Source organism: Prunus avium, chromosome 1 (genome assembly GCF_965620075.1).
Source record: "Prunus avium chromosome 1, drPruAviu1.hap1.1, whole genome shotgun sequence".
Lineage (NCBI taxonomy): Eukaryota > Viridiplantae > Streptophyta > Magnoliopsida > Rosales > Rosaceae > Prunus > Prunus avium.
In genome coordinates, this window is record NC_142284.1 from 4,956,982 (window position 1) to 5,092,298 (window position 135,317).

Consider the following 135,317-nt stretch of genomic DNA (forward strand, 5'->3'; position numbering starts at 1 on the left):
AGATAAAACCTCTCGCAAAAGTGCTAAAACCGAAAACTTATGGTCATCCTTGACGCTTTCTAACTGTCAACTTACATATTTCTTGAAATGAACTAGTACATACTTATGGTCATCCTTGACGCTTTCTAATTGTCAACTTACAATATGAATACATTTAAAATAAAACGTACTAAAATGAACTAAGCTCTCTAGTACCACGTAAGTAGTTCTCGATTTAGAAATAACTTGACACTTAGGGCCAGTTTGGCATTGTTGTGCTGTGAAAATAATCGCTGTCAAATTTGCTGTGAGAGAAATCAACTGTGAGAGAAAACAGTTTGGCGTTTGGTAAATTTTTTGTTAAAAGTATTGTTGGTATTGATTTCCTCATAATCAGAAAATGATTGTGGCATAATCATTAAACTCAGCGCCTCTTCAAAACTGATTCCTGCATAATCAGAAAATGAAAGCACCTCATTAACTGCTTTCCCTTATAGCTTTCTCTCACAGCAATTTTTAACAATAAGTGATTTTCTCACAGTTTACCAAACGGGCTGGACTTCCCAAAATTTTTTAAAAATCACTTATCACCCCAAATAAGCAATGCCAAACGGGCACTTAGAAGTTTTACTTTCCCCACAACATCTCTAAGTGAAGCCTATTATTACAAGTCCAAGTCGTGCTTTGGTTGGAGCCTCCCTAGTCATACCAATTTGTCAAAACATTAACATATATGGATCAATGAATTATCAAAAGCTACAACCATTAATAACTAGCAAGTCATCTCCTACAATGAAATTGGTTGGATGAGAATCGTATATGTGCTTCTCCTTGTATCTTTCAAAAGCGTCTAAAGGTACATGCTTGTGCTATCTACAAATTTATATGAATTTGATGGACAATTATTGTGAAATGGAAAAAAATTCCTACTCAGGCGAAAACACAATTATGAGTAATTCCCAAAACTTATAAGTCCTAAGCACCATCCAGAAGGAAGAATATATATAGGCAAATATCTTCTTCATCTAAACAGAAAGAAATTATTAAGTACAAGATTTCTCAAGCAAAGTCATTGACATGAATATTCAAGAACCGTGATAGGATTAATATTGGTATCAAACCCACTTTCTTTTACATAGAGTGCATCACAGATAAATTCTAGCAATATATATACTACAGAAAATAGTGACTTCTTCTATTAAACTAAATTCCTAGTTATCATTTTTACCTCGCATTGGGATTTGAGTGCTTCACTAATTTGTTGATCCTTTAAATCATCCAATACTTAGAGATGACACGAAGGGAGAGCTATGAAGAAGAGAGAGAGCGTGAGTTATGGAGAGAAGAGAGAGCTGTGGATGGAGATAGTGAGGCAAGCGCCAGGATGAAATCTGAAAGAGAACCCTACCTTAACTTAGTGAATTTTGGATCTGAAAGAAAACCCTACCAGATTTTTCTCTTTTTCTTTTATTTATTTATTTATTTATCTTTTGTCTGAGACTAGCTTGTTTATAAAGTGTCTGCTTTTGTTTTTTCTCTTTTTATCTTTTCTTGAGGAGGTGTTTTAGAAAGTGTCAACTATATAAGGGTTTTAATTGACATTCTATATAAAATGTTAGAGAAAAGTGATATAGAGTTGACGTTCTTTACGTTTCTTGTAAAACGTCATGAAAACTTGGTATGTAGTTGACACTTTTTAAAAAGCGTCAAAGCTTTATAGAATAGGTGATGGTTTTGCAAAAAGCATCAACTATGTGGTGTCAACTAAGGCTCATTTTCTTGTAGTGCTTATATTTGGGAACACTAGGAAATGAGACTAGGAAATGTCATTTTTTCTCATTCTTGTATTTAGTTAGTGCAATATTAGGAATGAAAAGTTGTTTAGTTTTCCAACAATACTCTTGATTTTTTATTATTAATGTGAAAAGTTTTTTAAGGGTCAAAAGTGATATTTAAAAATAACATGAGTTTTTTAAACCCATTTCCAAGCTCCTAAACCTTGAACTAAACGGGCCCTAACTATTAGGGCTCAAGATCCCACATTGAAAAATAAGCATATCCTAGAGTGGTTTAAGAGCTCATGGACACCTTTTCCTTACAAACCAGTTTTTAAGGGCAAGTTCTACCCATGGGTTCTTATTTGGTATGAGAGCATGGTTTTACCACGAAATTGGGTCCAATTCCATGAAAGGGGCAACCTATAGGCTAAATTAAGATGATCGGTGTTATGTATGGGCATGATATCGAGTCATTGAATATTGATAGTTGAGTGAAGTCGCCTCAAAGGAAGAAAAGGACTACAACCGGGTCAGTGTCGATAGAGTGGGCCAACGAGGACGTTGGTTACAGAAGTGTGGTGGAATGTTAGGACTCAAGCTCCCATGTTAGAAAAATAGCATATCCTAAAGTGGTTTAAGAGCTCATAGGCATTCTTTCCTTACAAGCTGGTTTTTAAAAGCATATCCTAGAGTGGTTTAAGTTCTACCCATGAATTCTTAACACTAACTTTCTTTTCTTTCTCTTCGTCTGACCACGGTCTTCTTACCTCTTCTCTTCGTGTGGCCACTGTCTTCTTCCCTCGTCTCTTCTGCCTCTCTCTACAACAAAGAAAAACCCAGGAAAAAAAAATATGATCATTTCATAATTCATATCTCTAAAACTAAAGCCTGAGCCTGAGGAGAGCATGGTGATGACAAATGAATGACCTTTGCATATTATGTAAAACAAGGATTGAATTGATGGAGGCTTGTCAATAACCACTCTAATTGGATTTACATGACTTTAGTCATGTGTAAAATTGATGGTGACTGTCGTTTCAGTCCAATTGGACATATGTTAGTGCCCTTTTGTTGGCTCCTCCACTTTGACCACCCAAGCAATCGCTGAAGCCATGCAGAATGCACCAACACTGTAATGGCAGGGGCATTGTTTCTTATTTTAAAGCAAACTACCAACCCCAATCGGCAATTACCAAAGAGCTCACTTTTTATTTTTCTTCTATTATCCGTATATATTTTATTTAATTATCTGAAAGAGCCACAAATAGTTTTTATATTACGTACGATTCACGGGATCACTTTAAAAGTGTCTCATTACGTAGTACGTACTTTATTATAATTAACTTTGTATATATTTACGTACCATAATAATATTATATCAGTCAGATAGGGTTAGCAGACCACTTGAAAGATTGACAAGATTCAAATAAGAGGGATATTGACAATATGGAGCAGAGAGAGGCTAATAGGTCCGTATAGTTTCTATAGATCTCGAAGATTCATTTGGCTTGTCATGGCCAATTGGGGTTCCAGGATTCTATGGCCAAGGGTTCACAGTGTAAAAGTTCAGAAATTTTTTTACGAAGAAAATAATACTAAAAAAATAAAAAGATAGTATTTCCATTCATAATTCATGACAAAACCAATAATATAAGTTACAATGTCACGACGAGTTTTTATATTTTGAAAACGTTGCATTATAGTTTCGTTATTAATACAAGCAAAAACATCTATCTCAATGTAAACAATCAAGCTATCATTTAACAATTGATCTCCCATTCTGTTGCAAACTGGATTTTTAATAATATTCATAGCGGAAAATGCTCTTTCCATTAAAGCAATTGCAACGGTAAAACCAAAGTCAATGTAAGAAGCAAATACACATAAAGGAAATATTTCATGCATTCCTTTCTCCTCCATTTTTTCCGCAAGACTACTAATCCCTTCCAACTGAGAAAAATCACTACTCAAATGCATATGATGAACATAAACACCAAGTTGATCTTCAAACATCAATAAGTCTCAATCTGAAAATCTTGAGGATAAAATTGAGCAAGACGAACTAGCTTTCGTTTGTCAAAAGCTACAAATTCATTTTTCGGACTCAAGCATGCCAAACAAGTAAGTAACTCAATACTTACCTCATTGAAGCAATCATTTAATTCCGCAAGTTGTCCATCAATTACATGAATAAAGATCTCCACACAATAACAATGATAATTTGTCTTCATTGGAGCATTACGCGATGATCTCCCTAGAATTACATATTCCTCATCTATCGTAGGAACCGCAATATCGTGTTTGTCACAAAACGAAGATGCTATCCTCATTATCCCTCATCAACGGTAGGTTTTCCTTGCATGTTTTCACTATACTCATTGCACTCACAATGTTTTGATCTTTCTTTTGCAATGCTAGAGATAAAGTATTTGTTATTCCCAATATAGCTTTCATTAAAAATAAGTGAAACACAAACTCAAAAGATTGTATTTCTCTCCATAACTTATAGGCTTCACCCGAACTATCATTAGGATTATCATCAACAATCATTCGAAGCACATTCACCACGGATGGGAACATAGAAATGATAAGATACCATAATGAGAGTTCCATCGTGTATTTCCGGCACGTTTGAGATTAGTTTCTTGATTTAAGCCTCGCCCCGTTATAAGACAATCATTTTCAAAAGCTTTCACAAGCTCTTCTTGGTATTGTGCTCTAAGTGCATCGTGACGCTTACAAGATGCTCCAACAACATTAACCAAACTATTAGCCGTTGTGAAAAAAGAGTTGGCATCACTGTTTTTCTTTGCCCAGAGCTAGTTGAAGTTACTGAGTAAAGCAATGAACATAAAATGCACACAATTGTTCTCTCAAAATCTTTGTTTTAAAGCCATTGAACTCACTTATCATATTACTAGCTCCATCATAACCTTGTCCTCGTAGCTTGGAAAAGCTCAAATTTTCAGAATAAAAGAATTCATCAATGGCTTCCTTTAGTGCACTTGAAGTGGTGTCGGTTACATGTTGGACCCCCACAAACCTTTCAATTATTTGTCCTTCGTTGTTCACATAACGCAACACCATCGTCATTTGCTCCTTTATCGAAAATCATGTGCTTCATCTACCATTATTGAAAAATATCTATCTTTTACATCACTCAAGATAAGACCAATGATTTCTTTGGCACAAGAATTAACAAGATCTTTTTGAATTGAATGAGCTATTAATTTTATATTGCCCGAAACATTTTCCAACACAACGGCCTTAACTTTTTCATCATGATCAGCAAGAAATTGCAAGAGCTCTAAATAATTCCCCTTATTACTTGAAATGACACTTTCATCATGACCACAAAAAGAAAGAGCTCGTCGCAACAAATACCTAGTGTACTTAAGTGATGCATTCAAGCAAGTGTGATAAGCCGTGTAAGCTTGGTTTGTTTGCTTGATCACAATTGCTTCAATGTGTGTAGTTTGATGCATTAAATTGTAAGCAACTTCTCTAACTTGGTTGTGAACACTACCAACCTGTCCAACATGAAGGTTAAATCTTTCTATTCCCTTCTTCCAATTATTAAAGCCTAGCCTAGTGAATGTGTCACCACTCACTTGATCAAAATTAGGTTTAAAGAGATAACAATGAAGACAAAACACAACATCTTTAGCTATACTATATTCCAACCAATCAAACTCATCAAACCATTGGGCAATGAAGCGTATATTAATTCCTGATTGATTAGTTTGTGGGAATCTATGACTTCTAGGTTGACAAGGTCCTTTTTGTAGATATGCTCTTCGGATCTCATCTCGAATATTAGGACTATAATTCGTCATTCAAGTTCTTAGTCCAGGGTCTGCCTGAAGATTAGCCAATATCTCTTCTACTTCAATCGGTCTTGCATTTTAACCACCCGGATTAGACGGAGAAGGACTATCTGTAGATAATTTTATTTTAAAGAATCATTCCATAAATCTACACATTAACTAATTCAATCAATCATTAATTTTTATCCAAATTATTATATGAATATGAAAATGTCAATAACCCACTACCAATAATCAATATACCAAATTATCATATCAATCAATATTCAATATACTCAATCAATCCACATTATCAATCAATTATAAGCTCAATCAATCTACATTATCATATCCATAAATTTCATTCCATAAAAAAAAAAAAAAAAATCAATTTCAACAATATATATTATCAATATAAATTTATACATATCAATTTTGCTCACTTGTAGTTGAAAAATACGGCGGCCGGCGGCACAAGGTGAGGGACTACATATCAATTTGTGCCGAGGTTCCAAAAGTGTTAACGAATGTGAAGTTAAGGGACTACAACACCTATTTTTTTTAATTTAAACACAAAAATGCGAATCGGGCACAAATTCAAATACTATTACTACTTAACTGAGGGAGTTAAGAGCCGCGGGGGTAGGGGTTCCTATTCCCCTCTCAATTTTGTTGAGGCCTTTGTTTTCTTAACACAATTACCAATCTTTTATCAAATTTTATTGAGGCCCTTTTTATGTTTTTCTTGTCTCTCTTTTCACTATTATTACTACCCCTTCTACATCTCTTTTTATGTTATTTTGACTCTAAATTTTGTAGTAATAATAGTAGATAGTTAATAATGTTATTTTGACTCTAAATTTTGTAGTAATAATAGTAGATAGTTAATGTAATATGTAAAATAATAGAGTATAATAATCAAATTTAGGAATTTTGTATTAAGTAAAAAAATTCAAATGTCATTTCAATATTTAAGGTGCCCTCTCTTGTGTTAGGTGATGCATAATGTAGTTCGAGCAGTGTCACCATGTTTATCAGAGCAGTTTCTACATGTTATTTAATTCTTCAAAGTCAAGATTCAAGAGCAAGCATCATTGGATGTGAGTAAACTAATTTTTTTGCTTGAACAATGTCAAATCACTGGTATAAAATGCGAATTGGGCACAAATTCAGAGATTATTACTACTAGTAAGCTCCTCAAATGTTTTATCGTGTTGAGTGACACATAATGCAGTCTGAGCTGTATGACCATGTTTATCACAGCAATTTCAACACGTTATTTAATTCTTCTAAGTATCATTTGAACCATGTCAAATCACTTGCAAAATGCCATAAAGAAAGCATTTATATTCAAGCCTATAATTGAAGTGCCCACTAATGTTTTGGTAATTTAACTACTTGTGGCTCTGAATTTTCCAGGTGGTCAGTTATTTAATCAAATATTCTTTGAAGATTTACGTATTATTATGTTCTCTTGTGAGTGTTATGAAACACTTAGCTCAATGGCTAAATGTCCTTATCTTTTAATGAGTGCCCTGGCTTTTTATATCATGAATCATGATAGGTTTCTTTAACATTTTTATTCCTGTAATGCCAAAAATAGCCCTTAATGTGGATACCACATATTGGTTTTCAGGTCCCATATATCAAAAACGATGGATAGAAATGACACACTAACAATTAGCAATGGACAAGATGCTCAGTGATGGATTAAGAATATATAGAAAAGGTGTGGGATTGTATTTGATGCACTTAACACTAGTTGTTTTCTTTTTACAAAATGATAGTCTTAAGTCAGTAGGGTGGGGGATTCGAATTGGAATAATGCTACTCTTACCATATTTGTACGTCATATTCCTATATCATCTTATGTGGCAGATGAAGTGGACAATCATATAAATTAAAATTAATTTAACATTTTCTTTTCTTTTATGATTTATTGATACTTTTTAATTGATGCGACTATCCACTTCATCTGTCACATAAGGTGATATGAGAATGTGGTATACAAATGTGGTAAAAGTAGCATTACTCTTCAAATTAACGTGCAAGACGGCGAATTGTTTGTTAGATATTCATTATCGACATGTTCCAACATTAATGCGTGCCTACAACTAATTGTTTGTGAGATATTCATTGTTGACATGTTATGACATTGATGCAACTAAAACTAATTTTCAGGATTCATTAGTTGTCTAATAATGTTTGCTGCACTTGGCCCTTGATTGCACTCTTGTTCTTCGAGTATGCGACAAGAGTGAAAAATGTAAGTGAACCAAGAAATTATTAGCATAAGGGAAGGGAGAAGGATAAAGTACCATAGATGAGAAGCGTGTCTGCTTGAAAGGATGTGTGCTTTCACTCTCCCACTACTCTGTCTGGGCTTAGTGGGATGATTAATCATTTGTGTTATACAGTTATCGCATTAACATTTTTTTTTTTTTATAACTATAAGCACCTTATTTTATAAAGGAAAATTCTTGTGCCTTGATTCAGTTGAGTGATGATAGCTGTAATGGAAATGACACAACGAAAAAAGGAAGTTGAAAATTCTTGTACACTGCACAACCTACCCTGCTTTATTCTTATAAAATCATGACACATGGCATATTTTTAATGGAAGTATCATAAGCTGAGGTGGTAGTACAGTACTATTCTATAATTTCTCCCGACTATCAATCTCACAAAGTCTCTTGATCCACTGTCAACATCAGGTGCCTGCAATAATCCACCGTCCAAGGAACTCGATTCTTCCAAAGTAATTAAGAAGCAAGAGATCTTCAACAATCAGATTTCATTGGTATTTGCCAAGCAGTGTTCGAAACATCGGCCGCCTAGGCGCTTTGCCCTTTTTTTCATTTTATTTAATTAGTAATTAGCTTTTAATTATTATTTGCTTAGTGAAAAATCAGTATTTCAATATTTTAATTAGATTTCAGAAATTACTTGATAAATAATATTTAATTCTATTAAAGTCTTTTGTAGACTTTAAAAATTATTTTTAAAATTCCATTATTTAAAAATCCTATGAAATTATTTTAAGTACCCAAAAATATATTAAGATTTATTTTAATATTCCAAAAATAGATTTTAGCTTCCAAACCCTAAATCCAAGTTTCAAACCAAAAGCCCTAGCTTCTGAACTAGTTCCAAAAATAGTAATTAATTATTGTAAATTATTTATAAATATAACTTAAACTATGCTTGTTTGATAATTTAATTTTAAATATAAATTATGCTTTATGCTTAACTTATAAGTTTTTTTTTGTAGCACTATTATATGCTTTATGCTTAACTTTGTCCCCCTGTTGTATAAAAATTATGGTACTTTATAATGTATATGTCCTTTCTTTTTCTTTTTTTTATTTTTTGCATGATTTTGGTATTAATTTATAATTTATAATATAAAATAATTATATATAAAAAGATTTATCATTTTATAAATTTATTTATTTATTTTAAAATAATTTGTGAGTTCTTTTATTTTATCTTTATTTTAATTAGATTTTTATGTTTATTCCATTTGGCACAATATGTGTGTGTCCATGTGGACGTATTAATTTCCATTTAAGTGTTTTAACGGAGGGATTGACTAACGAGTGTATTAAATTGATATGGAATTAAACATTATGCATGCGACTAAGATGAAAAGAAACTTTATGTATCGAAGGCTGAAACTTGGACAATTTCATAGTAGTAAAATGATAATTACATATATGATGTTTTGGTCCTCTTGGTTACTTTGGCATGTATTCTCCCCCTCCCCCACATATGAAATCTTGGTACCGCCACCGAGAGTGATGATAGTTGAGATGATGGCAGTGGTGGTGACCATGGGCAGTTCGGGTGGTGGCGGTAACCTTGGTAAGATGGTTAGTGTACATGATTTTTTGAGGGATCCCTCAACTGAAGCTTTCTGTATATATATATGAGTTCAATACAACCAGAAGCTCTTTCACTTTTCCACATATATAAGCTTTCTTGTGCATGCTCAAAATCCTATATTTGTATTTGCTAGTTCTAATGAACCTTGAGTTCAAAGGTTTACAACAATGAATGAATAATGAAACAATTGAACAAATGAAAGTAATCGATAAACAGTCGTCAAATAACACGGGCACAGTCACCAGCCTCGCATATCATAACCGCCGTGTCTGGGTTTAACAGGCTTGCCAACTCAGGTTGGACCTTGTTATACTCTTCCCTGACAAATGTTGCAGCTTCAGCTGCATGATCAGTATCTACCAGTGCAACACAGCACCCTCTAAATCCAGCACCACTGAACCGTGCTCCAAATACGCCAGGAGCCCTTAGAAGGATCTGGCGCAATTGTATCAGTGGTTCAGAACCTTAAACAATTACAACATCAAGTTAAAATCCATTGACCATGTTACAAACTCCAATCTTAGCTTGCATTTGAGGTCACTGAAACAACTAAATATCATTTTCTCAACTATTGTTAGTATTTTGGTGGTAGCAAGAGGTTGAAATTCTATGGAATTTTATAATTGCGCAGATGTCAGAATTTCAACATGATCAAGACAAATTTATGAATTTTTGGAAAATAAGTTGAAAATAAAGTAACTGGTAGTAAAACTTCAGCCGAAATGATTTCAAAGCCAGCAAGGAGAAAGCATTGCCCAAGTCATTTCTAATGGTGATTTATATGGAAAGAATACAGGATAACCCGGTATATGTGCATGTTAGTACAGATACCATCAGAAGCAGATCAGTCTGATCCTACGCTTTTATGGGCAGAAAATACTTCAAGGCTCAAAAGAGACAACAGTCAAATGATAAGGGTCATTCAATTGACTCCCAATGCTGCCCACACAGATATTAGAAAACTAAGTTATTTTGATCAGTAGAGGACCTAGACTGAATTGAAGCATTTGAATTATCTAATCCTGGTATACCTACTTGCCCTCATGAGAAAAAGATACTTGCCATATAAAGGACGATACATAAAACTTTTATCAAAATTGGCACAAAGGACTTAGTTTATACGACACTTGAAGAAATATTAAACCCTATTTCTTAGTTTAAGAATGCATACATCGCAGTCTGTCAGAACCAGGTGACTGTCTACAGTTTGGACTACCAACAAAATAGTAAAACGAACATAGCCATAATTGGTACTACCTACAAAATTGCCCATGTAGAGACATAGGCTTATTAATATTAATAAGTGGAAATACGCTTCATTCTTTTAATCATTTCAATTAAATATTAACCTAACGACCAATTAATTTGTGTTATCATCTTTTATGCACCATGATCAGGGAAGATTCAGGAGGATGCTTTGGTAAAACATACAGTAGCTATGAACAATGGAAAGTAAATCATACCGAACAAAGGAAAGTAAATCATACCACATTCATAGTTCTGAATAGAACTTAGGCCAGATTCTGAAATGAGCGTTCCAAAATCTTCGAACCTGCCTGAAGCCCAAGCTTCGAATCCTGAAACAATCGAAAAATGTTAAGTAGTTATAAATCAATAGAGCAAAGAATAGCATAGAAATTAGAATTACATGCATATGTAATTTAAATTATTGACCATGCAAATATGGTAATACCTTTGCTAACCCGCATATTTTCTGAGAAATAATGCTCTGCTCTCTTGGCTAAATTAGGTTCTAATATGTGCTGCAAGAGAGATATTTATAAAATCATAACAGGATACATAAGCTTCATTTACATGTCTAAAGCCGTCGAATTGGAATATGGAACAAACACTTTTTTAATCCACCAAATACCTTCAATGAATTTAATGAATTTAAGTCCTCTGACATTATGTTGACAAGAAAAACTGTCTCATGATTATTGACTGAAATTGTGCACATATATATGTGTACATACAAATTTGAGACTAGTTTAAGTATTCACGAAATGCAAATAAAAAGTGAGGCCCTTTTACGAAGAATGAATGCTTTTCTATTTTTCTTGTTGTGTGTGTGTTTAAACAGGTGAAGCCAGACCCTGGAGTAAAAAAGATGAGGAAAGAAGTTTTCCCAGAAGACCTCATAAAAGTGCAAATTCTTTAAGCCTCCAAGTATGCATTCTGAGGCACACCACTGGGCATGACTTTTACACACAGTAACATAGGGTAAAAAGCATATATGTTGATCCAAAGAGAAACAAAATCTAAATATGTAAGGGAGTTTTCAACCCATGAAAGACTAGGAAAGTATTAATAGAAAGAATGAAATCCTACTTCTTAGAGTAAAAGAATTTTTTTTCTCCATGAAATTACATGTGACATGCAATACTCATTCCCACCCATGAAGAAACACTGTAGGTGCTATGCCATATGGTACCTCTAATCATGGAGTGACAAGGTCTGTAGAGATATTATAGGGTTGAACAATTGCTCTTACTAAAAACATAGAAGCTTAGTGGTCCATGATCTTAACGTGGGGTTAGTTGGAATTTTCAAGCCCATGGTTTGCTCCCATATGGTCTGAGGTTCGAAACCCCCAAAGACACCTGTCTAGCGTTTCCTGCCTCCCAAAATGTAGGAGTCGGAGCGAGGGGGCACTTTTAGGGCTGTGTCCGCGATGTGGATTGGTATAATATATTACCTAAAGCCCTCTGCCTTAGTGCATAACCAGGGTGGAAAATAATCAAAGAGATTTCTGGATAATACAATATACCAAAGAATATGAGGTTCTACAAGGAAGTTTGCAGTTGGAGAATCAAGGAAACATAAGTTAGTGATAAATGCAAGGAAGGTAATGAATCAACCTTAAGAGGCAAATCCAGCTTGTGAGAAACACAGATCGCCAGCAATATGAACAATTGCAAGATATCAAACCAAAAGGACATGCCTATGCTCCAAAGACTTTGAAATACAATATAATAATGGACTTGTGTGTGCACACACCATGAACCAGAAGAATCTCTACGGCAAAAGCTCTAGACAAATTTTCTTACCTTGTGAGTTTGATAAGCTTCTGGCTCAACTGCTTGTAGGAGGAAAAGGAAGTCAATCAATATCATCACGCAAATAATATCAACGAAAATTAAACTCAAAGGTCAGGTAAAGGTACTAGCCATTAGATAGGAGTGGCTCTGCTGCACCATCTCCAGATGCACTGGTCAAAAAGGAGAAAAAAGAATGTCAGCCAGGACGTCATAGTCTAAACAAGAGGAAGATATATTTGGAGTTGGACACAGCATTTTAACAATAATACGAAAAGAACTACGCCTATTTCTTTCTTGCCAGTTGTTCTCAATAACAAGGGAAATGGATCTTACTGCAAAAGAACTGCCGCGGCCTCTTGACACTCTGCAACTCGACGATTATATCCAGGATTTACAGTCAAATTATGCTTCAAGCCTGAAAATGCCAATAATATTTTGTATGCTTTCTGCCACTCAGTCTCGTGGTTCTCTCCCAGTTTTGGTGGGTGTATAAGCTTATGTTCTTTAGTCTACACATGCAAACTACATATATGAGACATCATGTTGCTATTAATCAAAATTAGAGCAGAATATGCTATATGCGGTCATAAAAGAAATAGATCAGGCAAATGAATAGCCCATATCAGACCAACTCCTAGTATAGCAAATGCACAACCTGGAAAAAAAAATTGGCTGACAAATAAAAGCATTAACTGATAAGGATAGCATATTATATTTTGAGGGCAGACAAACTTCTCTTTTATTGGTAATTTGGATTAACTTTGGTAAGTCTTCCTGTTTCTTTCAAGGTAGACCCCATTTTCTCTTCCCATTTTATAATTTTATATATAAACTTCAAATTTAATTTTCTAAATTCTTGAGGTTGAAGTATGTGAATTTATTCAATCAGCTTTCTTTGTTACAAGCTATCACATAGTAGGAATTTTTCCATTGTATAAATTGAAGTCTAAACTTCAAATGTTAATTGTTTCAAAGTTCTTGCAGTTGATGTTATTAAAAAAAAAATAAGTGCATATAGCTTTCTTTGGTACAACCTTTCAAATTGAAGGAAGTGGACTGATTTTCATAGTGTGTCCACCCATTTATAATCACAATTTAAACCTGTAATTCTGAAATCATATGCTTAAGCCTTTTATGTATAATACTAGAAATCATTGCTGAAATCTAGAAAATTTATGATGTAATCTGATATCAGACACAAACAAATCTGTCTACCAGGATCATTACGAAAGCAGCAGCCAAAATGTTTACTTTTATAAGAAATCACCCATACATCAGAAATTCAACATAATAGTTAAGCAATTCATGAAGATGGCTGGATCATGCAAGTCAACATAATGTAACAGTAATGCAGAATGCCTCAAATTAGAAAGCACAAAAAACTGAAATAAACATGACCAACATATCAGCAATAGAATCAGACTCTGCAGTGGAAATGAAGTCAATCCAGAGGATTTTTTTTTTTTTAAGAGCATCAAATACAGACATTTCATGCACTACCTTGCAGTTCATGCACAATAGACAACCATAGCTTGAAAGCAATATGGCTGATTGATCCAATATCCCATTTCGCAGGCCCCAAAATTCATTTTCAATCAGCCTACATACAACACAAAATTAAAACCATTAATGGTTTGATGGTGAAAGAAATGTAGAAGAGTGGTACTTGTAAAGTTCTATATTAGGGCCTGTATATAAATATAACATAAATAACTGTACCGGAATAGGATGGGCAAAAAGACACAGACTAGTGGTATCCTATGTGATAAATGAATATCAAGTTGATTAAACGGGAGTTTTTTTTTATGAGAATAGAACTTTTCATTAAAAAAAAAAGCAGTACAAAGATAGTAAACAAGGAGACCACTTCTCAATGCTGGGCTCAAAAGTAAATTTTTTTTAAAAACATCTGATAGAATATAAACTACTTGTTGGCCCACATCCTAACAGTTTAAGCTTTTGGAACTGGTAGTAAACCAGAAAATTTCATGGTATCAAAGCAGGTGATCCTGATTTTGAAAGCCTGTAATTGCAACCTTCCAATATAAGTTGAGTTTCATGCGTTGGACCCTCTAGAACTGGAGAGAGGTCTACTCTTAAGGGAAGTGTGTACCAAAGTATAAACTAATTGTTGGCCAGCATATTGGCCCCTCAAATGTTAAAGAAACCTACCGATCATACTCAATATTCTCTTCAGGGGACACAGCTAAGTTATTTGCAGTTTCCAAAGCCATTAGGTAAGCTACGCCGACCTGTCAACATGTAAGTGTAAGATTAATGGGTTGAATGTCACTGGGAGGAACTCTCCTCAATAAAGAAATTAAAAGCTCCACAAGATGTATACTACAGAAACAGTCTTTAAACAATATAATTTTACTGATAAAAATTCCGCATTTGACTAATTCTTACATAAAGAGTTTCACTTCAATTGTAAGTTCACACTGATTCCGAGCAACTAACACCAAGTCTCAACTGATGCAGCCGTGGTAGCATGCCTTCATCTACAAATTTCTGAATTATAACCTAACCCCAGTGGCCAAAAATAATGGTAGCTACTAATGGGTTGGATTTTCAACTGAATCTTTATCCTTTAAAATTTCAAAACTCATAATTTCTTACATTTTCATATAACTCTAACAGTGTAGAATTGTACAAATGGCAACTGGTTAATGTATGTGCTTTTTGTTTTTGTTTGTGTATGAACTTCTTGAAACGGAAGATAAAATCAGTCAACTAAGTTTGACCTCTTAAATATAGTCCTAATTTACTACTTCTCTCGCCTAAAAAGAAATATAAAACAAATCATTCTTTTTTCTACACTAGTAGTAAATATTTTCCAGAAAGGCAAGGTGCAAACCTAGTCCAAGAAAGGTATACAAGAAATACCCCTAGTAAGCAATAAATCAAACTCTGTAGATTTTACAAAGAGTAATAATACATGGCATTTCTTGACACAAAACTCATATATAGTGGCACCTAAGGCGTAATGAGAATATTTTGTATGCAATCATCTTTTATTGTCATCATTTAACAAGAAAGGAAACAACAAGTTAGACAAACTTACAGCAGCAGAGGAGCTCAGGCCTGAACTGTCCATACCTTCAGGACCTATTATATATCCTATGATACCCTACAAGAAGTGAAACAATTCATCTTATAATTAACTGTTTAATGAAAGATGGCATAGAACCATCAGAAAACAGATTATATGCAGACAAGTTTCCAACAAAAATGCCCATCTCTGTCACTTCTTTATCTTTCTTAGAAAAAAAAATTAGTAAAAAGTTATCATAGTCCAATTAAGAAGTGCATGGAATATTATGTTCAATAAATCAACATTTATTTTACTAATCAGAAGAAGAAGAAAAAGTAAAGAATTGAGAAGAAGGTCATTAAAGACATATCTCTAACCTGGACAAGAGAGTTCTGCCTACTCTGTAATGCATAGAGGGCTCCTCTTGCATAACTTCCCCAATCGCTTTCTTCATCTATTTCTATTTTGGAAGCATCATTTGCATTCTTCCTAGGGCATTGAACTTCATCAACTCTAAAAAACCAATACGAAATAATCAAGTTCACCAGATGGCACATGATTACACAATGAAATGCAAGTAAAATAATGACTTACTAAGAAAAGTTGATACATATAAAATAGGAATACTCAAGATTGGGTACATAGGGTCCACGCAGCAAACTGAAGGCCTATGCACTAAAACAAAGGCCTACGTAACAAACCGAAAGGCCCAAGCACCTAATATTTGGCTACCCTTGAAAAGTTATATAAAAAGTGCTATTTTTTAAAAGGTGTAATTTTTTTTCCAGTTTTGATAGAACTGTAGAAACTCAGTAAGCATGGATTTGAAATAAATAAACGAAAGAACGCATAAAATTAAGAAATACCAGGAGTAAAGACCCCACACCTGAACCTAGCTTCACCTTTAAACTGTCCTGAACGCAGTATAACCTACAGCAAGAATTCAATGACTCAGCAAGCAGATGACAATGGAAGTAACAATCAGAATTGAATATGAGGAAACTAACTTTAAAGTTCAAATTTCATAGTTTAGTTTAAAAGTTTCTCTAGTATAAGTTTTTGTTCAATAATCCCATATTTTCAATGCATTCACAGAATTTCAAGAGTTTGTTCTTCATGACAAACAATGATTCAACTTCATATCTGAGCAAACAAAATCATGCATTTGATAATGAGATACTCTATGGATCATTCATAGTCCCAAAGCATTATAAAAATATTAAGATTTTGGTTTTCTCATGACCAATAATGATCCCACTGCATCTTCAAGCAACCAAAAACACATATGTCATGGTGAGATACTCCATGGGTCATTCAACCATGGCACTCACACAATGAGAGACGAAGGGGAGGGGCAGAGACTTTAGGTACGGAAAAACTATTCAATCTTCATTGAAGGTCTCAGAGACTCAATCAAACTATAGTTGGGATCCACAATTTATGTAATACAGATATGTAGGTGCTAGGAATCAAATAATAAGGTCAAACAAAGCAAAGAACAAGTGGCGTGTGCTGAAACAAACTGAATTAAAACCAATGCAAGAGCAAAGCCGCCAAGCTGGGTGAAAAGCTTGCACCAAACACAACTTTATTGGAGTTCAAACTTCAAAAGGAGAACACACACACACACACACACACACACACACACACACACACAAAACAACAACAAGAAGAAGAAATTACTCAGCGGTTTATGGTTTAACAAAAACATGGATAACAACCTAATAATCTGCTGTCAGAATTAAAGGACAGGGATAACAGCTTAATAATCTCCTCTTTACATCAACAAGTACAAGTAGATTGCAAAGTGCCCATTTTTGAGGACCTTCAGGAATTTAATACCCAGTCAACAAACCATGGATGCATCAAGGAAACTCCTGGATTTCTTAGATGAAAAAATGGAAGAGCAGACCCGGTAAGGTAGAAGCTGCCCTGGTCAATGTACCCTAAACCATATTGATGTACATTATTGCACCTTGTAGGTACACACTCAGCAACCCCCAAATTCATATAAGGTTTGAGATTGCGCATCCTAATTAAGTTGCATTTCCAGAGATTTCACATCTTCTTAAATTCTTCTTTATTCTTGTTCATTCAATAACAATTTTAAATAAATAAAAAAACTGAAAAAGGCTCTATGCTTTCAAAGAAAATGATTTGTTGACCTCAGTCTGCTATTACTTGTTAATTAGAGTGATGTTTTCATATTAAATACTGTATAAAGTAAAACTAGTTGACCAAGATTTTTGGGCATCATCACTGGTTTTCTAGACTCATTAAAAGAATATATTTTATAGTTACCTGAGTGTCACCGGAAGGAACAAAACCTAGAAGTATTCCCTTATTAATTGTCATAGCTGATACAGTCCCTCCCTGCAACCATTTAAAATAGGTGAACATAGCTTTTTGACATATTACCCAAAAAATAATAGAATGAAAACAACAAAGTTTGGCATCTAACAGAAAGCCTAATAGAAACTAGCAAATTAACCAATAACATGCACTGGTAAAATGTTACATACGATTCTATGAACAGTGACTTAGTAATCAAAAGGTAATAAATTAACAGCTACAGAAAACCTCAAAAAGCATATGGAAACAAACTTTTTTAGATGAACAACAAATAAAATTTAAAATTTTACTGAAAACTAGATCATCAAGAGGTCAACATGTGCATATCATCGAAAGAAACCGAAAACTAACCTGGTGATCAATATGAGCTCCTAATGGACAAATTCGATAAGGAGAAACTACAACCCGAACGTCTTCGATACCTCTCCCAGCCATTTCTGAAACTGTCTGCCTAATTCCATTTAACTGCAATACACATAAATATAATTAGCACACAAAATAATATTTTTGATCCAGACCGCATTGCAAAATGATTAAACAGAGGCCAGAAACAATGCATGCTAACATACCCATCAAGTTTCTAAATAAAACCCAAGCTTTATATAATCCAAATAATTCAACCCACAGTGAAGATAATTCTAAGGCAAGGTTAATTAGCATTCAAAAGTTAGTTCCCTTGCTTTTGAGGAACCAATGACAACCCAGTTCTTGCTTCCAAAAGCTAGAACATGTCAGCTAAACAGTGCTAATGTTGGCATTGATATACTAGTGACTTCAATTCAACATACACGTACCAAGAAACTGGAATTTGGTGGATCAACAATGCACTATCCCATACACTATTTACAACACTGATAAGATTGTTACATGAGCAGAAGAGAGGAGAAAGAAAGAACCCATATAAAATCTCAGTGGATCAAAGAGTACCTGAGCTTCAGAAGGCCAAGACCACTCACCCATCTTCCCAAATGATCTAAGAATCGCCAATCTAATCGATCCCAATGCAAATGCAGAAGCTTTTTTAGCTTTAACGTAAAAGATTTGTGGATCTCAGGAGATGATATGAAATTGAAGAAAAAATCATTACCTTCTTCGACAGTCAGTGTAGGCCAGAGCGGCATATCCGGTTAAAACGTCAAATCAACTATTTTCAAGTAAATTACACGTATCATCCTTTTTGTTTACAGCAGCAGCTTTATATTTCGATTTTCGACCAAACAAAAAGACTATAACATTACCATTTTTGTTGTCAAACGGGAAGGGAACATCACTTCAGAAAATTATTGCCCACTGCCCAATAAGATAATTTGCTCGTTTTATCTTTATAGAAAGACATTGTCTAAGTCGGGCCCAACCCTGAGTGGTTTTTGGGCTTTTTCAGCCTAAAATGCATCTTTCTTTTGAAAATGGAATATGCACTTATAGTGAGGGCAGAATCATAGAGAGGTTTGGCTACTATTTTAGATCCAGATTTGAGTGCAAAAATGTGGACTTTAAGCTCCCTTTCTTTTCTAATCTAGTGCCAACTTTTGCCAAAAAAACACTTTTTGTTAATATGGATAGCACTGTTTTGTTATTTCTGGCCAATAACACAATGACACGTGAAAAAGTTAGCCAATATATCATTGCATTATTGGTCGGGATAGTAAAAAGTGATATCCCGTTGCATGAGAGTGTTTCTCTACAGTTGGGTTCAGCCTTGCATATAAGGCACATAATTTTTCTGTCTCAAGCTGCATCAAGGCACGATCGTGCATCTTCCAGACTTGATAAGCATCAATCTCAACACCTTCAATATCTAAATCTTTATCAAAATGTGCAGGACATTTCCTTGAACCATCCACAAAATCCAAGAGGCCACGACCTTCAAGAAGAAGATTCATTTGGAAATGCCAAGTCCAATAATTTGTATCATCAAGCTTGACTGTCACAGATGTATGTAGAAATAGTAGGAATGAGAGTTGCAATCGGAGATTGAACAAGTTGAAGTTGAGTATGAGTCACCATCTTGTAGTCACCATCTTGTTGAACAACAAAAAGAAAGAAAGAGTTGCAAAGAACAGTCGATGAGGCAATAGAGTGAACATGTAGTAGGCAAAGCGTAAAGAACAATTCTTGGCACTATCGTGAAGAAAGAAAAGCCAAAGAACCAGAAGCAAGAGAACAAAGATGAGTAGAGATTGGAAGGGGGAAGCAGAAAAGCTCGGAATTGATCAAGTACATTGAAAATTCCCAAAACCGAGTATCAATTGAGTATTATCCCAAAATCAACAACAAAACCCAATTGAGACGTCCTCAAATCAAATATGAGACTGAAAAGTCCCAAATAACAAGCTGAATAGAAACACTAAAGGCAGTTTGATGAAATTGATAATTCAAGAATGAAGTGGAAGAATCAGATATAGACGTCGATTTCCATGAAGTTCTAGAAAAGAATGTCAAGGCATAGAAAGCGGAAGCAGAAGAACGCAGGATCGATCCATGGCTCTTGTTACCATGTTAACGAAAGGGAAAAATAGAGAGAAAATTAAGAAGAAGATGAACCTTTCTGTATTATTTCTCATATTACTCTACAATACAGAGAGTTAAGCTTTATAAGGCTCTAACTGATTACAACAGTTTACTAACTAATCTAACATCAATCAATGACTAAGTGACACTTGTCACAATCCTAGCTCTACATACTATAACACCTATGTCTTATGTGATTAGTGAGATTTATAATGTACAATTTATGCAATGCATGAATGAACTTCAATTCTTACCCAACTCGTTAATCTATATAATAAGGCAAGCAAATATGCACGTCACATACCATGCATTTTACCATTGTGATTCTGAATGCCCCATTATATAAACTAACACCCATCTCAATTATCTCATAATTCCCCTTTTGTTAGTCATCTTGTCCACACCATTGATCTCCAAGCCCAAATCACCCAATCGACAATTATACCACTGATTTCCTAGTCTACTGTGCATACGGGCTCGCCTGAACTTGGTCCCTACAATGGTCAGACTCAACTACACAAAAGATCCTTCCTATTACCCTCTTTTCCATAATTTCTTTATCAACCTAAAAATTCCAACCACCACCGACAACATATGAACATGTCAATATTAATCAAATTATAATGATAATTGACAACATGTAAACACCCAATATCAAGGATAATAATCAAACAATGTTACCAAGCATAATATAGTGTTCACAATATTTAATTAAATCAATTTATGTAAAGCCTCCCCAAGAAAAACCCCTACCTCAAATCCAAAGCTATTGTATAACTCCCAGTTGTAAGTCCAAACACTTTGAGCTTCTCCAAAATCTCACCACACTTAGTTCTCACTCTCTTTTTTCCTTTTGTCTACGATGTTTAGGAAACTAACACAACTTGAAGAACCTATGATCCAAGAACTATTAGATAGGGCTATTTATAGTAAGCTAGAGTCAGCAAAGATATATAGATGAAGCTTAATATTATGCCACATAACTAGCCTATAGGTTGCTACACTACTTGGGTGGCTTGAAGGTAAACTGCTACCCCAAATAGCCTTATGTGTAGGCTTTCTAGAGTGCTTAGTGAGCACTCTCCAATTAAGTTTATATATATAAGAGGGTTATTCGCAGCAATGGTCCCTCAACTATACCCGTAGTTACACTTTGGTCCGTCAATTCAATTATTAGTTGCAGGGGTCACTCAACTAGGTGCTATGTTGCACCAGTAGTCCTTCCGTCAAACTCAGTTAAATTTTCTGTCAAAAATGAGGGTAAGTTTGGAAATTCATCCACAACCCTCTTTTTTTTTTTTTTTTTTGTTGAATAGGGGGGGCAGGGCCCCAGCAAAAGAAACAAAACTAACTAAAATCCAAGCAGACCCAGCGGGACTTAGAGGCTCCCATCGCATCCTCAGCTAATAAGGTGCCAATCCAATCTGGAGCAAATTCAAGGGGCCAAATGCCCATATCACTGTTGTAGCTAGCCTGGGCTAGACAGTCAGCCACACAATTTTGCTCACGGTATACATGGTTAACACCACAGTTACCAAGTTGATCTACAAACTTGCTGCAATCTGAGATCACTCTAGCAAGAGGATGGAATCTAAGTGACCCAGAATTTTGGAGGATGCCTCTGGAGGCTTTGTGGGAGGAGGAAGAGAGGCGGAGCTGGGAGTGAAGGTGTTGGAAGAGGGAGAGAGACTGGGTATGGTCCAACTTGGAGCACGATCGTCACAGACCTGAGTAAGAGGAGATGGATTTAGGGCCAGAGAGTTGGGAAGCGAGAGATGTGGAGGCCACCGCCATGTCTGACTCAGTGAGTTAGAGCTTCCGAGTTGGGGTTTGCTTGCTCTGTGTTTTTACTTGTATTTCACGAGTGAGAGAGTGAGTCACTGAGAGAAAGAGGGTGGTTGGGTTTTATGGTAACCAGAAGGTGGTTGGAATCGGGATTAATGGTGGTTATGTGGAGGTTACTGTTTCAATTTAAAAGGTTGGGACCATGAATATTCATGAGGTTATTGTTTGCTGGGGATAGGGATGTGCAGAGGGTTTCTTTTGTTCTACACCAATGGGGCTGCAAATTTTAAGTTCGCTCAGAGAGAGAAAGGGAGGGTTGTGGAGGAGAGGGAGGGGTTGTGGATGAATTTCCAAACTTACCCTCATTTTTGACAGAAAATTTAACAGAGTTTGACGGAAGGACTACTGGTGCAACATAGCACCTAGTTGAGTGACCCCTGCAACTAATAATTGAATTGAGGGACCAAAGTGTAAATACGGGTATAGTTGAGGGACCATTGCTGTGATTAACCCTATATAAGAATACCTATTTTTCTTACACCTCATGCTTTAATTGGTTTTTAAGGACTCCATAATGCAACACGTCAATCTATAAGAGAAAGCTTAGTAAGCAAGAAAAACCTTTCTAAAAAGTGTGTGTATATAATGAATATTAAATAAGGTTGAAATGAATTGATATAGTTAAAGCCATATAATAAGATTTGATAGGCTATAGCTAGATTCACGTGGATTGCCATACAACTAATATATATATATAGTATTGAAAACTAATAATTATAATTATTTAATTCTCATGAAATATTAATATACATATTTAAAAATATGGGCTTTCACATTCAAACCCTTTTTTTTCCCAACTCTTTACTCAAATTTTAAGTCTGCAACTTTATTAAATTGTTTAAAAATAGTTTAAGTCTAAATTTTTTTTTCATGGATAACTTTTCTTCATTTAATCTTTTTCAAATAACTTTATAATTTAATTTTTTTGAACAATTTGACCTTAAAAAAATTGAAATTCCATAAATATAATTTTATTTGAGAAATAGGTGGGTATTTATAGAGTTTGGAGTGAGTTTTGGGGTTGGATATGATTTAGATTAATTTAAAATATTATTTTAACCGTTGGATTTAAATTTTAGTCGTTTGATCTTTTTTTTACTGTTAAAATAGCTTGCATTTAATATGGATCGTTGATTTGGGTCATTGTTAGATATTATTTTTTTTTAAGTGTTACGACAGCATATGCGGCACCAGCAGCGTGACACATGGCGCTCTATTGATTCCTCCTTGCATATGGGTTAAAACTTAGAATATTTTGGGTTTGGCCTCATGGGTTGGAGATGGCCTTATAGTCTAAAAGAAGTTGAGGTTCCACCTCAAAGCTAGCTGGTAATAGGAGAGTAGTACAACTCCTTATAAACTCTTGATATGTTTCTCAACTTTCCAATATGGGACATTCCATACATGTATTTATTTTATTAATTGAACAACTATTGTTTATGAAATTTGAACCTATGTGCACTAGAGCAAATGGTTATTGCTAACTTATTTTTATTATAATTCAAACTACATACACAACTTGATTGAAAAATTACTTTAGTTAAGCATGTTTAAATCTAATGTATCATAAATAAATAAATAAATTAAAAAAAAAGCATGTGTTAAATCTAATGTATCATAAAAACTTCGTCAGATTGAATATGTTACAAAGAAAAGAGTTTGTATTTTTTGGGCATTCAAATACATTTTTTATTTATTTATTTTTATACAAAAAGAGTTCAATTACAAACACAAACCACGCGGGCATACGAATACAGTTGCATTTCAAGCATAGTCATGGTTGTCTTAGCTTTGTTCAAGGAGTTCAAATTGACCTACTAGCTATTGCTCTTTTCTTCCATCGAGTTATTAACTTAATAACGAATCATATCAAATCATGAGCGAAGAGAGGGTAAACCCAGGGAGGCCCCTCCTCAATCCCAAGTTCTTCCCTTTAGCCATAAATTTCATCATTTTTTAGGTTGAAATAAATTTCGTAATGTTTCAAAACAAGTCTTCCATTCCTTTCAAAACAAGAATGATTTTCATGTTGATAAGGTGATAAAGTTTTTACTCTTTTGTGGCTACGTTAAATTAATTCCACTCCCTTGGTGTTAGCGCAAATAATGAAGGCGATAAGATAACGGATTAAGATTCGGATAAGTCAAATATTCCGTTCCCTCTAATATTCCAAAAAAAGAAAATTGATTCTACATCCATGCATATTTCTAACTATTTTAAGTTTTACATACTACATATTCTTCTATGATAATGTGCCTAGTATTAAGGTTCATTGAGATAATAACCGACTTACATGCCTATAAAAGTGTTTCAGGTTCATCACTCTTTTATCCACCAATACATCCCAATATGATAAAAATATAAACAAATACAATCTGATTTCTATATGTCTCGTACCGTAATTAGTCACATAATTAGAGAGAGGTAACCATAAGATAAACAAATACAACCGCAAAAACAATTAAAAATAATAATTAATCCGTAATATCGAGATTTTTAAAAATTAGCTATTATTATAATTTTTATAAAAATAAAAATAAAAATAAAAAAACTATTAAATTAAAATAAGGAAGATCATCTAAAAGGGCAAATTAGTCAATCCACAAAAATAAAACACAATCATTCCCAATCACGGACTCCATTCCCGTACTCAAGGGTTATTCAGTTTCTTTTACACACACTCTCTCTCTCTCTCTCTTTCTCAAATCCAAACTACGCAGCGCTCTCTCTCCGTCTCCCTCTGCAACAAATGGCGACCGCCATGAAAAAGGTCGAGAAGATCCGCCAGATAGTCCGGCTAAAACAACTCGTGATGCGCTGGAAGCTAACGAGCCTCCGCCGCCGCTCCGTCCTCTCCTACGACGACTCGGGCCCCTTCCCGTCCGGTTCGAACCGGCGCATCCCCGCCGGTTTTCTAGCGGTCTACGTCGGAGCGGAGCGAATCCGGTTCGTGATCCAGGCCCGGTTCGTGAACCTCCCGGTGTTCGTCGGATTACTAAAAAAGGCCGAGGAAGAGTTCGGGTTCGGGTGCAGCGGAGGCCTCGTGTTGCCTTGCGAGGTTGGGTTTTTCAAAGAGATCTTGAGATTTCTCGAGAGGGATGAGAGCAAGTTTGGACGGCTGGGATTGGAAGAGTTCTTGAAGATGGTTTCTGAAGTGGGTTTTGATTCTTGCAAGGAATTGGCGTCCAATGCTGCTGCTAATTCCTCTTGCCATGCCTTCACTCCTCTGTTGCAGAAAGCAAGGGGCTGAGGTGAAGTGTTCTAGATCTTCTCAGCAATGTTAGGTTCTAAATCTGAACATCTCTAATGCCTTTGGTTTTTTTGGGAAAAGGTTTTTAGCTATGCTTCCAATTAATAGTGATTAGGAAATTGTATATGGTGGTGGGCACTGGGCAGCCAAAATGTGATGCCATCCTTGAAAACCCATCTTGAAATTGTAGTACTTGCTTTGAGGGGGATTTCAATGAGATGTAGTTCTTGAACTTCTCCTTTTTTTTCTTTTTTCTTTTTTGAAGCATCAGGTTGTTTCAATGATGCTGTTAGTTGATGATGATGAAATCTTAGGAACTGTGTTAGCAAGAAATTGAAATTTTCTTTGGAATTAATTTTAACCTTTATGATTAATGTTGACTATTTATATATGTGCTTGTATTAAATTTGGTCTCTTTCATCTATTGATTATTGAATTGCTTACACGCTACTGTTAGTTAATTTGCTGATGCATTTTGGTTTACATTTTGCAATCTTTTTGTTCTCTCTCTAGGCAGAAAAACTTTCTTTTAACGGGCCGGCCAATAGTGCTATTCCCGTTGCATGAAAGTCTCTCTCCTCTCCTCTATGGGAGATGATCATTTTAGAGAAGCTCTCATGTTTGGAACTTGGAGTTTCCTTCTAAATTTCCTAAATTTTTATTTTATGAAAGTGGATGCAGATCGAGTTTGCTAAGGGGGTTGGCGGGGTAGGTCTCAAAATTCCAACCACAACCATGTAGAGCATATAGGCTTCAAAGGTCACTTACTGCCATAGATTTTTGAAAGATTCTGAAAATATTATAATCTGAAGTCCAAGCAGGCATATATAAAAGGCTAAAAATATCAATAAACCCATTGGCTTTAGATGTGTCTTCTAGCTCTGTTTTGGTGCAGGTGCTGATAATGTTACAGTCATGGTTTTAGAAGTTGTTGACATACAAGTTAGGTTAGGAATTCTGTTGGCGCAATGACAATGATGGGAGTTATGTTTCTTACATTTTTAATGTTGTAAATTTTGTACAAATGAATATAAAAAAACAAAAGCACTTCTGGTTTTGAAGAAAATAGAACAGTTGGAGCATGAGAATGGAGTTGGGTTTTCAAAACTTGATTTCATATTATGATTTATGATTGCACTTTTATATAATATATTATAAATATAATTTTACTATTTGTGCATATTCAATTTTAAAAGGGTAATGTAGTCGCTTCCACTGTTCAAAAATTTAGAAGTCCTTTACCAGGCATCCATTAATTATAGTTTATTTGTGTTTGTGCTGCTTCATGCTTGATGCCATGCCTGCATGGAACATTGTCCACTTTCAGGTAGTAGGACCAAAAATAAGGAAGTTGACGTGAGATTGCATTATTTGCCCAATGTATTATTAATGGAACTTACTAGGAAGGAAGTTTGTGGGGGAAGTGGATCGTTAGTGTCTTCTCACCCTTGAATAAACATAGGGTGCTTGTGTGCAACTGCGGGATGGGATAGCATAGCGTGATTGGTCGGGATAGAAAAACAGTGTTATCTCGTTTCATATAAGTTTTTCTGATTTGGTTGATGGGAAATGAGGTTTGAACATGGGAAATCAAATGATTTTCTATATTTGGCAAGTCCGGGTATAGGAAATGGTTGTCTGTCACATGGAAAAATATGGGACAAATGAAGCCATTCACCCCCTTTGGTTTCATTTTCCCTTTCCATGGAAAACTAAGATTAGCATTAAATGCACCTTTTTCATGATTATTTTGTCTTCATTAATAATTTAGAATTACAATATACCATTAAATGCATTATTTTCTTATTTTATCTAATATGGGTATAATTGGAAAATTTAACCTTTTTTTTAACAATCCTACACAAACTTAACATGGAAAATGAAATAAAGGGATATTTCTTAGTTACAAGAAACATTATAAATATTAAATATATAAGGTAAAAGGCGGAAAATGGTGAAACATCAAAAATACTAGAAAATTCTCTTGGTTAATGCAAACATTAAGAATTGAAATTATTACAATTATTAATTAAATGAGAACAATATGGTAAATTTAAACTTTTTTCATATATACAAAATTTAAAATTAAGACAAAGTCAGATAATGGTTCCTATTTTTATGGAATATAACTACCTATTTCATCTTTCTTAATTTTAAAATAAATCAAATCAAATCAATTGGCACACACGTGAGCGTGTGCTAGTGAATATTAAACGGATCGAGATTTGCAAGGAGTTTGGAATTCAAGTTGTTAACAATATTATCCGTGCACTTGAAGTCATGTGTTTGACTCTTACCTCTCTTAAATCTCGCTTGTTTAAAACAAAACAAAAACATACCAAAATTTCATAAGAAAATTAGGAGTTTAGGTGAAATATTAAAAAAATAATTATTGAAACAAGTTAATTTTGATAATCTTGAAATTAAATAAACATGACGAATATAATGCAAGGAGCATGCGTAGTAAGTATGAACTTCTTTCCAGTTTAAAAATTAGACACAGTGATGATGATGTATGTACGACTTAATATAAAAATGCGCCTCCAAAAATAATTAAAGACTTGAAGAGGAGAGAGAAGAGAGGGGCAAAATGGTAATATTGAAAAAAAGCTCACATGCAAGATGGAGGGAGAAAAAAGCTAAAGAGGTTTTAATTTAAAATTAAGTTTTGGGGCATGGTGCCATCTGCCTGCGGGGTCCACGCTGAGTTATAGATGAAGACAGAGGACGAGGATCTGATTGAAAACTGAAAATTTCCGCATGGGGATAGTACTACTAGTAGTAGTTTAGAGGCTACGGAGACGTGCTACGGAAAAACTTTCAAAACAAAAACAGAAATTTGCAAGGCACTCCTTTCGGAATTGTACGGCTGAACTTTCCGCGACCCCAGAAGGCCCATTCCACTCACTTTATCTACACCACTACTTTCCTAATCTCTCCACTATTTTATGGCAAGTAAAGTTATAGAAAAGTTCATGTTTTTTTTTTTATCAACAAAAGATAATGTTTCTTAAATGAGTAAAAGCGTTTTTGATAGTGTTTGACCAAAAAACTTGTAAGGGTCCATTCGGTTCAAGGTTTAGATGTCTAGAAATAGAAATAGGTGTGAAATTGTTTTTCATGTTTGGTAAGTGCATCATTTGGAAGGAAATACATAACTCACTTATGGGTATGAATTTCCCATATAAGGGAGAATTTAAGAAAAAAAAATTCATCTTACTTGGAAAAGCATTTAATGTTGTTTTTTTGATGAACTTACCCATGTCATAATGTTCAAATACCACTTCTATTTATCTATTTTTTTGTTCTTCAAAAGTTACAAAAAGAATATAAAAAAAATACAAATTAGAAACAAAAAATTAGGATAGAAATAGTTGAAAACTTCGTTGAATGTATAAAGCCATATCTATCAAGAGGCAAACATGGTAGCTGTTGCACTCTCTAAAAAGGGAATACGGTTTTGTCTAGCTATTTTTTTTCAAAATGATAGAAATTTATCACAATAGGAAGAACCTCATTGTCGAGACCAAAAAAATAAAATAAAAAATTAACCGAGTGCCCGCCGCAATGAACTCGCTTAATGTCATAGATAAGGTAGTCAATCTTTCACATGTATTTAATTATCTTCTTCAATTTTGTGGTTAAAGAGAATCCTACAGTCAATCTTTGCACATGTACATAAACGTCAAGCATTGGTTTTGGTGACTCACTCAATCGGGTCATATAATAAGGAGTGATTTTTCGGTCACACCACATATCGTCCGCCTATATTAAAACACAAACACATGATACCTACCTCATCCTCAATCAACTGATTAAACATTTAAGCATTTAACTGTTATCTCACATAAAGAGTTTGACCATATATGGGGGGATGTGTAGTAGGTCCTGGACTTTTGTGCATGTAGTGGCTGTGAAATTCAAAATCTCAAATAATAGTTAATATAATATGGTGGTAATCACTAACGATCACTCAAACAAGCCACCAACAAATGTGCACATGGGAATGGGGAATTTTGGATATATGGAGCTGGCAATCTCTAAACCCGTGATTTTCTGGAATTTTTGGTACGAATAAATTTAATAATATTGTTTTTCATAATGGAAAATGCTTGGCAATTTGAGTTTTTTGTATGAAATTAATTTAATATTTGTTCTACGAAGAAAAGATGCCGTTTCAAACTTCACTGTAGCAGTAGTGACTTGACAATGTGGGGCAGTTTTTATCGTTAGATGTACAACTGATTCCGACGCATTTAACTCAAACTACTGCTGCAACTAGGGTTCCACCATGCAGAGAGGATTTATTATTGTTTTTCTATGACTACTTGCTAGAAAAAGTTGGACTATTCAGTATATTTTATTGAGTGATAGAAATGCAACAAACCAAACCGAGTCATCTCACTTGTTAACTAACCTTTCTGGCTATTCTCAACCTATTCAAAATTTAAAAGAAAGAAAAAGGACTGTTCCATTGCAGGAGCCCAGCCCATGTACAAGGCCTCCTCCAACAGTGGTTCCAGCGTTCAATTCTTGCCCTGGCAAGAGATGGGGTCTACCAACTCAAGCAAGGTCAACCATGGAAAATGTTTTGTTATGTGAGTGTTGGGTCTAAGTTGGTCATTGCCTGATCACGGGCAATGAGATGAAGTTCTCTCATATATATAGGAAAATTCATGGAGAATTTTGTGAAAGATCGGATTCACCTCGTACGGAAATGACCTTGGCTAGTATGTGAATTTTTTTGAATAAATAGTCTTGCTTCCTGAATGGATGATCAGAGATAGTCTCGCTTCTCAAGCACGCCGAGCGCTTATTGATAGGAAAAATAAGTAGATATTGCATCACGGGATATGGAGAAAATTGGAGAAAATTGGATGCATTCTGCAACGAAAATTTCATTAGTAACATATTTATACACAAATTGGAGGAACAGTTTGATCCGGTGAATCTCAAATTAACTAAGGAAATTTGTGAGGTTCTCGAGATGCTTTGAAAAAGTAACTTCGTGAGATTCGCAAAGCAAGATCAGCTTTGATGAAAATAGTCCTTGAAAACCCCTAAAGTGCCGACAGACATTAATGGAGGTCGCGTGAAGTTTTGAAATTTGAAAAAGAAAGAATATGGGGATCCGAGAAAATATTGGGATCCTGGAAACATTGCCTCATTTCCGTCTATAGATATTGCCTTTGTAAGGCCTGATTGGAGTAACTGCGTTTCAACTCAACTTCTTTCCATTTCCTGAAAACTCAGCTTTTCTAAGACTTCCTTCGAAACCTTTTTTCAAATGGCTTCCTCTTCTTCTTGCCCAAAACATTTCGATTTAAATGTTGCCCCCAAAACAACCCGTGACGTCAAAGTTTGGCGTCCATCCTTTGTATCCCAAAATTCTCATCTCACAGTTATTGATTCCGTGATGATGAATGATACGACTGCTATCATAGTAGCTAGGAATTTCCTTACTCCTATGGATGAAATACTGTTAATAGGAAGGTCTGATGAAGAGGCTTTTAATAGAAATTTCCCCAATTCATCATTTGATGTTTATCCTGATATTATCCATTTCACGGTGTATTTTTAACAACCAAAATTTACAAAATATATTTCTTCCTTGAGGTGTCGATTGTAACATATTCGAACTTTATTAAATTCATCATTTTCTTATGCCAAAGAAATATGTGGTGTACCACAATTTGCAATAATATCTCAAGGGTTGTCCATTTAACTGTTGGAATTTCAGGTTCTCAATATTGTCAAATTTTGAACTTCAGGCCAAAATCACATATTTTCATGGTATGGACATTCAATACTCTTAGATTTTGAACTTCGGGCCAAAATCACATATTCTCATGGTGTGGACATTTTTATAATTTCTTGTGCATACTTTGGGACTTCAGGCCCTTACAGAATTGTCCATCTTTTGAGGAACTTCTGGTATCTCATTTAATTGCTCATCCATGAGTTTAAGGAACTGCAAGTTTCCTTTTTGTATATAGTGACAATTTACTCAAAATGGTTACTATTTATGCATACTTCACTATTCATGTATATGGTACTATTCATCAAGTCATGAATACATGTCTATTCATGCGTACAGTACATTTGTCAATACAATTACTATTCATGTGTACGACACTATTCACGTATATGGTTACTATTCATACATTTGCTAGTGCATTTACTATTCATGTGTACTATACTATTAATTGATACGGTACTATTACATCATCTTCAGGTCCTCATTTACATGTCAAGGATTAAGGATCTTCAAGTCCGATCTCTTGTTTACAAATATAGTACAGGAGAGATTGCCAGCTCTCATATCATTATCATCATCAAGGATCTTCAGGTCCTGATGTAAATGTATGATGAGGATCAAGGAACTTCTGGTCCTGATCTTTTTATGTTGTAAAACTCATCATACCACACAATTAATTCATAAAATAAATTGCTGGTATGGACAATAAACCCGCACCATACTTTAAATAAAGGTAAATGTGTGGTAAAATAAATTCATAAATTAAATTGCCTACTGTATGGATGTTAATTTCGCACCATATTTTAAATAATAAAGTAAATGTGCTTGTATGGACACTAATTCTACTCTATACTTTTAAATTAAAAGTAAAGGCAATTGTGTGGATGATAAACCCGTGCCACATTTTTAAATAAATACTGTTGTATGGGTAATAAAATTACACCATATTGTAAATTAAGTAAATGTGGGTATAAAACTGCCACTTAACAATAAAGTAAGAAAAGTGTTAGTATTACTAACGGCCTCCCACTGATAATATGTTAGTATTATTAAGGGTCTATTTTATTAGTGGTTAGTAATAGGAAAGTAAATAAATATAATATATTATATTCTCATCAAATCATCATTCCATATTCATATTATATATATATAGTGGTCATATCAAAGTGCAAATCAACATGGACCATCATTACCAAGTTAAATTGGTCTTTGTGCATATGCGTATGCTTCCAATCTTGTTGCTTTCTCACCTGCCACTAGCTACAAACTCTCTTTGTATGGTCAAGTATGAGGAAGTGGTATTGAATAGTATAGAATATCAATAAAATAAATGAATAAGGTAAAGAGACATGAAGCTTATCATTTTTGCAGCTTCCTCTCTCTAGCAGACCATAGCTCCTCCACTACTGTTCTTCCTTCCATCAACACAATGTTAGTAGTATAAATAATAGTACAGCACAGAAAATTATACATGAGAGCTTCTCGTGCGGATAATGTGTTGTAAAATGAACGGTATATGCGGGAATACTGAGCTACAAGTAAAATAAATAAGACTTAAAGAGGCTCGGCCATACCTACATCCTCGAAGAGCAGTAGAAGTAACTTTTTTCTATGTAAAATAATAGGGCTACATTTTTAGTGTTTACAATCTCACTGGTTCACTGATTTTTCTCTTTGCTCTGTCCTCTCACTCTTCCTCTTTCTTCCTTCTCTGTTGGGGCTTTTTTTATTTCTCACTTGGTGTACTCTCATCCTTTTTCTGGAGAGATCTATTTTCTACTGATGGAGATGTCTATTTATAGGCCAAAATATTGGCCGTTCACTCACAAACATTTGGCTTCACTCGAATGTTTGGCAAACAAGCATCATCATTATTCTTCAATCAATTAAGTAGTGAGCTCTACCATTTTGTGCTCCATTATTGACTTTACAAGACAAACAGTTTTTTATTTTATATTTTGATATTGGTGGAGGGAATTCGAAAACAGACTTCGGGTGCAAGCACACTTTGAGTACAAACCTCTTTGACGAAAAAAAACTGTTATTTTATAACCGATCCAATCTAGACTATGTCCACCTTAATCCAAGCCCTTAACTTTCGTGGTGCTGATCTACTCACAGATATTGTTCGCGATCGAAAAATAGCCGATAAAGCACATCAAATGTGCTTCCAAATGCTCAAATTAACTCTCACTACCATCCAAACCAAACAAAGAGGATCAAGACTTTCTCTCACTCTCACTCTTCACTCTTCATTCTCGCTCTCACTCTCACTCTCACTCATGAACCAATGGAGCAGCAGCAGCATCAGCTAACGAATTGCAGCACATGGTCCACTGCTCCCAAGCTCCATCATCTTCTTCTCCAAAACCCCCAACGCATTGCTTTTTCCAATGCAAGGCGCCAAAAGCCGAATCAGAAGAAGAAGAGTCTGAATTGGCGGATGCGAGGGTTTGGCAATGAGGCTCCGGTGTTGGTGGTGAAGGCAAGTAATGGAGGGGCAGGGACTGATGTGGTGGAGACTGCGGTCGTCGACAGGCCAAAACTGCGTCGTTTTCAGGTGTCCCAGGGTCATCCGAGCCCGTTCGGTGCCACAACGCGCGATGGTGGGGTTAACTTCGCTGTTTATTCCGCCAATGCGGTTTCGGTTACTCTCTGTTTGATCACTCTCTCCGATTTAGAGGAGGTAATCATGAATTCAATTGAAAATTTGTTGCCAATTTCTCATACTGTTGTAATCATTTGTAATGAAAACTTATTTGTGGTAGCTAAAATCCCAAAAGATTGCTTTTTAGTGGCTGTGTATTTGTGTTTTGAGTTTTACACTTAACTGAACTGAAATTGAAACTTCTGGGTTGTTGGGTTTCTTAATTTGTGTTATGTACCTCATTAATTAATCATTGATATTTATTGATGTAGGATAAAGTTACTGAGCAGTTATCTCTTGATCCTTTGACCAACAAGACTGGAAATGTGTGGCATGTGTTTCTGAAGGGAGATTTCAAAGATACACTTTATGGATATAAATTCGAAGGGAAGTTTTCTCCTGAAGAGGGACTTTACTATGACTCTTCTAAGATTGTGTTGGATCCTTATGCAAAGGTGATTGACCTCAATGACTGGCAGTGCATCTTTTATTTATAAATTCATTTGAGTTGTGCGGTTTGTTTTCCCCGTTGTAAAATAATAAACTTTTTTGCTTCCTATGGATAACTCGTTTTTGATTTTAACCTATGAAGGCTCAGACTTCATTTTACGTTTTAAATTTGTCTAGGCAGTTATACGCAGAGGGGAATATGGGAAGCTAAGTCCTGATGGTAATTACTGGCCTCAAATGGCCGGCACGGTACCTTCTTTTGATGATGAGGTACAGTGCTCATATGTTCTGTCTTAATTCTAATTTGGTAACAACTCACACCTGGTTTCACATTTATCTCTTGCTTCAGATTTTCCATTATTCTCTCTTTCTTTTTGTTTTTTTTTTTTTTCTCTAAACTTTTTCTTATACAATGTATAAATAACAATGTCAATTTAAACCTATGACTTGTATTTTCACTCCCATGAAAATCTTTGAGGAAAGTCAGTTCAAAAGAGTTATTCTTACACAACACAAAAGTTTGCCAATGAATCGTATTGCATTTCTTTTCTATGATGAGGAATATTTTCCAACACTGTTTCTTCCATTTGATTTCAGTTTGACTGGGAAGGAGATTTACCGCTGAAGTATCCACAAAAAGATCTTATCATATATGAAATCCATGTGCGAGGGTTCACAAGGCATGAGTCAAGCATGGCTGAATTGCCTGGTACATACCATGGTTTGGTGGAGAAGCTTGATCACTTAAAGGTCAGTTCAGAGAGCTTCTAGAAAAGAAAAGAAAAATGCAAAAGGCTTCCTAGGGAGATTTATTTCATCATATAACAGGTGGTATATATGTGTTCCCAACTAAAGAAGAATCATCATGTCATATATATGAGGATAAAGAGGAATGATCTTATTTACTACATTCATGTTATTTAAGTGTTTAACCACCAAGTTATGTATTATCAACTCCAGCAGTTTCATTGTGATGATCATAAAATAATATGATACATGTTGATTTCTGGATGTTCTTATTAGGTTCTGTTCATTTTTCAGGAGCTTGGGATCAACTGTATAGAGTTAATGCCATGTCATGAGTTCAATGAGCTGGAGTACTTCGGCTACAATTCTGTCTTGGGTGACTACAAGTACAATACTTATGAATCTAATGAAAGCAAAATTTATAGAAGCTGACTTTATAGGGTATAATCAACTAATGGGTGCTTTTTCAAAACAAGAGTGCATGCACTGTGTTAAAAAGCAATTCAAAATGGGGCCTAACATTTTCAACTTTGGACTTCTTAGAATCTGGAGCAAATGATCTTGGTACATTGCAGTCTATTTATTGTATAAATCAATTTTCATTTCTTGCCAGGGTAAATTTTTGGGGATACTCAACTGTCAATTACTTTTCACCAATGATAAGATATTCATCTGCTGGCATACGTAATTGTGGCCGTGATGCAATAAATGAAGTCAAGTTTCTTATTAAAGAAGCACATAAACGAGGAATTGAGGTGATAGCTAATAGTAATATTATTCAGATTTCTTTCATTGAGATTTCATTTTGAAGATTTGTAAAATAGTTCTATTAATGCAGGTGATCATGGATGTTGTCTTCAATCACACAGCTGAAGGGAATGAAAATGGTCCAATTTTGTCTTTTAGAGGCGCTGATAATAGTATCTATTACATGCTTGCACCTAAGGTATAACTCTGAAATCAGTACACTTGTCTTGTGCGCTTTGACTTGATACTACTTTGATACTACTTTTTACTCTTTCAGAAAGTTATAGTTTGAAAGTATTTGTTAAGGGAATGATGTGCACCTTATGGCTTTGGGTAAAGTGGTTTAAACTGCAAGTGTTTTACCAGTCTCACCAATTATAACATCTGGTAGAAATCCGAAATAAGATTCCATTTTTACCATGGCATGCCCTTTTAAGCTATTTGCTCATGTGGTGGGCCGATTTGGCACCTCTCTGTCCATGGTGGCTCATTCAATGTTATCAGTATCCTACTTATCCCCTTATGATCGATTTTGCACTCCATGTTTCTTTTCATGAATTTTGTAGCTATTGAGTGGTCATTCTGAAATGAAGTAGCAGAACATTACAGCGCTGTTGCATTTTGTTTGTAATCATATTCCAAAATATCTACTAAAACAGACACAACAAGAGTCTGCATTGTAAACTGAAAAATTCTATCACATTTTTCTCATGCCATATTTTCTGATTCGATGTCTCTTTATACAGATTCTGGGAACTAAATCTATTTCCCTTTTTTCTTTTTAACAGGGAGAGTTCTATAACTATTCAGGATGCGGTAACACATTCAATTGCAACCATCCTGTTGTGCGACAGTTTATAGTAGACTGCTTGAGGTAGAACTTTCAAACTGTCCAATCTTGATTTTATCACATAGAATTTCCCAGCTATTGAAACATGCGATAGTGGATTTGATATCTGTGAAGATTTCTATTTATAGTTGCGGAGATAATCTGCATTGTCGAAAGCCAAGCACTACTTTCTGTTGTTCATGAAATAAATATTTAGTGTTCAAAGATGAAACAATTAAATGAAGTGAATGGAGGGTTTTTGGACCACATGAAGGGCCGTTGTTGGTCAGCAGTTTAGAGTTATTAAACTTAGCATATGCAGCATAAGGCTGAAAAGTACCATGGAGCACCTTTGAAAATAAAATGAAAGGGTACTGTTCCAGATCAATGAAAACTTCTTGAGTTAAGAAAGACCGTAAATTACGTTTGTAAGTGTTTTTTTGATAAGATATTGGGCACCAGACCAATGTGATGCTTTGCCACTGCTATATCTGAATCAATCTTGTTCATTTTCTTCTTGTTGTGCCTGTTATCTATCTTCTCTTCTATCTATCATGTTTCTCCGAAACTGCGTCTCTAACATTTTCCTTTGATCAGTTTAATATAGTTTTGGTTTCATATATATAATTTTGGACTTCAGCTATTTTTAACTATTCATGTATTTATTTTCGTTTGTTGCAACCATCATCTTCAATATTCCAAAAGGTTGAAAGGTCATTGTTTTTCTTTTCTGTGCAACAGATATTGGGTAACAGAGATGCATGTGGATGGGTTCCGCTTTGATCTTGCTTCTATTATGACGAGGGGTAGCAGGTTATCTGCTAGATGCTGTGTGTTCCAAATCAGTTTATACAGGAAATTGGTGTTCATTTCATTCCTTTTATTTTTGCTTCTTTGTCCACAGTCTCTGGGATGCAACTAATGTATACGGAGTTCCAATAGAAGGTGACTTGTTGACAACTGGAACCCCTCTTGCTAACCCACCATTGGTTGACATGATAAGTAATGACCCAATACTTCATGGAGTGAAGGTTCTGACTTTAGACCTTTCTTTAATATAACTTACATATTCTTTATCAGTATTTCTAAAATTTCTAAGGGCCATGTGAAACTGAAGTAGCCTCTTTGATACATTAAATTTACGTGCTCCAAAAAAAATTACATTTCAAGCTTCCTCAATGTCCCAATGTCTACATTGTAGAACATAGAGTATTGGGTACAGTCGGCTATTCCTGTGAATGTCTAATTCAGGCTGTTAGAGCCAATGCATTAGGTGAATATGGAACTTATCTCACCTTGGTCTGTTTTTCAAAAACCCATTTAATCCATTCCGTTCTTAATCAATTTAGATTTATTATTTTAGCAAGTTTGTGACTACATGCAATGAGTAGCATCTTAACAGTAAATCTAACGTGACGTACTCATTTTTTTTCTTATTAATCGTTAATATGCCATAAAATAGTTTGTGGCCACCTTGGCCATCTCTGTATTTTATTGTCTATTACAATAAAATTTGTTTCCTGAGAGATGCTTATAGACTAGAAACAGTGCCTGTTGGTGCTACTCTCAAATCGTGTACATATATTTTAAATTTTCTTCGTGCTTCCAGGAGTGTCACATATCCTTTGTTTTACTAAAATTGTTTTGAATTTTTTCATAAAAATTTCCCTTGTCATTTTTGTAATCTTGTTTCTAGAATTTGGCTTAGTTATAGCGATCCTGCACATGAACTTAGCTTACTGGTTTCTATGATTTGATCCTGCGTATGAATTTACCTTTTATTGGTATCTGCTAGTATTAAAAGGTTTACTGGTTGAGCTTTCTTTGTCTGTTTTTCAAACAGCTTATAGCTGAAGCATGGGATACAGGAGGCCTATACCAAGTTGGCATGTTTCCTCACTGGGGTATTTGGTCAGAATGGAATGGGAAGGTATGTTTAGATGTTACACTGTTATACATCATTTTGATTTATCCACAGTGACTGAGATAAAGAACACGATGACAGAATAAAACACAAAATACACAAAATGTGTAGGGATCCTAATTGACCCACTCTTCTTTTCCCCGCTGTTATAGAACCTGCTGAACAATTAGCTGGAAAGGATGTGCCATTAAACATTAAAACCTAAGTTGTAGCGTACATCCATAATGGGTTTTGGCTGTCCAATCCAACCTTCTGATTCTGACAAGTGACAACTTTGCTTGCTTATCGATTTCACAACGATGTTTCACATAACTTTGCTTCAGATTTAGCAATTAAATTAGAAATAAGAGATTTCTTCCTATATCTGCTTGAAATTTCTGGAGAGCTTCATGCGTCAGAATCTCTTACAGTTCTTTCTCATGTTGTTGGCACCTCTTCATGTATAGTACTGAGGAGTTGACTTTTCTGTATCCTATACCTAAGAATTCATCGATCTGGAATTGATTTATCGGATTGACTCTTAAACAATCTTCCAATGCAGAGATTTTGATCGTCATAACCATCTCTAATTATTCTTATTTTTGGCATTAGCATCTCACACTTTCTGCCGGTTGATCTATATCATCAAAATTGATAACCAGCAAGGAAATGCATTGATATTCAAAAGGGAAACTTTGGCTTTACTTTAAAACCTCCTTTGTTGTCAGAAGTCTTTATTCTCTAGAATCGTTGAGGCCTGAAACCTGCTAACAGGTGTTCATGGAGTACTTTATAGATGAGTCATAAAGCCATTTATGCATGCATATTGTTTTACTGTGATTTTTAGTTTAATTTAATTTGTAAATTCCTGTAATTTTCAGTATCGTGACACAGTGCGGCAGTTTATCAAGGGCACAGATGGATTTTCTGGCGCTTTGGCTGAATGTCTTTGTGGAAGCCCTAATTTATACCAGGTAATTTAAGTTTTGCCTGTCTCTTTCAGTTGACGATGACTATTAGACCTTTTTATGTGATGTACTATTCATGTGGTCTGTTATGTCAATTCATCTATCCTCATTTCTTCTCTTGAGAAACATTTCATTTTTATCTTCCTTCATATTGTTTAAATCCTGACTCCACAAGCCAGCTTTTGAGCAGTGTTGATAGACGACATGTTGGGTAAGATTCCTACAACTGCTTTTGTGGTGGGTTGGGGCTCGGTAAACAATTTGGGTTTTGGGGTTGTGATGGTAGAGAAATAGATGTAAGCCTTTCATATTAAATTATGGCGTGAAAGGAAAGTTCCCGAACTACTGAATGTGAAAAGATTTGAAAAGTAAGCGAGGCCCTTGTTCCTCGTTTGTCTGAATCTCAGAGTTATGCCTCCTGAATTTAATATTTGAGAATTCTATCCCTGGAATTTAGAACATTATGTTTATGCTTCTTCTTCTTCGTTATCTCAGTAACACTCCTCATTATATCTTTGGACCAGGAAGGGGGAAGGAGGCCATGGAATAGTATCAATTTTGTCTGCGCACATGATGGTTTTACTTTAGCTGATTTAGTTACCTATAACAATAAACATAACCTGGCAAATGGAGAAGACAACAATGATGGAGAGAGTCATAATAATAGCTGGAACTGTGGACAGGTAAATATCGATAAACATGTATTTTCTGATAGTTGGATTCAGCTTTTGTTTGATGCCCGTGTTAATCTTTGTGATAATGTCACCACAACTGTAAAAGCCTTATGATCATGCATCCTGAAATCTTAAGGCCTAGAGTATATCATCTGGCTTTATTCTGACATATATTTTGCCCTTTTTGTCTTTCACTTTTCTTTTCACCTATATTCCATCCCTTTTTTCCCATACTTTTCGGTTGTTTCATAATCTGTTTGATGGGAAATCTATTTCATATTTTCTTCTTCCTGCTTTTAATAGTTTGATTACCCATGAAGAAGGAAAAGATGCTTATCATGAGCTTATGGGAGACACAAATCCCACATCTGTGGTGCTTTTGTCTTTATGTCTGAACCCATTGGCAAATGAAAAGGATTATCTTAGAAACCAGATCCTAGCACAATCTTACAGGAAAGCTACTTGAGAAGAAATTAATTTGTTCAATCTGTTGATAGAATGCACTATGGGCTTTATAGTCAAGAGCTAGACTTTGTGCTTGTATCTTAGATGTGTACTCCATGGATGTGGTACTACTCTATGACACTAATTATCATCCAGTTTAACTCAATTAGGAGGGAGAGTTCGTGAGCATTTCAGTGAAGAAATTGAGGAAACGACAAATGCGGAATTTTATTGTGTGCCTCATGGTTTCCCAAGTAAGATGCTATTGTTATAGTGCGTTTTATATTGGGACTCTTCATTTGGACTACAATGACCTCTATTTACTCATTATAACATGTCTATGTTGGCTTTGATTTCTTGTAATGTAAATCTGAGTTTTTTTGTTCTTTAGGATGTCTGTACCCACATTCTCAATTAACTGGGAAGGGGCATGGGCATCTACAAAGTTCATGGACACCAAAATAGTATAGCATTAGAGTTGGTTTGCTTTCATTCAGTGCAAGGAAATAAGGGCAATTTGTAATACCCCGACAGTGTCGAATGGATCCTTTTGAATTCTCATTCTAAAGATAACAAAAGAGCCTAAATTGTTCATTAAACTTGATTTTGCATCATGTAGTTTCTGGAGCACAATTCTATATTGCCCTGCATATATTGTTTAAACGCGGCACTTTCTAGATCGATTATGCTGAGGATTGCATTTACTTTTTGTCTGCTTACTGACTAACGTATTTCATTTTATCTGTTATTTACAAGGGTGTTCCAATGATATTTATGGGTGATGAATATGGTCATACAAAAGGAGGAAACAACAACACATATTGCCATGATAATTATGTATTTTTCTACACCTTTGTCCATACTCTTTCTGTCAAACCCTTTTCTTTATTTATTATGGTTGTTGCTGTGCTGCAGATTAATTACTTTCGGTGGGATAAGAAGGAAGAGTCCTCATTGGACTTTTTCAGATTTTGCTGCCTTATGACCAAATTCCGCCAGTAAGTACTATATCATGATTGCAATCATTTATACTTTGCTTTCTGACAGACGTTTTGTATCTCCTTATTTAATGTGAGTTATGCAGGGAATGCGAGTCACTGGGCTTAAATGACTTCCCAACAGCAGAGAGGCTGCAGTGGCACGGTCATGCTCCAGGGGTACCAGACTGGTCTGAAAGAAGCCGCTTTGTTGCCTTTACTCTGGTATTAACCAATCTCACTAATGCAATTTAGAATCAAATCTTAATTAATGTATCTCGTTTATTGGTGAAATGGATAAAAAATGGAAGATTTCGCATTTCCACAGCCCCCTTATGCCTTCATAAATAGGCCCTCAACTTAAGTCTTCATTAGATCACCATTCTATATAGGTACAGTCGTAAATATATGTATACTATGAATCTTGACCATTGATAAGTTGAATTCTTGTTTAAATGTATGGTTGAGACAGTCTACGAATTAGGCTGGATAATGAAAAGTATTTATCCTCACATGCAAACCTTGTCTAAGAAATTGCCACATTTAGCAGCATGGGCATCATAGGAGTAACAGGTTTTTGTTATTATTGAGGTTAATAGTTCCCTTTTGGATCTCATTGGTTTGTTTTGAGTTTTGGGGGTGTAATTTTGAAGTTCACTATTTTACTGGTTTTTGACGACTCTACGTGTTGATCCAGATGGACTCAGTGAAGAGAGAGCTGTATATTGCTTTCAATGCCAGCCATTTACCCGCAACCATTACACTGCCAGAGAGGCCTGGATACAGATGGGATCCCTTGGTAGACACCAGCAAGCCTGCACCATTTGACTTCCTTTCTAGTGACCTCCCAGGAAGAGATATTGCAGTTAAACAGTACGCTCACTTTCTTGATGCCAATTTATATCCCATGCTAAGTTATTCTTCAATCATCCTATTTCTCTCTCCCGTCGACGATCCTTAGCTTAAAAGCACAGGTGCAGAACCCATATGCCTTGAAGATATCACCACAAAATAAATTAGTGCATATTTATGGCCTTGTAATATGAACCGAGTCAAACAAATGACAAAAAGGCAGTAAATAGTTGTGAGTAGAAGAGATTTTATGGAAAATAGTTCACAAAATACTGTTGGAAGAGGAAAGTTATGTGAAGTTGTAGGGGGGTGTATTCAATTTAGATTTTAAAAGATTTTAAAGAAGTTTAAAAGTTTAGGTGTATTCAATCACGATTTTATAGAAGTCTATTCAATTCTGGGTGTATTCAATTCAGACTTTTTAAACTCCATTCAAATTTGGATGTATTCAATCACGACTTTAAAAGACTTCATAAAAGTTTGGGTGTATTCAAAAACTCATTGTTTTAAAGGAAATACAAAAAATGGTGGATTTCGTTTGATAATAGACTAATTTTAGGCTATGACAAATCTTTGCTTCTCCCTAGAGATTTTGATAGATATTATTTTTATTCTCAAGATATGATTTCACCACTTCTACTACCACCATCTATCATGACTATCACAATAGCCACCCCGCCTCCACCACCACCACCACAGTCATCATCATCGCCGCCACCACCATCACCACCACCACAGTCATTGTCGTTGCTACCGCCACTATCACCACCACAGTCATCGTCATCGCCGCCACCACTACCACCACCACAATCATCGTCGGCGCCGCCCCCCATCACCACCACTACCCACCATCGCCCCCACTACTAGCCCCCACCTCCACCACCACCACCACCCTTACCTCCACCTCCACCTCCACCTCCACCTCCACCACCGCCACTGACAGCATCATCACCATCATTGCCACTGCCACCGCCACCTCCACCACCTCACTCCCACCACCATCATCACTATCACCCCCTACCTCCTCCACCACCTCACTCCCACCGCCACCACCACTACCACCCCCACCTCCTCCACCACTACCTCCCCCACAAACCACCATCGCCACTGCCATTGCCATCACCACCATCACCATCACCACCACCGCCATTGCTATAAACTCCATTAAAATCAATAATAAAATTCTAACAAACTCATTTAAAATCTATACACGAATTCAGTCAAAATCTATGTGGAGTTTGTAGAATTCAGTCAAACTCAATTAAATTCAATTAAACTCCATCAACTTTATAACTCTTTTAAAATCATTTAAAATCTAAATTGAATATACCCTCTGTAATTTGGAGGGAAATAATGCTAAGATTTCTGACACATCAGAAAAAATAAAGATAAACAATTATTGTTCACATCTTGTAAATTTCAGTATGATGTGGCAACTCAAATATTAAGAAATTGTGTATAATTTTCACATTACAATCTTATTTTCTTCGATTTGTTTGTTTGTTTCAATGAATTTCTCCTTGTGAGTAAAGTTATTATTTGGTGTTCACTATGAGTGAATGATTTGGCCAATGTGAATTTATACTAGGTGGGCACGGTCTGCTTCTCACCCCAAATCGGAATCAGAACTGTTCATCTAGTCTGGTTTGTCCATAATTAGACCAAATATATATAAATTTGTTTGAATCAAATTATTTTTTTTCACAAAACCCAACAAGCCTTTTTTTTTGGCTTAAAAATTCACAAATAGCCAAATTTCAAGCAAAAGGAGGTGATTGGACCTAGAAAAGAGAGGTGATTTTGAGTTGGGCTTTTGAAAAGATTAGTTATAAGCTTAGAAATTTAGCATTCGGTTTAAATATTTTTATTAAAAACTTTAAAAAAAATACACAGCCGCTCTAATTTGGCTCCATTCAGTTTTTTCACTACAAGAACCAGAACTGGAATCAAACCAAATTGGTCTGGTCTAATTTGTGGTCAACTCAGTCTGATTTTTTATCAGCCCGGTTTTTGTCTCCTTTGAATACCATGTTACGCTCAGCTGCTGTAAGGAAGCTATCTAAGTCCTAAGTGTAGCTGGATCATTGGCATAATGGCATTTCTTCATTTGTTATTTGCAAAGTAATAAATAGAATATTTTCTATTTTATTTGATTTGGTAAAGAGAAATCAATCCCACTCATCAAAAGCATGAAAAGTAAATTGGTCAGTGTGGAGATGTCAAATTGCCACATTGACATGAAATGACAAAAATTAAAGATTAAAGTTACTCCAACCGAGTCGTTCAATCCTACATGAATTTGGAAGTGGAAAGAGATATGTCAAAAGCAAATTTTTTCGTTTGCCACATAAGCCATCAAATTCTACTTAACATTTTGCATTTGACATCTCCATTGAATATGCTGTAACGAAGAAGCTACAACAGTCATGAATGTCTAGTGATGACGCATGAACGAAACGACCGACTAGATTGATGAACAAATTGTTGATCAATTTCGTAACCAAGAATTAAGGTGAGCTAAAACATAAAATCCAATTAAACACAAGCATGCATGATCCCTTTCTGTTTTAATTTTCTAGGACCAATGATCGAATTTGATACTTATAACATGTCGTTGTACCGTGGTATATGAAATTCAATATATTATATGTAGTTTAACATATACTAGCTGTTATAGTTCAACTAAGGCAAAATCCTCAGATATTAGATGAGGACATTTTCTCAATAATAATCAATTATAATATCAAGACATCTAATTTACTTTGTAGCCTTATAGAAGTTAAGAAATTGTATTGATAAGAATTAAAAATAACTTAAAGCATGTTAACAAATGTGTCGGCAATATCAATCTCAAGTATGGCAAACATGTTGGAAGAAAAACAAGGGGAAATAGTGTTTGGTATCTGGTGAAGGAAGTTGAGGTTCCATCCCAAAACTAATTGGTTATGGGGGAGTAACCCAACTCCTTATAAGCCCTTACTAGATTTGTCTAACTTTCCAATGTGGGACATTTTTCAATTCACGTTCTCACACCCCGTGGCTATTGGACATTGTGTGATTTGAGCCACAATGTTTTTGTAATTTTCAATGCAGTCAATTAATTTGATGTAAAGTAATTATCTTATATTTGCAAAAGAAAGGCGAACTAAGTTGAGCACTCAAAACCAAGTATATATATATATATATATATATATTTTTTTTTTTTTCAGAAGATCCATTGTTATGTTTTTTTTTCTTTTTCTCATTGAAGCAGAATATAAATTCGTGATTGAGGAATAGATTTCCATGAGGGAATACATTCTCCATTTGTCTTTCTAAAAGTGTCAAACGGACCAAGTGGCCTAGACCATAGAGCACATTAAGGTAGGCTCATCCTATGAAATCGACCGCTCCACTCCAAGCTTTCCTAAAACCGACCAGTTCATTCCAAGCTCTCCTAAAATCGACCACCCTATAACAGCCCAAGAGTCACAAGTAGTGGGAGAGTTACGGGTGCTGCCAATGGATCAATGTGAAAGAGACGAAAGGGTTAGGGAAGAGTGAGAAAGACATAGGAAATTTTGAAGCTACTGAGTTTGTGTCCTAGTTTATCTAACCTTGTTTGACCTTTTTATAATGAGAAGAGCAAACGAAGTTGAGTTTGAAACTTTATTTTTTTTTATCGCATAAAAAAACTTTATTTTTTATTATTGCATGTGCATGTACAAGTTACTCACGACGTGATAATTCTAATTAAATCTTTTAAAATTGTGTATTTCTAACATAACAAATTTCGTGAGGTTTTCTCGCACATTGGTTCCATTTGTTGTCATCTTTAGAACTTAAACACATTTGTTACTGAGTAGAAGTGAGGTTTTTTTAACATGTCGGGCCTTTTGAATGAGGTTATATATAATTAGCCTTAAAATGTGAAACTTTTGAAAAATAAAAAATTTACTTTTTTTTGGTCATTCGCTAGGGAGGGGAAAGGGGAGGGGGAGTATTATATTAGGTTGTCTCAAGATTGTTTCTTATGTGAAAAGAAAAATCTCAACCCATCTCCCACTCTAACTTTGAAACACCAGCAACAACGAAATTCGATTGTTGGGGAAGATTGAGAAGACAGTGGACATCTTGACATTGAGTGAAAGCTCGTGCCTCAAGTCCTTCCCCTGGCTTTTATCTCTGGATTTTACTGAGAAAGTTTGTGCCTTTTGTCAACTATGAAAGAGAAAAAAGAGAATTTGTGCATTGCGAAAAAGAATTCTAATTGGACTGAAGCCAAACTCTCTCTTTTGTGTTTAAAGAAAGACTTCTGCTAAACGGATACTAAAATTAATTGAGTACACCCTATGATCTAAATACACCCAAATATTTTAATTAAAATGTAAAATTAACTAAGTACTCCCTCTTTAACTATCTAAAATACTCCTGATACACTCTAATACACTCTACTTTGTGATGAGAGTCTTTTTGAACCTTAGCAATTGGAAAGTATTTGCAGGGAGGCACATAAATGGGACATAACAGTTAGAAACCAAAAATATATAGAGTTGAGAAGTATAATGAGTTCCAAGTTAAAGCAAAGAGGGCCTACTAGTTTAGTTTGCCTATGAAATATTTTCAAAAAGGATGTATCCAATGCCCAGAAAAGAAAAATCAAGAAAAATTGCATAAGACACGAATGAAGAAAGTAACCTTAATTATATCCATGGCTTCTTTTGCTATATGAGACTGTTGTTAATCAAGATTATACATTCCGCCCATTAATCTACTTAATCAATGATGTTGATTGATTGGTGATTACCTAACAAGAGAATATTGTCTCCTTCAGACTACAACCTCTCAATACTGAAGTTAAAAGTAGGAGAAATGGCGAGATCATAGGTAAAATGATGAGCATACACGTGGCCGAACAGTGCTAACAAAACCTTTTTTTCTTTTTTTTCTTTTCACAATTCAATATATTAAAATGAGTAGGGTTGAATATGGTGAGTTTTGATGAGTTTTGATGAGTTCAGGGTGTTAAACCGTTTGAAAATCTTATTTAAAATCCTAGTAAGTAGAAGATACTTATGGCCCATGGGCCATACCCACAGGCCGCATGGATCATTTGGCTTCTGGAGAAATCTAGAGACCCACAGAAACCTCTCTCTCTCTTTCCAAGCACTTGCCTCCTTCCTGCTTTTTACAGAGACATACTCCTAACCCTCCCAAAGCTCCAGACTTTCAGGTTGTCTCTCTCCACTCTCCACCAATCCAATCAAATTAAATCCCAGAACAGTAAAAAATCAGCAGCATCCCAAATTTCATAATTCTTTAGGATCACAAACGCAGTGCAAAAATCATCCATGGAAGACCACTTTGTCTCAGAAGGAATGCAGATGAAGACGATGAAGAAGAAGAGGAAGGAGGTGGAGGAGCTTGACCAAGTCAACGATGACTTCTCCGACTTCTCTCTGTCTTCACCTGCCAGAAAGATTCGCCGCCTGGTATGCAAAAGTTTCAATCTTTTCCGCTTCTCTACTTCTCTTCCCAATTCTGTTGATTGTTCTAATTCAGTATTTTCTGTGTCACAATTGATGATATAGGATGCTCATCTGCCACCCATTATGGAGGAAGAGGAGGCTGAGTTTTCATTTTCAGCTGCTCAGAATCAGCTGAAATCAGATGCTCCATTTATTGAGGAATTGCCCTCAGAAAACCAAGAAAAGGCCATTGTGCTCTTCAGGCCTGTCAACAATACCCCAGTCTTCTCTGTCCATTCTGACTTGATTTCTGGCTTCAAGGGTATGTTTGGCAATTACCCATTTGAATTTTTTTATTTGTTTTGAATGATTTCAGTATTTGATGATATGGGTTATTGGTTTTACAGACCAATTTCTGCGCTCCAGCCATTTTGGTCTGAGATCATCAGCTGAGGAAGATGATGAGGCAGTGCAAAGCAACAGCAATCATTGTAAAGCTGTTGTTCCTTGGGTTCCCAGTCATCTATCTCCTGCACCATCAATGGAGGTTTCACAAGCAGACCCTCCAGAGGAGCTGATGGAGGCTGAGGAGATGGAAACAGCAACAATGGAGATTGAAGAAGAGAGCCCAGCAGCAGGGCAAGCCATGGCAGATGGGTATGGTGGTGGGATGTGGACAAGTAATGAAGGCTTTCCTCAGTGGCAGCAACAGCATTGTATGATTCCACAGCCTCCACACAACACAACCACACCCATCACATGGCTGCAATGAGACCCAAAGGCACAGGGTTTCTGGGTTGGAAATTTGGATGGTGCCTCATTCTTTTTATTGTAGTCTTTTCAACTAGGTTATATTTATATATAGATATTGTAGGTGTTTTGCCTCACAACAATCTGTTGAAACACCTAAAAAATAGTGTTGTAATGTTAATATTTGCAGTGTAGGAACTTGTAAAAGAATGATTTGCATGTATTATGGCTTTAATGATCCAGTTCTAGAGATTAATAATCTGGTTTGGAGTTGCTTCGGAATAGATAGACTCTAGGGCTTAGTTTTGGCTTTCATAAGAACTATCTTGAACTCAACTCCAATTCAGTCCAAGCCGAATCACTGAAGAGGTGTGCTGTGCAAAGAATTATGTGATCTCTAGGCCTTAGTTTGGTTTGTCATGGGCACAAGGGCTTGAACTGTACCGTGCTGTGCAAAGGATTGTATGATCTCTAAATCTCTCTAGTGACCCCGAGTTTTTACTTCATCAGAGGAGGTTTAAGATCAAATCTCTCAATCATGGGGCTTGTAGCTGAACTGGTAAAGAGCATTTACCCCTGCACCCAAGGTCTTAGGTTCAATTTTACTCTTCCCAATATTGCATTTATAAAAATAAAAAATAAAAATAATAGATCCAATCTATCTAGAGGACAGCTACGTTTGTTTACACAGCATAACTTTATGAATCAAAACTGTGAGAACAATGGTATAAAAAATGGGATAAGTGTAAACACCCAAATAAATTGATTATAAATATGCACAGGGAGTTTGACGAGGTTAATACATTATTGAGGAGATTCTCATCTATATTCTAACAGAGATACATGGAAATGGGAAAAATAAAGGCTATGCAGAAGTCTGATGGGGGTATCCTTCTATGTCGTTCCCTTCTATTCTCTTCTTGTCCTTCTAGCAAAATGGCAGTTCCGATGGCCTGAACAACACATAGCTCTTCAATGACTGCCGATCGACTTCACTATTTTAACTCATAAGAGAACTATAGAAGAGCTAGTCTCCTGAGACATATGTCTTCTGTGCATAGTATTTCTTTTCACTCTCTGCCTTTTTCGCATTGCGTTTCTGCATCAAAGACAACAGGAGGAAGAACTCTATCAGAACTTTAGAAAGCAGACTTTTTGCACATGCAAAAGATATGGTTAAGACGTGTTAAAACACATCACTAAAAGAGATGCAATATGTTAATGAGCTTTATTAAGAAAGGCTATACTGGTTTAAAGATTAACACCAAATAAGATAATCTCAAGAGAACATGCCAGAACTCCTTAAAATCATGATATAGGATTTAAGCCAACACAAACAAAGATGGCCACTTTTCTTGTATAAAAGTTATTAAATATGGTTTCGTATCTATCTCTTGACATTTGTAGTGCATACAAATTACAATCCAAACGACTGATAAAGATTTTTAAGTTACCATGTAAGCATCATGATTTGCAATTATCCTCTGCGATACTGATGTTGTTGTTATATTTTTGGGGCTTTCAAGTAATTTGAAAATCCCCATGCTCTTGGGAACTGAATAAGGATCCCTTTCACCCTGCACCATAAAATAATCCCATTCAATAAACCAAGTCTCAGCTGTAAACAACAAAGTTCAATAGTGATCAATTTTGAAAAAAGATCCATCAACTTACAGTAAACAAGGAGTTGTACTCGGAAACTGTCCCGTGCACAACCAATGAAATGTTGAAAGTTGTTACCTGTCAATGCAAGAATATAAACCTCAGATACAGTGATTAAAACATCTAAATCAGGCATTGCATCAGAAAGATTACACTATTAACAAAATGCAATGAGTCAACAATGTGTATGAGGAAGAGATGGATGGGGGGAGTGAAAGATGAGAGGGTGATAAAATACAATGACTTGGTACACAATAAAAAGATAATCTGATACATTTACTCACCATGTCCATGGTAACTTCCCAAGGAGCACCAATGATGACCTCATCAACATAGCGGCAACCCAATACACTAAGACTACGTTCGTGTAAATGCATAATTGGATGGTGCCCTCTGTGTTCACTGAAAGTAAGAAAATTTTAGTTAATTTTTCATCTTTTTACAAGTTTACCCTTTTTTGACCAAGGTAGACAAGAAGATAAAAAATTTATGCTTATCTTCTAAATATAAAGACAGAAAGAGAATAAAATTTTCAAGGTGTAAGCATACCAATGAATGAATTGATGTCAACTCAAGAAAATGGACATACCTCACAGTTTCGTCATTGTGGATGCCAACGAGTAGAAAGTCTCCAAGCTGCCTGGCATTCTTGAGGATCTGAGCAAGCACCCACAAAAATGAAAAATGGCCTTCATATAATAAATGATGAGAAAGAGATTTTACAGCTCTTCATATAGAAAAGGGAGAATGCTGTAATGAAATCTCCACAGTATGTAATTACCAAACAGGAGTCATTATGAATGTCACCTGGCAACGTTCAGTTTTCAGATACAGCATACACCTTATGTGTTGCCAGAAGGCCAAACTTAACCCACAAGGCTTCAATGGGTACCCTTACAACTAATAATTAGCAGACTACTATAACGATCCACAACAGCATTTCATATATTAATGCAATGGTAGAATCTATTTCTCTCTTAAAGCAATGGCACTAAATCATGAAAGATGGTGAGTGCTAGAGCAATACTAGATTGAAGATAAGGACATGTCACCTTAGAGTGCATTATAACAAAAGACCATCATGAAGGCTATTTATAAACTACTTTGAGTTTATATTGGAGCCAGAAAACATCTAGGATAAGGCAAAAAAATTGTCACTACTAGGTACACCTACAACTTTGAAACTAGATGCAAAATAGGAAAATGTACTACAAAGATTCAACTTTAAACCATTAAAAAAGAGAGTAAATGTTTGCAAGAGTAACTCAGATATATAGTTGTACCTCAACATGTCCAGCATGAAAGAGATCAAATGCCCCATCAATGTACACAACACGAGCATTTGGTCCAGGTCCCTGAGAATATGGAAGGTCTCGTCATGGAGAATCAAAAAACACATTATGCCCAAAAAAACAAAAAGCAAAATTTACCCTTCCTATTTTATCTCTACAAAATAAAATATATACGAAAGAAAATGAAACCTCAATTCCAAGCTACGTTGAAAAGTGATTTACTATGTTATCCAAGAAATGGGAATTACAGGGTGACTTCTTGGTCTTTACATATACCCCAAAAAGAGGTCTGTTTGTTCATTTTCAAAGATACTTATTCTCAAATGTCACTAGATGCATTGGAGCACAAGATCCTCAAGAGGAGCATAGTCTGTAATATATGAAATACTAATTACTTTTGAAAAACAAGTTAAAATTAAAGGTGCCAAGATAGCATGTGAGGCACACCTTTCCATTAGAGAATTGCACAATCCGTCGAGATGTTGGTAGAAACTGAGATAAATGGGCACTCTTCGGTTGACTTTCTGGGGTTTTATGCAAGGATGTTTTGTTTTGATCTTCACCACCATTTGTATCCCTTAAAGAAGAGAGTATCCTCCCTACATGATTATTGTTAGACCAACTGAAAATAAGAAAATGTTTTCGGTATGCAATTTTTTAGCTGTCTAGGCAGATCGTTGATCAAATGTCTTCACTTCTAGCAAGCTTGACTGTAATAGAAGTCACAAGTGGAATTGCATAATAACAAAAGCCGTCTGAGGGAGATAAAGAGAATCATAGTACCTACAATATCTGTGCTGGAGACACCTTCAGTTCGTTTAATCTGCTTGTAGCGGCCAGCTTTTTTTGCCAAGGCATAAGCATCAGTTCCATCTGGCAGCAGGCAAGGATCATCACCATGTATGATATAGTCAATCTTATGCTCATTGAAGAGTCTGCTCATGAATTGCTCAGTAATTTCATATGGAGCTTTCGGTATGACTTCATCCACCCACTTCAACCCACTAACAAGAACCAGTCTAGAAAGAACTTCAAATTAGATAAGAATAACTAGTTGTATGTATTGCATACAACGATCTTATTAAATTTTATTAAAGGCCAACTAAATTGTGCAACAGGAGATTATACAACAGTCGCAAGAGTTTCTATTGGAACAATACAAAGTATGGATGGACCAAATAGTTCATTCTAATTCCACTGTTGCTGAATAACACTATTAAGGAACCCAACTCTGCAAAATATGTGGATAAACTGCTTCATATCCATGTATAACAACATAATCTGTAACTTAAGTTAGTAAATAAGTAACAAAAGGTCCAACTCGAACTCACATAGGAAGGTTTTGGCATTCCAATATAAACATGTGTTCTTGAGAATGAGTGTGTTATCGTTGATATTTATGTGCATAAACACTAACCTCTCTTCCATGGATAAAACAGGTGGACCTTTATTGGCAATGATCTCCTCATCACTAACAACACCCACCACCAACTCATCTCCCAAAGCCTTGGCTTGCCTCAAGGCATTGGCGTGGCCATAATGCATGAGATCGAAACACCCATCCATGTAAACACGAATGCGCTTCTTCTCACATTTCTTCTTATGGAAAATCCCGGAATCAGGCCATAAATAAGGCAACTGAGGAACTGTGATTCCACCGAAATAGCTGGTGGACAAGCCGAGTAAGGCAGCCGTGAGCATTAGACCACCAAAGACATGAGGGTGATTATACATTCCATCCCAAATCCACTTGTTAGTTTCATATTCCATGTTGCCACACTTTTTCCTCTGCTTTATATTTTCTCTCAGCTCTACTTTCTCAGTAAGAGGAGACACAAAACCTGAAACCACAATGGCACAAAGAAAATCAGAAATCAACATAGCCGAATAATTGGAATATATTTTTGTCTACTTCATACAAAATTCACATTGGTTTTCTTCCTCTGGCGTGAGATTTAAACTTCACAGAAATACAAGATAAATGAAAAACACTAGACAAATCTAGAGCTTGAAAATACCAAAATACACCAAAAATATGTCAAAAAGAAAAAAACGCAAATAATAAAGAGAATTTGGGAAGTATATTATTTGGAAACCGTGAAGAGGCGGTGCAAAGGAAAATCATTGAAAAGTTATTCACTTGGTTCAGCAATAAGACAATTCTGTGAAATTAAGGGATGCAAATTCTAAGCCCATCGATAAATTAATGCTGCATGGCGAACCAAGAATTCAAGAGAATCGTTGAGAAAATTCCAAATACAAAATTTAATTCTGAATCTAAACAACAAACCCACCTGAAATTCAGAAATAATTGAAAAGAAAATGGGAAGAGATGTACAATGGAATATAAAAAATTTAATGTTAAAAGTAAAAAAGAGAAAATGGGAAGAAACCTGGGCAAAATGGAATTGAGAAGTCCAAGGAAAAACAAAATCAGAAATGAAAAATATCAATGAATTGAGTATTTATTATGCTGACCCAGATCTAAAATAATGGTTCTTTTACAAGAAAGTTGGAAAATTTACCTTTTTTGTGTTCGAGCTCTGTGTCTCCTCTTTGCTTCCTCTCCGGTTTTTGGGTGGCCTTGGAATTGAAAATGGGAAATGAAATGAAACAAGCCAAGCAAGCCTGTTTCTCCAAGGTTCTTTCTTACAAGCCTCTCTGGCTTCAAATAAATCTCACCTTTTTTATATTACTGAATTAACGCCACTGGGTGGCCCCTGGGGCCGGCCCCACTTGCTCCTCATGAACCTCTTTCGTCCTTCCATGTGGACCAGAGATGCAAGCAATGTGCTTGGCTAGCATTTTACGTGCACTATTTGTATTTCCCTTTTCTTTGGGGAGTTTGAAGTGTTATTTAAGGATCTGTCGTTGAATTGTCACTGTTAATGATTTATAGTTCACATATGCATGTCTTCAGATATTTTTCTTGTAATAACTCTCGAGAAATGCACCGGGTTTGTAGCTTAAGTACTATATTTGTACTCGAAGTCTTAGGTTTGATTCCTCCTTTCTCATTTTGCTACTTAACCTCCAAAAACTCGGGACTCACCCTGAATATTAGGCCGAACATGTTAGTACTAACATTTGTGTATTAAATACTTCCATTTCAGATAAGTTTTTCATTTATACAGAAAGATACTATATTTAAACAAATTATATTATTTGTGTAATATACGCGTATATACATATTTTCACCTACCAAAATTAATAATATTAAAATATTATGTAACGGCTGAATTGTTGACATAATGTACATGTTCGGTAGTTTACTTAACGCAGAAGATTCCATTTAGTATTCTAAATCAAACCTGGTAGGGAAGTCATACATCTCCGCTAGCATAGGCAAGATGAAACGCGTGGATATAACTAATGAATATAGGTTCTTGACTCTTCTGCACGTTGTCGCACTAATTCTGGTTAATCTCACCTTTGATTCCCTCATCTCCCTCATGCTCTCACAATCTCCGTTCATGTCTCCGACCTCGTCATCTATTGGTTTTTTTGTTTCTCTTTGAGTTCGTTGATGAATTAATGATGAGACAAACCCAATAAAAAAAATCGGTTCAAGCTTAAATTGAATAGAACTCATTGAACAAAAATAAACCCAATTCAGGCCAATTATTTTATTCGGTTCGGTTTTTTTTAATTTTTAAAAAAATTAAATTAGACCGAACTGAATTATGTCCACCCCTACTATGGAGTCTTTATTGTGTATTCTATTGAAAGAATTTTATTGATTATTTCAATTGTGTATATTCATACGGGAGTTAGGCCAATTGGTCAGGAGAGTGAGCCTATCCTTTTGCTCCCATGTTCGAATCTCCTTCCTATAAATTAGATTAATTTAGGGCTCGTTTGAGACTGTTTCTTTAGGAGGCACTTCTGCTCATAAGCTCTTCTAACAAAAGCGTTTTTATTATAAAGTTGAAAATTTTATAAAAAAAAATAGAATTGCTTCTTGAAAAAGCACTTGGGAGTGCTTTTCCAGAAAACGCTTCTATGGCCTAGAAGTACTTCTAAACTTTTCTGCCAAACGTCATCAATAGCGCTTTCGGTTGTCAGAAAGCGTTTTTAGCCTTTTCAAAAGCACTCCCAAACGAGCCCTTAAAGTAGTTTAGATTATCACTTATATCAAAGAAAAAATGCCAATAATTACTTCTTTTTTTTAAGAAGAAGAAAAAAAGAGAGCCTTGAGATTGATCTCATGTTTCGTCCACAAAAAAGATTGATGTCACGTGAACTCTCCGTGACATCTCACAGCCACTCGACTGCTCCGTCACTTTAACAGGCTTACAGCACTCCCCAACGATAGAATTCTGATTCTGAATAGTCTTAAGAAAAGCGCTTCAGTGTGCAGCGCTTGAGATCCGAACCATCAATGGCGTCAAGCAAGACTTTGCTGTCAGCAACAGCCGCAGTTATATTAGCAACGTCTCTCTTCTGGACCTTAACTTCGTCTTCATCATCGCCTTCTTCTGCCGACTCTATCGCCTTCATCAAGAAGACCATCGATTCCAACAAGATCGCCATCTTCTCCAAGTCCTATTGCCCGTATTCTCTTCCACTCTATTTCCTTTCATTATTTCTTGTAAATTTGCATGCACATCATCTGTTTGACTTAATTCAGACCCATTTCCTAATTTCATTTAAAAATAATCTGGAATAGAATAAATCTTCGATTTATTTATGTAGAATGAGGCCTTTATTGATTTTGTTGCCATTGAAGGGCTTCTGGGTTTTAAGGAAATGACTATTAAAAATCAAATTTGGGGTTTTACACAATGTTGTCTGTGATTTAGATTGAGCTTGTATACATTAAATTCGCCTTTTTTTTCCCTAATTTTTTATTTATTTGGGTACTTTGCAGGTACTGTAAAAGGGCAAAAGCTGTTTTCAAAGAGTTGAACCAAGTACCCTATGTAGTTGAGCTTGATGAGAGGGGTATGGTCACTTGAACCTTACTGATTCTGTCAAACTGTGCATGAAAAGACATAAAAAAAAGTAGGGAGCTTGTTGGTGAAATGTGTGATTGGTGCAAAATTGACTTTATGGTAGAAACCAATTTGATGAAATGACACCTAATTAGAGTAGTAAACTTGTTGTTGAGTTGTATGAAGGTGCATTAATTGTTCAATCTTATAACTACTAGACAGTACAAGTTTGCATGAACTTCCAGATTTTGTGCTTAGAATTTGCTTTTCAGGATTGCAGGTTGTGAATGTGAGATATTAGCTTGAATTTGCATTCAGGAGAATAGTTTGCCAACTCAAAAATGCTTCTTGTAGCATCACCCTTTTGACAGCTTTGTGCAGTTTTCTTTGAAATTTGAAGGCGTATATGCCTGTTTTGTGTGCATATACATGTACCATTTCCACTATCAGTTATTGATTGGAGATGGCAATGTGTTTCTTTCAGCTGACGGTCGAGATATCCAAGATGCTTTAGGTGAGCTGGTTGGGAGGCGTACTGTACCACAGGTGTGGGTGAAGGGAAAGTACATTGGGGGCTCGGATGGTAACTGGTTTTCCTTTCAAAATATTTTGTGATCTTTCTCTTTGTTTCTGGAAAGTTGATTGAACCAGGGATTACTAACAACTGATAAATATGCTGTTTTTTAGATACTGTTGAAGCATATGAAAGTGGAGAACTGGCAAAGCTTCTGGGCATTGAGGTCCAGCATAGGGAGGATCTTTAAATTGAATCATCAATTATCAGAAACTGGTAGCTGAATTCGTAGAGAATTTGAATGTAGTGCTTATGAAATAACTCCTTCCCTTACATGTGGGGGAGTATGGCAATCACTTTTGCATTTAGCTTGTATTTTTTATTTTTATTTTTTTTATTTTTTTGGATTACTGTATTTTAGTCTTTTACAGAGAATGATCTCTTGGATAAAAATAGTACTTGTAGTTGATTGACTGCTGCCTGCCTTTTCACCTCTACCGCAAGTTGAACGTTATATTTGTATTTCAGTATAACATTTTCCTCTTCTTCTTTTTATTTTTTCTCTTGGATAACATAGTCACATTGGCACTTACTGAGACTAGTGCTCCTGTCTACTAAACATCAAACTTTCACTTAGATGTGGCACCAAGAACTTGGGTTACCTTTTCTTAGCTTGTATTACGCCTAATCGCGGAGCAAAATCTTAAAACAAAAAAGATTTTGCCAAGACCGGAATGTGATGTCTTGGAAAGATAAGATATGGTTTGACAAGACAAAACCATTCTATTTTTGTTTTCATCTCATTCGCTAATTTTGTTGAGAATGATAGAAAAATAAAATGAAAACATCACCAAATAAGTAATGCATGCCCAAAACAAAACAAGAAAAGAGAAAAATAACTAAACGAACAAAATAAGCCAACCAACGAAAGGTCTTTTGTTGCTGTTTGTCAAATCCATCGTCTTTTGAACAAAAATGAAGAAGCATTGCAGCAAAAGAAAAAGGAACCCGGAATCCGATGACATTAGCGACGACGCCGCTTTCGCTGTCGTACTGGCAGCTCTGTCGTCTCCAAACCCCAACTCCCTCCGACCCTTAATCAAGAAATGCCTGAACAAACTCCGAAACTCCATCACCGATCCCATCCTCTCTCTTCTACCAGCTCTCCTCACTTTCAAGTCCCCCACCATAGCTTCCCGTGCCGCCGAGATGGTGGGGTCCGCCGCCCTCGAGTCCCTGGACATGAACCAGAGGATTTCTTCCGATGCTGGCATCATCAATGGCTTGCTAACCGCATTGGGTAGCTCCAAAACCAGACTTCCAGTGGCTGCCTGCCATGCCCTTTTGGATTTGTGCACTACTTCAGTCGGACGACGTCGTTTTGCTCATTCCTCTGCACTTCCCAGGCTTCTGTGAGTATGCTGACACTTATCTTGCTTTCGTTTGTTTTTCTTTTTGTTCAATTACTTGACTTGACATGTGATAGGTTCTTAGTTTTGGGTTTCTTCAGGTTCATAAATCTTCAATGATTTCAGTGTCTTTGTGCTCTGTCTCTGTGGATAGTGAAGGTATTACCTCTCTGAATATTGGGTTTGAGGAAGATGAACTTTCAGTTTTACTTCTTAATGCTGCAATCATTCTCATTAACACCTGTAACATTGAACAATTGGAGCACATCCCAACAAACCTCTTCCAAGCTTTCTTTGCCTTTTTGAGAAATCTGTGGGCAAAAGTGCGTAATGAGATGTTACTCAAAAACCCATTGGAGTCCAAACAAGGGGAAAACTTGTACATTAGCAACATTAGAATAAGTCATATGGCTGAAAGCCTGTTTAGGCTTTCCATTTGTGCTTCTCACCGTACCAAGCCTTTGCATTTTCATGTGGTTGAAAGGGGTATATTTGGTTTCTCTGAGTCTGGTTTTAAAGATTTTGTGTCGAACCACTGGGAGGTGTCACCCTTTCTTGTGCGACGGGGGCTGTCAGAAGGGGATTTAGTTGAGGTGGATGATATTTTTGGTCCATTTGTAGGATTGCTAAACTCAACAGGAAAATTTCCTTCCTTTCTTTCTTCTATGCTTCCAAAGATGGTTTCTTGTCTTCCTATTTCTTCAGATGAATTGAACATCCTTACTTTCCTGGAAGAGGTGAAAATTAAATTGGGTTGTCCTCTAATCTGCCAGCAGGACATTCGGGTTCTAAGAACAGACAGCCACCTGAAGAGGGAGGTGCATTTCTTTCAGGAGAGTTTGAACTCTTGCTGCATAGAGGATCCCCATTACTTTACTATTGAGGAAGTTTTAAAATGCCAAGAAGCATACAAAGAGGGTTATACAATTGCACTCCGTGGAATGGAGTTTCGCTTTGAGAGTCTTGCTGCCATTGCAGATGAATTAGCATCTCTCTTTGGTCAGCCATCAGTTGGTGCCAATATGTACTTGACACCACCTAATTCCCAAGGCTTGGCTCGTCATTACGATGACCATTGTGTGTTTGTATGCCAACTTGTTGGGACTAAGCAATGGAGACTTTTTCCTCAATCAAATGTGCAGTTACCTCGATTGTATGATCCTCTTGATCGGCTACATGGTTCAGAAGTTCAGAATTCAATGGCTGAATGCAAACAATTTTTGCTGAGGGAAGGTGATATTTTGTATATTCCAAGAGGTATTCTTCATGAGGCATGCACCGAAAATATTAGTTTTGATGGATCTGATGGCTATTCCTTACACCTTACACTCGGTATCGAGGTTGAACCTCCTTTTGAGTAAGTTATGAATTGATGTTGAGAATAAAATAATATCTAATGATGATCAATTTTCTTAAATGCAACAGCCTTGGCTTATTTTATCAAATATATGCATGAAATAACTTGCAAATCCTATGCATAGTCCATGAGAGTCAAACATAGGACCATTGATTACCTGGTTACTGATCTCAAAGTTGCAACCAACTGCTCTAGTTTAGAGTCTATTCGTCCTTGAATTATGAAACATTGTGCATTTGCAGATATTATTTGTTTAATTAGTTGTTCATTAAAATATTAATGGGTATGTTGTTTTGTTGCCAGTATGTGATTGATAGAACATTAACAAGTAGGATGTTTATTCGGTAGATACATGATTCATTATGTTGCAGAGTATGGAGGAGGGTATGGGCAAACAATATTTTTTTTAATCATATATCAGCTACATAGTCTCTAGAAATTATTATTTTTTCTCCTCTTAGGTGGAATTTTTTTCAGGATTATAAGGGCATGTTGCAATGACGCTTGATTCAGTGCCTGACCTACAACTTATAGAATAAGATCTAAATAGAGGGAATGGGTGGCCTATTCTAAATGTCTTGTGTGCTTGCCTATACTTCTAATACCAGTAAAAATCGGATTAATAGCATCTCAAGAATGCTCAATGAATGAGCTAGTAATTGTCTGGAGTCCTGCTAACTGTATCCCTATCCACTTTACCCCAAGACCCCAAGAGCTGTCACTGAGTCCTAAGCATTTGTGGGTGCAACTTTTCCGCAGCAAAGGAATTTGATCTGTTAATCATTAAGAATGAGACTTGGGTCATCACAAGAGTTGGTCAATTATACAAACCATTGGAATTGTCAAGAACTCAAGGATTTTATGTTCTGGTGAACTTTAATTCTTTGATTGACATTAAAGCTTTTTTATCTGCTTCTTTGTCTCTATGCTGTTGGTGAGGTAGATAGTCATGAAATTCCGAAATACAGCCTGTTGTGGCCTAATGGTGTCATATGGTTCAAGTTGGTATCATTGATATATCAGTAATACATTGTGAAATTATACTTGATGTTTTGATTTTAAAATTTTCAGTCTCCCCCTATGTCCCCCCTCCACCTTCTCTCTCAGCTCATACAATTGTTTCAAATTTCTCCAAAAAGGCCAATTTGATATTATGGTCCTTGCACACGTCAAAATAATTCTCAGACATTTTGATATGACTGTCTTCTGTATAGACTGGAAAATATTTTGATTGCTTAAAATATTTTTTCTTTGAAATATTTTTCTTTCGGCTCAACAATGCATGTGGGCTGATCCACATTCGTGAACAAATCATATGGTATCGATTAGTAGACATCTTTTTCTACAAGACAGATAGACAATTTCTTGTACCCCATGTGCGTGGAAAAGCTGATGCCTTGACATGCCTTATTTAATGTAATATTGGAGTATATTTCAATTTTTACCTTAACACTAAAGATGTGTCATAATCTACGTTACATAGAATAGTACAACGAAACTACACATACACGTGCACGCATGTGAATATCGAATTGATACTCCGTGATTATTGTTTACCACCAGGCTGTGATGTGTGTGAATACTATAAGTCAAGCACACACATATTGAAAATGTATTTTAATTTTGCTGTGATTACATCTAAGCAATCACTTTGTGAGTTCATCTCTATTTCACATAGGTTGAAGAAAGTGAAGTTGATTGTCTTCTGTTTTGAATTTGAATGTGTGTACAATGTTTGGTCAAAATGTAGTTTTAATCCACTTTAGTATTGCCCATTAGACCTTTTTTTTTCACTCTTGGATTTTTGATAAAAAAAATCACTTTGTTTCAAATAAATTGATAAATCTGAAATCACAAGAAAAAATAAATATCTGATGATGAAGATTAGTATTAACCCTGCTACACTCTCACATACTCCGCTTCTCATTTTTAAATGCAGGTGGGAGGGATTTATTCATGTTGCATTCTTCAGTTGGAACGAGAACCAAAAACAAGCTCATAATTCTTTTGAGTCTTCGTCTGGAATTATTCAAGATATATCTGTGAATTTGTTGCATGCTGCCATTGGGATGATCGGTGATTCTGATTCTACCTTTCGGAAGGCTTGCTTGGTTGCTTCAGTTTTTTGGCAATCACATACCCTTAATTGGCTTGATTTGAATCAGAGAGTCATTTTTTGTCAGCTGATTGACAAAACTAATACAGAGTCACACTTCTTGGAAGTGCTCAGGAGCATAGAATTAGCAATTCATAAAAACAAAGATCCATTCCAACGAATTAGATGGCTTGGGTCTCTCAATCTGGGGGAGGAAAGCAGTCCAAATCATGACCAGTATATGCCTTTGATGGGAATGAAAAACTTGTTGTCATTATGTATTCAACACAAAGACGAGGTAGAAGCTGCATTCCAGCGGCTAAGATCTAGGTTTAGTAGTGAGGTGATATTTGAGGATGCAATAGAGAGCTATAAGATACTGCTAGAGAAATATAGGAAGACCAGAAAGCAATATATGAATGGAATGGTTTCACTCCATTATGAATTATGAGTTATCTTACATGTTAGCTACCACCTATCTGTTCTCAATTATAGCTAGTTCCAACACCGTGAGGCCCTAATGGACAGGAATGGATCAGCTACTTCTTGCACATTGAAATCTGATTCCTCATGTTAATGAACCAGCTTCATACCAAATGTAACCAGCTTATGGTTAAAGTGTCATCGCCTTCTATAACTACAGCTCAAAGGTATGTAATGCATCACTCTTGACTAAGATTTTATTCTTCCGAACAACAGCTATGTAGGTAAAGGGAAATGATAAAAAGAAACATGAATACTGCACTGATAGTAAGGACAAATTTCATCAGTTGTTCTTTCCGATTATCCCATATTTAATGTATTGATGAGATATATAAATACATATCTGCATACATCTCAATCAAGAAGGCTAAGCAACAGTCTATGGCTTGGGATGTCTGGGTGTTGGATGAGTAGTCACTCCATGGTAATCAATGTGATAAATAAGCTCGTCTAAATCGCTGTTGCTGTTTGCATATTTGGTTGCTACAGGAATTTCTTCAACCGTCGATGTTTCTGACTTTCCATCAATGACCTGCATGTAGCACAACCTCAATGATGGTTTTGGATAAGAGTAGAATATAAAGACAATTATTTATTTAAGAAAAAGTTCAGATAAATTATCTTAACCGAATTAGATAGTTGTAGGCTACAAACTCGAAAATGAAAATAATATGTTCGAAGCTAGCAGACTGTTCAGGAACTGCACATCATGAATAACATGCTTGAGCAGGATTCATTTTCAAATAGAATTTGGCATGCTGTCTGAGAACTGAGAACAGATCCAATTCGGACCTTATATAATAGGTCAAGTTTCTCTCAGGAAAAACTTTCTGAAATGCCTGAATTTGGAAGGAGAATATTATTCATTTATTTGAAAGAAAAACCTACCTTGAGTTTTTGATAGACATGTTTGTTGTTGGTCAATGGCATGCTTAATTTTCTCATGGGTTTCCTTCCAGGGAGAAAAGCCAGAGAAGAGGAACTGATATTGTGGGAAGAAAAATAGAGAACTGCGATAAGGAAACATAAGAAGATGATGTACAAAGATTTCATCATTTATACAGCTGAAATGAAAACTTGCTATACTTGGAGAGGGAAAAGTTGGAGCACCAATATATATAGAGCTTTGCAGTGCAAGAGAGAGTGAGAGAGAGAGAGAGAGAGAGAGAGTGTGTGTGAATTATTGATGAAGGGACTGGGGAAACATGTCTGAGCCCATGCTTGTGATTCTGCTGCTTATGAAAAGGAGAGAGGCCAAAGACCAACCCGGAAGGGTGTAGACAGGTTTGTCCCCGTGCTGTTTCCAAATTTACTCACTTTGAAGACTCACTTGTGGCATTCTAACCGTGAAAAGTAAGTCCTTTTTCCCTCTGGTGTTGCGGGGCAGGCAGGCACGTAAAGAGAGAGAACTTAGTTCACGTTTGTGTTTCATAACAAACAAAGCCACTCACGATTGAATCATCATCCATGTTTTGTCCTCATCAATAACGGCTATTTTTGGTCATGTCACTCTTTGCCTCTTGCCCCCACTCTCTCAATATTTTGATTGTTGAAGGCATCTTTTTTTGCTTTTGTTTTTGTTTTTCAAGATGCAATTTCTGATGGTTTTGTTATCAAATCAATCCCTGGCCCTTGGTGTCGTTTCATCATTCATATTTCCAGTTTATATTTCATTTTTGAAAAAAAATTAGCTTTTACCAAACAATCGGTGTACCATTTTTACTTCCTGCAGAGTGTAGATTTCAATATGAGCTTTCATATTTATTTCTTTAGGCAAAGAGTTGCCTAAACCCATCAGAGATTCTCCACAAATCGCAAGACCTGGTACAGATTCTTTACTAAGATTTTGTAGTGGCTATGGATCATGGGTCTAAAAGCTTGGTGCATTGATTTTAGGCTTTGATCGAGAAGTGTCTGTCAATTTAAGATCAAATCTGTGGCCCTTTTGGTAGGGTCTGATGGAAAAACTCTCACATAAAGTCCAAGGAGGGAGTCTACCTGAGTCATTAGTTTGATAAATAACGAATAATGCTATTTGTACAACATTTACTCATCAATTTTACACTTTTTTATATATATAAAATACAAGTAATAGTTTATGCTACAATGGAGAGGGGATTTCTAACACACGCATTAGTTTAATAAGGTGTCATGGGGGTTCAAACGTGATACCATTGATCTGTAACTTCAAGTCCGTTTTCACTGGACTAGATTCCGTTGGCTATCAATTTTACACCTTTTAAACAAGAATACCTGATCAAATTTGTCTAACAGTAGTGAGACTGCTCTCTGATGCAAATCCATCTCGGCGCGATCTCAGATTAACCGCTGTGGTTCACCAGCAATCAAATGGACGTTTTAGTTTTATCATTTGACAGCCCAAATTTAAGTAGTCCAGCTCAAGTTATAATAATAAGAAGCTGGCCTGATTATATGTAACATGATCTTCAAGCTGTGCAAACTCAAGTAGTCAATCGTGAATAATTTTTTAAATATAAAATGTAATAATTAAGAATGAAATACATTTTCAACATAAACTTTAGTAATAAGCCTTTACATATATACACAGTTTACAGCAGCTAATAAGGAAATAATTTAATGCAATATAAATTCCCAAAGTCAAACTATTAGGAAACTAAATCAAATTACAGAAGATTGTTTGGGAAAATGAGTGATCTCATTTAGGAGGAGATCATGGTTTAAAGAAGTGTTCGTAAAGCATATATATACAAACCCTGGCTGCTGTAGAATTTTTCTACAAATTAAAAATCCAGATATGACCTTTCTCCCTCATCAAATCCCATAATATGGTAGTGATTTGTTTTGAAAGCACATTCCTAATAGTAATGGATAATGCTATAAACAACTCTTATCGATAAACGGAAATTGGGAAAAAATGGATCCCACTATATATATACAGAGTACAGTTGCGCGGCTCTTGGGCTCTGGAGAAATTTAATTATCTTTAACATATTTAAATATTCACTAAATAAATAATAATTAAAACATAATTACTAATTAAGGTAATTCGAAAAGGCTAAGATATTACTTAATTACCTATATTAAATTAAAGAAGTTGGCTAGTAAAACAAAAGTAAAGAAAATAATTAAAATAAAATAAAAATAAAATAAAACCTCTCCCGACGAAGGTTCGTCACCATAGGTCTGTGGCGGCAAAATTTGCTGGGTTTAAAAAAAAAAAATTCTGAAAATGTATAGCCGCACGGCTATACTAATTTTTAGGTGGAACGGGTATAGCCGCGCGGCTATACTATTTATAAAAAACAAAAGAGGCTCGCCCAGCGATTAGTGCCACCTGGCCGGACGGCTATACTATTTTTAAAAATTAAATCTTTAAAAACCAGGTATAGCCGCCCGGCTATACGATATATATATTAAAAAAACCCAGCGCTAGGCGCCACGTGTCAAATAAGTAAAGCCAACCGGCTGTACTATTTTAAAAAAAATTAGAAAAAACCGAGTATAGCCGCGTGGCTATATGATTTATAGATATTAATTTGCTAGTTTCAACATCCAAAGCAGACATCGAAGTATAGAACCACCAATAGCTAATTAGAAATACATATTGAAAACTTCATCGGACATAGTAGAGAGTAATAATACCACACAATCAATTTCAATAGAAAGCTAGAAACACATATATATGGATTGTCAACGACAAAAATCGTAACTGCTTACACATTTTGTGATGATGATATTGATGCAGTTGCAATATTGGGGATGTTGGTGAAGGGTTTAGGGTATATGAAACACTGCAATTTTCTTATATCCCTCGTGTTCGTATACGTATACAACACATTTTTGACGCTACAATACATATGTGTTTGGTATTTTTTTTCTCATTACACTACGGTACAAATCGCGATAGCAGGGGTTGACAAGCTCTACCATGTGTGGTCATGGTAATATATAATTTTGATTTGTATTTATAAGTTTTGGTGCCTTTTATGAAAGAAAAATAAAATCACAAGCTCTTATAACAGGTGGACAATCTTGAAAAGTTGAGTTTACACAGATTCAGAATTTCATCAATGTCATTATTATTAGGCAACAACAAGTCATCGTGATTGACAACTGCCGTGCATAGCTGATCATGCTTCAGATCCAAAGAAAGGTTGTGATGGAAAAGTCTTGAACGCTCCAAGATTTTAGCCATGAGGGCTTCAATTTTGTAAAAAAGTAGCTTCCATGACGTATTGACAAATCATACACAAGAAGGAAAGCTAGGGAACTCATTTGATACCAATGTTAGAACCCCTTGTTTTATACAGAGAAAATGAACTTTATTTCTAAGAAGAACAAATCAATACATTCAACATCACTTCCTGACTAAGTTTCCAAACTAAAGAACCCTAACAACAATGTGTTAGTTAAGTAACCAACTGATTAACGAAATCGCACCTCAACAGATGAGTAAGCAGCCCAATTAACCCATGATTAGCTCACTAAGCACCTTCTTTTGATGACCACAATGTTGAAGAGGACATGTACGTATATGACTCAGCAGGATCAAGTATACTTATCACAATCACTTAATGAGCAACCCTTACTTAGTAGCCTCCCTCCCTATTAAGTCATGATGTGTTAACTTTAAAGTTAGGCTGACGGGCGCATCCCTAATATGAAAACATGCTGCTGCGTAGAGCCGTTCCAGTTATTATGACATTATTGCCGCACTTTTCTGATAGAAATAAAATGACTAATCATGTCAAAGATTTATGTATATATAAATTACAAACCATATATATATATATCAGCTATTCTCTCATCCAGATGTCTGCATTTTAGTATTGTGTGGATGTCATTGTAAATAGGGAGGAAAGCAAGGAGGGATAATAGAAAAGAGACATGGCGTCCGCACAATAATAATGTGCAGATGTCCGCATAGGAGAATTTATGTATATATATATAACCATTTTCTTTTTTCCGAATTATTGTCTATTTTGTTCCCATCCCTCTTTAATCAGAACCATATCCGCTAAAAAACAACTAATTGAAAATCGATTAGCAAATATTTTATTTTCATCATCATCATCATCATTATTTTAGCTTAATCAAGCACATTGAGTTTATTTATTTGATAACTATACAAGATGGTTTTCTGTTTGACTAACTTTTAGTCAAGATGATACGTAGTTCATCGTGACTATATTCGCACTTCAAGAAATGTGCGATGTCCTCCGCCCACCCAGCCACATGCAATGTAGTTTAACGATCTCATTTAGATTTTTCATCAAATCCTATAGGTTACAGTTCAAAGATCATTCTTACAATATGCCAACCTATATATGAATATGAAGCTTCTGGTCATCTAAACTGTAGGCAAACACAACTTAGTTGACAAAATTAGAAGATTTTTAACTACGATACAACAGGCTGGCCCTGACTTTTGGGTGGCCCTAGGCGATAAACTAAATGAGGCCCCTTTCCTTAGTATACAATTGCGAAAAAATAACAAATAAAATGATTTTACGTAGCACGTAGAGTGCGTGAATAAAAAAAGTAGTATGCATTATAATATGACATATCTCTGTAAAAAAAAATTCAGATTAGATATTTAATATCATGAAGCAAATTACAAATTTACAAACCAACATTTTAGCAACCAATTATGGGAACATGTCCCTGAAATTGGTAATTTGTATTCTCAAAAGATACATTAAAACCAAGTATTTGTTCAAAATACTACCCTTTCCCTTAAGCAGCAAACAAAGAGCAATAAAACCTGGTTAAAGCTTATATAAAAAAGCTTCAATCTTGCAGAGCTTTATTTAGGCTAGTTGTGTTGAAACTAAAATTTGAGAAACCCCACTCCGTACCTCCACCTGATTCATGTACATCTGCAATGATAAGATACATGCAATTCAATCAAGTATTCATAAATCTGATTACCACTCCATATCTCTATGTGTTTTATTCCTATTGGAAATTGAAACAATAGTTTGTTGGGTAGGAACAAATATAAAGAAAAAATTATAAATCTGATTACCTTTTCAATTTCTCATGCTCCTCCCCTCTTGGTCACCATCAATCTCAAAGACAATTTGTGAGCTTTTTAGTGTGAAATTGATTCTTACGGTTACAATATGATATGCGAAAAGAGAGATAAGAGAAATTGAAAATAATGGATATGGATTGAAGGGAGATGGGGAAAACAGAGAAAAATATGGTGGTGGATTATTAAGAGATCAGTGGATTAAATAGAGTTCCATGGAGAAACGAACTAGGAGAGGCGCTGCTGTTGGCTGCGTGGGAAAAGAAGAGCTTCTGGGAAGAGGAATCGCCTTCCTCATTTAATTTCATCGCTGACTGTTTTTTATTTTTAAAGTTGGACAATATTATATATATATATATAAATTGGGGCCCTCTTAATTGGAGGCCCATGGCCAAGGCCCTTCTCATCTACCCCCAAGGCCGGCCCTGCGATACAACACGCCTATCTTGTATCTAATTAAGTGGCAGATATTATGGCTAAATACAATCATACTTCTTCAGCTACACGTCTAGATTACATTGTGATTTATAAGATCGAGAATCTTCTTTGTGATGTTGTTTATTGATTTAAAAAAAATAGAAAATAATAATGGTGGGTTGAAGGAGTTTTCTAAAAGATTGACCCGAGTTGGAGGAATGGCACTTGCACTTTTTAGTGTTTCTAAACGTCTGAATCTCTCAATGTGTTCGGTGGGGGAACCGAAATTCTGCAAATTATTGGATAAGCGTTATTTAATTTTTATTTTTTATTTGTGAGTGGACATGAGTATTTAGAACAAGAAGTTGGACCAAGAAAAGACTATAAATTGTTGTTATGAGAAGTCAACTTTGTGGAAGAGAAAGAAAAGTCCCGGTGATCATTACGCCATGGAAGTCCTAAAGTCAAAACAAAATGTGGCATATTGAAATTTGGAGGAGGTTCTGGTTTCCTAAAAGGAGTCAAAAATTTTAACGCATTCCTTTATTCTATCATAATAATATTAATATACTCTACCTTTCATTGGTACATTAAAACGGGTCATTTGGTGTAATTCCTCAATCAAAAATATTATGACTAATAACTGATTGAAATTCAACTCCCACAATAAAATCTCTATCAAAACCCCTCTTTCCCATTTCACAATTATATTCATCTCTCTCTCTCTCTCTCTCTCTCTCTCTCTCAATTCTGAAACATGGGTGGTGATGAGGAAGCATGCAACACAAAGCTAGCTCTTGGACTTGGTATGGGTGAATATGCTTCAAGGCAAGAGATGAGAAAGAAGGAAAATCCTTTGGTTTGCTTAGACCTCTCATTTGCGCTTTGCCCAAAACAGGAGGTTGCTAGCTTGGGTGATCACATGGAGAATCGATCGAGTTTGAGGGTAATGGATGAAGATGAAGAAAGTGAGAGAAGTATTGGTACAAATAACAAGAGTATTATCATGAACAACAAAAATGGTGTGAGAAAGAAACTGAGGCTCACAAAAGAGCAATCCACCTTGCTGGAAGAAAGCTTCAGCCGCCACAGCACCCTTAATCCGGTACACATCTTTCATTTCAGCTGAGATTTAGGCATGCTCTTGATTTAGCTTAACCTCTAATTAACTAGAGATTGTCAAGAACTGCTACATATATATTTTAGTTCCTTATTTATTTGTTTAAAATTTTAGTTTTTAATTAATATTGGGACTAAATTATGTAGGCCCGGAAACTGTCACTTGCTGAGCAATTGAATCTGAAGCCAAGACAAGTCGAAGTTTGGTTTCAGAACAGAAGAGCAAGGTGACTCGTCTGAGCAAAACGCTCTCTTGTCAAACAGTGTCAAACAGTCTGACATGTTATATATATTGTCTATAGACACGACAAATTAAACCAACGAATATCCATATATTGCAGGACAAAGTTGAAACAAACAGAAGTAGACTGCGACTTCTGGAAGAAATGCTGCGAAAGTCTTGGCGATGAGAATCGTAGGTTGAAGAAAGAATTGCAGGAGCTAAAATCGTTAAACAAGAATGAGGCATCGCCATTGTACATTCAAATCCCAAAGGCTGCAATGCTTTCAATGTGTCCATCTTGTGAGAGGATGGTAGAAGCTCATCACCATAACCAAGCAGCTGCAAAGAACACAGAAGATCTCAATGTGGTCCGGAAGAGTAATAAATTGCAGGGCGGCTTTGACGGTACAAATTAACTAGAGAGATTTGGAGGCTATAGCTGCATAGCCATAACCATAACTTTATATACAAGTGCAAGAAATTAAGCAACAAAAGCATTGATCATTTTGATCAATCAACAACTACCCACATGACTAAATTGAATACATGTGTTTCCAAAGAGGGGGGGTCCAAGTGTTCTGCTAATTAGAAAATAGGGTAGCTAGAAAAAGAATTAATGTTATATTATAATTTCCTTTACAAGGATGTATTTGATTTGCATGCACCTTCTTTTTTTTTCTTTACCATATCAACTCCCTCACAAGCACAATTGTAAGGTATAGGATCTTGGTATTGATATTCTTTTGGCATGTTTTTTTCTGTTCTCTAATCATTCTAGGAAATGAGGATATGTCTCTTTCAATCAATCTTCTTTTTTGTTATCTATGGTATTTAATTTTTCAATTCACATTGTTAATTATGATTTTTATATGATCTCCATTTATGACCAAACTATGCATTCACATATTATATTATATTATATATATATATATTCCTCAAGAACTCAGTGATACATAAAATCTGCACATATCGAACTACGATTTTCTGGTAAAGTAAGGAGGAATGCCTTTTTTTTAGTGATGATTTTCCCATTCTCATTTTGTCCACTTACACTCTCTTTTGTCCACTTACACTCCCTTTTGTTTTTCAATACTTTGTATTATAGCAAAGAATGGTGTGTAAGTGGACAAAAGAGGAGTGCGAAATCAACTACTTTTTTTTTTCTCATAATACAAGCGATATTAGGAGAGGGCGGGTTTTCTCACACACACTATCAAGGTGTCATGGGGTTTGAATTTGAGACCACTGGTCTGCAAGTCAAGATCCTTTTTCCACTGAATTAGACTCCGTTAGTGGAGGAATGACTTCTTTCAAGTAAGGGTAAGGAATCAAATATTTTCCGTTGAATATTAACCAAGATGATGAGTCAAGAGTTGTCTGGAGTTACTGGTGCAGTCGTTAATTTTTTTATGGAACTTTACCAAATTTGATTACTTTGTGCTCATGAGGAAAATAATTCACAAACTATCAAGGACCCATAACGTCCATTGCATTCTATTTATCCTGTACTTTATTATGATAAAGTGGAAAAAAATAAATTTTGGAAAAGTAACGGTGGGTTAATTTATTACTCAAGACTTCCTAGACAAACAGTAGAAACTTTAATTAGATTCTTTTTTTTATATTATCTGAAAACATTAATTCAATTCTTAATAAGTTTAAATGATGAAAAGAATATTGTGATCAAGAAATTAAACTCTCAAATGCAATGATGGATTGTCCTATACTATACTAACCTAGTATAGATGATGCATCTTAAAAAAAATCAATAAATTGTAGCACTTTCTTCGATTTCCCCTTTTCTAGTATCGCTTTTATTTATTTTTTAAAATGTCAATAAACTGAATAACTATCATAGACACCACGTATTTGACAATGAAAGTGCACCTCAAACAGCAAACAAAAACAAATGGCACACATCATGATAAATAAAAAATTCACAAGATAATAATTACTTTTGCATTCTCACTTATGACTTGAAGTCTTCAATGTAACAGTTGTATTACAGTAACCCCACCTCTTTTGGGTGTGCAAATTAAGTATAGCGAAAGCATTTATATTTCCCAACCATAATTTGAGAAATTTACTCAAAGTCAAAACAGACTAAAAACAGCAACAAAGAAGAAGTTAAGAATTTTATTTTCTATTTTTTACAACAAAGATCATCCTACTCTCTAAAGTTACTTTAACCTAGGGATGAAATTTTAAGCCACCAAACCTAGCAAAAACGTTAAATTTAGAGTGCTGCTATTTCCACCCCCTTGTTCTATTTCTCCACCCACCTTATCTTCCCACCCACCATGTAAATTTGAAAAAACACAATCCTATCTTTCCACCCATCATTATTCCTAAAATACCATTTAATTATTAATTCAAGTAAAACCTAGAAATCAAACAAAAAATTAAAACAAAAAACCCAAACAAACCCAACGACCTCTTCCTATTCTTCTTCCAATTCCTTTCTTCAATCACAATTCCAGAAAAATTCCTGAAAAACAACATGTGACATTGTACAGGCCGGCTTGTAACTAGACATATACCATCTCTACCTATAAATATTGTTGTGCAGTGTTGTCGAATCTCATTACCTAGACACTAAACAGAGTTCTTACTAAAAACATAGAAAAATTACATATATATATATATATGATGGTTTCCATGGCTGAGAGTAGACTACTTAGCAGTAAGAATTATTCCTAACTCAATTTTTTATTTCCTTTAAAATTATTTATTTTTAGTTTCACAAAAATATTAAAAAAGATTCGTAGTTCATTTGTAATAAATGGGTTAATGTTGCAGTTGAATTTGGAAAGAAAGAAACTAGCCCAGTATGCGATTCAGTTTATGGTGCAGAGGAGGGTGATACGTGTCATTGAAAAGTTCAATTTTAGTTTTGATTTCTTCCTTTCTATCGACCCTAATATCAATTGCCACAACTTCTTTGTGGGTCAATGGCTTTGTACTGTAGGGACTGCAAATTGAGCTTCAAGTTTGGTCCCGTGGGTGGTGTTTGACAGGGATGAGGGGGGAATAGGTGGGTTACGAGAAATAAGACAGGGTGTCATAAGTCATTTTACAAAGAGGTAATTTTGTTTTTAAAATTTTGAAGATAAGGTGGGTGGGAAAATAGGACAAGGGGGTGGAAATAGCAGCACTCTAAATTTATTAGAAGTTGGAGTCAAGAGTTATCAATAGGATATAATTTTATTTAACCTAGGGATGAAAACACACGAAGAATTAACACGTCCAAGTTAACTAAAAATTTATCATTCAAGACAAATAAATTATATAAATAAACACTTCAATATTAAAAAAATTTAAAATTTATGGCGAAGGCTATTACATTCAATTCTAAAGAAGAAGAAAAATCAAAGAGACAAAATTGAGTTTATAGCGAGGGACAATGTGACGATATACTGAGCGACAAATTAAAAAGCGAGTTTATGAAAAAAGTGGGTTAAATTGATTTTGAAGAGCAAGATGGAATTCGGAACTATCTTTTAAGGGGTGAAACAGTAATTAAAGTCTATATGAATTGTACTACTACTAGGGCATTAAATTCAATGTTGGATTGTTGTCCTTGAAAAAAAAAACTGCAACTTAAATAGAAGTCTATGTGAATTGTAGCTAGGCTTTATATTGAATTAGTAGGTATAAAAACTCATAGGGGCTGCCTTATAAAAACATGTACCGCATGTCTAATGAACAGAAAAATCATTAATTTGTGCAGTAAGAAGGTGAAATAATTGACGAAAAAGAAAGTTATAGAGCTCATCATTTTCTTCAAAATTATTTGACTGTAGACATAGCCAAAATAGTTGGCAAGCCTCCTAATTACCAGATTAAATGAATAAAGAGCCTCCTAATCCCCATGATCTGGGTTTTATGCTAATTAAACTACATAACATATGTAGGGGTGGTTACCAAACCCAACTCTATATATTCAAGGCTCTTTTTTTTTCTTTTTTTCTGTTAAGTATTTGCAATTCATCCTATTAATTTCAAAAATAAAACTCAATACTCTTTTATTCATCAACTAGACAATTTAATTACATTGACAATTAAAGCACCAAAAAATCTTAATTCTGAATTCCCTAATCAAACATGCGACATCAGTTTTTGGATGCTCTCAGCTTCTTTGCTTTTCTCAACCTAGCCTGCTTCTCTTCTTGCTGAATCAATAGCCGCTCTTTTTCATCCTCCTTCCTGCCAATTTGTTCACTTTTTCTCTCCTCTCTTAGAATGTCATCAAAGGTGGACACCATCACACTATCATCATCCTCTTCCTCATCCTCCTCCACCCTAAAGCGCTTACGATGTCTCTCCTTCTCCTTCATCACACAAGAAGGCTTCTTTGGCCTCTCTTTCTCTTCCGGATTTTGCTTTCTTACAGTCTTCAAATCTCTCTCAGAACCTCTTCTTATCCCGCCGAAACCCGGATTGCTTTCTTCACTTGGCTTTGGTGCAGAATCTTTACCAAGTCCAGATTCTCCTTTGGAAGATTCCGGAATTTCGGCATCGTCTGAGAACAAAAAGGTGTAATCCCGGGACTCTTTTATGCTTTTACACTTGAGTTTCAAATCGACAGGAATCTTGAGGCTCTTTTTACCCTGGTCTTGGGAATTTCGAAAAACCCTAGATGCCAAAACCTTTAACTCCGGCATTAAAGCTTTGCTTTCTTGAATCACTCTCTGCGCAATGGCATGTTGCGAGGGGCCAAAGAAGGATCCGAAGTTGTCACAAGGCAACTTGTTCTTCTCATGAATCGAGCAGTCACGAACAGACACCACCACCTCCTTGGCATGATTGTTTCTGATGCGTTGTTTGAGTTGCTGCCTTAGTTGAAGAAAGTCCAATTCCTTCTCCGTAGAAGAACGGAAGATCAATCGTGCCCCCATCTCTACAATATTCAAACCCTAACTTGTTTCAAAATCACTGTTTTGATTTTCTCACAGTGATGATGATGAAAGGAAGAGAGTGTGTTTACTGTGATTTGCGAAGGGGCCAATTCTCTATTTATACATGAGCTTTGTCGGTTAGTGTTTCCAAATCCGAGCAGGACTAGGAGATTTCCAAGCCAGCTCGGGTTTCCATTTTTTCAAGTTTTTGTAATCTATTTTTTGGTTTTCCTTATAGGGGCAAAATGGAGAATTTTAGAACAAAAGTAAAGTAACCCACCTCTTTTCCGTGCCATGTGCAAATTAAGTAGCAAAAACATTTATATTAGAGCATTTCCAACTGATGTGTCAAAAGTGCCACATAAATATTTAATAGCTAGAAATAACATCTCACATCACTCCATCTGATGTGTCAAAGCTGATGTGGAATGAAGGTTGGAGGTTGAGATGTTATTTTTGACATCCTAAGAGCATCTCCAAGGGAGATGTCAAATACCAAACATCAAATTTAAATTTGATGGCTAATGTGGCAATTTGACATCTTACACAGCTTTAGACTCCACCCGATATGTCAAATTAAATTATTAGTTTATTACATTTTAGTGTTGATTTATTTTTAATTAAAAAGAATAGAAAAGAAAAAATAATAAAATATTCATTTGACATCTTGCTTTTGGGATGTCAAAAATAACATCTCAATCTTCAGCCTTCATTCCACATCAGCTTTGACACATCGGTTGGAGTGTGTGAGATGTTATTTCTAGCTGTTAAATGTCTATGTGTTGCATTCCTAAAAGGACACAAATTAATGTGCAAACAACCAATTAAAAATACCCGCAAGTGCACGAATCTAATGAAGTATAGATTATGTAAGTACGGGGTCGATCCCACGAAGAACTTGTCGGTTTCCTATAAGTTCTAATTTGAGTACGTAAAGAACACTAATTTTACACAACACACAAACACAATACAAATTGGAAACTAAAAATGAAGTAAGGAAGATAAAAGAAATGAAACAACACAATCAGGTGAAGATGCTGCTTGTTTATCTTCCCCCTTGTTGATTTCATCATTTTCCTTAGGCCCAATCACTTGCTCAACCTGCATTTCATCAACATTGTGAATCAAATTTTTAGAACCATCAATTTCACCAATTACCTTACCAGTTCTCAAGGTAACTGCTTGAACATGCTCACGCCCATTTTGTATCACTGTTTGGCTAGACATTATCCTAGCTTCCCTTTGACTCAAAGATGTGACAATTTGCCCCACTTGATTTTCTAGATTGGCAATGGCCTTAACCATTTTCTGCATGTGGGTATCATTCCTCTGCATATGGGTGTCATTCCTCTGCATGATGAAACTATCTGTGTGTCTAACCATTGAAGCAACAATTTCTTCCAAAGTTGGTCCTTGAGGTGGTTGGTGAGATTGACTAAGTGGTGGTGGATTATAATATTGGGGTTGACCATAAGGTGGACAAGTATTATGTTGGCCTTGATATGGTTGATATGACCCTTGTTGAAAATTTGGATTGTCGGTCCACCAGAAGTTTGAATTATTTCTCCACTCCGAATTGTATGTTTGTCGGAAATATTCATTCATAGGCAATTCATTATGAAATGAGCCAAAAACATTTGCTTCTTCCATCACAAATTTATTGGAGTATTCTTACATAGTAAGTTCCACAATTTCAGTTGCGGCTGCCATTGGAGATGGTGGAGGTGACTCCTCGGATGTTCCTGTAAGAAAAAGAAACAAAAATAAATCAAGATAAAATGAAACAACAATCAATAAACAAAAATAAAACTAAGTACTCTAAACATACTCAAACAAAACAAATAAGCAACCGTGCCAGTTCCCCGGCAACGGCGCCAAAAATTGTTGCATTCCTAAAAGGACACAAATTAATGTGCAAACAACCAATTAAAAATACCAGCAAGTGCACGAATCTAATGAAGTATAGATTATGTAAGTACGGGGTCGATCCCACGAAGAACTTGTCGGTTTCCTATAAGTTCTAATTTGAGTACGTAAAGAACACTAATTTTACACAACACACAAACACAATACAAATTGGAAACTAAAAATGAAGTAAGGAAGATAAAAGAAATGAAACAACACAAGAAAATAAAGAAAAACACAAACAGCACTTTCTATCACCCGTTTATCACCATTTGGACAGATTCGTTTCTCTGTTTTTCAGTTTCGACCTCTGTCCAGTTTTTGACCTATAACTTTCCAACCGTTTATCCAAAATTCACGTTCTTTATACGGTTGGAATCAGCACAGAAAATGCAAGAACACAACGCGGACCAAAAGTCCAAAACAATTACGAAACAAACAAAATTCAGTGACAAAGACACAAAACGTGTCAAACACGCAACTCACACACACATTGGGGGGGTTTTTTGATTTGGTTCAAGTGACCTATTTCTATTGCATGAAAGTAAATGGACTTTGAATTTAAATGTGAATGGCAGAGATGAATTATCAAAATGTGAAATTAAAATGTAACAAACACTAGGGTTTCGGAATCCACCCTAAACAATTCTACCCATGTTCATGGATACTCAAGTGATGAACTCTAAATGTATTGATGAAGATGTTCGCAATCAAGACCATGGGTCGTGGCTCAAGACGCATTGATTCTCTCTAATATACGTAAAGTGCATGGTTCGTGCTACAATACTTGTGCCCTCCTCATAACCGAACCTAGGTATGGTTCGTACTTCGATTCGATTGCAAGGAAAACCCATTAAGTTCAAAGAGAATATGAACATCACAAGAACCCTAATAGCATGGTGTTTACATTAGGTATTCAAGAAACCAATTCACATGGATGGTTCTTACTCCATCCATCTATTGCTTAGGAAAATATGAAGATACACATAATCCCAACAACCTCAAGAAGCATGCTTTCAAAGGTAATCAATCAAGGAAAACACACATCAAGGATAGATTAATTTGGTGAATTGGAATTCATCAATTGTTGTCAAGAAACCAATTCACATGATGCTCACTTAAACAAGTTCAATCATTTGTTGCTAATTAGAAATTGTGTTCTTGGTTATCTTACACAACTTCTCAACTTTAGCTACATGCATACAACCTAAGGTGATTAAGCAAAGGAAGCAAACACATATCATAAAATTCAATTAGTGAATGGGGTTCATCAACAACATCTAGAAATTCATACACTCAAGCATCAAAACAATAAGGTAATCATGTTTAGGGCTTCAACCTAAGCCCTAGCTATGGAGTTTAGTTCCTCATAATCATTTCAAACACAAATTCAAAATGAAATTAGAAAGAGTTTACAGATTTTCAGAAAATGATGAAAGCTTCAAGATCATCAATGGTGGAAGTCTTCTTCTCCACTTTTCTTGACTGCACCTTGTCTTTCTCCTAGCTCCAAGCTCCAAAATCTGCTCTCAATTGTGTAGAATGGTGGAATACCCTCTCTCCCGTTGCAAAAACTCCCCCAAATCTGATTGCAATCCCTTTTGACTTCTCTCTCTCCTCCTTTCCAGCTTTTCTTTTAGTATAAAACTTATTCTTTCTCTAAAGCTATTGCCCATTGTCCCCTTGCAAATGATGAAACCTTGTTTTAAGGTATAATCCAAGGCTCCAATTGACTCAGGAAATGCCACTCAAATGCAATCCATTGTTACCAAAAGGTGTGGTAACAAGTAGAAATAAAATGCTATTAAGTGGGGGTGAAAACTGGGCCAAAACAAACATCCAGAGCCAGCGTCAATTGTCCGATCAGCTGGATAGGCTACACTTGCCCAATGGAGCTCAAATTTGGATATGTTGTAGTTAACATCCATTGGAACAAGTCTTATGAAGATCATCACCTCATCCAAGGACCGGAACATGCTGATCCAAGGCCACGAAGTTGACCTACGAAAATGAACAAAAACAGAATTTATATCAAATAATGCACTTTTAGCTCATTTTCATACAAACCAAGGTAAAACCTATTAAAACACAAAAAAGAAGTAAAAAGCTATAAAATGTCAAGAACTAACTCAAAATAGTGGGTGAATAACATGAAAAATCATGTGTAAAAATGAACCGAACAAACTTCCCAAACTTATCTTTTGCTAGTCCTCGAGCAAAACAGAAATTAAAACAAGACTCGAAACAAAACTTTCCGAACACTTTCTAAGGAGAGAGCAACTCATGCAAACGACTCAAAAGTTTTCACAAGAAAAACTCAGTTTACACATTATTCACAAGGCGGCAAAATTCATAACACAACATGCTCAAGTGTAGTAGTGTGATGGCCAAATGGAACTCATTCTCCAATTTCAGTTTTCACACAACTTCAAAAATCATACCAAGCACAAATGTAACTTCAAATCTCACCAAAGTTGTCCTCTCACAAATGAATCACTCGGAAGAGGGTTACAATGCATCACTCAATAATAAATATGAGAATAGAGTTAAACCATACGGGACTTAACTCAAAATTAGCAAGATGAAAAACATGCATGAATATGATCTCAAGAAGGATGCTAAACACTTAAAAGCTGAAAAATGTGTGCAAATCAACCACATGACATTTAGGATCAATTTAGGTCTTTATTATAGGTTGTAATGGGGCTAAGGGTGTAAGGTGAGTAAGAAATGAAGGATATGGATACAACAAAGTCCAAGGAACTCACAATGTAAGAGCATATAATCGTTGACTAAAAGACTTTGAAACATCACGCTTGAGATTTTCACTCAGTTTTTGGTGATCAAATAGACCACAAAGCCTTATACCTCCACTAATTATGATTCACACTCCTTCCTTCCATTTGAACAACCAAGAAACATGGAATTGAAATTGAAACCATTGCCACTTAACCACGACTTTTCTCTTTTCTTTCACCCTTTGAGTGAAGTACTTTTTTTTTTTTTTTTTTTTTTTTTTTTAAAGAATGTAATAACCCTTCCCAAACTTAGCATGAAAAACACATCTAAATTAAAGCTCACGAGTTCCTTAGAAAGGTGAATTCTTGTTTTTCAGGCTAAGGCTAGAAGTAATAATTGGTTACTTGAAAGAAAAGGCATACATATAGGCTCAAGGTGGTTAACAATGGAAAATCATGCTTAAGCATGCATAGGGTTAGCTTGAAAGGCACAAACGGTCCAAAGAGGGCCTTAATATCATTTCTCAAATGTCATGTAATCAAATTGCACAAGAATGAGTAACTTTTAAGTGCTCAACCAAATCAATGAATAATGAGATCAGACAACAACTCAGATGACAAGAAAAGTAAGAATATGTGTATAACACTCATGAATTGAAGCACAAGGCTCAAAGCTCACATTATATGGTTATACAAGTCTAATTCATGCTTGATACAATTCTTTGGATCATGCAAGTCCCTCAACTGGAGAATTATGAAACAAATGGCAAGTGCATAGAGGGTTTCAAACATATCATGCTAGAACGATGCCATTTAGTGAATAACAAATTATTATTATTATTATTATTATTTTTTTTTTTTAACATCTTCAATCAAGTCATGTAAACATTCATCACAATCTCATCATATATGTCTGGAAAGTGACTTGAAAACAAAAAAGACTCAAAACTGAAAAGAAAACAGAACAAATTAAAGCAAGAATTTAAGCGAAACGAAAAAGACTTGCTATCCCTTCCCAAACTTAGAAATAAACATTGTCCTCAATGTTAAAGAATTCAGGCATTAACAACGTTATAACAAGAAATAAAGGGAAAGAGCAAGTAAATACAAAAACAAAAAAGAAAAACAACTACAACACGGTTGCAAAACAAAACAAAACAAAACAACACCAAACAAAACCAAACAGTAAGCCCTAACAACAATCTTACACATGCAGAAATCCAGCCCAATGAAATGCACAAACCAAATGAAAGCCCAACCCAAACGAAAGCCCAAAAGCGAAGAAAGTAAATAAAAAAATAAAAAAAATAAAAAACAGAGAAACCAAGTCAGAAGCACAAAGAGCGAGGACTCAGTAAAATAGAAAAAAGTGGGCCCTGAAGTCTCGGCACCTGTGAGTCACGGGAAACAAAGTGAGAGACGTGTCGACAAGCAGCGGTCTCTCTCTCGGTCCCAAGCCAGAATTATTGGCTTCATAGGAAGGTGTGACGACTTTTGTTTCTCAAAAGTGCTGAAAGGCAGAACTGTAATTAAAGGGGTTGGGGACCAGGTGAGGTGACCTAAGGGGATAGGCCGTAAGGGCCGCGCAAAACGCAGAAGCGCCGTGTCTAGGGTTACGTAGAAACTAACTCTATAAAAGAAGAAGAGAAAGAGTTGGGGAAAAACACACAAACGCAGAAACACACAACAGAGAAAAGAAAGAACAAAAGAAAAGAAAGTTCAAATGGCTTCTTCCTACCCATTCTCGCTGGATCTCAACCTAGCTCCACCGACTCAGACTCGGGGCCAAGCAGTGGCACCAGTGTGGATGCCCTACTTTGCCTCTGCACGGGGGCACGTGACAGTGAATGACTCGATACTGCTGGACAACGATGTTGCCCTTGGAGTTGCTAGAAATCTAGTAACTCCCAAGGATATACGGGTGCTGGGATCAAGGGATGACAACCGGGTCGTGAGCGATGCTCTGGCACTAAGCGTGCAAAGCACCGCAACAGTCGCAAGTGTGGGTCATCGCCTACTTGCGAAGTCCCATGAAGTGGAGGTGCTAAGAGGTCAGTTGGCGGCGGAGCGAAGTATGGTGGAAGAGTGCCAGAGTATTATTAAAAGTTTAAAAAGGGAAAGGGCAAGGATAGTGGAGGTGAATCGACACCAGCTAGAGGCGTTGCGGGAAGAGAACCAAAATCTCTCAAAGATGGTAAGTGTTTACGCCCATGACATGAGAAAGCAGCTGGAGGACCTGGACCAACCGGGTAAACGCAAGAAAACCGATCGCGAGAGTAGGTATGCTCAAGCTAAGAGTGCGATCTTTGGGAGCTCGAGTGATGAGCCCCAAGAGGCTGTGCGTGAAGCCCCGGAAGAGGATAGCCATAGGGCTAAACTCAAAGGTCCAATGGCCGAGACACCGAGCACTGTGAAAGAATAATTTCTAATGTATTAGTGGTGTGCCTGGTTGTCTTTGCCCTTTCCGTGTATTTGTTTGTTGTTGTTGTTTTTTTTTTTTTTTTTTTTTCAGAAATAAAAGAAAATGAAGTTGCAAAAGAAAAAGAAGCACACTTCCCAAACAAAACAAAGACGACAGCCGAAAGGGAAAACACACTTCCCTAACTAAAATAAGACAAAGGTGATAGCCGAAAGGGAAAGGCAAAAACACAAAACACTAGAAAAACACGGAAAAAAGAAAAGTAAAGTGAAAGTTAATGTGCTCCCCCTTGAAGCGATTAGGTCGAGCATGCCCGGGAAATCCGAAATGGCGTTGGCTCTCCCTCTCATCTGCATATGTCTATTTAAGCCACGCCTCTGCAAGCGGAAGAGTACCCTGCAATTCTTTCTGCAAACTCAAGGAAAACCATCAAAAACATCCAAAAACAAAACAATGGCATCCACATGTACTCACCTTGATGATCTCAACCTTGAGCTGTCACTAGCACCACCAAATTCCCAGATAAGGGCTCCTCCAAACCCTATCTTCCCAAACTCCTCATACCACCATGGCTCGGCCTCAAACTTCTCTGAGGTGGTGCCGCGAAGGGCAGTAATGCCGGAGGGCATGACTGTCAGCAGACTGACAGTTGCAGATCACCTGCATGTGGCGCAGAGGTCTGACCAGATGGCAGTGGACGAGTCCCACAATCTAATCGTGCTCAACGCGGTCTCGGCCACAAATTTGGGCATGCGCCTACTGGCGAGAACACGAGAGTGCGGGGCACTGAGTGAGGAGGTGGCGGCCCTGAAAGCTCTGGTGGCGGACCTGCAGAAGCGGCTCTACAGTGCCAGCCAGCATGTAGAGATGCTGCAAAAGAGGAATGAAGATCATGTAGAGCTTTTGCAGGTTCTACAAGCAAGAACAGACAGAGGCAATTAGCAGAAGCCTCAGGTGGTGCAAAATGCAACAATGAACATGTGATTGAGAAATTTATGTTTTTTTTTTTTTTTTTTCAAGTTTGTGTTTGGAATCACATGTATGGAATGAAATAAACATTTGAGCCAAAGTTCAGTGTGTGCAATCATGAAGCAATTTACTTCCCAAACTTAACAACAAAATAGAAACACAAACAAGTAAAGGAAAGTAAAAGTAAGAAAAACAAAGAGAAACAACAAGAAAATCGAAATTACCTTGGTTGGAGATTGAAATCCTAACTCAAAAGGAAAATAAATAAATAAAGTAAAATAAAAGTAAGTTTGAGTCTAGAGAAACTCCACTTTGAAGCGATTAGGACGACAACAAACTTCTTCTATTCACCTTGGGTTGCCTCCCAAGAAGCGCTAAGTTTAAAGTCTTTTGCCGGACTTCCAACATACTTGGGTCACTTGGGGGGTTTTGGCTCAATCGCCTCCTTGTGCCGAACATGAAGTTTCTTCAAATCCCTTTGCCATCTAATCAACCCATTTCGTATTCTTTTCTTTTTATGCACATGAGTAGGTTTCAAAAGCAATTTTAAGCGCTCTTCAATACGTGGATTAGATGGAGGAGGCACAAATTTAGGGTCGGGTGGCCTTCTCATTTGAGTAGAAGGAGTGACATTGAACATATGATTGGTGCTTGGAACATGGATGTTCAGCTTGTCTTCCTTTAGTACTTCAAAAACAGAATATGGCATTAGATTAATTGAAGCACCGAAATCAATTAAAGGTTCCTCAAATAATTTATCACCAACTATACAAGGAATTGTGAAACTTCCTGGATCTTGCAAATTGGGAGGAAGCTTCCTTTGCAAAACAGCAGAAACCTCTTCCGTTAATGCAACAGTTTCGCATTCCTTGAGCTTGTTTGCATCCAAGGAAGGAATATTGACTTGCACTTGCTTGAAAGTTTCCAATATGTCCTTGGCATGTTGATTTTTCCTAGAACTCATCAACCTGTGAGGAAAAGGAGCATGTAAGATATCTTCATCAGTAGGTTCACGAATTACCTTCTCCTTTCTTGCCCTTCTTGCAAGTTCATGCTTTGGGATCCACTCAGGTGAAGATGCTGCTTGTTTATCTTCCCCCTTGTTGATTTCATCATTTTCCTTAGGCCCAATCACTTGCTCAACCTGCATTTCATCAACATTGTGAATCAAATTTTTAGAACCATCAATTTCACCAATTACCTTACCAGTTCTCAAGGTAACTGCTTGAACATGCTCACGCCCATTTTGTATCACTGTTTGGCTAGACATTATCCTAGCTTCCCTTTGACTCAAAGATGTGACAATTTGCCCCACTTGATTTTCTAGATTGGCAATGGCCTTAACCATTTTCTGCATGTGGGTATCATTCCTCTGCATATGGGTGTCATTCCTCTGCATGATGAAACTATCTGTGTGTCTAACCATTGAAGCAACAATTTCTTCCAAAGTTGGTCCTTGAGGTGGTTGGTGAGATTGACTAAGTGGTGGTGGATTATAATATTGGGGTTGACCATAAGGTGGACAAGTATTATGTTGGCCTTGATATGGTTGATATGACCCTTGTTGAAAATTTGGATTGTCGGTCCACCAGAAGTTTGAATTATTTCTCCACTCCGAATTGTATGTTTGTCGGAAATATTCATTCATAGGCAATTCATTATGAAATGAGCCAAAAACATTTGCTTCTTCCATCACAAATTTATTGGAGTATTCTTACATAGTAAGTTCCACAATTTCAGTTGCGGCTGCCATTGGAGATGGTGGAGGTGACTCCTCGGATGTTCCTGTAAGAAAAAGAAACAAAAATAAATCAAGATAAAATGAAACAACAATCAATAAACAAAAATAAAACTAAGTACTCTAAACATACTCAAACAAAACAAATAAGCAACCGTGCCAGTTCCCCGGCAACGGCGCCAAAAATTGTTGCATTCCTAAAAGGACACAAATTAATGTGCAAACAACCAATTAAAAATACCAGCAAGTGCACGAATCTAATGAAGTATAGATTATGTAAGTACGGGGTCGATCCCACGAAGAACTTGTCGGTTTCCTATAAGTTCTAATTTGAGTACGTAAAGAACACTAATTTTACACAACACACAAACACAATACAAATTGGAAACTAAAAATGAAGTAAGGAAGATAAAAGAAATGAAACAACACAAGAAAATAAAGAAAAACACAAACAGCACTTTCTATCACCCGTTTATCACCATTTGGACAGATTCGTTTCTCTGTTTTTCAGTTTCGACCTCTGTCCAGTTTTTGACCTATAACTTTCCAACCGTTTATCCAAAATTCACGTTCTTTATACGGTTGGAATCAGCACAGAAAATGCAAGAACACAACGCGGACCAAAAGTCCAAAACAATTACGAAACAAACAAAATTCAGTGACAAAGACACAAAACGTGTCAAACACGCAACTCACACACACATTGGGGGGGTTTTTTGATTTGGTTCAAGTGACCTATTTCTATTGCATGAAAGTAAATGGACTTTGAATTTAAATGTGAATGGCAGAGATGAATTATCAAAATGTGAAATTAAAATGTAACAAACACTAGGGTTTCGGAATCCACCCTAAACAATTCTACCCATGTTCATGGATACTCAAGTGATGAACTCTAAATGTATTGATGAAGATGTTCGCAATCAAGACCATGGGTCGTGGCTCAAGACGCATTGATTCTCTCTAATATACGTAAAGTGCATGGTTCGTGCTACAATACTTGTGCCCTCCTCATAACCGAACCTAGGTATGGTTCGTACTTCGATTCGATTGCAAGGAAAACCCATTAAGTTCAAAGAGAATATGAACATCACAAGAACCCTAATAGCATGGTGTTTACATTAGGTATTCAAGAAACCAATTCACATGGATGGTTCTTACTCCATCCATCTATTGCTTAGGAAAATATGAAGATACACATAATCCCAACAACCTCAAGAAGCATGCTTTCAAAGGTAATCAATCAAGGAAAACACACATCAAGGATAGATTAATTTGGTGAATTGGAATTCATCAATTGTTGTCAAGAAACCAATTCACATGATGCTCACTTAAACAAGTTCAATCATTTGTTGCTAATTAGAAATTGTGTTCTTGGTTATCTTACACAACTTCTCAACTTTAGCTACATGCATACAACCTAAGGTGATTAAGCAAAGGAAGCAAACACATATCATAAAATTCAATTAGTGAATGGGGTTCATCAACAACATCTAGAAATTCATACACTCAAGCATCAAAACAATAAGGTAATCATGTTTAGGGCTTCAACCTAAGCCCTAGCTATGGAGTTTAGTTCCTCATAATCATTTCAAACACAAATTCAAAATGAAATTAGAAAGAGTTTACAGATTTTCAGAAAATGATGAAAGCTTCAAGATCATCAATGGTGGAAGTCTTCTTCTCCACTTTTCTTGACTGCACCTTGTCTTTCTCCTAGCTCCAAGCTCCAAAATCTGCTCTCAATTGTGTAGAATGGTGGAATACCCTCTCTCCCGTTGCAAAAACTCCCCCAAATCTGATTGCAATCCCTTTTGACTTCTCTCTCTCCTCCTTTCCAGCTTTTCTTTTAGTATAAAACTTATTCTTTCTCTAAAGCTATTGCCCATTGTCCCCTTGCAAATGATGAAACCTTGTTTTAAGGTATAATCCAAGGCTCCAATTGACTCAGGAAATGCCACTCAAATGCAATCCATTGTTACCAAAAGGTGTGGTAACAAGTAGAAATAAAATGCTATTAAGTGGGGGTGAAAACTGGGCCAAAACAAACATCCAGAGCCAGCGTCAATTGTCCGATCAGCTGGATAGGCTACACTTGCCCAATGGAGCTCAAATTTGGATATGTTGTAGTTAACATCCATTGGAACAAGTCTTATGAAGATCATCACCTCATCCAAGGACCGGAACATGCTGATCCAAGGCCACGAAGTTGACCTACGAAAATGAACAAAAACAGAATTTATATCAAATAATGCACTTTTAGCTCATTTTCATACAAACCAAGGTAAAACCTATTAAAACACAAAAAAGAAGTAAAAAGCTATAAAATGTCAAGAACTAACTCAAAATAGTGGGTGAATAACATGAAAAATCATGTGTAAAAATGAACCGAACACTATGTGGCACTTTTGACATATCGGTTGGAGATGCTCTAAGAGCATCTCCAAGGGATATGTCAAATACCAAACATCAAATTTAAATTTGATAGTTGATGTGGCAATTTGACATTTACACAGTTTTACACTCCACCTGATATGTCAAATAAATAATTAATGTAACTGTCAAATCATTTAAGATAAAGAATAAAAAAATAATAAAGGAAAATAATAAATGAAAATAACAACCAGCTGTCTTTAAAAAATAATAAAATATTCATTTGACATCTTGCTTTTGGGATGTCAAAAATAACAGCTGAACCTTCAGCCTTCATTCCACATCAGTTTTGACAATTCGGTTGGAGTGAGATGATATGTTATTTCTAGCTGTTAAATGTCTATGTGGCACTTTTGACATATCGGTTGGAGATGCTCTAGAGCATCTCCAAGGGAGATGTCAAATACCAAACATCAAATTTAAATTTGATGGCTGATGTGGCAATTTGACATCTTACATAGCTTTACACTCCACCCGATATGTCAAATTAAATTATTATTTTATTACATTTTAGTGTTGATTTATTTTTAATTAAAAAGAATAGAAAAGAAAAAATAATAAAATATTCATTTGACATCTTGCTTTTGGGATGTCAAAAATAACATCTCAATCTTCAGCCTTCATTCCACATCAGCTTTGACACATTGGTTGGAGTGTGTGAGATGTTATTTCTAGCTGTTAAATGTCTATGTGGCACTTTTGACATATCGGTTGGAGATGCAAGGGAGATGTCAAATACCAAACATCAAATTTAAATTTGATAGCTGATGTGGCAATTTGACATTTTACACAGCTTTACACTACACCCGATATGTCAAATTAAATTATTATTTTATTACATTTTAGTGTTGATTTATTTTTAATTAAAAAGAATAGAAAAGAAAAAATAATAAAATATTCATTTGACATCTTGCTTTTGGGATGTCAAAAATAACATCTCAATCTTCAGCCTTCATTCCACATCAGCTTTGACACATTGGTTGGAGTGTGTGAGATGTTATTTCTAGCTGTTAAATGTCTATGTGGCACTTTTGACATATCGGTTGGAGATGCAAGGGAGATGTCAAATACCAAACATCAAATTTAAATTTGATGGCTGATGTGGCAATTTGACATTTTACACAGCTTTACACTACACCCGATATGTCAAATTAAATTATTATTTTATTACATTTTAGTGTTGATTTATTTTTAATTAAAAAGAATAGAAAAGGAAAAAAATATATATTCATTTGACATCTTGCTTTTGGGATGTCAAAAATAACATCTCAATCTTCAGCCTTCATTCCACATCAGCTTTGACACATCGGTTGGAGTGTGTGAGATGTTATTTCTAGCTGTTAAATGTCTATGTGGCACTTTTGACATATCGGTTGGAGATGCTCTAAAAGCAAGATGTCAAATGAATATTTTATTATTTTTTCTTTTCTTTTATTTTTAATTAAAAATAAATCAACACTAAAATGTAATAAAATAATAATTTAATTTGACATATCGGGTGGAGTGTAAAACTGTGTAAGATGTCAAATTACCACATCAACCATCAAATTTAAATTTGATGTTTGGTATTTGCTCTAACTAGACAAAATAAACAGCTAAGAGCATCTCCAACCGATATGTCAAAAGTGCCACATAGATATTTAACAGCTAGAAATAACATTTCACACATCCCAACCGATGTGTCAAAGCTGATGTGGAATGAAGGCTGAAGATTGAGATGTTATTTTTGACATCCCAAAAGCAAGATGTCAAATGAATATTTTTTTATTTTTTATTTTCTATTCTTTTTAATTAAAAATAAATCAACACTAAAATGTAATAAAATAATAATTTAATTTGACATATCAGGTGGAGTGTAAAGCTGTGTAAGATGTCAAATTGCCACATCAGCCATCAAATTTAAATTTGATGTTTGGTATTTGACATCTCCCTTGGAGATGCTCTAAGAGAGTGATGAATTGTGCTGACATGGCATGTGGGACTCGTTGGTTTTTCTATGTATAAAGCTTGAAGCCATGTGTGAAAAATAATAATAATAATAATAATAATATATTTTTTCTTTTAGAAATTTTAATTTATATACCAAAATAATATTTTTCAAAATTAAAAATTAAAAAAAATTAAAAACTGCAGTTTACACTCTCTAAGAATTGTAAGCTTTAAGTTCCCCATTTTCATTTTGATGATTAATAAAATTTCCCTCGTACCGTCGTCAAGGTTCGAAAAGAGAATTGTGACATACGTAGAGCTCGTGTCTAATTACATAGGGACGTGACTATCAAACCCAACGCTATATATGCCAGCCACATTAATTCAAATTCTTTTTTAATTTTGTTTTAAATCATGCTTTCTTGTTGAGTAGAGATATCATTTTATTTTCGTTGCTTTAATTTTGGGTGATTAGGTGACTATTGGTAATTTGGAATATAGAAGATGAACTGAATTCTAGCAAATAATCATTTCAATAACGTGATTGACTTTCCAATTGGAAAATTATGAACTGATAAAAGAAAATATAAAAAAAGAGGGCAACATGACCAAAGCGTTGAAGAATCTCCTTATGATGGTCCAAGCAAATGCAGAGTTGCATTGGAAATATTGTTAAGATATGACGGGGGCCTACCAAAGAAAGAAGAAAAACAGAAGTCACCACAAGACGGCAGAAGTGAAGAATGAAGACCTAGAAATACCTCAACTCATTGGCAATCATTATAAAATTACTCATTATGGGGCATCTATTCTTTGACCCAAAATAAACGGAAAAATAAAAGTGAGCAAAAAAATAATAAATAGAAAATAAAAAGGTGCACGACTTAAGATGATCACAAGCTTTTGTTAGCACAATCTCACCATGAGCACTCTTTCCTTGTATGCGGATTTTCGATAATGGTACTTCTTACAAGTTTAACATGGCGCCAAAGCAGAGCAGGCGTATCTTAAACATGGGTTGGCCTAAAACCGAGCGCCCAGCGGAGTGTTAACATAATCACTCATCCATAAACACCCGGACACCCTTTTCTTATAAGCCGGTTTTGTAAGGGTGAGTTCCACCAGGAGGTTTAACAGCTCCTTGGTCATCTAAAGAGAATTCAGATATCCTATGTCCATATTGTCATTAGTAAGTGCTCAGTGGTAAACTGGGAAAAGGCTATGAATTTTTACTCTTTGATTTGGTCTGCTGAATAATCAAGGTGGCATAGATAAGCTCATTCCAGGCATCAGGGACCCCAGGAAGGCACCAATGGCTACAGTCTTGCTTCCTTGTGGAAACTTTTTTGCCAGCAGTTGCATTCTTTCCGTAGATTGATGGATGGCCATCCTTGCGGAAATTGGTCAAACTTGTCACATTCAAAAGTTTCACAGGAACCCGCATTTCTTTGATTACTTCATCCACTATCTTCATTTTCAAAGGATAGTTATCAAGTATGGCCCCACTTAAGACTGGTTCTTTTTCCCCATTGCATGATCCACCTGAATCCCAATCTCCTCCTCTGCTTTCCAGAGTTTGGAATGAACAGAAATTATAGATAAGTCAAACACTTTCCATAATAAACAAATAAATCAATTATATGCTACTTCTCTCGAGTACTTAAAAATTTGTTACTAAGTGTTTAATTATCTTAAAATTTTGTTCTGTTTCTCATTATAGTAATTTCAAGTTGAATGTTGAGAAAGAACGTTTCCCAACACTCAAAAAGCAAATTACATACAGAACTCTCTATTCTAGTTTGTCTGATACGAACTGAACAAAAATGTGAGAGATGAAAGGATTAATACCTGAAATGGGCAGAAGAGTACCCACGATAGAAGATCAACTGCTTTGATGGATTAACATTACGATCAATCCAGCTAGCCCAGGTCCTCAGAGCCCTTCTATAGGCCTCAGATGCATCAAACTTTGGATAAAGATAATCTCCCTCTTTATAGTAGTTTTTCCTGTAAGAAATAACTGTCATATTTCTACAGAGTTCCGGTATATTTTGTGAAAGTAAAAATGGCCAAAAGAAGAGATCATAAACCACTCAACCAGACTAGGTGCCAGTTAGTTGCAATCTATAAGCTAATTGAGTATTTTTCTTGTTAGAGATCGAAGGATACTATATCAGTTTTCAAAATTTGAATATTGACAGCACTCGCATTCTATGGATGATCTTTTATCGTCTACCAGCCAAAAGAAAAGAAATGAAGAAATAAACACCCAAAACAAATCAAAGTGATTAACACAACTGAATGAACCAGAAAAGAATATTTCAATCTGCAGAACAAATGTAAGAAAATAATAGTAAGTAAATATTAGTGCAAGCATACCCACGAGCAGTCTTTCCATGACTCCACCAATGGCCAGTATTAAAGACAAGAATGTCAGCTCTTTTCCAACGTTTAGCTGTCTTATCAATTTGATCTATCGAAAGAGTTGGATTTGAACTCCCTTGAGCATTAATGCGGACTCCTTCCTTTACAAGGAAATGCGACCTCACAAATTCCACTGTACAGTCATAGTCCTGTCCAAGATTTTCAGAAAACTTCACAATCAGTAGAAGTACCAACTGATCCATTATACTCCCTACAACTAAGTTGAACTTAAAATGAGTATGATGTAATTCTGTGTACTGAATAACTAGTAAGGTAAAATTGGATTTAACTTAGATAGTTTCAGCCCAAATCAAAATATTGTAATGTCAATCCTAAAACTGAATATGAAGTGTGTTCCAGAAGGTAAGCTTTCACCCAAATATGGCAGAAGTAAATTTAGGATGACCAAACACACATAGATTTAGTATGTATAATGAAAAGTAAGTTCTAACTAACATGAAACAAAACCAATTGGGCTATGGGGAAGCTGCCAACTACACTTTACAATCAATGCTTAAGAACGTGACATGTAATCAAGAAAAAAACTTACTCAAGTGCAAACTATATGGGTGCATGAACTAGAAATTAGGATTGCAATGATCTAACCTCGAATTTGAAAACATAGTAGCCTCTTCCCTTAGTTATTTTGTGGCCGTGAATTTCATGCATTCTGCTCTTATTATGCAAGCCTTCGCGGAGGAGGCAAAGGATTGACTCAAACTGGTTCCGGTTCATGGAATCTCCTACCAGCATCAATCTTTTACCACGTAGTCTCACCAAGAAGTCTGATGCATTAAACCTACGAGTGACGGTGAGTGCAGAAACAAAATGTATTCCAAGAAAATTGATAAACTATCATGAATAAGGAGGCAAATAGAATCAAAGTAAAATGGGAGACCAAAATAATTATTCAAATACTTAAATAAATATATATTAGGAAATCATCTTCAATATTGTTTCAAAGATAGCGTGCTACATACAAATGCCGTTAAATTGCAAAATGGCTCGAAGTGGAACTAGTAGCATAAAATTTGAGGACTATGCATACCCTCAAACTCACTAAAACTGTACCTCTCAGATCAGAACTAGGAAGAGCATAAGTTCTTTAAAAATGGTCAGAGAGCCAAATAAAGCAGCAGAATTCAAAGAGCCAAACTGAACAATCATTATATCTCTAGACAACATTTGTAATTTATTTCCCAAAACTCAACTAAAAGTTCAATTTGTAAATAGACATCTGTAGACAACCCATTGTGTAATATCTAATTTTCTGCCCTTGATATATGTACTTTTCTAATATTTTCTGTGGCACATTATAAGAATCACTCTTTTTAGCTATAAAGTCTACACCTTGCCACTAGAAATTCTGCAGCAAGTAAATTCTTCCCGAGAAGCACAATCAATTTTTTTCCCCATCTTATAAGATGCTTTCCTATATATAAATTCTTTTTCCCCCATTTTGTTCTACTAATTTGCATCCAATTCAAGCTATTTCTTTGACTTCTGATTGATCTAATTAACATTTGGGGCCTTTATCACTCATGGAAGATACTTCAATAATTCTTTATTATAAAACAAAACGATTTTGTTCTGTTTTATCAATTAAATTGACTTGCATTAATCAATTGGAGAAGCACTTTGGTAAAAACAAAATGTTGTATACAGAATTTATTACTGCATTCTACGCTAAACAAGGAAACTCATCTTTCTTTTTCAATTTGTTCAAACCATATCCACAGCCTTTTATATAGGCACTAACAATTTCCTAATGACAAACAACTAGATTTGTTTGACATAGTCTCAATAGCCCTGTGGCATAATGGCATAGATCTCCTTGAATTTTGCAAAGATGTTTTTCAAGTCGTGATTCAAATCCATGTAAGGGTAGATGTGCATCATCCCTGGTGTGGAGCATGATTCAAAAAATGGTAATTCAGCAAGTTGGTGATTTCCTAAACATGGTTAACTAGTCCAACCTAGATGTTAGTAGTCTCCTGATCACCTCCCATTGCATCCCTCGCTCATTCAGTCAAACCACCAGTCACATCCAAGGGCATCACCTCTGTAATCAGATCTGGATCCAGTTCCAATTTCAGTTCATTGCACCGTTGCACCAAACTCAACATGCTGCCCTTGATCACCTCCCATCACATCCCTTGATTTATATAACTCTATGTACCTTACTGAGCTATAGAACTCTAGTACATGTGCATGAATTTGCACTCTGTGACATTTACTGAAATGAGATTGCAAAGTTCATATTTTATCACTAGCATCAAGCCCTTCCCCACAATGGAGAATTATCAGGCTGAGCTGTTAATGAGCTCAGGAATAAGGTGAATTTAAGAAACCTTCTAGGCATGAAGTTGAGTTAGGGCTGAGCTCATCTGTCTTTAGATTAAATAAATGGCCAAAGCTCCACCCTCTGATGGAAATGAGCTTGCGCAGGGCTTTCTTTATTACTAAATCCTTTTCTATGGGGACTCAAACTTGGGACTTCCTACGATGTGCATTCTGACAATTTGATTCTTCAAGATTGCAGATCACTGATTGAGAAATTTCATTTGCCCACTATGTGTTTGATTCATTCAATTTCTCATGGAATTCAAGCTTGTTAGACAAGAATGCACATTTTTTGGAAAAGTAATCAAACAGATAGAGCACCATATCAATGGATGCAATGCAATGGTAGTGATAGCCAATAACATGGCCAATGGAGGTTGCCATTTCACAATCCAAAAACAGAGACCAGAACAGAGTTTCCGTTTGTGATGAACGTCTAGCATCCTTTGCTCATTAAGGTTTCTTCATGGGAAAAAACATATTTTCTGTATTATCTTTGTCCACTACCCATAGAAGTTTTCTGGACCTCATTCTAGGAACAAGATTTCTTTAGAAAGCAAGACATTTGGCATCATAATGGGTCCTACATTGTGATTGAGCTTGGTGGGCATTCAAATTAGATACCTTGATGTTTTAATTGCAGCAAGTAGACACGTTCTTCCTAAAACAGATCGGTGGAAGCTTTCCTAAATTGAAAATATTATCCATTTTCAACAATTGACAACAGAACAAAATAAAAAAAGCATAATATCCACAGAGAAAAATCACAAAGATAACAACTAAAGCAGGACAGAGATACCTTGGAAGATCACAGCCCTCAGGCTTCCACCGCCATTTGAGATACTCAGAGTCACTCCTCCCATTGCTTTGGCAATCAAAAGCTTCATCAACATAAGGGCAAGAACTGGGTTTATAAAGCGGGTAACGCTCATCTTTCACCCAAGTCCCCAGATACAAATCACACCCAATTTCACCCATTTCACCAAATGGGATTTCATTTTCACGACCTGGGTCTTGCTCAGTTTCATCATTGAACTCCGTTGGCTCTTCAGTTTGTGAATTGGATGAAACGGGTTGTTGGGTTGGTGGGTCCAATGGCTGTGCAGAGATAGAATAAAGCAAGGGCGGTTGGTAATTACTGCCTGAAGAAGGTGTGTCCACTGCTACTCTTTCTGTAGATGTGGAGTTGGGCAAGGAGAGGTTGGAATTTGGAAGCGAGGAAGAAGAAGAAGAAGAAGAAGAAGAGGGGATTTGGGGAAAGGGATTTTTGTAGAGAGAGAGAGAAGGCTCAAGAGCTCGTTTGCTGAAGAGGTAGATGGTGAAGAGGAACAGGGTGATGAAAAGGAGAGTGGTGACAGTGTAACGCTTCTTCTGGGTTGAGGAATTGGAAGCCACTGCCATTTCACACCATTTGGTTTTGACAGTGAGTGAAGTGTGGAGGCTGCATCGGTTTTTCTGTTATTAAATTTTCCAGGCAAGTTAACAGGGACGGAGAGAATGAGGCACTGAACTTCCCAATGAGGAAAGGAATTTTCGTTTTTTTTTCTTTTTTTTATTGTTCTATCAAACATTATTTTCTGCTTTTACCAACAAAAAAATACATTATTTTGTGCTCTTCTCACGTGCCTACCTGGTCATGATAATTCCAACAATGATTTTCTTTTTTTCTTTTTCTTTTTTCTTTTTATGGTTGTGGAATGTAAATCTTTCTTTGCTTTTCAACTATTTTGCATTCATATTTTGTAGAACATAATTATATCATGAGCACTCTTGCTATATATGAACACTTTCAAAGTTTGAAAGGTTTTATGAGGAGCCTATATTTTCATTTGAGACTGCGGAAGTTTGTATGGAAGTGTAAATTTAGATTATTATTACTTTTTTAGGTTGAATTAGGCTTTTTCTTTAGCAAACTTCCTCCCTACAAGGGAATTTCATTCTGAAAAGCAAGCTAAGTTCAAACAAATGGTGGAGTTTGATAAAGATGGGACGCTATATATATTATATATATCTAATAATTACAATATTCATCAAAGCGTGACATCAATTCATTTATGTTATATACGTGTATTTATTCATTAATATTGTAATCTAAGTTCATAACATGTCAACCTTTACTATAACATTTAACTTTGAATATATACATCTCCTTTACAAAACTTGGCAATAAATGTTGTGTTGTATGTTGATCTTTTATCCGTCTTTGAAGATTAAATCAACTACAAGTATAATAAATGAATGGTAAGACATGACGAAACCCTAACCTAAATTAAAGATAAATTGAAGTGACAAGTGTCTAAGTCTTGTTGGCATTCCGGCAAGGGCACCGGTAGAATACATTGCAGTTTTACAAGGTTGTTTGTCTGAGTATCTCTTCCTCACCCCATTCACCCAAAAGACAACCAAATAGCAACTAAAAAACCTGACAAATTTCATCATGTATCAATTCAAGCGAAACCCTAATTAGCAAATGACGTGCTTCACAAGTTAATGTGATCAAAACAGGTCACAATCTCATCACCCTATCATTTAATATCTGCATCTGCATGTCCCCAACAAAACATTAATTTGCAGTTTTTCCTTTTGCTCTGGGTGTCAGCTTTTGACACAAGGCTTTAATAGCTCTCATGGAGGAAAGAGTCCAATGGAGTCTGATGAGGGTTTCTCCTAAAACACAAAAGAGCTTTGGAGTGCATGCCTTGGGGAAAGGAATCAAAAAGGTATGTAATATGTATGATATGTAGCTTAGCTCTAGGCAGGCAAAAGAATGTTGTGCTTTTAATTTGGGATGTGAGAGCCCCTTTGACTTAAAACTTCAAACTTGTTCAAAAAGAATTCTGTTTTGTTTAATTCTGTCATAATTTATTAATTAATGGATGGCCAATGACTTGAATGCTGCAGAAAGGAATTTAATGAGGTTTGGTGAGAGGCTTTCTTCTGTTCTTCAAAGCTACAGAGATGTTGATATATCAAACAAGTCTTTTACTGTATATCCTGAGATACCCTTAGTAAATGCATGTCCTGTTAAAACCCCCCTCTCTCATTAACCCTCTTTGTATTTCTCTTCAAAATATATATGTCACCATAATCCCCCATTCCTTTTGCCTCTCTATCTCCCTCTCTCAAAGGTCGCTTTTGTGGGTTTTCTTGTATGTTTGTCTTTGTTCTCCTCTGGGTTTCTCTGGTTTATATATGGTTCCAAAGTTTATATAGCTAGTAGCAGTGAGTGTGTTGCAATGAGATTGGCTGGGATTACACTTTTGTGCCTCTTGGTTTTGGCTTGTATTAGATCAAATGCAGTTGCAAGGTCCAGCTTTTTCACTACTTTTGATCATCATCATCATCATCATCATCATCATCATCATGTTGGAAAGAGGATGAAGAGCTCATCATCAAATGGAAGAGTGCTAGAAGCAGCAAATTTCAGCCAGTACTGCAAGTCAAAGGGGCACCAGTTTTATGATTATTTTTTTCACTCAAACTCTAAGAACACCACCTCAGAAAACAAAAGGGTTGTTCCCACAGGTCCCAATCCCTTACATAACAGGTAAAAAAGTGATGAAGAAGTAGCCAGCCTTGATGTAATAGTAGTTAATACCTTCATATATGGAGTATTGGCATATTGCTTCCTCTATGTTGAAGCTTCTCTCTCTCATTTGTATTTGTATTTCCTTTTTGTTTATCTAAAATGTTAGTGATATAAGTAACTGAGAGTTTTGTTTCTTAAGATCTGTATGTCTTTATGTGGGAAAGAGGAGGATATTGGTGTGCTACTGCATATTGTTCTAAGGAAGAAGAAGTGCTTCTGTTTTGATCCATTGCCAGCATTATATAAATAAAAAAATTAAAAAAAATCCTGAAATGGAAAGCTTCATTAATTTAAAACTTGTGTGATAAAAGGATTAATTTCTCTGTATCAGCTGCTCAACATGCCAGCCTTCATTAAATTCAAAGCTACTTTTTCCCTCCCATATAGATCTTTCTTCAGCTTCTCTTGGTTTGTCTTATTCTTTTGTCATTTTTTATTTGTAATTTTTTGTGTGAAATTTCTCTCTTTCTTCCTCCTCCCTCATTGTCTCTGTGAGGCTATACTAGGTCGTATCCCTCTAAACAAGGCACAGCAGTGGCGGGGACAGCAGTGGGGTATGGGGGTGCGCATGGTGCAGAGGGAAAAGTCAAGGTTTGGGTTTGACAGAGAAGAGGATGTTGGGGTTCGTGTAAGGTAGTTGAACACCTATTTAAAATCAAGGGGAGAGAGAGAACATGATTTGGTTATGATTGTGTTATTGTGCTCAATGTTCTTTTGCTTTTTGATTTTTTTCATACTCACCTACATAAATGGATGAAATTAGGGAACTTCAGTAAAACTAATTTTTATCCAAGTGAGTCAAAATGGATTTACTTGTCAGAGATGTCATTTATAATGCAATTTAAGGAGATAGAGTCCGCAAGAGTTTGTAGATCAAGTGATAAAAGCAGGTACCACTCCTGCATCCGGAAGTCATGTGCTCAAATCCCCCTCCACCAATATTGCTTATACTAAAAAGAAAGAGATGGAGTTAATAGACTACGGAGCAATATTTGTCAGATTAATTATTTAATTTATTAAAAGATGTCTTGAGTTCGAAATTTATGAATTGACAGTAATTTTTGAATAAATAAAAAATATATACATCTTTGCATAGTGTGAATTTTGCATTGTGTTTCGTTTGGCTACAATTTAGTGTAGAGTAGTGTGTAGAGAAAGGGACGCCTGGTCAGACAGTTGGTCTTTTTGCTGAATGTCAGACTGTAGGTTACAATAAGCTTTGATAATGCTTTATTTTTTGCAAAAAGGTAACCCCCCCAATTACTAATTTGGTGCGAGGAACAAGAAAAAGCTGCAATTGGGCTGAACTTTATTTCTCAGACCAAGATCTCTGCATTTTGAAACACTAAGTTTGGCAAAATACTGTAGATTTTTTAGCCATGATGTTATATTGCCAATTATATGTTTACAACACCAACAAAAATCAACCCTAGTCATACATAAGCTTGAATAGAAAGCTGCTAAATGATTTTCAAAATAGATATTCCAAACTAAGATTGCAAGCCATCCTGCTTAGGAAGAATCTTGAATCTAAGAATGTCTCAAATGATTGTTAACAACTCTAATTGCATAGGAAGCTAAAACATCTGTTCCGAGCTTCTCAGAAGTGGTTCTTCAATCTTCACCCCTTAACATGTAACATCTTTCAAATCTCCCATGTGCAAGTAACAAAATATTTACCACCAAGTAACCCCATTTTTCTAAAAAATTAAAGATTAAATAGACACGTGTGAAAACTTAGGGATGAGAACAAAAAAAAACCAATAATTTGTAGCTGCATTTGAAGTTTTACAGTGGCACGAAGCCCTCGTACCATTTTGACTTTCCTTGCAAGACAGGAAACTGCCCTCAAGTTGGTGGTTTAGGTAATGAGGTAGATTCACTCTGAAAGGGAGAAGGGAAGACCTCAGATATTGTATCCCAAGAAAGGTTCTGATCTTTCGTGCGTCTTCGTTCTAAGAAGGCAGGTTTCATAGGTGTTCCAATCATTTCAACTTTGCAAGTTAGCATTGCTACAACCTCTGACATTGGGGGTCTCAGATTTGCATGAGGCTGAAGACATAAGAAGGCAACTTGGATTGCTTGCAAAACATCCCTTTCCACAAATCCATTTTCATGCAATTTTGGATCTACTAGCTCGATCACCTTTGACATCTTGAATAACTTCCATGCCTAAATTAATAAGTGAAATGGTCAGTGGCATGACTTCCAACTATGCTAAAAGAATCATTGAATTGCTGTATAAGTAATAATTGATGAAGGATAGAAGGCCTACATATTCAGGGAGGTATTGCATTTCTGATGGTAAAGTGAGATCTGTGTTTTTTCTTCCGCTAATTATTTCGAGCACAAGAACTCCAAAACTATATATGTCCGCCTTTTCGGACAATTCTCCTCTAATAGCATATTCCGGTGCTGTATAACCTCTGCACAAGCAGAAAAGAGACAGTTAAAAACAGAAGGAAAAACAGAGAAGAATATTCTTAAGGCCCTTTTTTCAGTTTGTCCACCAATTGCTGGACTGCAAGCAAATTGCGTTATTCCAACATGCATCTAAAGCATAATTTCCGCATCTACTTAAAATCATCACCAGATGGACTTACTCTGATGAGGTAAAATCTTCTAAAACATGTGGTGAATACTAGAACTTTACTTTTGAATTCATAACTGACTGAAGTGCAAGCAATTTTTCTTTAATCTGTTTATCCTTGGCTCTATAGCTGTGAAAATAACAAAACCGGTGGCAGCATGTTTGTGAAAATAACTATAACCAGCAGCAGTGAAGGAACTAAACCAGTTTCGGTAATGATGCGCAGTAGAGGCATACAAGACCTTCTCATGATTGTGATTCTTGTGGTACATAACATTATTTTTCTTTCAAAAGGAAGAATTATGCTTTCTCTTTTTTCTTTCTTTCTTCCTTTGCCCATGGGAGAAAAGGTCTAATGTGCATTACCAAATCTTGAACAAATGTATAGAACGTGCTGTCTAATCAATGACTCATGAAGGGGCCTTATGGAATAATATATTAGGTGAAGGACTTACAAAGTTCCAGCAAATGCTGTACTGAGATAAGCTTGGTCTTCAGGGAAGAACCTGGCCAGCCCAAAATCTCCAATCTTTGGTTGGTATTTCTCATCAAGAAGAATGTTGCTTGCCTTGATATCTCTGTGGATAATTCTTAGGGGAGAATCCTCATGCAGATACTGTAAACCTCGAGCAATACCCACAATTATCTGGAACCTGGTGCTCCAGTTCAGGAACCGATCACTTTTTCCTGTGTTCCATTAAGAAGAGTTATAAGTAATCATCAAAGTTCAATAATTTATTGCACTATGTCTAAGTGTCAAGTTTCAGTTAATGTGCTGATCGAAGGAAGTAGATCTTGGACATGAGATCAGAAAATCAGCCCTTGAAACATGTTTGCAGAACAAAATGATTGACAATTCATTAGTAAAAATAAGTAACCTTCACATTTAGATGGATTGTTCAGAAATAGAGATTGCTTTCGAAGAAGAAAATAGCGTACACTTGACTCAGCCATCTGATAGAGCATTATGAATTCCCAGAAAATATATCCTCAAAAAAATGTCAGGAGTAAACAACTCTTCCAACATCATATCAGATAACAAAACAGAAAACTGAGTCTCGAAACTATTGGAGTGGTACATCCTGAACAAAAGCTAACATTTTCACACCATAGTAGGAAATTCAGGTTTGGCGGCAGATTGTATATTTACATGCAGTTTTTGAGGACCCTGAATCCCTGATGATGGCTAATCATTACCTACAAATTTCCTTCTCCATTTATGAAGATCAAAGGAATTACATTTACGTACATATGAATCATCCTATGCTAAGAGCAAAAGAATTATTTTAGTTTCTTACATCTGTCTGCTTACTTTTTAAATTTTTGTGTTATGGGAAAAAACTTTGTTAAGTGGCATGTGGATACGACCAATATATAAATGGATAGAATGCAAAGTATTCAAGAAGTAATACCATATACTATGAGGTCCAAGCTCCTGTTTTTCATGTATTCATACACAAGCAGCCGTTGAGGCCCATCTGAGCAACATCCGATAAGACGAACCAAGTTCCTGTGCTGAACGCTAGTGATCAACTTTACCTCTGTAAGAAATTCTGATTCTCCTTGTTGAGATTTGTCAAGGCACAATTTCTTAGCAGCAATTAGCCTCCCATCTCCTAGTTTTCCCTGACAAAAAGATAGAAAGAGATTTAGAAATGAAGGACTCCCATCTGTTCCTCAGAATCCCAAGAATGTGTTCTCCCAACTCCGAACAGAATGGTGATGAACATATAAAGGCGCAGAAAGCACCAAAAGTTCCATTTTTATTTTTTCCAAGTATATTGTCATTTCAACTTATCACATCATATGTATTAAATGAATCTTAATATTTGACTTTGAAAAGTGAAGCAGCCTTGCATCTACACTATATTGAGACATTTTTAAAATCTTATGAGTTAATGAAGTTATATGTAGAAACTTGTGGTTTGGATGACTGTCTCAAACTTGCAGGTTCAGGAAGAAAACAAATAAATAAATACTAACACCATTCGTTGCCATAGATTCAGTAATAGTACCCGATAGACAGGGCCAAATCCACCTACTCCAAGGAGATTACCAGGATGAAAGTTCTTGGTTGCCATCTTCAATGTCTGGAAGTCGAAATAGCTTATTGTTCGAAGGTTCCCACTGAACAAATCTTTGGATGCTGCATGAAGACAGAAAGAAAAATATTACAATTGAGGTCTTACCAAAATGTTGGTTGTTATTTTTTGAAATTAATCTATACTACAACCTGGCTGCCTACTGGCTCGTGCTACCAATTTCTTAAGCTCTTCTGGTTTGATCATTTTCCGAAAGACAAATATCAGAACTAGCAAAATTATGAGCATGACTATCCCTCCAAGGAAAAAGAACAGTGCTGGAGACGGCGTCTTAGAAGTGGAGTTCATCTCCATAGAGGTTCCTGGAGACGCCACTGCAACTACAAAAAATTGGAAAACTGGTTTAGTAGTTTGTGTTTGGATATATATAGTTCCACGTAGGAAAGTTAAGAAACCTTGCAAGGGCTTATAAGGAGTTGTATCTCCCTCATCATTACCAATAGGTTTTCGGGTTGGAACCTCAACATGGTTTTTACAATTTTACATAACAATCAAGCCACAATCAGATATAAGGATGAAGAACATTGTTTTTGCAGTGAAGATTCTTTACCTTGTACTCCTCGGCCAGTCATTGTTTAGTTTATAGATTGAAGTGAACAATTAATGGGTGTAGGCTGCAGCAGGTAGTCAGAGACAACAATGGAAATGTGGTCTTGGTTTTGCTGCTATTGCTAGCAGCTTAAACAACAACAACAAGAACAGCAACAGCAGCTAGAACCATCCATTGTTCTCTTTCTCTTTCTTCTCTTTCTTGTTTGTTTGGTTTTTTTTGTTTATTGATTTTCTTGCATTGGAAAACGCTTGGGGGGAAAAAGAAAGACAAGGAGAGACATAGTGTAATACAAGGGTGTAACATAAGAGTAATCGAAGGAATGGAATTTCGGACATTACAAGACAACATGTAGTTTTTGGTCACTTATGGGCGCACGAGTATTCTTCTTGCCATTGCCAAACGACAAGCTCAATCATTTGAATCACATACTTAACTACTGACTAATAATTTGATCAAAGAAAAAAAGAATTTACCAACAACAATATTTAATATTTGCATTTCTATGTGCCACTAAGAGCACTTCTACCCATTTGTCATGGCAAAGGGCAAGGGTAAGGCAATGGCTGTTACTATTCATGTGGATAGTGGCAGCCCTTGCAAAAGGCTTGTGGTGTTTCCACCTATTGCCATGGCAACCACTATTCACATGAGATATGAGGAGAGAAATTTGTATAGAGTTTTGTTGTGAGAAGTGAAGAATATGACTAAGTATTTATTTTCAAAAATTCTGAAATTTCTATTATTTTTTTAGATTTTCTTTCTTTCTTTTTTTTCGTTGCCAACGTCAGCAAACCCAAGCAGCAACCCAGACTTTTCTTGCCTTTGGGTTGGCCCGGTTTGCTAGGACCCATGTGCTGCCCGGGCTGTAGAAGCCGACTAGAACATCAAACTGGGGCTTGGGCCCCATGTTGCTCGGGCTAGGGGGGCACCGCTGGAAGTGCTCTAATAAGGAGGCCCGAGATTAAACAACCGTGGTTCATGACCACCTCTTTTCAGCTAAGTGAACTTGGGTGAAAAGGAGCGGACTCACTGTCTTACCAACTGGCCTAACCATGTATACTCACCAAACATAAATTTGAATAAAGCCATAAAACCAGAGTTTCTTTCAATTTTGTAGAGAATATTATACATTTGTTTATATGGTTTCTAACTCCAATTTCAAATTACCAACAACCATTGCAGCTGTCCATGAACATCAATTATTATAGTAAAGTAATTATTACGCAATGAACGGGGTTACTATGATATTTTTTGTTCCGACCGAACGCCTCTCCCAAAAGGTGCTACTTTAGCTCTCATTTAAATCTTAATTCTTTTTTCAATCAATAAAAAGGAAGGCTTATTATCACAAAACGTCCCCGACGTTTGCGAAACTATCACATTGCGTCCTTAAAGTATTTTTGTATCACTCATGGTCCCTAACGTTAATATAGGTGCTCTTAAATAGTCCCTCCGTCAAAAAAACTGTTAAATTCAGGAATATAATCGTCAAATCAATCCAAAATTATATAAAAAATATATATTTTTTATTTCCTTCCCTTCTCTCTTTCTTTTCTTCTTTCTTCTTTCTCTCCGCCCGTTCTTTTCTTCTCTTCTTCTCTCTCGCTGTTTCTCTTTTTTTCTTCTTTTTCTCCTTTTCTCTCTTTCCTCCTCTTTTCTTCTTCTTTTCCTTCGCATGGCTGTTTCTTTTTCTTCCTTTTTCCTTCTTTGTTCCTCATTTCTTCTTCTCTCTTCACTGGAATTGTTTTGTTTTCCCAAAGATAATGCTGCAAAAGTAAGCCCCACAACAAAAACGGCTCCTGCTACTCCAGCTCCCACAGTCCCTGTGAGCAAACTACTCCACAAGTGTCACTAGCCATACAAAGCATAAGAGGTAAAAAGAAAACGGCAATCTATTCAAACAAGCATTACCTCCAAACCATTTCCTCCTCTGTGAATCCAATGCATCTTCTCCATTATCGGAATCGGACCACCCCTTAAACCCATCAGCAGTCGAGTTTGACCCGACCCACGAACTACAATTATGATGGGGTTCCAATCCATTCCCAGGCCTCTCTCTGCCTTGAGCAACACAGAGCACTCGAGCCCGATTATCCAGCTTTCCCAGTTGCATCCGTACAAGAATGGGGAAGGTTTTAGTGCAATTTCCATAATTTAAAGCCAAACGAAGCTGGAGCGAGCTCGGAGACCATCTTGCAATCACAGTAGCTTTTGGAGAGAGAAGAAATGAGGAACAAAGAAGGAAAGAGGAAGAAAAAGAAACAGCCATGCGAAGGAAAAGAAGAAGAAAAGAGGAGGAAAGAGAGAAAAGGAGAAAAATAAGAAAAAAGAGAAACAGAGAGAGAGAAGAAGAGAAGAAAAGAAGGGGGGGGAGAAAGAAGAAGAAGAAAAGAAAGAGAGAAGGAAAGGAAATAAAAAATATATTTTATATATAATTTTAGATTGATTTGACAATTATATCCCTGGATTTAACAGTTTTTTTGACAGAGGGACTATTTAAGAGCACCTATATTAACGTTAGGGACCATGAGTGATACAAAAAACCTTTAAGGATGCAATGTGATAGTTTCGCAAACGTCAGGGACATTTTATGATAATAAGCCTAAAAAGGAATTCGAACTTGAAATCTCTTTCACTATTATAAAAAGAAAAATATTACTAAATTAATAACTAGTTGATGTCAATTGGCTATAACTCAGTTGGTTGAGCTTTTTCACCTCCACCCATGTGGGTAGAGGTTCAAAATCCTTAGACACCCAATAAATATTTGTGTAAAACCCCCTCCCCCAATCGCTTGTACTAAAAACAAACAAAAAACTAGTTGATAAGTCTTAAATCCTTTTTAGCATATGGCCAAATGTAAAACTCAAAAATATTGCATGATTTTTTGTTATGCTTACAAGAGGAAATGCATTTGTGCTTACATGGCATGGCATAACATTTGTGCCACCAGATTAATGAACAATTGATTGTGTACAACTAGCAAATCATAACATTCACAAGGATTGAAGTGATCTCGAAATTCTTGAACCCTATTTTGGGAGAAAAACTTTCCTGTTACAGGTATGCCACAGTCAGCAAACCACGTAAGTATCTCAAGTCAATAAAATGTTGACAGCTGGCAGCTAAATTTACTTTCTATTTTAAATATTAAAAAATGTTCTGCACCCATTTTCGCCTCTCTCTCTTCCGCATTCCTCTCTCTCATCCATTAATCTCTCTCTTTCTTCACTTTAGTCACTCCTCCATCATCATCCACACACCCCCTGCATTCCTATTTTTCTCTTCAATCAGTAATCCTTCATAACCCACAATTGGTATTGATCTCTCAGTTTTAATTGTAGTGAGGTATATTTATTGGAGAAATCTGGAAAATTTGTAAATGGTGGAGTTGAAAAATATTGGGTTGGCTTCGGTTTTGTCGGGGAACAATATACGTTTGGGGAAGAAAAACATTCTCCGGCGTCACTCTCTCTCCTCCAGATTTGAGGAATCTCTTTCCTCTTTTTTTCTTCAAATTTTATTATCTATTGGGCAGTTTTGGAAAATTTGGAAAGGTGAAGCTGAGAGAGCTTGGGTTCTGTCAGGGAACAGTTTTGGGGAGAAAAATGGCACCATGTATTGGTTTCTTCTCCAGATCTAAGGAATCTCTCCTGCCATTCCATTATCATAAAGTATTATCCTTTTTCACGTTTTCAGTTAAATATATTAAGCAAAAAAAAACAGAGAGAAATCAATATATGATGTGTGGGTGTTAAAGGAGTGACTGAAGAGGAAGTGAAACACCAGAAATAGAAGAACAAAGGTTTTTTTTACGGACTGCAAGAGGAATGGGGGAGAGAGAGAGAGAGAGAGAGAGAGAGAGAGAGAGAGAGAGAAGAGGAAGAACATGGGTGAAAATACTTTGTAAAATTTTATATTGAAAAACAAATTGATTGTGTGGGCTGAGTGATTGAAGAGAAAAAGATGAGTGAATGATGGTGGAGGAGTCATTTAAGAGAGAGATGAATGGATGAGAGAGAGGAATGCGGAAGAGAGAGGCGAAAATGGGTGCAGAACATTTTTTAATATTTAAAATTGAAAGTAAATTTAGCTGCCAGCTGTCGACATTTTATTGGCTTGGGATACTTACGTGGTTTGCTGACTGTGGCATACCTGTGACAGGAAAGTTTTTCTCCTATTTTGGATGACCAGAGTGTATGAGCAACATAATGACAGGCAGCAATGGAGAGTCCACGTAAAAATTTCTTACGGTTTCACATATTCTGCAAATACATGATATCAAGTGTACAACTAAAATCATAACTTAGAGGGTTATGTTTAATTATATTGTCCAGGCTCAATTCACCTATTCACAATCCTGTTTTTTTCTATGGACAAGCAAGCATTCATGTGGTTCAGGCAATCCATCTACCTGCAAAAGAGAAAATGTAATGACCATGCTAAAACAACAGTAGCAATAATAACAAGGGATTTTACCTAAAACTTAGCATCCAGTGAAATGATAGTTTGACATGTATGTCGCAGCACCACAGGCCATGGAAAACCTTTCTGGCTACCATCCCCTAAAGCAAGGCTTATGAACTTCAAAATTGTTTCGTGCATGTCATAGCAATTCCACCGTGTCTTTCCTAGAAGACTTGAACCCTGTCAACTGAGAATCGGCTGCTCATGTTTCCTGGAGCACCCAAACAACAACTTTAGACGTCATCCCCTTGTATCTGTATGAGTTATTTATAATAATTTTTATTCGTTTATCAGAATAAAAAAGTAAATGCATTTGAAGAATTGATACCTTGTCTTGAACTGTCTTTTGTTGTGAATTTCATGAATCCTTGGAAGATGGAGAGAACTGTGTTCTTCCCATATGAGACTTGCATATTCTGGATGATCAACAAAAGGATTTCTATTGTGCTGATAAAACTTGCAGACTCTTTCATTTCTCAACTTCTCTTCTCTTGAAGGTGGATCAATCTCATTCCACTTTAACAATGTAGAAAGCAGTCCCATCTCACTAATTGCTGCTACCACGTGCACCCAAAAAGTTCAAGCAATCAAGATCTATGCTCAAAGCAGCAAGGCAGTCTTAATTCTCGACTAATAAGAGAATATATGGATGCAAGAATGAACTCAAAAAATCCAACTATAAACCGCATTCCTGCCCCAACATTGATCTGTAATCTTAGCCACTTAATTATCATATAAAATGGCTCAACCTTTCAAGTCAGGTATATATGGTCTACGAAGATGCAACAGTGAAACCGCAATAATGTTGGAGGCATGGTAACAATAGTTGCATGATAAAGACAAGACCTTAGTAGGAACTTAGAGGGCTGTAGCTGGAGTGGAAATGGGCATTACGAATTTGTTCATCGTGGGCACAGTACAGCAGCAAACCAGGTGACTTGTGAGTCGTGACAGTGGCAGCAGATTTCCTAATAAAGTATTTGACTGCAGTGGTGGCAGCGGTAAGTGAGGTGCCAAGTGGAGGAGCCTATTGATGGCTTAAAAGGTAGAAATGAAAGCAGGGGCAAAGAGGATTTTGAAGTGGACTTGCTAGGTGGCAAGGAGTTTGTGAAATAGCGGTGGTTTATTTCTTTGGGCATGGGATGCGATATGACAGATAGGCTTAAATCTCAATTTTCACAGACTTTAAAATTTTCTTGAATTAGAAAGAAGACCAAACAAAACACTAAATTGAACTCTAATGAAGTTCATGGATTTTAAATCCATGCCTCCAACTTTTTGCCAAAAGTGCTGCTGGCCACAAGAAGCTACGAATCACCATATTGATATAAAATGAGATTCTAACAAGTGATTCAAATCAATTGGACTTGACTAGGCTCATAATACAGCACATCTTGGGGGACGGGTGAAAGCTACGATTGGGGTAGCCACAACAAGTATAACATAGACTTGGAGGCTGGTTTTTTGGTGATAAGCACATAGAGGCTTCTTTACACAACTAGGAAACTGGCAGCACTTCTTCTAATGGATGTTGACAAAGTCTGAAAATCAGGATGATTTTAAAGAAGGAATTTTTTGTTCAACAATCGGTTACAGCATGTCTACCTTTCCCAGTCGTCTCTAATGCAGACTCAAGATCAACAGTTACAGCAGGAAGAGAATCACACTCAAACTACTCAAAGGTACTTTTTTCCCTTAAACTTACAACTTTTTGGAGAATCTGAAAGGTGAAGAGCTGGGCCTCCATCTGGTTGACGAAACCCGTAACATACTGCCATGTACATCAGCGCCCTTGCAATATCTCCTCTATGCTGAAGTGGCATGAAACACAAATTCAGTTTAGTGATAATGCATATGAAACTGACTGCAAAGAGATTTAAACTAAACAGTAACTTTCTTGCCCAAACATAGTGACAACAATCAGAAATCCAAAAAGAACGTGATAAAGGGTAGCAGATGGACATTAAAAGAATTGATGTGCCAAAATATAGTAAAAAAACCTGTTTAGGTGGTGCCCATCTGTCCTTGTCAGTTTCCGTGTCCAAAGCAGCTTCTTTGTTTGCTGGCTTCAAACACTTAGTTGAGTTAACATTGCATTCTCCGTAGTATTTGTTCCCCCTGGATGAATTGACTGCAAGAAACTTCAACTATTTTACATCAAAGTATAAGAGATCTACTTTTCACATACGTAGAGGCAGTAACCCATCTACCATTCACATCTGCTGGGCGAATGTTGTGTAAATCAGTCAAGGATGGACCATCTTTTAACCCATAAGAACGAGGCCATAGATGCTCCCCTAGAAAACAGCAGCATTACATTAAATTCTCTCAAAAAGAAAAAAGGTAAACTAGAGCTTGGAGATTTTTATATCTAGCAGAGTAAAAATAAGCAGCCACAACTATAATAAAGTACAAACCACAGAAAACAAAAGCAAATTCAAAGAAGGCTGACAACAACAACAAAACTGCAAAACGAACAACACTTCATTTCAGTTGAACATGTTAGTAACCAAAAAATGAAACCAGTATCTAAACTCAGATTTTAAGCCAAAATTGTGTCAATTAACACTTAAATTAGTTGGATTAAGCAATCTAGGATATTTCCTCCTTACATATTGAAATTTATATAGCCTTCACTAATGTTCTCTATTTGAAGTTTCGCCATTTCAAAAACAATAAATATCTTAAGTTTTAAATTATATTTGTCATGGAAACATGAAGATTATGGGGTAGTAAACTATACAAGGTGGAGATGTAGCAAATTTATTAGCTGAAGCACTAATCATTAGAAGAATAGGCACAAGTGTTGAAAAATCAAAATACATAAGTGAAAGAAACCAACATCAAAATCGTACAAGCTGCAGTGAATCTGAGCAGTTGACTCACTATTCCATCCTTCAGGCTTTCCAGCTAACGACTTGGGTACAACCCTCAAGGAGTAAATTTCAACTCTGCATAAAAACATTTGTTGGCAAATTGGTAAAGAGTTACAGGGTAACTGCAATAATACAAATAGAACTACCAAAAGCAGTATTCAGCTTTGATAAGCACATACATTCCTGACGAAGCTTTGGGGTTGTCAACATCCGAAGCATCAAGAAGCTTGAGGGCATTCCACACCTATTTCCATAAACCATTAAGTCAGGCTTCTTGAAAGAAGCACCAAACCAGACTGAAAATTTAAGACACATATTAGTTGTACTATTAGTAGCAACAGAACAGTTACAGTAGTGAATGCTAAATACCTCTCTGTAGGATAAAGATTGGTGCCTGGCTATGATGGAATTCAGTATTTTCTTGAGTGATTTACCCTCTAAATGATCCGCATTGGCATAGTAATTGTTAACATCTTCACAAGCATACACAAAAGAAGGAGATGGATAGTCAATTGCCTCAGCATCAGCGACAAGATTTAGACAGAACAAGTAAAAAGAGATGACCTGAGAAACCCATCTCCATGAAACATTGATATATTCTGTGCAATTCCTTATGCCCCTAGAAAGAATGCATTAATCAGCCATTGCCCACTATCATTTTCACTTCGAGGGTCAACAAGTACGGGTAATTGAACTGGAATATTAGCAGCCCAGTATTGAAATATGGAAAAAGGTGAGGTCTTGAAGGTTACTGACCTTGGAAAAATGGTGGAAGACCATGGAGAGACCAAATGGTTCTCTGGGTTTCGGTTATGGCAAGCTAAGTTGAATCTTTGTATTCGTAAAGTAAAGGAACGTGTGAATTTGAAGTGGAAGATGGTGGTTCTCTTCTTGCAGTGGCCAGTGCGGTAAATTGCAGATTTTGTGCAATGGAATTTGGTGGCCACGACGGGAGACTGCATTCTCCGAGTGTAGAGATACCCCAACTTAACTTCTGGTTTGAAGTTAAGCCAACTGGCGGATTTTCCTTTTTAACACCTTTTCAATTTCTCGCTTCTTTTGAGATAAAATCTTTTCTTTTTCTTTTTTCTTTTTTGAGTGAAGGCCCTTGCAACACTAGTACAATTTCTAAACCATGTATAAGATTTCTCAATTTTTATTAAACATTTTTTCCTCTCAGGGACGTTTGGTTCGTGGGAAATGGGAATTGATTTCCCATATTTGGTAAGTTTGGTTGGTAGGAAATGGAGCTTTGAAATGGGAATTGATTTCCCATATTTAATAAGCGTAGTAGTTCTTGTTGTGTAGGATCTTCTTGATGATTTTCGCTCTATATTCAGCCATAAAGTCGTTGTTGACACTTGTTTGAATGACCTCTCCTTTTGCAATATGTTCCATGTAGAACATAACAAACATGTCACAATTCAACTCGCAAATAAATATGTGATTAGTTTTTGAATTATTGGAAATTTTATTGAATAGGTGAGTACAAACAATACTTCCGAATCTTCTATTTGTTGGGCACAATCTGTGACGTCTTCAAATAGATACTGACAACCGATGTGCAGTATCCAAGAGAGAGTTTGTTCTTCATTTGGAGATATAAGTCTTTTTGTTGCAGTATCAAGATTTTGTTTTGCCTCACAAGTTCTGGTTTTTCCCCGCTTTCGAGCAAAGCTTGTGCTTTTGTTTACGAGGCTCTAAAATACATGAAATAAAAATACAATGCAAGCAAGCTACAGCTGTGTTTTGCGTGAGGCTCAATGGTTTCAGGACTTTAAGCAGCTCTATACATTTGTGGACTTGGTTGCAATGCTTTGGCTAGACTTGGGCTTTAGAGCCCATTCTGGTTCCATTGAGGATGGATTTTTTACGTGGGTTTCACGTTGCTTCAACCAGCTCCATACATATGTGGATTTTGTTGCAATGATCCAGCCAGGCTTGGCCTTTTGGGCCCAATTTGGTTCCGACACTTTACATCCCTAAGGTAGTTCAACCCCAATTAGAGCCCCATTGGGCTTGCCAAAACTAAGTATTTATAAATTCGAAATCAAATCCTCCAACAAAGTGATATACTGACAAGGGTTGTCTGCTCAGCAAACATGAGAAGTTGACAATTGTGTCTAGCCTAATGAAAAATGCTTACTTACATGCCGGTGGTCTCAGCTGATATTCGAATCCACATGACACCATGATAGTGTGTATGTGTGTTAGAGAGAAAACCATTCCCCCTTCCCAACTTCGGGGAAGGGAAAAAAAAAAAAGCAAACATGGGAAGTTTTGAATAATTGGATATCTTAATCTATTCTAAAAGAATAATAACATGAGTATTCCAATATACAATGGTAGAACAAAACAGAGCACAAGCAGCCAAAGAGAATAGAAGAAATCTAAGTTAGGCTAATTGCCTAATAAAAGAAAACTATACATACTCATTGGATTTCTTCACCTAATAACTTAAAGATTCAAAGGAGATCTTCAAGTTCTTTTTGGTGAAAGGGGGCAGATCCCAACCCACCAAAAAAATCAAGAACGAGTCATCGAGGCTTACACAGAAACAGCAAAGGGAGCCATCAAATCAAAAGCATCTAAACTTGCCATTGATTTCAGCTTGTTGGAATTTTTCCCAAAACAAGAAAGTTTTCTTTTTTCTTTGCATTATATAATGATTCATGCCATAGTATAGGACAATTTGCTATGACCAAAACTGATATCATATCTTTGAAAATGAATATAAAGAATGGGGCAGCCAAGGTTCATTCAGAATTGGTGGACCAAAATTCATGGTGCAATCATTTAGCATAAGATTCGAACCTTTGTTGTGGATGGTAAAAATTGAAGTCATGATTTCCATCACTTTGATTACACGTACTTCAAATCCATTATAACTTCATGCCACCCCTGTGAGCACTACTAGCTATCAGCATAATATGCTCTGCATTTTATGACAAAGAGTTCTGCTCCCTTGCTGCCCCATTGTTTTTCTATTAGCTGTTGAGTTATATAATTTGATCAGGAAATTGAATTATTAGACTCTTTCCATATATGTTCCCGTTATAGATTCATATTCATTAGATGAAACGTCAATACAAATAAAATATTGGAGTAAACTAAAATTATTCAACCAAGGAAACAGCGCTTGCCATTTTTGAAAATGAAGAAGTTAAGTGGAGCAGACTCAAATTCTGGTATTAATGTTTGCAATGTTCAAAGGATTTTACATTCCTTTCAAGGCATCTCCTTCAAGCACATCTTCCATGAAGCAAATTTTGTGGAAGACTATCTTGTGGAGCTTGGGCATTCTACCCAGCTCGCCATGTTTGGTTATAGAACTTTCCTTCGATGGTGGTTAGCCATTTTCTTGCAAATCTTTAGATGTTGATTGGCCTAGGTGCTTTGTGTTAACACAACGTTGTAATTTCTTTAGATTCTTTAGAACGTTGTAATTTATGTTTTGCTTATAATAAAAAAAAGAACAAGAAGACTAGCTGCCTTGTGGAAACACCAACAAACAAGTTTGAATTAAATTTGCATATGAGTAACCAATTTGAACTTGAATTTCCATCCGAATACATGGCTACAGAATGTAATTAACTAACCTCATGACGAAACTGAAAACTTACTAAAAATGTAAAAGATACTCATGAAAGAAAACATGGGGTGAGTAGCAAGATATACAAACCCAACAGAAAGAAAACTAATATGTAATCAGGTTATGAGGAATTGAATTGAAGAAGAGTTGGATAGAGGAGAATTGGAATCCGTATTCCCATTAAAATTGTTTATTAAACTATGTGGAATCGGGGTAGGAATTGAAACTAATTTGATTACTAAAATGCACTTATTCTAAATAAATTATGAGTGCTGCTAAACAAACCCTAAAATTAACTGAGTACACCCTATAATCTAAGTATACCCTATTATTTAAATCAAAATGTAAAATTAACTTGTTAATGTATGAATTTTGAGTATTTCTTTTGGCTTCCCTTGACAATTTTGTAATAGGATTTTTATTGTTTTTATCAAGCTCAAGTTTAGATTAAGAATAGCTTATCTAGCTGTTTTTAACTATCAACTATCCTATGGAGGTTCAAGCAAATTGACAAAGGTAAATTTTGCATAGCATTTTCCAACTTCTGAAGATTATGACTAGTCAACCTCTGCCTCAGTAGGAATTCTAGCTCACTGTTCCAGCTGGATCCTACCCAAAGGTTTTTGTCCTATTCTTCAAAATTCCCAGCTGTCATTGTACGATTCTAACCTAGGGAATTTTTGTGTGTAAAAGCCAAACAATTCTTCATTTGGTGGCCGTCACTTTTGTAGGAAAGTTTTGGAAAGTTTCTTTGGAAACTTTTGCTTCTTCCTCAAGAGCCATCTTCATATTTTTCATCTTTGAGTTTTCCAAATTGTTTCTTTTTGAAAACTGCATTTGAAAAATGAAAATCTACATCTAGCTAATTAAAACACTCTCTCATTTATATCCAGGTCAGATTCAAGATTGATTTCTTCAAGAGTATGGTTTCTTGAAGAAATTGGTCATTCTCCTTTGAATCCAAATTTTGGTTTCGGTTTGAGTTGGAGCTTGCAAGCTAGTGCCATGGGATGAACGAGCTGAAGAAGGAGCTGACATTGCCATGAAGAACTAAGCTTCAAGCTTTGCTAAGTTGGAGAAGAAGATTGCACAAAGGAGGTATAGCTCATCTTCCTAAATAGATCTAGGTTTTGCTTGAGCTTGCTTGTATTCCTTTGTAAGAATTTTTTTCTACTTAGTGGATTGCCTGGTCGGTTGATGACCTCCAGTTTTTCCCAATGGTGGGTTTCTGGGTGAACAAAATCTGGTTTGCATATCTGTAATTTTTCTGCGTTTGTGTTCTTAGTGGTTGACTAGTCATCATTATCTGCTATTTGGTATTTACTTGATTATAATGTTTTCACACACTTCCACCATAGTTGTTGCTAGCACAGGGGATGCCTAGATTGATGGGTCCTTCTGAGTGCCTAGGTTGTCACTAGTATTTTTCTAGGGTTGCAGGTACATTGTGGCATGCTCTGTGTGGATTCTTGATTGTGGTTGTTCATGACTAGCAGTTGACTAGTCATAAGTGTTTTGGTCAAGGACTAAAGTGTGTGAAGCTTGTTGTGGTTGTGTTTGTGTCATTTAATTTACCCCTCGTCACCTAAGTGCCAATTTCAACTAAGTACACCCTCTTTAACTACCAAAATACCCCTAGTACACCCTAATACACTCTATCATAGAACACCCTAATACCAATCCTAAACTTAGTTTCTCTTTTTACATGAATATGAACCCTCTTTTCAGATTTTGAGTTTGCATCAAAATCTTTAATTTTGTAAGCTATTGTGAAAATATTGCCGGAGACATGGTGTGATTTATCAAACTTGCAAACCTTGTTGATCAGCGATTGCATGCAAATTAGAAAACTAGTGAACCTAAGACAACTTCACCTTGATTATTGTTTTAATCTAGAAAGTTTGCCAAGGGGAATTGCGAAGCTGACTTCTCTTAACACTCGATATGTTCGTTGTATTCATGTGATGATGAGGACGAAGCATTTAAGCTGGGAGATTTGAAAATTTTGAACCTCGAAGGGTATCTTCATATTTGTAGGTGTGGAAACTAAAAATTGTTAATGTGGCTGAGAAAGCAGAACTCATTAATAGAGGGAACCTTGTTGATTTGAATCTAGATTTTGATTGGAGTGAAGAGAGGACACTTGAAAATAAAATTATACTTGAAGCTTTACAACCACATCCAAATTTGGAATCTTTAGAGATTCGAAAATATCGAGGCACAACCATATCTCCAAAACAAACATTCAACGACACCTTCTTGCGCCTCTGTCATTGCTTTGCGTTGTTCGCCGTGAGCACTAAGCAATACAAAAACTTCTTATTATGGTTGAATATGGTGAGTAATGTGTTATTAAAATTATATAATTATATTTGTTTCACAATTCAATATATTCTTTTTGGTCATTTTATATTAGGGTGAATTAGTAATTCAATAAATAGTTTGATAGTAGGGTGTACTCAGTTAATTTGAGGGTTCATTTAGCAACACTTTAAATTATTGGGTTAAAGGCGATGGCAAATTTAGAATTTTAAAATTTGTGTGAGGATATAATGGGTAAAAAAGATGATTTCCTGATGGATTAGTTCTCTAGGAAATAGAATACCACCTCCCACCCAAGAGTCTAATTCCTCCAAAATCAAGAGTTGAATTCATGATTTTGTGTGGCCCCACTTGCTTTTTCATTCCTTTTATCTGAAGTAAACACAAGAGTAATTCGTAATCGGAATTTAACTCCTTATTTTGATTCCTACTACGAATCAATAAACATGGGGATTCAAGATTTAGAAATTTAGAAATGTGTACGAAAATGCATTATCATGTTTGGCAACTATATTGTTGGGAATGCAATACATTGAACATGGGATGGCAAAATGTCATACCCTCGACTTTTGTTCAGAATTTGTATCCTCGGAAAATTATTTAATGCACTTTTCTTAGACCAACTTATCCAAATACTACATAAAACCAAATACGAGAATAATATAAAATATTGTTTCTTGGTCCGATTTCTCGGTGGTCTGATTTCTCAGTGCTCCCTCCCATAGACGGGAATGAGAATTTTTCATTCTCATCTCCTGATATTAGACATGAACTTCATTCCGCGAAACAAATAAGCCATTTAGGGGCTGGTTTAGTGGTTTTGTTTAACCAAATTTTACAATTAATTGCTATTCTGTACGAAAAAAAAAAAGAAAAAAAAATCAGCAAATATGAGAAATCTGAATAATTGAATATCTAAATCTAAATTCTGAAACAATAACATATACAAATGCCGGAGAACCAAACAAGGTGGCTACCAAGAAAAATAGAAGAAATAAGCGATTTCCGCATCAAAAAATATCCACGTGCCATTTCGGTATCCGTGGTTGTCTGGAATATCTATCCTTCTCCTCGTGTGTCTAGCCTAACTCTAACATCCACATGCCTTCCAGTGTTCCCCTTCCTTTCCCGTTTAAGAACACACTAATAAATGTCTTTTTTTCCCATGAAAATTATATTCTCAGCCACAAAAATAAAAAATATTTTGGAAGGTAGTGAACTGGCTTTTTCTTCTTCTCCTATATAAGTTCTGGCGTCTTCCGTATAAAAAGGGTACTAAAAGCTAACAGACGGGCGGTGGAGTGGTGGTGGTTGTACGCTCTGTCCGTATACCCGGTCGTGAGAGAGAAGAAACCCACGTTAGCCACCTGGCCACAAGCTTGAGCTGTCGCTGTTGTTGCTGCTGTTGGTGGTGGCTCAGACTCTCATTACTCCTCGCTCTGTTCGAAAATCTGCTCAGCCCAGTGATTTCCGACACGCTTCTCGAATTTATTACGCTACTGCCACCACCACAGCTCCACGATCTTCTGCTCTCTACGATCCCTGCTGGCCTTGCTGGCCCCGCGGGCCCCGCTGGCACTGCGATCACCTGCTGAGCATTATTATTCTCATTCTGCTGAGGCGGCTGACGTGGCAACCCCTCGCTCATAATCATCTCCGACCGTAGATACAGAAGATCCGACGGCTGTACGTCGCTCCATCTTTGGTGGAGCCCGCCAGGGCCACAAGGCAACCCGGGGGAGATAATAATCCGGTGTTCCAACCTCGTCCTGTCCTGGCCCAACAGCAGCCCGTCTTTTCTCGGGCGGTCAAGGCATCCCCCGACGGTCGACGGTTCGCTCTTCTTTCTAAACGCCGTCCAGCTGTCCAGAGACCTCCGAAATGACCACGTCAGAATCGGGTTACCCGGTCTTTGCTCTCCGGCGAACGAGTGGCGCCCCGAAATCCGGCGATAACCCGGGTCATTCTCGATATCCAAAACGACGTCGCTGCTTTGCTGGCTGTGCAAGATCTTAGAGGCGTCGTCCACTAAGAGCACGTCCTCCGGGTCGACCCGGTAGCGGCAAAGCGGGCAGGTGGAGTGGGCGTCGAGCCACGTGTCGACGCACTCGACGTGGAAGGCGTGCTTGCACTTGGGGAGGAGACGGAGGACCTCGGCCCGGTCGAACCGGGTCAGGCAGACGGCGCACTCGAGCCCCTCCTTCTGACCTCGGAGCGACCCGAACCGGAAAACGGGTAAGGACTCGACGACGGAGCGGTCAATACCCGAGTTTTTGCGCTGGGTGGATCCGGAGGGTCCGGAATTGGAGTTTCTGGTGACGACGACGAGAGCACCGCGTTTGCAGTGCTTGGCGTAGAGGAGGAGGAGAAATGTGATGGAGAACAATGTGGTGAGGACGCCGACGATTATGGCGATGCTCGGCCGGAAGGAGGAGGCCTTGGCGGGGCCCGCGTTGGGTGGGGAAGGTGATGGGTTTGATGATGTGGTGGCAATGTTGCCGAAGTCTGGGGTGGAGATATGGCGGTTGGTGTCTGCGAGAGTGGGTGCAGTGAGAAAAGAGAGGAAGGTGAGGAGAAGAAAGAGGAGGAGGAAGAAGAAGGGGGTTGTGGAGGAGGTGGTGGGTTTGAGAAAGAGAAAAACAAGGCCCATGTTTTTGTCTGACGCAGTAGCAGGAGGTTGAAGAAGAAAGGGGTTTGGAGGGGTGTGAGGGTGAGAGAGTTTGTAGTTTTTGAGGCGCAAAATGGGGGGCTTCTTTTTTCTTGAGATTCTTGTCCAAAGATAACAACAAAATTAACTGGACAAAGGCATCTATCTTTCTATATCTCTATCAATTATATAACTCTTAATTATACGTTCATTTGCTACCCTCATTATAAATGAAGCTTATAATTGTAACTCGACATATCAAGGAGTAAATGCTCTTAATTTAATATCAGAGTTACAAACCTGTTTTTTAATTTTATATCTAAGTATGTTTATCTAATGATGTGACAATGTTTAGTTATTCAAATCTGCAATACTCATTAGTATACTTACACTTTATTTAGTGAATAAATACGGTGATTTTGGCATCGTAAGAGGTATTTGATAGACTACGTGATATGATAATGTTGTGTATATTTGATTCATCCAAATTACAAACACAAACATTGAATGATTTATTTTCAACAATTATCGTTTATAAGATTTGAACTCATGAGATTCTTTATCGAGTAAAGTAAAGGCTGAATGTCATAAGTATTGGCCACTTTACTAAATCTTGATTCTCACCAACGAAAGTCTAGATTGCATTATTGCATTACGATCACATTACTATTGCATTATTGATTCTTCATTTGATGGACAAAGACGTTTCAGAAATGAAAAAACAAAGACAATAACGGAACAACATGAGCACTGAGGGCAGCAAAGAAACACTCGTTCTGATGTGGAAGATTACATCCCATCTCCCATCCCTACTAGATAGATAGGCAAGGAAGATCCATAGGTAGGCTGTGTTTGTCAAATGCGGTATATACCGAATGAATCCAATCAATCAGGTATTTGTGCGTCACAAATTTGGGGGAAATAAAAATAAAAAACACAAAATAAAATATAAAATAAAAACCATGGTTTTGTAACTGAACACGTGATGCATGTTTGTTTGGGACCGAACGCAACAACGAACAGCCCACTAGGTTGGGCCCCCCTCTTTTGGTTGATTCTGGACTGGAATGGATTGAATTGGACTGGCGTGTGTATCTTCGTCCTGCGCTTTATCAGCTGCTATGGATTGGATTGGATTGGATTTTGTGAGAGTTTTTTAGTTGCAGATCAATCCAATTCCAAACCACCATTTTATCAGCTGTTCTGTTCTCTTCTGTTCTTTTCTGGGATAGGAATGGGATTGGGATTGGGATTGTGCCTTTTGGAACGTTGCTCTACTGAAATCTGTTTTAGCTGAGCTCATCTACCAACCATGCTAGTAACTACGGGCCTGCACAACCTTGTTTCAAGTTCCAACATACCCAAAAGGAAAGAAAATAATACAACATTTATGATAATTTAATGTTACTCAAGTTATAAGAAAATTCCATCAAGGATGACGTGGGAAATTCATTAAAGACGTATGCTACGGTTAGTCGCCTACGTAGGTTCGAGAAGTAGAATCCACAATGCATTAACGGTCAAATTTTACTTGAATGCATGGGCAGAGTCATGAATTATTGACACGATGAGCACCTTGGCCAATTCAAGCTATTTTTTTTCTTTGGGTTAGTTTAAACTTGTTACAAAACTCTAAATTTTGGCATCTCTTCTCTATGCATTATCTTATTAATTTAATAATGACTCACACTAACCAAATAAGGTACAGAGAAAGATATGGGAAGAGGAAAGCTGAGAGAGTTCTTGTTCATAATAAAAAGAGAAAAGAAAATAAAGCGGGAAATGAGATTCAAATAATGAACTTTGTAAAGTGTTGCAGTCTACCACCTATGTTTAACTCTATTAAAGTTTCTATTAAATTAAAGGGTGTTTCCGTCAATTCATTGTAACTAAAAAGAATTATAAAAAAAGAAAATTTTAAAAAGAAAAAAGAAATGTCAATCACCAACTAAGGAGTTCGATTACTTCTGCAATTAAACTGGAAGAAAGATGAGATTTTGGTGGGTAACACACAAAAAGATTTAGGCCTTAGTTTTCACATCATTTTCATAGCTCTTGGAAGATTCGGAAAAAGTAGACCTATGATTTTCATAGATCTTGGAAAAAAAGACACAAAGGCAAATTCTTCATATGGTTTTCATGGATCTTGGAAAAAATACCAACACCAATCCTTCCCCCTCTCCTCCCCCTCTTCTCCTCCCCTCCCCTAAACGCTTTGCATACACCCTCCCTCTCCTCCCCTCCCCTTCCCTAAACGCTTTGGATACACCTTACTATGATTTGTCTCTTGGCATCTCTTGGTGTGGAGTGTTGAAATTGAAGGGAAAACTCACTGAATGCACTATTACCAAGTTCCGCAATTCCTTTCTATGGAATATAGTTATATCCAGCACACCAAAGTAGTGAAATTGAGACACAAGTAAGGACCAATTATGAGGGTTGTGGAGTTTGATACGACCAAGAACCAATTCTTAGCTGGTGATGCATTACAAATTAAATTATGGAAAATTAGGTTAACTTTTTTTTTCTTTTTAATTATAGTGACTAATGAAAATGCCTTTACATTTATGTAATACCCCGAAAAATTCAAGGTGGATTTTCATATTTTAGTGAAAAATAATATAATTGTGGAGATTGATTATGGGTATTTTATCAAGTGATTTTGGATTGAGATTATTAAATTAAGTGGAGTTTAATTTCAAGTTGGACAAACATGACCAAAATACCCCTATGTGTGGATAATTACCAAAATACCCTTGTAGAAAGAAAGTAGGAGGCAACGTGTAAGCCAAGCATTTCTTCCCTCCTTCAGTCTTCCCCCCTTCCCACTTACAGTCTCTTCAAAAATCTGATTTTGGGATGAGTTGTAAACCTATGGTGGATGAGTCACCTAGTCTAAAAATGGTGACTCACCTAGCCTAAGAGTCTTTCTTATTCTCTTCCTCCCCATTCATTGAATCATCACTCTTTCTTAACTTGATGACTCACCTAGCCTAAGGCTTTTCAATCATAAATTCACTCTTATCCTCATCATTCATTGTATCATCCTTTCTTCCTCATTCACCTTAGTTTCATCCTTATTCTTCTATTGTTCCTCTTCACAATCCAAAATTCGTCACTTCCTTGGAGCAGCTGAGAACTCAAATTTCAGAAGCTCAAATGAGAAACCTTTCTTCATAAAAGTTGTTCATTTACGTGATTCCTATAACATACTCAAATTTCAGCTCAATCCAACTAGTTTAGGCTCTGAAACGTTGGTATGATCACAATAAGATTACCATTTCCTGATTTCACAGCAGTATGCTCGGTTTCAGTTTGTTTCTGTGATGTCATGTACTCAAATGACTTTGGTTCCTTCATCAAAGGTGTTTGAAATGCTGTCTATTATAACATATCAAAATTTCAGATTGATCGGACTTCTCTAGCCACCTTGGGAACGTTTAGAGTGGAACTTGTTTATAGTCTTCAACCTTGGTTCCTTCCCTCGTTTTCAGTCCAAAACACTCATTTCAAAAGCTCAAAACACTATGGTTTCTTCATGATAGTTACTCCAAATTCTCCCCTTTATAACATGTCCAAAGATCATCCAAAAGTAATCATTATAACTCTTTGAAAATTGGTATGAACAAAACTTGTTCAATTGATTATGTTGAATTTCTTGTTATAGATGTGTACTTTCTCTCAAATGGCTTGTTCCTTATCATTAAATTGCCCAAATTAGCCACTATCCTCTCAAGTAAATGATTCTTTGAAGGCTTGAAGCTCATCTTTTTATTGTCTCTTTGAGTACTAGTTTTAAACCAAGTGTGGTTAGAATGCCTCAAGTATTTATATATCTTTTGAAATGTGTTTTTGTGAAGTTCTAGATTATTTTGATGTGATTTTTGTTCCAATTTCATTTTGGGGTTTTGTTACATCAAAATGAATATCTCAAGGGTTATTTCAAAGTTGGTTTTGTGCCATTTGAATTTAAATTGATTTTTTTGTGAAATTTCAAAGTAGAGACTATCCTTCTGGAATTGTTTTGATTCTACTGCATACCCTGTTTTGAAGTAAGTGTTTGAAGACTTCCTAAACTTGGATTTTCATGAAATTTTAGTATGTTTTACTTTCTCGTATTTTCTTCAGATCTGGAAAGTTTTATCCAGTTTGGTTGTAAATTGTAATTTTGGTGATTTTTCAAAATAAAGTGTACAAACCTGAAAAAAAAGAACGTTATGCAGCGTAGTCTGTTTTTGGTTCCTATTTTGACATGCTTCCTTAACCCTAATTTTTATCAAATTTTGACATCTTTAATATTTCTATATCTAGTTGTGATATGGAAAGTTTTACATTATTTTAATTTAAACTCAATATTTAGTGAATTTTCAAAGTTAACGTGTTCCAACCCAAATGTTTAGCAAAACTGAAATTTTAGTCTTAAATTGATGTTTTAAATTTTCTTTATGAGTCTAGAGCCGAACCACCTGATTTTAAACATCCCAAAGAGTAGAACTATTATAGGAGGGGAATAGATTAGTTTTTCCTTAAAGCTTGGTTCTATGCTTGCTTGGATGTGAGGTTAAGGGAGTAACAATCGGGTCAAACAACTTGTCAAGTATATTTCGGGGTTTTAGGTCTACGTGCGCTAGTAGGACACTCAACTTTGTTTCCTTATTTCCAATGAATTTTAATCAGTCAATTATCTTAATTAGGTGTTCTACTCTGCGTACTTTTAAGGACGAAACTGCACAAGGTTAAGCTAGCTGGACATGAGGTAGGGTTTCCTGATTTCCCGATGATTGGGCTATATCACTTTAAATCTTGGTGCTTATATATAGTACTATAAATATGAATATTATTGTTGCTTTGCTTGGTGAATACTATTTGATGTTATGTGAATATTATTGTTGATGTTTCTCCGTGGATATTATTTGACGTTGAGTGAATATTATTATGCATGTGATTAAGCCTGGAATATTATTGTTATTATCTATATTATTATTCTGCAGAGATAAATGATGTTTGCGCTGCATTACATATGCATCATAAAGACAGTGGTGTTTGGGGTGTGTGTGTTTGTTGTTTGAGGTATATCTAAGAGGTGGGAGAAGGCCTTAGATATATCTAAGTAAATTAAATGTGGAATATATTCAGGTGACGGGAGCAGAGCTTGAATATATTAAGGTGATGGGAGCAGGGCCTCTAATGATAAGTGAAAGTTGAGAAATTCGTAAACTAAAGAAAAATAAGTTAAGGGACGGATGGGCGCTAGTTCATATTTTAGGGTATTCGGAGCCACAGTGGTAAAACGCATGGTATGGGACATGCAGGCTTGTTGCCCTAGGATATGAATTAGTGGAGAAATTTTTGTAGGGACCTGGTACACCAGCCAGCTAGTGTACCCACCAATAGGAATAGGACACGTGTAATAATTTATTTTAGGCTTTTAACTATTTGTTCCGTTACCAATCTTCCGTTAGTCCTTTAACTTTGTCTCCATTACCAATCTTCAGTTAGGCTTTTGCTGTCTTCCCCTTTTTATTTCTCAATTCTCTCTTTTGTTCTCCAAATTATCGAACTCCCCCTTGTTAAAATTCAAAGCACAATCTGAGCAAAAGAGAGAATTGAGGAAGATTGGGGTCAAACGGAGTTAAAAGGCTAACAGAGTTAAAAGTTATTGCAATTTTAAAGCTAAAAATAAATTATTACACGTGTCCTATTCCTATTGGTGGGTACTGGTGTACCGGGTCCCTACAAAAATTTCTCGAATTAGTGGGATTAGAAGGGAGTGAGTTCATGGCATCACCACATATGCAAATTTATTTTATCTGGTATGATTGCATTATTTATATATTTTGTGTTGGTTGATGCATGACACTTTGATTAACTGTGATAGCTGATCTTGAGAGGTTTGACGGTACTCTACTGGGCATTGGAATGCTCATACCCTAATAGATTGTGCTGGATTAAAGAAGAAGTTTGAGGAAGCGGGTTTCAACTAAGCTGCTGGGCTTTTGTTGTTGATTTGTGTAATTAATATTCGTAAGTAGTCAACCGTTTGTTAAAGATCTTAGTGTGTAGTTAACTACAAGCTACTGCGACTCTGATTTTGTGTTATTAAGTAAATTTTTATTATTTGTGGCTCATTTTCTCATCATATCATGGTTGTAGGATTTTATTCTTATGACTATGGTATGACTCACACCATGATTCGGGAATATTCTTTATTTTCGAATCGGGTCGTGACAATTTATGGTGTGTTTACTAATCATGAATAGAAATTCTCATCAGGAATTAAATTCCACTTATGGAGGATTCCTGCGTTTACTTCACACCAAGGAATTGAAAAGTAAGTAGGGCCCACACAAACTTAGGAATTGAATTCCTAATTTTGGAGGAATTCAATTCCTAGGTGGGAGGTGGTATTCTAATTCATGGATAACTAACCCATTAGGAATTCATCTTTTTTACCCATTATATCCTCACACAATTTTTAAAATTCCAAATTTGTCATCTACTTTAATCCTATAACGAGGACATTTTAGTAATTAGTACCACACCTACCCCAATTCCATATGGTTTAATAAACAACTTCAATAAGAATCCGAAATCTAACTCCCCTCAATCTATATGATTTAGTAAATAACTTTAACATGAATCCATAATATAATTCTCCTCAATCCAACTTCTCATCAATTTAATTCATCCTCAATTTAATTTCTCCTAATCCAATTACAGATTAGTAAACATGCCATTAACAAAAATTTTAACGAAGGTGGACGTAGGTGCTGGATTGCAACACTCTACAAAATTCAGGTGGTTAAAAATAAAAATAAAAAGTTCATGTGGTAATGATACACATGCTTTAAAGTTCATATGGTAATTATGCAAATTTCACTCTGTAAGGGGTTGAGAGGAGACCCGTAGTTTTGTGATACAATGCTTTTGATTTGAATGATATCCATAATTTTAAATCTATTGTACAAGTGTAAGGGTGTACATCAAATTTCCACTACGAATTAGGTTTTGGAAGAAACATAGAGAAAAGATAAACACAAAGAGAAGAGAAAGAACGTGAGAGATGAAAAATGAGCGAGTTTGATGCCCCCACCGACCTCTATTTTTCTTTGGTTAGTGATTTTCGCACTCTCATTTTCTCCTTCTCCTTATAAACTCCTTCTCTTGTTTTTTCCCTTGATTCTCCTTTGATTGTGCACAGGTAAAAAAGGAGGATGAAAATCACTTCCCAACCTATTAGTAAGTTTAGTCCACATTTGGTGGGTGAGACTCGACTGGACTATTTCAATTAAAATAGAGAAAAGACCTGGTCCTTGTTTGGTGCGATGAAATTGGACTTATTAAATCAAATATAGCAGCCCATTCTCAAGTCACGACCCAATAGAAACAAAGCCCATGTTGATGTTTGAAAGTATGAACCGACCAAAAGTTCTAGACCCAAACTGTTAAGTATTTAGTTTCCTTTTTTCTTTTGGCTTTTCAATTTTTAATAAATAGGAAAAAGAGATAACAAAAAGAAGAAAAGCTACCCCGCGGGCGTCGACGTCGGGATTCAGGACGAAGAAAGAGAGAGAGAGGCGAAGAGGGTTTGAAACTTTGAAGCTCAGCTGATCGCGAATTAGGAATTTCTTCCAGATTGCTTGAAGTAAGTTGCTTTTCCTCCTCTAGATTGTTCTTTGTAACCCTAACCCTAACCCTAGATTCCATCTTTGGAACTGCTGGAAGAGTAAATTATGAGCCTTTCTGTTCTATCTATTATTAATGGCGATAATGTTATGCTTTCAAACATTGGTGATGAAAATTGAATGTTTGAATTGCAGAAGCGTGGGCGTCGATGGAGGTACAGACATGTGGGAAGCCCATTGACTCGTTGCTCGAGAAGGTGCTCTGTATGAACATTCTATCTTCCGACTACTTTAAAGAGCTTTACCGGTTAAAGACCTACCATGAAGTTATTGATGAAATTTACAACCAAGTAGACCACGTTGAGCCATGGATGACGGGGAATTGCCGGGGCCCGTCCACCGCTTTCTGTCTGCTTTACAAGTTTTTCACCATGAAGCTCACCGTTAAGCAAATGCACGGTCTCTTAAAGCACGAAGACTCTCCTTACATAAGAGCGGTATGTATGTATGTCAATTCAACATTCCATACTTATTTTTATGTGTTGTTTTCAATTTGACAAGTACCATGTTCCTCATTACAATGTTTTGTGCTATCTACTTGCTTAATCAATAATCATTCTGGTTTTAATTTTGTTTTCAGGTTGGGTTCCTCTACTTGAGATATGCTGCAGACCCGAAGACTCTTTGGAATTGGGTTGAACCCTACATTAAAGATGAGGAGGTAAATGAAGCCCTTTTCATTGCTCTTATTGACTTATAATAGATTGCTTATGTATTTAGTTTTCAAAATTTTACTTTCTTATCATATCTGTGGAGCTACTTTGCTTTATAGATGCCAAGCATGCCCTTCTTTGTAGTTATCAAAAATGTTATCTGGAAAGGACTTTTTCCCTTCTGGAATGGATGTTTATGGTTTACGGAATCTGAATTGTGAGTGATTCTCTGGTGCAATTCTGCTCGAATTTATCAAGGTTTTTGAATTTTTTAAAATTCTGGTCGAAGTCCTTTGTTTCTGAAAATTATAAAGCTGCAAATCCCCGTCTGTTTTCTGATTTTGATGGATTTGGACATCTCTATAACTTTATTGCTTGTTGTATACCCAAAGATGAGCTGTTTACAAAACATACTAACCATTTGTCTGTGTCTTAATTTCCATGGCATGCAAATGTGGTAGTGGCGAAGTTGCTACTACATGGAGTACATACCTTTAACTGTCTAAATCATAAGATTTTTTAATTCTTAGTGCTCGACGTGACTGAAACAACGAAGATTCGATTCTTAAAGGTGTTGTGCTGTTTTTTTCCTTCTTAATTGTGGTTGATTATAACTGCTTTGTATTATTTTGTTCTGCCTTTTTTTGGTGATCAAAATGAAAAGTCACCCTTTATTACTTATAATTTGGCAATGGTAGTTCCTTCTCCCCAACTTTGATAATTTTAAAGATTCTTAAAGAAACAAAATTAAAATATTAATGTAATAACAAAATTTAAAGAAATAAAAAATCCATTGATCATCCCTTGTGCTTATCTTTTTTAATTCGCTGTTCTTTCTCAATTTAATTTTGTCAAAGGAGTAGCATGAGCTTTAGAGAACTTATAAAGAAAAACAAGAAGTGCAGTGACATAAAATCTACAGTTCATAATTCTTTGATTTAGAGTCTGACTTGGAGTACATTCTTTCAGGTTTAGTTTGACCCAGAAACAAAATATGGTTGATATTTAATGGGAAGGTATGCTTGCCTAGTTTTAAGTCCATTTGGACTCTGCTTGGAAGTGAGTGAAAACGAATATGATTAGGTTAGATTATAATGTGAATCATACATTGCATTGGACAAATTTCCATTTGTATGTTGATTCGGACATGTTCTGAATTAGTCCTGAATGGGCTGTGTTCTGGTCGGCACTACTTCACCTTCTTATCTCAACATGACATCGTCTGTGCACCCCCGCCCCCCCGCCCCACTTTCCATGAATGACTCCATTTCTTTCCTTGTATACATATACATCAAATCTGATATTGAATGTCTTGAGGATTTATTTGCATTTATACGAATGGGCTCTTTCTGTAATACCTTTTGTTATTCTCTTATGATATTTTTATTCTCTGATTTCAATCATTGCTGTAACTGTATTTTGTCCAGTAAATATAAATTCTTTTTACTCTATCTGCTGTCTATGGTTCTAATATATTTCTCACTAATGCAGATTCTATGACACTAGTCACTTGTTTTCCTTAGTTTTTATTGTTATATTAGCATTTTTAGTTTATTCTACTGGAGTTCTTCATTGTTGTGTTGGCTTTGGTTTCAGGAATTCTCTCCTGGTTCCAATGGACGGACGACAACTATGGGTGTATATGTGCGCGATTTGCTTCTTGGACAGGTTAGTTTCTTTCAAGTATGCTTTATAATTAAAATGTTATGGCGTAAAGAATTGTATCCTGTACCCCCCCTCCTCCTCCGTCCTCCCTCTCTCTAGGATGCATTAAGTCGGTTTTTCTGGCCACAAAAGACCAAAGCTTCATAATGCATGCGGCATACACTTTCAAGTGTACTATACTATATATAGAATGCTGAAGAACCTAATTCTACTATATACTAGTATTTCACCACCCAAAAACATGACACAATATATTCCTTTAGCAGGCCAACTGGGAGCTCTTTGTCATCCAAGATAGGCCCATTTCTCTCACTCCAAAATATTTTTTGATAAATTATATCTGATTTGTCTTGATAAGTTGGATATTTTATGCGCGTTTAACTGCAGAAGATTGCAATAACAAAGTACTAAACTCTCCTTGATATTGTTTTATTTATTTATTTAAAGCTAAAAGCCATGACAGCAAGGAAATAAATTCTTCAGACCCTATAAGATTCAATTACACCATATAGCAGAAATGTAGGGCAAGATCTGTTGCCTAAATCTGAGGCAAGCTCCTCATTTAAAACCAAGAATCAAATTACATGTACATTTTCTTATCAAGTGACATTACAGCTATTTACAAATGTTCTTGACAAAGTTGTATAGTATTAGAGGCTCTCTATTTGCCAGCTTTTCCTCTCAAGAGTTATCTGTTGATAGGCCACACCTTGTGCAAAGGGATTGGAGAAAGAGTTTGTAGTAGGAAACAGTGGTTTCAGTTGAGTAGCAGAAGAAATGTGTTCTCAACGTGCTTTCAATACACACTTACACACATGTATCAAACTTGAAGGCATTGTATAAAATACTCTTGTTCATGCTTCTGGGACAGTACCTTCAAATCTTCTGCCTAATGTTCCGACAATGCAGTCCTTTACAGTCACAGTTGCTGTTTTTCAGATTACAGTGCGATTAAGATCTGAATACATGTTCTTCTTGGCGCTTTGAAGCATGGTCTCAGAATGCTCTACTGTTTAAGGTCCAAATTTAACACGTGAAAAAGCAATAGCATTTCTTCCCAATTTGAGTTTCTCCATATAGAAACTGTCCAAGAGTGTTAATGAACTGTTAGTTTGGTGTGTTCAAAGCCACAGTTGGATGATGATATATTGCTTTGCTGTTCATTATAATGTATATGCATGTATATAAATATGTAATAGTTTTTCTAACTGATCATAGTTGATAGCTTTGTACACCTTGTGCATAGTTTCTGATGCACCTTAATCAGACAACACATAACAATAACATGCAGGAATTTAAATACTATGTTGTCCTCATAACACTTTTATTGCTATCCTTGGAGAAATGAATTAACATTGTATATTGTGCTATTGCAGTACTATTTTGATACCCTTTTCCCCCGTATCCCTGTTCCTGTGTTGCGGCAGATTGTAGCTCATCTGGAGAAGATGAAACTCCCCACTAAACTTTCTGGCATTACAGGGGAGGCTACCCGTCATGGATCTGATGACACAGCCCGACGCCCCCCTTCTGTGAAAGCTGCACTTTCGGTTTCCTTTGGTCAACGTGCCCCACATCGTGCTTCAACAAGGGACTCATCACCTGTTCGTCGTACATTACCGCCACCACCACCTTATGAAAAAGCCAGCAGTGATGATCTACGGACCCATCGCAGCCAGAGCCGTGAGTATTCTGACAGAGAATATTCGGACAGGGACAGGGACAGGGACAGAGGAAGGGACCGGGATCGGAATCGAGAAAGAGAAAGAGAAAGAGAAAGGGATAGTGATCGGGATCGAGAAAGATACAAGGAACGGGAGCGGGATCGAGACAGAGACAGAGCAAGGGAGAGAGTTAGGGATAAGGAAAGGGAGCGAGAGAAAGATAGAGAACGAAGTTCTGATTATGATCGGAGGTCCAAATATACAGAGAGAGATAGCCGAAGAGACCAATATGAGAGTAGCCGTGATGGCGGTAGACATTACCGTAGGAGTAGGAGTCGGAGCCGCAGTAGGAGCAGGAGTAGAAGTAGGAGCTTGCAAGCTGGAGCTGCACTTCATTTGAGTCCACAAAGAGATGTAAACAAGGATAGAACATCTGCATCTAGCAATCTGGCAAAACTTAGGGATCTTTATGGTGATGTAAGTGAACAAAAAGGGGATGCTAGTATGGATAGGATTCCCAGGATTGACAATGGTGGTGAAGAGGTGATTAGACTTGGTGGTTCTCGATGGAAATAGCATCAAAAGGTGGTTTTCTTCTATCTGATATCACGTTATTCAAGTCTTCTGGCCAGATGCTCTTTTGATCATCACAAAAAAGAAGAAAATATTTCCCCATGTTTTCTTCCATCTGCAGCATGCTAATGTCGCACTGCTGCATGTATACTAACATTATTCAGAATTTCAGTCTTACAATTTATTCACATGCTCCGTTGCTGGGCATATGTTAAGTTTGTAACATTATGTAATAACTCAAGTCTTTCATTATCATCTTAAGTTTTCCGAGTTCAGTTTGTGTTAAATCTTGAATGCTTGATGGTTGGCTAAGCCATTCGTGCTAGTTGCTACTGCTACTTTGAAAGCAGAAAGCATTCCAGTTGTGCAGCCAGATTACTATCTTTCTTCTTTTTTCGTCCGTTGAATTTCCGATAGGTTGCCATCAGGAGTTGTAAATAACTGGATGGTGTTACTACTTTCATATATGGTTATCTTCATATCATTGCTCGTCACTAGTTTCTATCTTTATTTAGTTGAGAAATTGCCTCTGAACTCTACATGACATTTAGCTCAATGTTAAGTATTTGCAGGTACATCTGGTGTATCGGGCCTTGTAGCAAACTTATTTTAGTTGTATTTGACTTCTGATAAAAGGCAGAATATTAAAGCAAAGAAAAATGGTGAAAGCAGCATCAAAATATGAAAAGACATCTTCTATGTTCTTACCGAGGTAGGTGCTAAGATGTCACAAAAAAAAAAAAAAAAAAAAATGTTGACATTACATGAAATGGAACCGAGGAGAGATATCTTCCCTCCTCAGTCCGTACCACCAGCAGTAGTTGAAAATGCCTCTATCTATGCCCCACTGGTGACTGGATGCTATTACTTTATCATTTTATAAGATACCCTTCACGATAACACAAGTGGGTTTATCTCTCAAGGCCAGAACAAGGGTTGCATTCAAGAATCAATGAATATTTGGCCACAACTCCACCCTGTCGCTGTTGGACTTTTGCACTCTGGGGAAGGCTTTATTTATTTATGCACTTGTACAAACAAATTGTACCTTCCAAGCCTTCCATAAAATACACCCCCTTCTCTTCCTTCTCTTCTCCATCTCATCTCAATCCAAGTCTCTAAACACACATTACAACAATTCACAATGGCTTCACCTCCAAATGGTTTGGCACACCTCTCCCTTGATGGTACTACTTACTCACTTCTATGCTATCGAAATCATATTCTCTTGCCAAATATCTCACATGTATATTATCTCTAAATCTAGACTATGCATTGATGAGAACCCATCTAATCCGTAGTTCAGATTGACAGTCTCACAACATAATATCCTGCCGGCACTAACCCAATTTAAAAAAAGAAAAAAGAGAACTTTTTCGAACCTTTTCTATGCATTCAACTTCCATCCATCAATCAAAACACTGATTTTGGCTTTTTGGTGTGCTTAATTTTTCTGGGTTTTGCTTGGTAGATGGGGCTGAAGCAGCTAGAGAGCACCTACTGACAGTGGACATTGGAGAAGCCGATGGGGACGTGAAATTCCGGATACGAAATCTGACCAAGAAATCAGAGACCACTGGATGCGCCATACTCAATGGGTTGAGCTTGGACATACCCAAAGGCGTGATCGTTGGGGTCATCGGCCCCAGTGGCAGCGGCAAATCGACGCTGCTCAGAGCTCTCAACCGCCTCTGGGAGCCTCCATCTGGGACTGTCTTCTTGGACGGCCATGATATTCGGGACCTGGATGTTCTCAGCCTCCGGCGCAAGGTCGGCATGCTCTTCCAGCTTCCTGCTCTTTTTGAAGGTACCCATTTGAATTTTTGATCCAATCTCAACTCCAACTACCAGTCTCTGCCTCCTCTCTCTGTTCAACCACAATTTGTTTTTATCAAATTGTTGAATTGCTAACTAGTAACTTCTGTTAAACTCCTTGCTTCATTTATACACTATTGACTTGGTTGCAGTTGTTGGGTTGCAAATTGATTGTGTTGTTGGATTGGTGTGATTGGTTGATTGCAGATAAGCTCTGCTCATCCTCATCCACCATTCTTCCTTGTGTAATTTCTATTTTTGTTTTTTATTTTATTTTGGTCAAACACCATTTTTTCTTATCCATGTTGTGTTTTGTTTGGGCACTCATATTTTTAGAGAGTGATTATAATATAAATTAGATTGGTTGTATTATATCCTATGCATCTGTCACTGTTGGTGTAAGCATTCCAATTTAAGCTCTTGCATATTTCTGACTTTTCATTTGGGGTGGGGTGGTTCAATGTAATCCTTTGTCACATTTAATACCCAATAATTACTTTTTTAAGTAGTGCCTACCAGGACCTAATTTTATTCTAATGGGACCTAAACAATGGTGCTCTCCACACCCTCTATAGATATTTCTATAACTGTAGTGGTTATACCCATTATGTCTTATTACTTGTCTGGTGTTGAACAAGGCTCCACATGATCAGAATTAGACACTAAAACAACAGATCAAATGACATTTGGTTGATTGTAACAGCACTCTTTTTTTTTTTTTTTGAAAGGAAAAAAGTATTACAAAGAAGATCCATGCCGGATCTGATGACCATACAAATCAAAGTTAACTCTATTACTAATATGTACAGGAAGGCCTTTCTTGGTGAAGGAATCTGATACCATATTAGCTTCTGGAAAAGAAACCTGAGTATACTCCTGTAGCAAGTACCTGATTGTAACAGCACTATAATGCATTCATAAGATGATTTTTTCTCTCTCCATGTCTTCCTCCTCCTCAATCATCAAGACTGAGATAAGATTTGGATATTAATTGAGTTGAGATAAATATGTAGTCTCATTTACCTACCTAAAAATATGTAGTCTCATTCATAACAAAGGTAGTTGGATAGGTTCAAGGGATTTTCTGGTATGAAGTATTCACATAATTTTCTCTAATTGGTAAGAATTTAAAGTGGGTCATTTCATCCCTTTATGATATGTAAGATTGGTTCACGATCCCAAGTGTTTGTTCAATTGTTCAGGCACAGTTGCAGACAATATACGTTATGGTCCTCAATTGAGGGGTAATAAGCTGACTGACCAGGACGTCCACAAGTTGCTGACCCTTGTAGACCTTGATTCTTCTTTTTTCAGCAAGACTGGTTCTGAAATGTCTGTAGGTCAAGCCCAAAGAGTTGCACTTGCTAGGACCCTAGCCAATTCACCTGAGGTAAACAGCTCCTATTTGATTTAGAAGAAAAAAAAACAACTCCCGTTTACTTACTTAAATATATATTTTTTATATAAGCGATATTCTACTTTAATATAATCTAAACTACAAATGGAAAAATTCAAACTCTGTTCAAACTCGGGCACAGAGTGTGAAGCATATCATCTTTAGCCAACTTGACTAAGGCCATATTTGCAAACTCCCCCTTTTATTTTTATTTAGTGTTCATTTTCTCAAGTCCATTTGGCCTATTATATGCTGCCATCTTGAAAATGTCTTCTATTCTACTTGGGTAGGTTTTGCTGCTGGACGAGCCTACCAGTGCCTTGGATCCAATATCAACAGAGCATATAGAAGGAGCTTTAGAGAAGCTGAAGAAGAAACAGGGCATGACAATTATAATGGTCTCACACAGCATCAAACAAATCCAGAGGATTGCTGATATAGTGTGCCTCCTTGTGGATGGGGAGATTGTTGAAGTTTTAAAACCAGATCAACTCTCACAAGCCCAGCATCCTATGGCACTAAGGTTTCTTGAACTCAGCTCTTAAGTATATGTCCCAATGTTGCACACACAGTATTTATATAGCATTTGCTTGAAACTTCTGGAAAGTACAAAACTTTCCTAGTAACTCTGGTACTTGTATTAGTTACTTTGATCATCTTTTTCTGAGGGATCTAAGAACTATTTCAAAAATTTGTATCACACTCAAATTTCTTGCTTTAAGCTCCCCTCATATATACCATAAATACCACATATATATACATACACTTAATATTTACTTTTCTCAACTGAACAAGTATCTAATCTAAACTAAGACTGGGCTCTTTGCATGGCTGGTCCAAAAGAAAGTCTTGAAAGACCAAGAGGGTTGTTGCTGTCTTTGCTTCTTCTTGTTGTGCTTGGGGGCTGGCTGAGTTTTTGTTGTTGTTGCCATGATCATCATCTCCTCTCGCTGAGCGTTGCTTAAAATGTTCCACATAATCTGTACATCTTGATATCCACACATTTGTACATCATCTTGAAGCTTTAGCAGACCGCCTACTCCGCCACACTCACCGCCAACACGCCCTGCAACATAAACACAAAACTTGTTCAAATGACAATGCAACAGTTCCTAATGTACTCAAAATCAATAGTTAAAT

General features: G+C 36.3%; 15 protein-coding genes and 1 pseudogene across 19 annotated transcripts; 8 read left to right on the plus strand and 8 right to left on the minus strand.

The window, feature by feature from the left end:
- Nucleotides 1-9,488: 9,488 nt before the first annotated feature.
- Nucleotides 9,489-19,108, minus strand: GALAK (galacturonic acid kinase). 2 transcript variants are annotated; one of them, XM_021969491.2, is made up of 15 exons: nucleotides 18,963-19,108; nucleotides 18,803-18,863; nucleotides 18,227-18,340; nucleotides 17,825-17,896; nucleotides 16,410-16,453; nucleotides 15,901-16,036; nucleotides 15,554-15,619; nucleotides 14,662-14,741; nucleotides 13,990-14,089; nucleotides 12,823-12,998; nucleotides 12,619-12,659; nucleotides 12,499-12,527; nucleotides 11,142-11,211; nucleotides 10,936-11,025; nucleotides 9,489-9,912 (listed from the first exon to the last, which is right to left on the minus strand). In XM_021969491.2, the coding sequence occupies exons 2-15, from the start codon at nucleotides 18,833-18,835 to the stop codon at nucleotides 9,668-9,670; spliced, it is 1,296 nt and encodes a 431-aa protein (XP_021825183.1). In that variant the 5' UTR covers nucleotides 18,836-18,863; nucleotides 18,963-19,108; the 3' UTR covers nucleotides 9,489-9,667. The 2 variants fall into 2 exon arrangements, with proteins under 2 accessions (XP_021825183.1, XP_021825184.1); XM_021969492.2 differs by lacking the exon at nucleotides 18,963-19,108 and having other exon boundaries at nucleotides 9,680-9,883; nucleotides 18,803-18,953.
- Nucleotides 19,109-24,873: 5,765 nt separating this feature from the next.
- LOC110766197 (protein SMALL AUXIN UP-REGULATED RNA 51 pseudogene) lies at nucleotides 24,874-25,872 on the plus strand (annotated as a pseudogene).
- A 7,372-nt stretch (nucleotides 25,873-33,244) lies between these two features.
- Nucleotides 33,245-42,892, plus strand: ISA1 (isoamylase 1). Of its 2 annotated transcripts, XM_021969485.2 has the most exons (18): nucleotides 33,246-33,925; nucleotides 34,159-34,341; nucleotides 34,514-34,606; nucleotides 34,934-35,086; nucleotides 35,378-35,469; nucleotides 35,697-35,838; nucleotides 35,922-36,029; nucleotides 36,619-36,704; nucleotides 37,401-37,472; nucleotides 37,564-37,690; nucleotides 38,503-38,589; nucleotides 39,444-39,536; nucleotides 40,055-40,213; nucleotides 40,819-40,902; nucleotides 41,405-41,485; nucleotides 41,564-41,646; nucleotides 41,733-41,850; nucleotides 42,323-42,892. In XM_021969485.2, exons 1-18 carry the CDS (start codon nucleotides 33,530-33,532, stop codon nucleotides 42,584-42,586), a joined length of 2,421 nt encoding a protein of 806 aa, XP_021825177.2. In that variant the 5' UTR covers nucleotides 33,246-33,529; the 3' UTR covers nucleotides 42,587-42,892. The 2 variants fall into 2 exon arrangements, with proteins under 2 accessions (XP_021825176.2, XP_021825177.2); XM_021969484.2 differs by having other exon boundaries at nucleotides 33,245-33,925; nucleotides 41,405-41,646.
- Nucleotides 42,893-47,574: 4,682 nt separating this feature from the next.
- On the plus strand, nucleotides 47,575-48,933 carry LOC110758331 (DBH-like monooxygenase). Its single transcript, XM_021960159.2, has 3 exons — nucleotides 47,575-47,948; nucleotides 48,048-48,246; nucleotides 48,332-48,933. The coding sequence occupies exons 1-3, from the start codon at nucleotides 47,808-47,810 to the stop codon at nucleotides 48,694-48,696; spliced, it is 705 nt and encodes a 234-aa protein (XP_021815851.1). The 5' UTR covers nucleotides 47,575-47,807; the 3' UTR covers nucleotides 48,697-48,933.
- Nucleotides 48,934-49,402: 469 nt separating this feature from the next.
- On the minus strand, nucleotides 49,403-54,309 carry LOC110758397 (ethanolamine-phosphate cytidylyltransferase-like). Its single transcript, XM_021960260.2, has 10 exons — nucleotides 54,154-54,309; nucleotides 53,046-53,469; nucleotides 52,412-52,647; nucleotides 52,076-52,227; nucleotides 51,620-51,691; nucleotides 50,926-50,993; nucleotides 50,621-50,738; nucleotides 50,349-50,414; nucleotides 50,129-50,251; nucleotides 49,403-49,773 (listed from the first exon to the last, which is right to left on the minus strand). Exons 2-10 carry the CDS (start codon nucleotides 53,396-53,398, stop codon nucleotides 49,702-49,704), a joined length of 1,260 nt encoding a protein of 419 aa, XP_021815952.1. The 5' UTR covers nucleotides 53,399-53,469; nucleotides 54,154-54,309; the 3' UTR covers nucleotides 49,403-49,701.
- A 1,602-nt stretch (nucleotides 54,310-55,911) lies between these two features.
- On the plus strand, nucleotides 55,912-57,609 carry LOC110758362 (Glutaredoxin family protein). Its single transcript, XM_021960201.2, has 4 exons — nucleotides 55,912-56,182; nucleotides 56,499-56,572; nucleotides 57,047-57,145; nucleotides 57,250-57,609. Exons 1-4 carry the CDS (start codon nucleotides 56,010-56,012, stop codon nucleotides 57,324-57,326), a joined length of 423 nt encoding a protein of 140 aa, XP_021815893.1. The 5' UTR covers nucleotides 55,912-56,009; the 3' UTR covers nucleotides 57,327-57,609.
- A 356-nt stretch (nucleotides 57,610-57,965) lies between these two features.
- On the plus strand, nucleotides 57,966-63,408 carry LOC110758363 (uncharacterized). Its single transcript, XM_021960202.2, has 4 exons — nucleotides 57,966-58,488; nucleotides 58,571-59,842; nucleotides 61,782-62,587; nucleotides 63,380-63,408. Exons 1-3 carry the CDS (start codon nucleotides 58,052-58,054, stop codon nucleotides 62,386-62,388), a joined length of 2,316 nt encoding a protein of 771 aa, XP_021815894.1. The 5' UTR covers nucleotides 57,966-58,051; the 3' UTR covers nucleotides 62,389-62,587; nucleotides 63,380-63,408.
- Nucleotides 62,656-63,476, minus strand: LOC110758364 (uncharacterized). Its single transcript, XM_088247114.1, has 2 exons — nucleotides 63,309-63,476; nucleotides 62,656-62,952 (listed from the first exon to the last, which is right to left on the minus strand). The coding sequence occupies exons 1-2, from the start codon at nucleotides 63,474-63,476 to the stop codon at nucleotides 62,800-62,802; spliced, it is 321 nt and encodes a 106-aa protein (XP_088103240.1). The 3' UTR covers nucleotides 62,656-62,799.
- Nucleotides 63,477-69,513: 6,037 nt separating this feature from the next.
- On the plus strand, nucleotides 69,514-70,846 carry LOC110758469 (homeobox-leucine zipper protein HAT22-like). Its single transcript, XM_021960341.2, has 3 exons — nucleotides 69,514-69,958; nucleotides 70,120-70,199; nucleotides 70,314-70,846. The coding sequence occupies exons 1-3, from the start codon at nucleotides 69,611-69,613 to the stop codon at nucleotides 70,609-70,611; spliced, it is 726 nt and encodes a 241-aa protein (XP_021816033.2). The 5' UTR covers nucleotides 69,514-69,610; the 3' UTR covers nucleotides 70,612-70,846.
- Nucleotides 70,847-74,203: 3,357 nt separating this feature from the next.
- Nucleotides 74,204-75,237, minus strand: LOC110747898 (uncharacterized). Its single transcript, XM_021947966.2, has one exon. The coding sequence runs from the start codon at nucleotides 75,091-75,093 to the stop codon at nucleotides 74,308-74,310; it is 786 nt and encodes a 261-aa protein (XP_021803658.2). The 5' UTR covers nucleotides 75,094-75,237; the 3' UTR covers nucleotides 74,204-74,307.
- Nucleotides 75,238-89,979: 14,742 nt separating this feature from the next.
- TBL5 (TRICHOME BIREFRINGENCE-LIKE 5) lies at nucleotides 89,980-95,526 on the minus strand. Its single transcript, XM_021960323.2, has 5 exons — nucleotides 94,788-95,526; nucleotides 92,252-92,444; nucleotides 91,601-91,794; nucleotides 91,070-91,228; nucleotides 89,980-90,783 (listed from the first exon to the last, which is right to left on the minus strand). The coding sequence occupies exons 1-5, from the start codon at nucleotides 95,387-95,389 to the stop codon at nucleotides 90,441-90,443; spliced, it is 1,491 nt and encodes a 496-aa protein (XP_021816015.2). The 5' UTR covers nucleotides 95,390-95,526; the 3' UTR covers nucleotides 89,980-90,440.
- A 3,444-nt stretch (nucleotides 95,527-98,970) lies between these two features.
- On the minus strand, nucleotides 98,971-103,065 carry LOC110758393 (cysteine-rich receptor-like protein kinase 44). The gene is made up of 7 exons (XM_021960255.2): nucleotides 102,820-103,065; nucleotides 102,401-102,589; nucleotides 102,183-102,313; nucleotides 101,580-101,793; nucleotides 100,623-100,854; nucleotides 99,853-100,003; nucleotides 98,971-99,749 (listed from the first exon to the last, which is right to left on the minus strand). The coding sequence occupies exons 1-7, from the start codon at nucleotides 102,839-102,841 to the stop codon at nucleotides 99,426-99,428; spliced, it is 1,263 nt and encodes a 420-aa protein (XP_021815947.1). The 5' UTR covers nucleotides 102,842-103,065; the 3' UTR covers nucleotides 98,971-99,425.
- Nucleotides 103,066-107,034: 3,969 nt separating this feature from the next.
- LOC110758332 (uncharacterized) lies at nucleotides 107,035-111,221 on the minus strand. Of its 3 annotated transcripts, XM_021960162.2 has the most exons (11): nucleotides 110,922-111,091; nucleotides 110,730-110,784; nucleotides 110,535-110,638; nucleotides 110,345-110,409; nucleotides 110,176-110,240; nucleotides 109,500-109,586; nucleotides 109,290-109,420; nucleotides 108,995-109,100; nucleotides 107,618-107,846; nucleotides 107,302-107,500; nucleotides 107,035-107,236 (listed from the first exon to the last, which is right to left on the minus strand). In XM_021960162.2, the coding sequence occupies exons 1-10, from the start codon at nucleotides 110,943-110,945 to the stop codon at nucleotides 107,473-107,475; spliced, it is 894 nt and encodes a 297-aa protein (XP_021815854.1). In that variant the 5' UTR covers nucleotides 110,946-111,091; the 3' UTR covers nucleotides 107,035-107,236; nucleotides 107,302-107,472. The 3 variants fall into 3 exon arrangements, with proteins under 3 accessions (XP_021815854.1, XP_021815852.1, XP_021815853.1); XM_021960160.2 differs by having other exon boundaries at nucleotides 110,535-110,784; nucleotides 110,922-111,221; XM_021960161.2 differs by having other exon boundaries at nucleotides 107,618-107,843; nucleotides 110,535-110,784; nucleotides 110,922-111,208.
- Nucleotides 111,222-117,230: 6,009 nt separating this feature from the next.
- On the minus strand, nucleotides 117,231-119,075 carry ATL43 (RING/U-box superfamily protein). Its single transcript, XM_021960168.2, has one exon. It carries the CDS (start codon nucleotides 118,727-118,729, stop codon nucleotides 117,362-117,364), a length of 1,368 nt encoding a protein of 455 aa, XP_021815860.1. The 5' UTR covers nucleotides 118,730-119,075; the 3' UTR covers nucleotides 117,231-117,361.
- A 7,140-nt stretch (nucleotides 119,076-126,215) lies between these two features.
- Nucleotides 126,216-131,241, plus strand: ATSRL1 (PRP38 family protein). The gene is made up of 5 exons (XM_021960204.2): nucleotides 126,216-126,371; nucleotides 126,547-126,848; nucleotides 126,992-127,072; nucleotides 128,661-128,732; nucleotides 130,106-131,241. The coding sequence occupies exons 2-5, from the start codon at nucleotides 126,561-126,563 to the stop codon at nucleotides 130,967-130,969; spliced, it is 1,305 nt and encodes a 434-aa protein (XP_021815896.1). The 5' UTR covers nucleotides 126,216-126,371; nucleotides 126,547-126,560; the 3' UTR covers nucleotides 130,970-131,241.
- A 489-nt stretch (nucleotides 131,242-131,730) lies between these two features.
- Nucleotides 131,731-134,916, plus strand: ABCI17 (non-intrinsic ABC protein 3). Its single transcript, XM_021960214.2, has 4 exons — nucleotides 131,731-132,153; nucleotides 132,438-132,773; nucleotides 133,984-134,171; nucleotides 134,468-134,916. The coding sequence occupies exons 1-4, from the start codon at nucleotides 132,111-132,113 to the stop codon at nucleotides 134,720-134,722; spliced, it is 822 nt and encodes a 273-aa protein (XP_021815906.1). The 5' UTR covers nucleotides 131,731-132,110; the 3' UTR covers nucleotides 134,723-134,916.
- Nucleotides 134,917-135,317: the final 401 nt, after the last annotated feature.

Excerpts from the sequence above, each read along its gene's own strand:
- GALAK (XM_021969491.2), bottom strand. The coding sequence starts at position 18,835 with ATGGGTGAGTGGTCTTGGCCTTCTGAAGCTCAG. Across the intron at positions 16,454-17,824 it reads TTCCTTCCGGTGACACTCAG|GTTATACTGCGTTCAGGACA; the intron begins GTAACTATAAAA and ends TTCTTGCTGTAG. Across the intron at positions 12,999-13,989 it reads TATTGTGCATGAACTGCAAG|ACTAAAGAACATAAGCTTAT; the intron begins GTAGTGCATGAA and ends TTGCATGTGTAG.
- ISA1 (XM_021969484.2), top strand. The coding sequence starts at position 33,530 with ATGGAGCAGCAGCAGCATCAGCTAACGAATTGCAGCACATGGTCCACT. Across the intron at positions 40,903-41,404 it reads TGTGCCTCATGGTTTCCCAA|GGTGTTCCAATGATATTTAT; the intron begins GTAAGATGCTAT and ends GTTATTTACAAG. Across the intron at positions 41,851-42,322 it reads GCTTTGTTGCCTTTACTCTG|ATGGACTCAGTGAAGAGAGA; the intron begins GTATTAACCAAT and ends GTGTTGATCCAG.
- LOC110758331 (XM_021960159.2), top strand. The coding sequence starts at position 47,808 with ATGGAAGACCACTTTGTCTCAGAAGGAATGCAGATGAAGACGATGAAG. Across the intron at positions 47,949-48,047 it reads CCAGAAAGATTCGCCGCCTG|GATGCTCATCTGCCACCCAT; the intron begins GTATGCAAAAGT and ends TTGATGATATAG. Across the intron at positions 48,247-48,331 it reads CTTGATTTCTGGCTTCAAGG|ACCAATTTCTGCGCTCCAGC; the intron begins GTATGTTTGGCA and ends TTGGTTTTACAG.
- LOC110758397 (XM_021960260.2), bottom strand. The coding sequence starts at position 53,398 with ATGGAATATGAAACTAACAAGTGGATTTGGGATGGAATGTATAATCAC. Across the intron at positions 52,648-53,045 it reads GTTTTATCCATGGAAGAGAG|ACTGGTTCTTGTTAGTGGGT; the intron begins GTTAGTGTTTAT and ends AGTTCTTTCTAG. Across the intron at positions 50,994-51,619 it reads TTCATGCTGGACATGTTGAG|ATCCTCAAGAATGCCAGGCA; the intron begins GTACAACTATAT and ends GTGCTTGCTCAG.
- LOC110758362 (XM_021960201.2), top strand. The coding sequence starts at position 56,010 with ATGGCGTCAAGCAAGACTTTGCTGTCAGCAACAGCCGCAGTTATATTA. Across the intron at positions 56,183-56,498 it reads TTCTCCAAGTCCTATTGCCC|GTACTGTAAAAGGGCAAAAG; the intron begins GTATTCTCTTCC and ends GGTACTTTGCAG. Across the intron at positions 56,573-57,046 it reads AGTTGAGCTTGATGAGAGGG|CTGACGGTCGAGATATCCAA; the intron begins GTATGGTCACTT and ends TGTTTCTTTCAG.
- LOC110758363 (XM_021960202.2), top strand. The coding sequence starts at position 58,052 with ATGAAGAAGCATTGCAGCAAAAGAAAAAGGAACCCGGAATCCGATGAC. Across the intron at positions 58,489-58,570 it reads TCTGCACTTCCCAGGCTTCT|TTTTGGGTTTCTTCAGGTTC; the intron begins GTGAGTATGCTG and ends ATAGGTTCTTAG. Across the intron at positions 59,843-61,781 it reads GAGGTTGAACCTCCTTTTGA|GTGGGAGGGATTTATTCATG; the intron begins GTAAGTTATGAA and ends TTTTAAATGCAG.
- LOC110758364 (XM_088247114.1), bottom strand. The coding sequence starts at position 63,476 with ATGATGAAATCTTTGTACATCATCTTCTTATGTTTCCTTATCGCAGTT. Across the intron at positions 62,953-63,308 it reads ATGTCTATCAAAAACTCAAG|GTCATTGATGGAAAGTCAGA; the intron begins GTAGGTTTTTCT and ends TGCTACATGCAG.
- LOC110758469 (XM_021960341.2), top strand. The coding sequence starts at position 69,611 with ATGGGTGGTGATGAGGAAGCATGCAACACAAAGCTAGCTCTTGGACTT. Across the intron at positions 69,959-70,119 it reads GCCACAGCACCCTTAATCCG|GCCCGGAAACTGTCACTTGC; the intron begins GTACACATCTTT and ends TAAATTATGTAG. Across the intron at positions 70,200-70,313 it reads TTTCAGAACAGAAGAGCAAG|GACAAAGTTGAAACAAACAG; the intron begins GTGACTCGTCTG and ends CATATATTGCAG.
- LOC110747898 (XM_021947966.2), bottom strand. The coding sequence starts at position 75,093 with ATGGGGGCACGATTGATCTTCCGTTCTTCTACGGAGAAGGAATTGGAC.
- TBL5 (XM_021960323.2), bottom strand. The coding sequence starts at position 95,389 with ATGGCAGTGGCTTCCAATTCCTCAACCCAGAAGAAGCGTTACACTGTC. Across the intron at positions 92,445-94,787 it reads GAGGGCTGTGATCTTCCAAG|GTTTAATGCATCAGACTTCT; the intron begins GTATCTCTGTCC and ends CGTCACTCGTAG. Across the intron at positions 90,784-91,069 it reads TACTCTTCTGCCCATTTCAG|AGGAGGAGATTGGGATTCAG; the intron begins GTATTAATCCTT and ends TCTGGAAAGCAG.
- LOC110758393 (XM_021960255.2), bottom strand. The coding sequence starts at position 102,841 with ATGACTGGCCGAGGAGTACAAG. Across the intron at positions 102,314-102,400 it reads ACGAGCCAGTAGGCAGCCAG|CATCCAAAGATTTGTTCAGT; the intron begins GTTGTAGTATAG and ends GTCTTCATGCAG. Across the intron at positions 100,855-101,579 it reads CTTGGACCTCATAGTATATG|GAAAAAGTGATCGGTTCCTG; the intron begins GTATTACTTCTT and ends AATGGAACACAG.
- LOC110758332 (XM_021960160.2), bottom strand. The coding sequence starts at position 111,127 with ATGCAGTCTCCCGTCGTGGCCACCAAATTCCATTGCACAAAATCTGCA. Across the intron at positions 110,785-110,921 it reads TCTTCCACCATTTTTCCAAG|GGGCATAAGGAATTGCACAG; the intron begins GTCAGTAACCTT and ends CATTCTTTCTAG. Across the intron at positions 107,847-108,994 it reads TTCAGATTCTCCAAAAAGTT|CAGCAATTAGTGAGATGGGA; the intron begins GTAAGTTTAAGG and ends TGCACGTGGTAG.
- ATL43 (XM_021960168.2), bottom strand. The coding sequence starts at position 118,729 with ATGGGCCTTGTTTTTCTCTTTCTCAAACCCACCACCTCCTCCACAACC.
- ATSRL1 (XM_021960204.2), top strand. The coding sequence starts at position 126,561 with ATGGAGGTACAGACATGTGGGAAGCCCATTGACTCGTTGCTCGAGAAG. Across the intron at positions 126,849-126,991 it reads ACTCTCCTTACATAAGAGCG|GTTGGGTTCCTCTACTTGAG; the intron begins GTATGTATGTAT and ends TTTTGTTTTCAG. Across the intron at positions 128,733-130,105 it reads GCGATTTGCTTCTTGGACAG|TACTATTTTGATACCCTTTT; the intron begins GTTAGTTTCTTT and ends GTGCTATTGCAG.
- ABCI17 (XM_021960214.2), top strand. The coding sequence starts at position 132,111 with ATGGCTTCACCTCCAAATGGTTTGGCACACCTCTCCCTTGATG. Across the intron at positions 132,154-132,437 it reads GGCACACCTCTCCCTTGATG|ATGGGGCTGAAGCAGCTAGA; the intron begins GTACTACTTACT and ends TTTGCTTGGTAG. Across the intron at positions 132,774-133,983 it reads GCTTCCTGCTCTTTTTGAAG|GCACAGTTGCAGACAATATA; the intron begins GTACCCATTTGA and ends TCAATTGTTCAG.